The sequence below is a fragment of the Sceloporus occidentalis genome, unplaced genomic scaffold, assembly GCF_023333645.1.
Source record: "Sceloporus occidentalis isolate IW3139 unplaced genomic scaffold, rSceOcc1.0.p SCAF_4, whole genome shotgun sequence".
NCBI classification, from domain to species: domain Eukaryota; kingdom Metazoa; phylum Chordata; class Lepidosauria; order Squamata; family Phrynosomatidae; genus Sceloporus; species Sceloporus occidentalis.
Genome location: NW_028316984.1, coordinates 45,564,720 through 45,666,405, shown reverse-complemented (window position 1 = coordinate 45,666,405; position 101,686 = coordinate 45,564,720). Strand labels below are relative to the sequence as shown.

Here is a 101,686-nt window from a genome sequence, read left to right as displayed (position 1 = left end):
ATGATGATGATGATGATGATGATGATGATGATATGAGTCAGCTTGAGAGGCATGCACACACTGTTTCTGAAGCCGAGAGAGTGTGACTTTCCAAAGTGCCTTTTCTGTGTGTTTTTTTCTTTAATGGTGATGATATTGATATCAGCAAGCCTCTGAGGAATGGCCAATGTAAATTGCTGTGATTTTTACAAACTCATGCGCAGTGAAGAAAAACCAAAGTCCCTTGACCAAGTACCCACTTCTGAGAAGTACACTTGGTGCAAGAACTGTGAAACCACCTTGACATGTTCAACATGCATAGCCATGTTAAACCATGCTAAGTGTTAAACCCAAGGGGTTTGGTTATGGAATAAGCCTCTGAAATATGCAAGAGCCCATGTTAAGTAAAGCCATGTCAAATGCCCAAATGTGCTGTTTGGAATGGGGGGAGGGGGGTGGCCAGAAAGGGAAGTACATTTCTGCCATCTGTCTAGGAATAATGCCCAAATGTCCTCCATTTTGATCATGCCTAAGAAACATGCATTTATATTAACATTTTTTAAAAATCATCCATTTTTTTCGCGTGTCCTCCATTTTTATAAAATGTGCCCTACATTTGAAAATGTTGTCCTACATTTGTCCTACATTTGTCCCGGTTTGGAGGTCCTGACTTATGGCAACCCTACCCCCAGCGCCCTTGCGGCCCCAGGCCTCTCCCTCCAGAGGGCTCCGCCCAGGCACGCAGCCCTGCCCCCGGAGGGTGGAAGCTCCACCCCCTGGCTTCAGCCCTCCAGTTGTCTGAGGGACAGCAACCTGGCCCCCTGCTCAAAAAGGTTGCCTACCCCTGGTTTACAGGCTTACTTGCCCAAAACAAATTACCTGGGGAATGGCAACAGAGGCATGGTCCAAAACACACTGCTGAAATAATCTGGTTTGAAATGGCTTTAACTGCCCTGGCTCAGGGGCAATACTGGGAATTGTAGTTTGTTGTAACACCAGAACTCTCAGACAGAGAAGGCTAAATGTTACACAAAACTACAGTTCCTAGAATACCCTAGCATTGAACAAGGGCAGTTAAAGTGGTCTCAAACTGGATTATTTCAGCAGCTTGTTTTGGATCATAAAGTTACATCCTACAAGTAATGTACAGTCATCCCTCCATATCCACAGATTTTTTTTTATCCATAGATTCAAGCATCCACAGCTTGAAAATATTTTTTAAAAATATATAAATGCGAAAAAGCAAACCTGGATTTTGCCATTTTATATAAGCAATATCATTTTACTATGGCATTGTATTTAATGGGATTTGAGCATCCATGAATTTTGGTATCTACACTGGATTCTGGAACCAAACTCCAGGCAGTACTAAGGGCTCACAGTAGTGAGTGGGAACAAAGTCACTTTCAAGTGTAACTAGTTACATCAAACTAATTTTCTATTTACTTTTAAAACCCTAAAGGGGACTTGGGGTCATTTCAGAGGGATATATAATAGGATTTCCCCCCAAGTTCTATAGTTTTATCTTAAGTTTTTGTTACCAATAAAAAGTTACAATACAGTTATTAACTCAACAATTCGTTTTTTAAATGTTGTAACAAGCAACCGAAGTGTATTAATTTTTAAACATTGCTGTATAATGAATAGTAGGAATGAATGACTTTTACCAAGTAACTTTCTAAGTTTTGGCTGGGTCTATTTGTATACCACAACTGGAAAACAGAAATCAAATCAAAATAAACCATTATATATGTTTCTGTTTAATTATGGAATTAACTAGACCAATTGAGTGTATTTTTCTCTGCTATTGATTGTAGCATGAGCAAAGGATGGCATTTAAACCTACATCTTCTAAATTCAGAGCAACAAACTGAGAAAAACATTATTATTTATTTTACAAGCAATCAGCTCAAATTCAGATCCTGTGCTAAAAATAAAGGATGTGATTTCCACTAGCTCACTCAATTACAGAGCACAAAAATCAATTCTGAATTAATTCATTTGTTTAAAACACTGGGCTTATTTAAATTGCTGCTGATACGTTATTCCTAACAACAGATGTCTGTTTTTTCAGATTAAGTAAACATTACAAATAATCTACCATAATAGTGAATACTTTAAAAAAAAATCTTGGATTTTAAACTAATTTTAATCCCAGGAAAACGAAGCCTGGAAATTAGACTTTCCCTGATGATATGCAATTAGCATATAAAGTTAAATTATAAGAAATTTTGATTGTGCAATTCAAAGGTTTGTTTCTGAAAAAATAAATTAAAAGAAACTATTGAATAACAGAGCTATGTTTGTTTTTTCTTCTCCATTTATTCTGAATGAGGCACACATTTCTGAAACAATAATTTGTGAACTGCTGATTGCCCGTTCTTGTACCCATTTCAGAATTAATCTCTCACCCTGAGAGTTAAACAAAACATCCCTCATCTTTAGAGATTAAATGTCGTCATCCTCTTGAATTCCATCATTCAAGGCTCATCAGAAACAAAGGCTTTCAACAAATCATATCATCTGCTGGGAGGCTCTTGTGAGACACCCTTGTCTATGCCACACGTAACCAATCTTTGTTATTTTTCATCAGAGTGTATTTTCTTATTGCTGCAGTGAAGGGTTTTTATGGAATTGTTAAAAGGTTTGCCCTGGCATACAGAAATGCAGCATCTTACAGGTCCACAAATATTTTGAGCAGAATGTCACCCAGTTTAATAATACCCTGGAAGAGAAAAGTTTTTCCCAACCTGATGCCCTCCAGATGTGTTGAATACTCCAATACATCTGGTGGCAAGCTAGATCATGTGAGGGAGAGTTCAGAAAATACACCATTGCTGCCCTCCTCACAGTCCCATAGTCAAGTCCCAAATATATGTGACTTAAAGCTACAAGTTAATTGTTATTAACTGCTGTTGAGTCTATCTCGACTCATGGCGACCCTATGAATGGGTCATCTCCAAGACCCCCTGTTCTCCACTGCTCTGCTTAATTCCTGCAACCCCATACCTGTGACCTCCTTAATAGAGTCCATCCATCTGGCATGTGGCCTTCCTACTTCCCTCCACCTTTCCCAGCATTGTTGTTTTTTCCAATGAGTCCTTCCTTCTCATGATGTGTCCAAAGTACGACAGCCTGAGTTTGGTCATCTTGGATTCCAGGAAAGTTTCTGGCTTCATCTGCTCTAGGACCCATTTGTTTGTCCTTTTGACTGTCCATGGGATCCTCACCACTCTTCTTCAGGACCCCATCTCAAATGAATTGATTAACTGTCCAGCTCTCACATCCATACACGGTAATAGGAAATACCATGGCTGGTATGATTCTAACTTTTGTGATGAGTTGGATATCTTTACATTTTAGGATCTTTTCTATTTCTTTCATAGCCACCCTGCCCATTCTTAATTTTCTTCTGACTGCAGTCCCCACTTATATCAATGTTTGATCCCAGGTATGGGAATATTTTTTACTATTTCTATTTCTTCATTGTCTAGGTTGAACTTGTGAAGGTCCTCGGTGGTAATTATTTTTGTTTCCTTAATGTTCAACAGTAAGCCTGCCTTTGCATTTTCTTCTTTGATCTGGTTGCCATAAGTTGAAGTTGACATGGTGGCAATTAACAATGACAAATGTCTACTCAGTTAGAATGATCTATACAGAAAGATAGAAAGAGTTGAAAGTCTCTTCATGTGAAGGTTGGTTGTTATGACTATATGACTTAGTGGAAATGTATAAATGGCTATTTTAATACACGAGAAACTTTGGATACCTTTAAAAAAGAGTGGAAGATGGTAAGAGATGTTTTATTATGACTTTAGGCTTTTAAGAGTGATATATTAAGTAATGGCCTTGTTTTTCGTATAATAATTTATATTTTTATTAGGCCCATGTAAGGGTTTTTATGAGCAGTATGATCATAGATTTAAGAATACTTTAGTGGTTGGCTTAATGTTTTAAATAAATCTAAGAGAGTTAAATAAGTAATGTTAAAGAGCCAGCATTATGTAGGCTGGAAGCTTTCATCCCTTATTGTGTGTATATTTTTTTCTCCTTTTTAAAGTTTTGTTTGATGTTAGGCATGTTGTTTTTCCCCCCTGTATGCTTTTTAGATATAGAAATTTGTGGTTGGTTGTTAAAAAGATATTTTCAACAACAAATGTCTGCTTGTATGACTCAAAACATTTTGCTGTCTCAACCAGAAGACAAGATGAAGAAGCTCTCAATTCCATGTGCCAAAATGTATTGGCAACTGAACCTTCCTTCAATATCTGCAATGGTATCCACATACCTGTGATCATCACAACAGTTGAAAAGGTACAGGACAGGCTGTTGCAACACAGACCAGCAAAAGAGATGGAGGGTTGAGGATGCTCAGAGGAAATTGCTTGGGAGTCTGTGGTTACCCAGAACAGTTCACAGCATTTGCCCTCTGAGACAGTTGTCTCACCAAGCTTATGGTAGGGTCATCCATTTAAATTGTTAATGGAGCTCTCACCTATGGATTTGTATAATTCTCCTTTAGAACCATGAAAACCAGAGGCACTACCACCTTTTGTATGCAAAGAAATTTTGCAGAACCTTTCAGACTAACTGAAAGACAGAAGTTGGTAGATGCATCTGAGGAAGCAGGCTCAAATCTAGGAAAGTTCATGCTACCAACTTCTATCTTTCAGTCTCAAAGGTGCTGCAAAATCCCTTTGCATACAAAATGTGGTGGTGCCTCTCATTTTGCATTCTGGTTTTCCTAACATAGCTATGTCTTTTGAATACCACATTTTGTGATAGTGAGTTTCACAAATTAATTATGTTTCATTTGTGTAAAGAAGTTCTTGCTTTTATCTGTTTCATTGCTCATCCATTTTGATGAATATCACCATTTCAAAAAGAAAGGGAGAAATCTCTTTCAACTTTCTCCATTATGCAAAACGTCATAAACGTCTATCATATCACTGCAGTGGCCCTGTTCTCCCTAAACTAAGCCTATACAGACCGTCCTGAAAGGCTGACCTGTGGGTGGAGTCAGTGTGCAGTGTATTGACAACGCATGCAATGACTCCACCCCCAGCACACATCATGATGCCCTGTGCCACTCCAGACAGTGCTCAGCATCATCACACACTTCCGGCGCTGCATCCAAATGACGCCGCGCCAAAGGGGTGCTATACAGCCATGCCACTGTACCTATGGTGCCCTTTAGAGGGTGCAAAAAGGAGCTGCTTTTTGCAGCTCCTTTCTGCACCCTTGGAAGGCTGGATCGGGGCCGCGGCATAAGGTTGTCGCGTCCCTGATCTGGCTGTTTGTACAGCCCCTAAAATGTTCAAAATGCTTTGAATTTTTTTCCCTCCAAGAGAAAATACTCTCTTTGCCTTGTCTGGTACATTTCCATTTCTCTGATGTACATTTGAGATAACGTGCAGAACTATACACAATATTTCAAATCCAGCCACACTATAGATTAACCAGATATGATACTGGCCATTTAATGTTTAGGCCCTTTTGTACTTACTCTTTCCCACAAGAACAAGAACAACAGCTGGTGGGGGACTATAGCTAAGAGGTGATCAATGAGAAATACGAGGATGCTTTGGGGATCCCTAAGTTTTCAAAAGTACAAAACATGTAAAACTCTGAAGTGGTAATAAAAAGCTACAAAATGGAACAAAAATAATACCAACAAAGACTGAGCATGATCTGTAGACATAAAATGAATATAACTATTCTCTCTCTCAGCATGAGACCCAAACTGTATATGTGAGCCTGGGGTCATGGTAGTGAATTTGCTTCAGTGTGATTATTTACCATATTCTTCCTTATGTTGAATTTCATACTTCTTTCATTTATCCATCTATGTATTTTCTATACGTTTTTTTATGCAGGGAGAACACTATCCAATGGATTTTATCAGGTTTCTGAAGTGCTTAGTATATTTTAGTTTAGTACCTTCCAACTCCCCCCCCCCCGCCCCCATCTCCCTGGCCTATGGGACTATCAGATTACATAATGCAGAATTTCTCTTTACTCTTTTTGTCTCCATTTTCTTCTGTGACCCAGGGTGACAAGATGTCATAACCATAGGAGGGGAAGGCACCCCAAAATTCGATAGAAAAATTCGATAAAAATGAATGACATTATTAAATAAAAAACACTAAGGAGATTATCGCACTGCGTTCTGAGACCGTTCTCATCACGTGATGAGAACGGAACGCATTTGAGTATACTGCACGTATGTGTTCCAATCGGGTTCTCAGAACGTTTAAATGTGTTCCAAATGTGTTCCAGGAGGGTACAGATATGAATGTGTTCCCAGAGAGCTGAAACGTGATGAGAACGTTCCAACAGAGGTGTGTGCGATATTCTTATCTGTTCTCAAATCCGTTCTCTCATTCCTCCGTCTCCTGATTGGCTGAAAGAATGACAGGCAGGGAGGGAGGCAGCGGGGCTCCTGTGATGGCAGCCTGCAGGAGGCAAGGATGGCAGGGATGCCCAGGACCTTCTCCTCCTTCCCTCCAGGAAGGAACCCACAGAAGCTCCTCTGTTTGGAGCAACACACAAAAGCAAGCAAACAACTCCCAGAATTCCATAGCAAAGAGCCAGACAAGAATTAAAGCGGGGAGGGAAGCTCACAGGCCCCACCTGGAATATTGTGTCCAGTTCTGGGCACCACAATTCAAAAAGGAGCGTGTCCAAAGGAGGGCGACTAAAATAGTGAAAGGTCTGGAAACCATGCCCTACAAGGAACGACTTAAGGAGCTGGGGATGTTTAGCCTGGAGAAGAGAAGATTAAGAGGTGATATGATAGGCCTGTTTAAATATTTGAAGGGATGTCACATTGATGAGGGAGCAAGCTTGTTTTCTGCTGCTCCAGAGACTAGGACCCGGAGCAATGGATGCAAGCTCCAGGAAAAGAGATCCCACTTCAATATTAGGAGGAACTTCCTGAGAGTAAGGGCTGTTCGACAGTGGAACACACTCTTTCCTCAGAGTGTAGTGGAGTCTCCTTCCTTGGAGGTCTTGAAGCAGAGGCTGGATGGCCATCTGTTGGGGATGCTTTGATTGTGATTTCCTGCATGGCAGAATGGGGTTGGACTGGATGGCCCTTGTGGTCTCTTCCAACTCTATGATTCTATGATTCTATGAAGGCACACATTACATGCGCACACACACAGGAGGCAAAAGGCTGACAAGCAGCCAAAATGGGGAATTGGGATGACAGCAGAGGACTCTTCTTTTCTAACCGGTTTAAAGAGCTGCTATGGCTGCCGGGGCTCTGCCCTTGGCCCAGTCCCCTCCCTGGCAACTTGCTTTTCTTCGGCTTGAAGAGACCTGCATGGAGCTCCTCCTTCTTCCCAACATTGCAAAGGAGGTTTGGGATGTAACTTGCAAGGCTCATCTCTCCCCATTTCTCTTTCTCCCTGCCTTCCTCCCGATCCCTCCTTCTTCCCTCTCTTCCCTCCCTCCTCCTTTCCCCCCTCTCTCTCTCACACACACCCCTTCCCTCACTGCAGTCGCTCGCCTGCCTGCTTCACTGCCTCCCTGCCTGTCATTCTTTCAGCCAATCAGGAGACGGAGGCGGCCTTGGTGGAATATGTTCTCGGAACGGTTTCAGGAATCGCTGTGCGGTAAAATGCAGTTCTGATCACGTTCTGATCACGTTCTAGTTTACTAATGCAGTAATATCTGTTCCAGGAACGTTCTCATCACGTGATGATAGGAACGTTCTCAGAACACAGTGCGATAATCTCCTAAGATAAATGTAAATTCATGTTTCTTAGTCCTGCTCAAAATGAAGGACCTTTTGGAATTCCTCTTGGACAGAAGGTTGAAACAGAGGACATTCCCTGGAAAAGGAGGACTCCTAGTCACTCTGCCCATGACCACCCTTTGTTTTGCTGTTCTTACTGCTGTGTTCAATCCTGTCATCACCATTTTGAGCACCTGAAACACTTCCACTGTCATCGTTATACAACAAGTTGTTGAGGGCTATAATGCACTTCATTTATTAAAAATGCTATGAAAAATACTACTACTAATTATTACAATCTGCCTTCCATATCCATGGATTCTGCATCCATGGATTCAACAATCCATGGCTTGAAAATATATATCTTAACAAATCCAAAAAGCAGACCTTGATTTTGCAATTTTATATAAGGACCACCGTTTTACTATACTACTTTATATAATGGGACTTGAGCATCCACGGATTTTAGGACCCACAGGCAGAGGTGGGTGATTCCTGAAATCTATCTATTGGATACCAATGGCCCACTGTGCTCAATACATCTCTAATGTGCATTTCTGGTATTACATTATGTAATGTTCTGCAAGCCCATGCTCCATTCAGATCAGAGACAGTTATGAAGGGTGCAGCTTAATGGTGTTTGTTCTGCACTTTAGCATGACAGCATCAAGCTATATCAGTACCAAAACATGTATCAGTGAAACCTGTATGCTTTGGGAAGCTGACTACAGAGAATGCAACTTTTCTTTTAATCAAAAAGTCAGTGTCATTCCTTTTCATGGATTCTTATCTCACCTGAAGCCCAGCAACATTCCAGCTTTCTGTCTAGGTTTTGCCATAATCAGCCAATTTTATTTTATGAAGATATCGGATTCCCAACTTGTAAAAATAAGAGGAATAATACACATCGATAGCTAATTCCCTTAGGCTAATGTTTGTTGTGTCCAGAATGTCACTCACTTCTAAATTAATCTTTGTGTTACCAACCCATTGCTAGCCATTTATTTTTGGCCAAGCATTCAAAACTAGTTTATTAAGCTGAATAAGTGAGCTGTCTAATTTTATGAATTTATTTTTTAAAGTCTCTTATATTATTTTTTGGCTATAATTTTTATTAAAATGATACATTGGGATATTAAATTATTCTTTGGTATTATGCAAATTATACATATGGTATCATGCGATGAGGAGAGGCAGAATGGTATAATAGTAGTTTAAGATTTTGGACTAGGGTTCATAGAGACCATAGTTTGAATGCCCACTCATCTATGGAAACCTACTGGGTGACTTGAGCAAGTCACATTCTCTCATCCTGAGAGGAAGACAATAACAATCTTACTCTGAAGAAAACTTGGCACACACACCCCCACCCATGATAAGTTGCCAAAGGTTGGAGTTGAATTAAAGACATATATGATGAAACGTGCTATACAGATATTTTGAATCAACCAATAAATAATGATCAAGCTTTATGAAATTAACAAGCACCAATTTTATGCTTTGAGAAGGAATTCAGTTTTGCTGCTGCTCAATGTTATCTTAAGTGGGATTAGCTATGATTCAGAAATTGTTTGAACTACTCTCAAAACAAGAGATACTTCAAATCACATTTACATAGGAAAACCACCATTTTCTATTTAAAATTGATTGCACAAAACAAAACATCAGAACATCACACTGATTTCTAGTTGTAGTTGTTAATTTTGTTAAAAGCATCTCTGATTTTAGTTGTAGACTGGCCTAAAAAGTACTGTGTGGTTATTTTTGGAAATCTATGGCACGGTACAGACTGCCCCAAAGGGGTGGGTCTGTGGCACCCCTTTTATCTCCAGGTTGGGAGCAGGGCACCCTCACTGGCAGCCCTGCGTCCCCAATCCGGAGTTTTTCCGGGCCATGGAAAAGTGGCAAAATGCTGCTTCTCCATGGCGCAGAAAAGGGGTGTCCTTGGGGCTTCATGCCCATGGACACCCTGGGAGCGGCAGCCATGGGAGAAAGGGGCTTCCTGGCCCCTTGCTCCCTGGCATCATTCCTGCAGCCATTTAGTTGCTTCAGGAATGATGTGGCGCCCAAAAGGAGCTCCATTTTGGAGCTCCTTGCTGTGCCACATGGCAGCCGGGCCACTGTAAGTGGCCTGGGGCAGTGTGGAGACATCACATGTCATCATGGCGTGGGGACAGGAGGCTGCTATGATGACGCCACCACCACATACTAGGGTTGGGAGCGTGCGGATGCTCCTCCCCCGCACAACCCTAGTATGTGGCCAGGCCGGTGCAAAGCGTTGGTCTGGAACGGGCCACAATGCACCTTTATGTGGCCCTATTCAGTGGTTGCTACCAGCAGATAATTATTGGACTAAAAGGCAAACTAGGTGTTTATTGAGTCCTGATGGTCCCATTTTAGATAGCTGTACACGTAATTCCCATTTAGAGGCAGATATAGTTGCAAACATTAGATTGCTAGTAGCTGTAAATGACTAGAATATATTAGTTATGGTTGATGTTGAAGAACACATATGCATTTGGAAAATCCAGAAGTAGGTTCCGACACATACTGTACAATCTGTTGACATCAGCCAGTAAAGCTTTTACATTCTTAGCTGATATTCATTTGTAGGGAAAAGAGGGTTTTTTTTTTAATGATCTGAAGCTTCATTTTTAATATGAGGTTCTAAGCACAAGAACAGCCATTACTTTCTACTATATAGCCTACCTCTGATCCTTCACCCACCCATTCTCTTATTCTGAGAATGACTTTTGGGGTAACAGTGTGGCCAAAATATCTACTACAAGGCTGGAGACAATGATTTTTTTTTTTAAAAAAACAACAACTAATTACCATATAGGTTGAGCTCACACACAAGCTGAGAACAGTCTTCTAAAAATTCATGGATTCTACTGGGTCATCACACTGAAAAGTCTGAGCATAATTCAAGCTGTTTGCCCTGTCCTTTAGGCAGGGAGATCCCAAACCTTTCCAGCTGCGATCAAAAAAGGCAGCTTGCAGTATAAAATGTCATAAGTTGGTCAAGGATGAAAAATGAAAGCTTGTAAAGATGCAGAACATGGCAATGGTCTATTTATACACTCAATATGTTCTATAAAAATAACAGACAAAGAACCCAACTAGAACGGTTTGCAAGCATTATCCTTAGGTCTATTTACGTCTGATTTAAAAAATGTATTCTGTGGGTAATTCTAGTAAAATTGAGTTACTGAGCTACTGGATAAGGAAATAATTTATCATAATATTCAAGACTCTCTAAAATGCTAGAAATGGGATATTTAGAGAAGCTGCAATACATAAAACCAGACAAAGATCTGTGCCTATATATAATGCTCTCATTTTGTAACAATATTTCTGAAGTAAAAATGATCTCAATTACGCACAAAGAAAAAAACTAGCTCACTCTTACACATATTTATTTATTTAATTTATTTATATGCCACCTTTTCCCTGAATGGCTCACTCAAGATGGCTCACAAAGTAATAAGATAAAAACAATACAGTTTTAAAACACAATTAAAACCATCACATTAAAAAAACAGGTTTAAAAACAACATAAAATCATAAAAAGCATACAGTTTTATAAGTTCAAGCACCTTCCCCTCCCATAAGAAGCTTCCCTGCTTCTCATGGACACAGCTAAAAATGCCTGTTTCCTGGATAAAACAGTTACGTGCTGTCAAGTCACATAATGGGAACCCTATGAAAGAGAGACCTCCAAGAAGTCCTTTTGTTATTAACTGCTCTGCATAGGTGTTGCAAACTCAGAGCCTAGCCTTGTTTGAGTCAATTTACCTTTAACATACTCTTCCTCCTTTCTTATGGTCTTCCACTTTCTCCAGCATTACACATTTCAGTGGATCTCACTTGCTGTATTGTTGTGTTTTGCTGATGTTCTGATACTGGCCAAATTGATTCTATATGTAATCAGTCAATGTAATTATGTCAGTACTTTCCTACTTCCAAGTATATTGGTTAGCCACATCAAAATTTAGCATGCAAATGGATCTTGTACAACTTTGAGACTAAGTGTGTGAAAGATGTAGCATAAGCTTTCGTAAAATAAAAAAAGTTTAGTAGTTAAGCAATATCCCTGACAGCAACATCCCATAAGTACATGCCTATTCAGAAAGAAATACCAGAGTTTAACTTACTTATCTCCAGGTACTATGTCATTAGCCAAGTGGACTGAAGTCTTAGCATATTTGTTTTTGAATCACTTGGCTAATGAAATAGTTAACACTTAACTAGATGAAGAACTGCAGCTTTGTATGCAGTAGTTTCTCTTCCCCCCCTTCCATGTTCTCTGATGCAAACGTTCCTGCCTGGAGGACTACTTCATTAGTAAGTTACTACTAGTACTGAAAATAAAAGCAGAGAACTTTAATTTCATGTGTCACTCTGCTGCAGAGCCTTTTCATTTACCATCTGGCTAGACTAATTATTCTTCTGAATAGCGGAGATACATCTGCCGCATATCATCCTTAACATGGAAAAATATAGTCCTCTGCAGGAAGCAAGAGAGAAAGAATTCTTTGAACCCCAGTGGTGTTATTTTTGGATGTGGTGCTGGGGAACTGAATGATATCAAAACAGTCTTTACCAACCTAGTCCTGTTTTTATTGTAATGGCTTTGAAGTTTCTGAATTAACAAGTTTTTACTATTTCTAATGCATTGGTGGTGGCTGTTTTTGTTGTTTGTCTTCAAGCCATCCCCAACTTATGGCAACACTAAGGCAAACCTATCACAGGGTTTTCTTGGCAAATTTCTTCAGAGGGGGGTTGTCATTGCCATCCTCTGCGATGGAGAGACTATGACTTGCCCAAGGTCATCCAGTTGGTTTCCATGGCTGAGCCAGGATTTTTACCCTGCTCTCCAGAACCCTAGTCCAAAATACATTCACTTAAGAAAAGTGAGCTGTATTTCTCCTTTACCAGACTTTCCTTCTGCACAGAAAAGTCTTCTTTTCTTCTTTTTTTTAAGAATGAAAAAGTGTGTTTTCTCAGCTCAGACGGGATTTCACAAATGTATCATTGCTAGAAACATAGAAATCACAGACAGTGCATGGTTTACACACATGTGGGAAGTAGAAGTAGAAACCATCGTCAAAGAGGAGTGAACAAGCCCACAACAACCATGCAGATACACAAGCGAGGATGCTCTGGCTTTTCTTAATATGGCCTCTTCAACCAAATAAAATAAAATTATTTAGTCTAATTAATAGCAAAATATAAAATGTAGCATATTGCCCCACTATGTCTGCACTAAGGAATCTAGGTTCCAGGAACTATTTTTAAATGGATAGGTGGGTGGATTTTTATGGATGGCACTCAAGAAGCAGCTTCAGCCAGGAGTAGCTTCTTTTAGCTTAGGTTGGTGAACAAACTATACCTTCCTGAAAAAAACTAAGTCTGGCCTTAATACATCTGGATTGAATTACTGGAATGTGTGTTCTACCTGGGGCCTGCTTTGAAAAATCATTTGAAGCTGTAATTAGTTGCAAATGCAACAGCTGAAATGCTGGTTGGTGCTCATTTCCATCATAGTACCAAATCCCACTCCTCAATTTTCACTGAATGAATCAGAGCACAGATAATGAAATAGGATCTTGACAGTAAATCAACAAAATAAATAAATTGGTGCGAGGTCTATATTAGATGGGTGTACTGGATGAGATAATGAAGGAAAGTTTATGCGAAAGGGGATAATTTACCCATACCACCAATTATTAATGTACAAGCATACGTCAGGTAACAAAACCTCTGACAAAAAAAGCTCCCCTTTATAGTCTTTTTGCTCCTCAGTCCCCCCTCTCCTCCTCAGCCTCAGAATGGCTGAATTGTTTTTTCCAGCATTGGCATTGGGAAAATGGTGGAGAACTAGAGAAACACATTCAATTTCAAGTCGAACCAGTCTGTCTACCATAAACAATGTAATAAAGCTTGATCTGGAAAAGAACAAGATTCTACTCTAGCTGATCCTACTGCAGCTGTTTGTGCCTGTCTACAACAGGTAAGGTAAACAGTAGCTTTCCCCATGATTCCTTACTGAGTATGCATGAACAGCAAAAAGGAGAAAAAGGGGGATGCAGACTAGCTTGACACCCCAGCTTCTTCTAGCATGTTAAAAAAGCACGGATTTATAAATTTGGCCACCAAAATGGAAACCATAAAAAAGTGGGTTAACCTGATTGTTTCATTTCACATGTACATGTTATTAGTTTGGAATAAAACATTTGCTGTTACATGCTGAAGTGCTTTTCTTTTTTTTCTTCTTTTTTTTTTTTTTTTTTTTTTTTTTTTTTTTTTTTTTTTTTTTTTTTTTTGGTATAGGAATCTATTCTCTCCATGTTATTTCTACCTCTGGCACAATTTTTTTTGTTGAAGTGATGTCCAGGAACACATCTACTCTGTTAAGGAAGTATATCTGTATTAACTTTCTATCTGCACTTATGCTAGAATGAAATAGAACTGAAAGGAGACATTTTGATTTCTTTAAGTAGAAATGGCCTAGTGGTCTTATTTCTAGCTCTATCATACATGGTCATTTCCCCAGAAAGAGTCAAGTTCAAGGTGGCCTTCTAAAGTGATCTAGTGCTTAATCTTGACTCTTCTAATTGTTTTCTTGGGCTGTGAATATGTTAGTTTCCAATCTGCTTCTAGATGTGTACTTGCTCCCAACATTTTCAGTCCCTTGCAAGGGCTGTTGCAGGACTGTTCCATTATAAATCAAGGGTTGCTTTTATTTTAATTGGATAAATGAAGCACATGATGGTCTATCATAAACTGGAATCAGTTCACCAGATGATGTTTATCTGAAGAGGCTGAAGAGCCTTTATTTTTTTTTAAAAAAAAAAAGACACAGCATAATATGTATTAAAATTTTTCTCTTGATTCTTATAAATGTATCACTGAAGGTCATCGTTGCTCTTCAGATCAAAAATGAGGACATTTTCTTCAATGGCAGCAGGTTGAAAGTTTCTCTCTGCAGGACGGTCATTTTTGAACTGCCATACTCTTCCAAAGTGATGGCTGGAATTCTGCAAGCTACACAGATGTGCAGATACAGCAATGGCGGCAAGAATCACCAAAACCGATAATACTATCAGGATTACAATTCTACGAGATGAGACTGGAAAAGGACAAAGGGGAATCTTAACAGCAATTGATACACAACCACATACTTCAGTTTATTTGATTAAAATGTATCAAAGTTATTATGAAGCGTACCTTTCACAGATTGTACTGTAATCTCATGAAAATCTGAAATATAATAGAAAATTAATGACTAATCACAATAGTGTGCAAAAGTTATCTTATATAATGTACTGCTTACATGGTTATACAGAGAAGGAGTACGCTGTAATCAACAACATGCAGTAAGTTCCAGATTTTTACATTCCATTTATCTGTTCAGAAAATGTTGTGAACCAAGGAAGATTTGACTTATAAAATGATTGCGTTTTAAGGAAACATTGCAATGAAAAGTCTCAATTCTCCCACCAGCCATGTGCTCTTAATTTTTATTAATCTTATCATTTTAGAGTACCAGTTTTATAAAAATACTGGCACTTCAGCCCTAAACTATTTACCAGTACTTGGAATAGAAATTATAATCACTAAGTTCCATGATAAGATCACACAAGCTTTTAAATCCTTTACCCTAGAAAGGAAATTAAGGATGATTCCTGAGTGATAATGTATTGCACAAAGTGATAAGAAAATTTGGAAAAAATTAAACTGGATCACCTCCCCATAAAAAATACCCATATTATTCAGAGTTTCAAGTATATGAAAATATTGGCACTCCTAATCTATTTAGTTGGAATAGAAATAATTGATGTTTAATTTCCATGATAGGAAAGCAACATTCTGAAGGGGGATTGAGGCCATGGCAACCACACACCATGACCCCAATCTGCCTTGAAGCTGCCCCAAAAACGAGTGGCAAAGAGCCATTCCTTTTTTGGATGGCTAAAAGCTGGGTTTTCCCGACCACTGTGGCTGGAAGCCAGCTTTAAGACACTTTGGCAGCCTGTTGTGTGTAAACGTTATGCTGCTGGAGTGTCTGGAAGATGACCCACGTGTGGGTGGCTGCCTGCCTTGGAGCCAGCTTCTGGGCATGTTGGGGTATGCATCATCTGTACAGCACTCCCCCAAGATGTCCCGAAGCTGGCTTTTTATGCTGGTGTGTTTTGCCCCCAAATCTCATAAATTTACTGCCATAGAAAAGAAATTATGGCGGGATACAGACGGGCAAAAAGGGGTGTATTCATGACGTCATGAAGGTAGAGCCTTCAGACGGGCCTTACCTGAATGCCGCCATGAACACGGCCCCCACACGCCCCAAGCGGGAAGAAGCGGCATTAAAAAGGTGCTGCTTTTCTCCGCTTCTTTTCCGTTTGATGCGCAGCTGCGCAGCTCCGTCTGTAAGCTGCTGCACCGGTACGCCAGAATTGCTACGCCGCTAATTTAAGTTGCCCATTTAAAAGCTCCGTGTCTCCTGCGTCGCATAATGAGTCGGGGTCCTGGAACATGCGCAGTTTGCAGTCAGGCTTTAATTGCAGCGTCAGCTGCCATGCAGGTGTGGAAGCTGCAGCACAGCTGCAGCGCATTTTAAGACTCGTAACCCTAACCCTAACCCTAGAGCAACATGTACTCATGCGCTGCTTGGAAAGTTTGGACTTTAAAGTGAGCCCCTACACACATTCCTGTGCCATTTTCACCTAACAATAAAAACCGCTAAAACTGTAAATATTTACATATGTACAAGGGAGGTGATGGGGGATGGCAGGGGGACAGCGGTGGCAGTGGCGACAGCTGTGGCTGTGCATTGCAGATTCAGCAGGAGCGCGGGGACCAAAGGAGAGGAGGCATCCATGATGCTGGTGACACTGGCAAAGTGCAAGTGGACAAGGATGTCAACACCAGCTGATCACCAGCTGGCAGGAGACCACCATTGTTCTTGGGCAGAGCGGGGGAAAAAGTTTTAAAGGGGCTTGGGCACTTTAAATGTGCCCATAGGCTTTCTGCCGCCGCTGCTTAGCGCTGCAGCTGCGCATCCGCCAGCCGGCAAAGGAAAAAAAAAGCCCCGTTTTTGGCCGCCCGTGAGGAAGCTGCCTCTCTCTTTGCAGCGTCCTCCGAGGCGGCGGTTTGGAAACTGCGGGTCAGAAACGGCCCCAGGTGAGGCGTCTTCACTGCCCCCCATGTGGAAGCCCCATCACCTGAGCCACGCCCCCGGGGCGGGCGGTCTGGAGGCTCCGTATTCAGCAGAATACACCTCCAAGACATCTTCCCCTGCCCATCTGTATCCCGCCTAAGTTACATTCCTGTTGCGGAGAATGTATTATGAAAATGCATGAAAAATCTGGGGGGAAATGGAACTTATTTTTTTCCATATTGTTCTCACAGAAAAAAAGGTAAATCTTTGCTATGAGTTTCCCACTGTGGACTGCAAAACATGCCACTATGTGTTCTAAGGGAACTACCATGGGATCAATTAAACATTTAGAGCAGTGATCACCAGCACTATGGTAATGGTTTTAAAGTAATTAACTGCATATGATTACAGTAAAAGCAAAAGGAAGAGTAGTAGAATATAAATGCATATGTTATTTTTAACACAGGTTCATACCTGTGTGGGTTTTACATACAAATCCTTTTCTTTCTTGGCAGGATGATACTTGCCAGACTCCATCTGTGGCTCTCAGGGCAGTGCATGAATTTCCTTTTGTCTGGCCCAGCAGAGGTTCATTCATGCCCCAGTTTGAATAATGAACTGGAGAACCATCCAACCAGACTATTGTACTGTCTAAGGGTAAAAGTAGTGAAATCATTATGCAGTATAGCCTATGCACTGCAACAATGTATAAAGAAGTTCTAATTGTTATTTCATCTCGAGACACTGCTTATGTAAGAATGGAAAATTCATGTAAATTTCCCAAGAAACATTTTTGAGCAGAATGCTAGATTTCTATCAGTTCTTGCCCCAAAACTGAGTGGTCCTGGGTTAATGACTTCTAGGAGCAACTGTGGATAATAACTGCTGGCTGGGTCACAAAAAATTAGCTATATTGGAGGTGTCTGCAGAATAATTGTGAAAATTCAACTATTTTGGGAATTCTTCTACCATTTTCCTCCTCCATTAATTTTACTTAATGCTCTAAGTAAACTAAGTGCATTGGGATGGAATGGGATATAAACTAAAAAACAAACAAAATTGTTCCCCAAAACACAAACTAACTTTTAATTCAGATATTATATTATTCCTTTGAATTCAGGCATTAGGTTATTTATCCAAAATAACTTTTGAAAATTACATAAACCTCCAATAAGACTATAAGTGGAGTAAAGTAGAATATAAATATCTAAACTGATATTAAAATGCACAAAACAGAAACCGTTTCTGGCCTGGAATACCAATAAATATTAAGAATGTTAAGAATCTTGCAACTGTCTTCCAAACAGGTATAGTATGAAGCCTATCTTAAGTACATGGGGCACAGAGACAAGGAATGCTGGCCTTAACAATATCTCTGTTTTCCTCCCTATCTGGTAGGACTGGAATGAAGAGTTGCTAGTTTATGGCAAGCTATGCATCTAAGCCACACCCAAATAACCTACAGTAGAAGAAAGCAAAAGAAAACAATGTTAGCAAGTAGAAGGGGTCACAGATTGAGAAGAGACAAAAACTAGCTTCCCCTCTAGGGCACAAGCACAGAGCATACTAGCTCAGTGATTTAAGTGAGGAATTAGCCTATTACAAAAGAGGAAATGGAGGAGGAACTAAGTGGTCAAGTAATAATGTGGTAAAGTGTAGGATGTTGCATTTGTTTGCACATAATAGGTTAATAGTATATCAGCTAACTAAAATTTCTCACACATGCAAAATTCTGCTAAAAATTCTGCAACACAGACTCCAGTCACACATGGAAAGAGCAACCCCAGAGATGCAAGTGGGGTGCAAGAAAGGAAAAGGCACTAGAGACCATATTCCAAACATACAATGACTAATGGAGTGCACCAAGGAATTCCAAAAGAAAATCAGCATGTGTTTTATAGACTATAGCAAAGCCTTTGAATGCATAGATCATGAAAAGCTATGGAATGCTCTTAAAAACATGGGAGTGCTACCACAGCTCACAGTCCTATGAGACATCTATACTCAGGACAAGAGACAACTGTTAGAACAGAATAGAGAGAAACAGAATCACCCTGTTTGCTCAATTTGTATGCAGAAAATATTGTATGAAGAGCAGGTTTACACTTGGAAAAAGGAGGAGTGAAGATAGGAGGAATATCAACAATCTAAGATACAAAGATGACACCACACTACTAGCAAGAACATCACAGACTTGCAGCAATTACTAAAAAGGGTAAAAGAAGAAAGTGCAAAGGCAGGCTTGCTACTGAACATAAAGAAAACAAAAATTATGACCATGGAAGATCTACATAAATTCAGCCTAGAAAATGAGAAAATTGAAATAAAAATTTTCTGTACTTTGGGTCAAACGTCAATCAGAACAGAGATTGCAGCCAAGAGATAAAAAGAAAATTAGAATGAGAAGAGTAGATATGAAAGAACTAGAAAAGATCCTAAAGAGTAAAGGTATAAAACTGAGCACTAAAGTTAGAATCATCCAAGTGATTGTGTTCCCCATCGCCATATACAGATGTGATAGCTGGACAATGACGAAAGCAGATAAGAGGAAAATCTAGCCATCTGAGATGTGCTGGAGAAAAGTGCTGAGGATACTGTGGACAGGCAAAAAGATGAACAAATTAGTCCTTGAACAGATTAAGCTTGAACTCTCCCTGGAAGCCAAGATGATCTAATTGAGACTGTTGTATTTTGGCCACAATATGAGAAGGCATGACTCATTACAAAAGACAATAATGCTAGGAAAGTTGAAGGGAAGCAGAAGGAGTGGAAGACCATACGCTAGATGGATAGACTCTATTAGGAAGATCACGGGTATGAGTTTACAGGTCTAAGCAGAGCAGAGGAGGACAGGGAGTCTTGGAGATGTCTCATACAGAGTCGCCATGAGTTGGGGTCAACTTGAAGGTAGTTACAGCAACAACAGCAGCAGCTAACATTCTCTCAGAAGAAGCTACATGCAATTCTCTTCCTCTTTACTCAAGAACATATTAAGAGCCAAGCTTAATCAGAGATAAGGCCTTCCTAGTCCTCCCAGTTTCCTTTAGTGGATCACTGGAGTTCGCAAGCAGGGTATGAGCATGACAGTACCTTCTCTCTCCATGCACTCATGTTTTCCGAGAAATGATACTGAGAGATAATACACACTCAGCATTCAGAAAGCCACAGATAGCCTTATCTCCCTGCTGAATTGTCTAATCATTTTGGAAGCCATAAAAACTGATGGTCATTGTTGTTGTTCTGTGGCTTCAAGTTGTCTCTGACTTATGACAACCCTAAGGAGAACCTATCATAGGGTTTTCTTGGTAAGATTTGGTCAGAGGCGGTTCGCCATTGCCTTCACCTGAAGCTGAGAGGGTGTGACCTGCCTATGGTCACCCACTGGGTTTAATGGCTGAGCAGCGAATTGAATCCTGGTCTCCAGCACTCAAACCACTACTCCATGCTGGTTCTTGGTCATTATTACTTCTTGTAAAATACTTACTATCAGTGAGAAACTGGATATTCAGCCAAATCATTTGAACCAAAGATCTCAAAAGATACAGTTCTTCCAGAACAAAGGTATTTTCATCTTCATCTTTAATAGTTAGAAGATGAGAACCTGAAAATGAATACACACCAGATCTGCTGCTTCATGCTTTTGTTCAGTTATAAGGACCATTTCAAAATTTTAGGTTTAGGTGTTCTTATTATGTCTACTTTATACAGTGGTACCCCGGGATACGAATGCGCCGCCTTACGAAATTTCCGGGTTACGAAAAAAATCCAGTTAATTAATTGTTTCCGGGTTACGAAGGTTATTCCGGGTTACGAAAAAATTTTTGGTGCTTTTCGGCGCGATTTCACACGAAATCGCGGCTTTCGCTATTAAAGCCTATGGGCTTTTCGGCTAGCGAAAGTTTTCCGGGTTACGAAAGCGGCGGCGGAACGAATTAATTTCGTAACCCGGGGTACCACTGTACTTAAATGTACTTCAAAATGTACGGGAAAATGACAACAAGCTATTGCAATGTCATCTGAATGCTACACATTAATCAAGCTATTAGATTGCATACTAATTACTTATTGCCCTTTGATGGAAGATCTCTGGCTGGTTTGAAAAATAAAGTATGACCATAAAGTAAACAAATATAATATGTGAAACTGACCCCTCTGAACGTCCCCCCCCCAAAAAAAAAACAAAGTAAAGATAACAACAGAGGACAACAGTAGTGCAAAGGTATAACACAGAGACACACATCACCTGAAAGATGAACACCAGCAAAAAAAACAACCCATAAAATAGACTGACCATGAGATGTGGTTGTGGAGCTGTGATTAAAAATATCTGGAAGGCTCCAGGTTCCCTTTCCCTATTTAAATATCCAATATCTCCAATTACAATTTCTAACCAATGCAGAGGAAGTGCCAGCATTAACTCAAACATGAGATGTGTTACGTTACTCCTAAAATAACTTGCATAGATTATCATCTTACAACCTTTGAACTTGGGGCCTTTCAAAGAACACTGAAGTGATCTCTGAAAATCTTGGCCCATAAAAGAAGAAAGATTGTAGAAGAGTCTCTCTGCTTTTTTGATCTTGAACTGTGGAAGAGGACTGCACTAATTTTCTAAACAATCCATTTTAAATCAAAATCAAATTCCCTGCTGGACAGAAGTGGCAGAATACACATTTTTTTCTTTAGGAAGACTTGCTTTTTTAAAAAGCAAGCCTCAAACTGGTATCTAGCAATGATAATCTGCTGTTATATATAAACTGCCAAGTGCATTCCTATTTCAAAAAGAATTTCATGGTATTATAAACTGATTTTATATATATGCTAATATGTAAAATGGCCACACACCCACAATTCTGGCAAGACCTGAGTTATATCTAGCTTTTTGTGGATTGTATCCATTATGTCCAACTACATCAACAACAGTTTTTTTAAAAAAAATAACAAATCTTGAACTTGGAATGGAATACTGACAAAAATAATGTAAGGCTTATCAGATCTCTGTCAATCTGTGTAGCTATCGAGAAGTTACCTTGCTTTTTGCAAAATTCAAATGCTTCATCAAAGTTCAAATTCTCAAAAGCTGTGGAAAAGCTGTAGCAACTATTTTCAAATTTTATCCAAGGGACAGTCTTTTCATCACACCAACCCTTATTTGTTGTTAAGTTCCTTTCTGTGAGAGAAGGAAATATTTAACTGTAACAAATATCAGGAACAAGCCACAGCCAAACATATGTTCTAAAAGTTCCACACACTTTACATTCATTTATTGTAACAGCTACATAATATTACTGTCAGTTTTAGAACTATATGGGAGGACTTTATGTGTGTTATGCCCGGGGCAGAATGACAAAATCTGAGAGGAAATGGGGCAACTCTGCTTTTGGCTCAATTTTTGTTTTCTTCTGGAACTTCCTCCAAGAAGTATGCTGCAGGTCCACATCATAATGTTTACTATTCTTCACTGGACCACTTTATTGTTCCTTGCTTGTTCCAAAAACTCTCCAGCGTCAGTGCTACTGTTAATTAGTATTGCTGTTAACACAGATATCCACAGAGAGTCCACAATCCGAGCATGAGGGCAATAGGAACTTTTGGTTCATGTTTCTCAGTAAGTAGTATTCAGAAGCACAGTGCCTCTGATATGGGCGATACTATGTAGCATTATTACTATTAAATGATAAAGAAAAAGAGTTAGGGTATAAATGATATATATGCATGAAATATGTATGCACCATTAATGAAACATTTTATGAGTTTAAGCATGAGGAGAAAGATAGTAAGTCCTGGTGCCTAGAGAAAATGGTGGTTAAAAAAAAGGAAGGCTGTAATAAATTGAGAAAAGAAGAACTACATTGGTTTCCAAACTAAATACTCTAATCCCCAGTGGTTTAAATGAAGATGTGGACTGGAGGACAGAAATCTAGCCATCTTTGTCTTCATTTTTTTTTTTTTGTCTTTGGCTATTTACAATTGTTTCTACAATTGTGCATCTTTGTTATTACAGTTGCTCTTCTGTTTTAGCAGGGGATCCGTTCCAGCCCCCCCGCCACAAAAACAAAATCGCCAATATTCAAGCCCCATTGGCTTGAATGGTGGTGTATGCTTGCGGGTGCCAATGGGTGTGCATTGTGGGCACACGTCCCATTTTATCCCCCTTCCTCTGCCGCTTGTGCATAAGTGAGGGACGTGGATCCCAAACTGGCAAAAATGGAGAGGCGACTGTACTATCACTCTCTTCAAATCCTGCATTCAAGTTACATGTACATTGAAAGTAATCTATAGTGTTCAAGTTTGGAATGTTTGTATGTGTTTTAAATATTTGTAGGACACTGGTTATGATGTAGGATTTTTTCTGCAGTTAACACTGACCCGTAACAGACTGTACTTTTTTACCAATACATCAGCCTTGTATTTGGAAAAGGTATTGGACACAAAGTTCACATTGGTAACTGAGGAAGATAGTATCTGGCTTCTGTTTAAATGAAGAACTGAATGGAGCCTTAGGCTATCTATTTCCTTCAACAAATGATTTATTTATTCCCTATGGACCTTCTCCCAAACTGCTATTTACAGTATGGAATGTGTAGTGAAAATCTGAATAATTGATCATTTAAGTGCTTTATTATATTTGTTATAAAACTTTACACACACACACACACATATTAAGGTACAGCACGACTGCGCTATACGCGGGCTCACCATATGTGGGCTTCAGGTCACATGGACGGTGAGTCCTAATATGATGAATGGGGTATGCGCCCTTGGTGTGCGCTGCGGAAACACACCCCATTCAAATGAATGGGGCTTGATCAGACACGGGATTTGCTTTAAGCGGGGGTGGTGGTGTCTGGAATGGATCCCCCGTGTAAGACAAGGGCGCACTGTATAACTCTTTTTGTTTACCTTTTATAATTTCAATGAGTTAGGTTTTATCCTTTCTTCTTTTCTTGCATTATGACTAACAGCCATTTATAGGCTTACACTATATGAATCTGTTTAATCCCTTTTAAAACTTCCCACACTGGCAGCCAATACTACATATGTCATTTGTGTATGGGGATTACAATGTCTCATTGGTATTTTGGGATAACTGTTTTCTTTCCTTAGGTAGACATGTTTTTGCAAATTGCTGGTAAAATACACATCAAGAATATTTAAATAAGACATTTTCACTATTTCAACTTCTGCTTTTAAAAAGATGCTCAAAGACCAGAATGGGCTATTTGCTGGAAGCATTTTTAAGGTCAATATAATAATTGATCTACTGGTTGAAATATATCATTAATAGGGTTACCAAAGTGAAAACTGGAGAGGACTCCTGTTTCATCTGGTGTTGCTTGTTACCTGGTTATGTGACAAGCGATCCTCGTTGAAACTCTCTGTGCTACACAACAGTTAAAGGTATAAAAGCCCTCCCCATTTTTTTTTAATTTGGCTGCCCTAGATTCATAAGACATGGACATTTGGGTAGTACAGGGTGGAAAGAGCCTGTCACTGAAACATTCCCACCGAAATTGTTTATCTCCTCTGGAAGTCTCAAGAGCAGGCACAGAAAACTCTAAGAATCTGTGTGAGTTACACAGACTACGTGGAAGAACAATAGACTTACTGGCTGAAATGTGACAAACTGCCCCATTCAAGAGTCTCTCACAACCAGTACTTCTCCAGCGTCCATTAACATCTATGTAAATACAGCTTCCTGGAGTCTGGGGTTCCTCATCTGCCCAGAAGGTAAAATAAGGCTTGGTACCATCTGACCATTCAGTGCTAAGTCCATTCTGACAAAAGAAGTATCTGATTAAGTCTTGCAGTGGCTCCACTTAAACTGCAGAACTGCCTGCCTCAGGAAGTCTGACTGGCCTTTCTCTTATTGCCTCCTACCATCTAAGAAATGCTAGAAGATACTTTTGTTCTAGTAACCATTTAATCTGCTGGACTGAGCACTTTATTAGCTGCCTGCCCATTTAAAAACTGTTTTTATTTCCTGTTATTTATTTTAATTTTTAATCTTCTTTAATTATACACAAGTTCTGCATAATCATAGCATGTTACTACCACGAATTGCTATAGTGCCAATCTATGGAATCCTGAGATTTGCAATATTTAGAATTTAGAATTCTATTTCTAAATTCTAAATCTATTTAGAATTCTCTTCTAGTGTATTCTAGTGACCCACCAAACTACAAAACCCAGCATTCCATAGGGTACAGTGGAATCATAATGCTATAATTGTGTAACATGAAAAAAACTGATATTGCTAATTTTTGATTCTGTATTATGATTACAGTGGAAGGATACAATATTCATTCATCTAAATATAATGCATAAACAAACACCGGTGCTAAGGAAACAGCACAGATTTGCACAGCCTACAGGCAAGATATCAGAGCAATATATTCATTCTAAGAGTCTTATCACATTAATAAGCCAAGACAGAGCCGTGAGAAGTACCTGTCTACATGCCTCAAAGCACTTCTATTCTCTTCCCAAGGGATGTAGTCATAAAAATATGTCTTTTGCCGTGCTGGGAAATTCATTTGGCAAAAGGCACACTTTCATGACCATCTCCCTCTGTGAGGAAAACTGAAGTGCTTCAAAGGCATGTGGAGAGGTAAAGCCAAAAGCCACTTCTCTACTGCTCTTGGCTTACTTTTGCAGTAATGAGATATGGTAGGTACCTGATTTTTCCAGGAATACTTCCTAGATTCCTTATTTATAAGTTGGATACATGTTCCATATTGGGAAAATACTGACAAAAATGATATCCCTCTTGACAAGTTGTCCCCTTCTTGTAATAACTAGTAATAGTCCCCTATAAGAAAGCTCCATAATTTTGGCTTCTGTCACCCTGCTCCATGTCATTGGCTACTGTTGGTGGAGATGGTAAAATAGTGACACTGAGACAAGGATATAAGAAGTTCTGAATAAAAAACTCTGAAGACCATGACATAAGGGCTAAATGGGGCTGCCTCTCAGGCATGTAAAAGACCTAAATGTAAACAATATTATAAGCCCCTTTGAGCCATACGAGTTCCCTAAAAATACAAGTCAGTTGTATTTCCTTGTCTGTGGTTACAGAGGAAGGTGTTCTATTCTAAAGGGAAAAGGAGGCTTTTCCTTCATATGTTTTCTGCAGATCCAATTCTTTTTATTGTTGTCATTTCTGACCTATGGCGATCCTCAAGGAGAACTTATCATAGAGTTTTCTTGGCAAGATTTATTCAGAGGGGGTTTGAGTTTGTCCCCCTCTGAAGCTAAGAGAATGTGACTGGCCCAAGTCATCAAGTGGGTTTCCAGGACTGAGCAGAGATTTGAACCTCCTTGATCTTCAGAGTTGTACTCAGTGCTCAAATTATTAAACCACACTGGCTCTCAGAGTCCCAACTGAGCTCATAATAAGACAGTAAATTTAATATAAACTGATAATTTATAAAGCTTCCAATATGCAAATATAGATCCACCTGCATGGCTGTGAGCATGTGGAATCTCCACAACTTGATGTTCCAAAAGATGTACAACTTGCCTTGTTGTATGGTCTGCTTGACATATCCTGTATTTTGGCTGCTAGATAAAAAAAATATCTGTTTTCCAGACTTTTCTAATAACCAGTGCCCACTACACTAAGTGCATATCACTTTCTCACACTCCTGGCAGACTCTTCTAATATCTCTTCAGATCTATCTCAAATTTCAGTTTCCTAGATGTCTAAGAAACAGCTTTGCCAGTCTGGAAAGCTGTTTGACCTAAATCCAACTTTGAGTCGCTACTAGAGAAGACCCACTGAATCAACTGCTGAATAAGTCAATACTCATGATTTAATGGGTCTATGGAACAATCTGGGGCCTCTGGAGTCTTCAAATCTGAGTGACATGCAGACAAATGTCCCATTTCAGAATTTTGTAATAATATGGGTGTTTCTTGACTAAACATAATCTAAATATTTCAGGGCCCCAGCTCATTAAATCTGGACAAACCTGGAATATCTCATGTTCGGATCAAAGTCAAAACTTCTCACTGACATTTTGGTTTTTCCACTAGTTGAAAGGTGGAGAAGGTGAACTTTCTTGATTCCCTATCCTACTTCAATGTCCCACATTTCTTGAAAGGTTGAGGGAGTTGGGTATGTTCAGCTTGGTGAAGAAGCTGAGAGATGACTGAAACATTACATGATGCCACCACTTAAATATTTAAAAGGCTGTCATAGAGAGAAGCGTGCAGGGAAAGACCATGTCGAATGGTTTTCAGTAAGAAGAAGGCAGATTTAGATTGAGCATTAGAAGAAACATCTATAACCGAGTTATATACACCGCCTCTGGACAGCAATCTGCTGGGGATGCTCTGAAGCATTGGACTTGAAGGCCAGTGAAATTCCTTTCAGTTCTGTGATTCTGTGTTTCTAATATCTCTTCCTGAAGGTTGAGGAATCATCCAGAAGAATGGATGGTAGAAGCATATGTGGAAAGCAGGAGGAGGGATGAATCAGTGAAAACTCTCTCTCTACCTTCCATCAGTATTAATGTTCTGACCAGATCTGTACTGACGGATGTTCCTGCCAATGCAATAAAAAGCTCTGGAATGAACTGTAATGTTGTATTTCTCTGTGCCTATGTCATTGATTTATATAGCTAGGATCTGCTTCTATACTCCTCCCTCTTCCACTCAAATGTTCAAGTCTCTGAACTGAGAAAGTGGCTGAAATCAAAAGTTACTTTTCTCTACAAATTCATTGTGCATCTTAACTTTAATATACATTCTATCTGAATGCACCATTCACCAGGAGCCCTGGTGGCGCAGTGTACTGCAGCCATTCACTCGAAACCACAAGGTTGCGAGTTCAAGACCAGCAAAAGGGCCCAAGCTAGACTCAGGCTTGCATCCTTCCGAGGTCGCTAAAATGAGTACCCAGACTGTTGGGGGCAAATTAGCTTACTTGCTAATTAGCCTACTTGCTGTTCACTGCTATGATCTTTGGAATAGCGGTATATAAATAAAACAAATTATTATTATTATGTTAAAGAGGCAAAGTTTTCAAAAACTTACATCAGAAATGAACAATCCAATCCAGTGACTGTAGCCCAGTCGATTTATAATTATGGTGAGGAAGGCCTGGTGATAGTGGTCTGCAATGCTGACCAAATCAGCACCATTTTCTTTGCATGTTTTTAAAGCCATATACCAAGTCATATTGCCATTGATTAAAATATATGTTCTGTTTGCATATTCCAAAGTATTTGGTATTGGGTACATGACTGAAGGGTCTAATGTATATCTAGAAGTATCTGTGGCAAGGTGAAAAGAAAAGATCAAGAGTCACCCAAAAACATTTAAAAATTTCTAGTTTTTTGTTTACTTTAAATAAATTCTCACTTTTCAAACAGGATATAGTCATCTCTGGAAAGAATATAAATTCGAAGAGCTGGTTATGACCTATAAAGTCCTATATGACTTCCCTGTAAGCATACCACAAAGTTAAGAAGCTGTTCTCTCAGGAACTTATCATACAAGGCAAGAATTACATTTGTATAATAGCTCCCTCTATCTGCTTTTCTGTTGTTGCGCCCAAGATAGCTTTAAAAGCAATTCTTTTTACAATAAAAAATTCATTATTGAACTATTTTCCAACTTATGTTGCACTGTGATGTAAGTGTGAAACTTCAATTGTGCTTTTAAAGGAAGTCCCCACTTATGCAAGGGTTAAGGGCAGAGTCTTATGTGAAACTTCATTTTAGGATATATTTTTGAGTAAACGTCTTAACCTATGTATATTTCTAACAGAAACAAATTCTTTAGGTTTTAAAGTACTGCCATTGTTCAGGCTGTAAAATACTACAATTAATTCTTAAGCATACAAATAAGAATGAGAATTTCCTCTGGAGTAAAAAAAAGGACAAGAAACAACAAACATTTTCTAAAGAAGCTCGAGTCAATTTGGGGAGACAGAAAGAGTGTAAAGCTTTACTATCACTAGCAGCTCCCTCTGGGGTGACATACTTCATATTTTATTTCAAAGAAAGAGACCAGACAGATACAGTAAACTGCAGTAAGATGAATGTAAGCCATGCCTGTTTTACAATACTAGCTGTGTTAATTAATTGTTACATGGCCTAAACAACTTTACTAAATTTAATGGCGTAACTTATGACTCATACGGTATCCTAAAATACTTTATGCCTTTAAAATAACCTGATGCAACTAAGATATGGAGAAAAACAGGCAATCAAAATGTATGGGTCTATGACTGCTTCTAAGCTGAAATTGTAGGGAACCACTGGAAGCATGCATAGCTTTAGTTCTAGAAAATTTGTCTGAATGAGTCATCCACATATATGGATTACACATTATAACACATTGGAGATGGTAAATGTTTGTGTAATTTTTTTACAGTAGCAAAGCAAAAAAGAATTCTGTACCTTGAGCCTTCTGGCAGACAAACCCATTGGTTTTTTTGCAATTTTCTAGGTCCCATTTCCCCATTGAATTGAAACTAGGATTATTTAATATCAAAGTACATAGTGGAGCTTCTTCCTGAATATCAGAGCTGTTATCATAGTGATTCTGAAATTAATATATTACAGTGGAAAATAAAGTGAAAAGCAATATATAATACTTTTATGTAAGGTAGGAACAGTAAAAATATAGAAGACAAATCTGACCTGCAACTATGTTGCAGTGTGAAGTCCCATACTCCACTCCATTCCTCTGTCCCATGGTTTTCTGTTGCCTTCTCCAGAGTTCGATGGTTACTGCACAAACACAGTCTCCTCTGGGGTATTCTTAAACCTTAGATATTTTTTTGTGGATAAAAAATGTACTTCCACAAAACCTCTGTTTCTACAACTCTGCTGACACCGTTTTTGCTTTTTTGCATGTGTGTGGTGCAGTTGCATTATCTAGCCCACATTTAATTAGCTTGTTTGCAGAATATTGTGGGAGACCTTACCAAAAACCTTAGCGACATCAAGATGTACTACAGCCACAGCATTCCCTTCATCTACCAAGATGGTAATTTTATAAAAACAAAAACAAAAAAAAGAGATCAGATTAGTCTGGCATGACTTGTTTTTGAGAAACTCACGTTGACTTTTTGTGATTATGACATTAAAGACTTAAAGACTCTCTGTTTAATGAGGTGATCAAGAATCTTCCTCAATACTGATGTCAAGCTAACTGGGCAGTAATAGTTTGAGTCCTCTTTTTTCCCTTTTTGAAGGTGGGGACAACATTTGCCCTCCTCCTGTCTGCTAGGACTTCTCCTGTTCTTCAAGAATTCTCAAAAGATTATTGCAGTGGGTCTGAGATTACTTCTGTGAGTTCTTTTAATACCTTGGATGTAGTTCATCTGGGCCTGAGGACTGGAATACATTTTGATTAAGCAAGTATTCTCTATTCGGAGTTGAAAACCATCCTGTTCAGAGAAGCCTTCCCAGGCATCGCATAATTGTCGCTTACTATCTGATGTTCTGTTGTTGACTGTTTATCGATCCATTTCCTGTATTGCTATGTACTGTATATGTATTATCCTACTTGTGAGTATGTATTTTCCCTGGATAATGATTAACCTTCCATTTTGAAGCCAAGCCCTCCCTCCTGTCCATCTGCCTTGGTCCAGGCCTCGGAGGTTGAGAGGAACTGCTGGACCTCTTACCCTTTCCCGTCACCACTCCCTTCTCCTTCTGTGTCATGTCTTTTTAGATTGTAAGCCTGAGGGCAGGGAACCGTCTAACTAAAAAGATTGCATGTACAGCGCTGTGTAAATTTACAGCGCTTCATAAATAAAGGTTAATAATAATAATAATAATAATAATAATAATAATAATAATATTGCCTCTTTACTTATTCTGTGCTGCATCTCCTTTCTGCATCATCTGCTCCATTTTCTTTAGCTGCTTTATCACACTAGGGGCCAAACAGGATTTAAACAAGTTAAATGAGAGTTAAACAGGAAATGCCTGCTGTTTATCACATAATATTTCCTGTTTAATTCTCGTTTAAATCCTGTTTGCCCCCTAGTGTGATAAAGCAGTAGGTTGAGCACCCTTTTCCTTTTGTGAGAAAACTGAGGCAAAATAGGTGTTGAGTAGTTCTGTATTTTCTCTGTCCACTTTTGGCGTTTCACCATCTTCTCCATGCAACAGCCCTACCATTTCCTTCTTCTTCCTTTTGCTAAGGTTGTTGTTGTTGTTAACTGCCTTTGAGTCAATCTTGACACATGACAACCCTATGGATGAGACATTTCCAAGACCCCCTATCTTCCACTGCTCTGCTTAATTCCTGCAACCCCATACCTGTGTGACTTCCTTAATAGAGTCCATCCATCTGGCATGTGGCCTTCCTCTCTTCCTACTTCTCTCTACCTTTCCCATCATTATTGTCTTTTCCAGTGAGTTCTTCCTTCTCATGAAGTGTCCAAAGTACAACAGCCTCAGTTTGGTCATCTTGGCTTCCAGGGAGGTTTCCAGCTTGATCTGCTCTAGGATCCATCTGTTTGTCTTTTTGGCTGTCCATGGGATCCTCAGCACTCTTCTCCAGCACCACATTTCAAATGAATTGATTTTCTTCCTATCATCTTTCTTAACTGTCCAGCTCTCACATCCATACATGGTAATAGGGAATATGATGGCTTGTATGATTCTAACTTTTGTGATGAGTTGCTAAGTACATACCTTAAAAAGCTTTTTTTATTATCCTTAGCCTCTCCAACAAACCTTCGCTTTAGCCTTTCTGACCTTCCCCCTCCACATGCTACCTATTTGTTTGAATTCCGCTTTGGTGATTTTCCCCCTTTTCCATTTCTTATACATCTACTGTTTAAAACTTAGCTTAGCTGAAAGTTCTTTAGTCATCCATCCTGGTTTCTTGAGACATCTCCTATTTTTCCTCCTCATTGTAACTGTTGGAAATTGTGCCTTCCAAACCTCTCTTTTGAGAAACTCCCATCCATCCTGAATTCCCTTCTTTTTTAATATCCCTGACTATGGGATCACACAGTATTTCCCTAAGTTTACTGAAATCCTCTTTCTTAAAGTCTAGAATGCATATATTTCTATTCTTGGCTTCCCCTTTCCACTGTAAAACAAGCTCCAGAAAAAATGTGATCTCTCCCACCTAAGGATCCTGCTACTTCCACCCCATTAACCAGGTCATCCCTGTTGGTTAGCATCAGATCTAAAATATCTGATCCCCTCCATTGCTTTTTCCACCATTTGAACAATGAAATTGTCTGCCAGGCAAGTGAGGAATTTGCTGGACCTTAAACTCTGCTGTTGCGTTTGACTTCCAGCCAATATCAGAATTGTTGAAGTCACCCATCACTACGGCATCTTTCCTTTCTGAGTGTGTGGCTCTAGAAAGGCATCTTTCAATTCCTCAGTTTGACTTGGGGGTTTGTAGTAGACTCCCACAATAACATCCCTGGTGTTTATTTTCCCTTTCATTTTTATCCAGATGTCCTGTACCTGGCTTCCAGGATTGAAGTCCTGGATCTCTTCACAGGTGTAAACATCCCTGACATATAGCACTCCTCCTCCTCCTTTCATGTTTGGCCTATTTCCCTTTTAAAAACTATACCTCTCTATTACTACACTCCAGTCATCAGAAGCATGTAAAGTGTGCTGCTTTACAATAGTGTTTGCTAGTGCAGTCTGAGAGTGTTTTGCTGTCCCTCCCTCATTCTCAGATGGGGAACTGAGAAGAGGATTGATGCTAGATACAGTACTTGCAATTGGTTTGTCCAAAATCACACTGTGGATTGCTTCCCCTCAGTTGCCACTCTGCAAGTCATTTGCCAGTCAAAAAGATACAAAATGCATTGTTATTCTTCCCTTTCTTTCAGGAAAACATTTTCAAATTGGATGAGTACGCTTATTAATTAATTAATTTCTAACCTACTTTTCTTCCAGTGTACAACCTGCTTTCTTTTCTCCCAGTTTTAAGCCACATAATATCTTCTACACTTTTCTCAAAAAAGTAACCAAGGAGGCCATCAGATAAGGTAGGGATTTGTGGCTCTCCCCTTTTTGAGCACTGATATAATGGATAGCTTCTTGTAACGTTTGGACTGAAACCTGGGGCTGATTTGCTATACCCATGGCATGGAAGCCACCTTTTGCCACTTTTTCATTGTCACCCAGTCATCAAAGCTATCTGCCTCTTACCTATCTAATGTGAGAAACCATCAGATTTCCCCCCACTGTGCCAGGGACTAGCACTATATTTGTCCCCACTGACTACAAGTCCCTGGAACTTCCTTGGAAAAAAAGAACCATCAGCTAAAAGTTTGCGGACAGGAAGTGGTTTACAGACTACCATGCTAATAGCCCTGATGTATATAATATCTTTTAATACCTATTTATATATTAATAAATTTATTCATTTATTGGATTTATATCTCAACTTTCTCCCAAAATGGGATTCAAGGCATTACCTAATGTTACTTTTCCCAGCATTTAAATGGTGAACCCATTTGTCAGAAAATTTGAAAAGGAGGATACAAAAAGGTGTGTGTATATAAAAAACATCATGAGAATGCACACAGATTTCTCATAAAACCTCATAAGCACTTGCCTGCATTACTCCTACTGGAGACCAGTTGGAATATTTCACTTCCTGTCCATTAACCCATTTTGCATAATCACTGCTCTGAAGACCAATCCAGACATTAGATTTATGCCCAAACAGGTTCATTGTGATGAAAGCTGGAGAAAGTAAAACAAAATTAATAAACAAAGCACCTATACAGATACACATATGCATGCATGCCCACATGCACATACAAAATCAAACAGTTCAGGAATACAGTGTTTGCTGCATTATTAAAAGCAAAAATGAAATGAAATATCTCAACTGATTGACATTTTTAAAAACTAATAATACTGAACTAATACAAAAGTGAGAAATGAAACTGTCACATGCAACCAGCTGAAAATATCAGAATGTTAGGCCCAGTGGTTTCACTGGGAAATTTTGTCTTCTTTTTCCACCCACTCACATCTTCTGCTTTTTCTTTGTAATACAATGGACATATGATCTACATGAATTTGCTCAGATTCAAGTCTCAATGAATTTACGAGTTTATTTCAATATCATAGGATTGATTATATTTCTTTGGGAGGGAGAGAAAAATCTGCTGTTCCTTTCTCTGCTTCAGTTTGGATCTCTGCTGTTCCATTCTCTTTGCTCTGGCAACATCAAACCCCCCAAATAATTTCTTTGTGAGGAATACTTGCAACTGGCAAATAATTTATGGATTGGGAGAAGGACAAAGCTGTGGACTTTGTGGGAAATCTTTAAAGGATGTAGCAAAGGTACTGACATTTGCTACATAGGTTTAGCACCAGAAATATCTAAAGCCTGCAGTGGATTCACTGCCTCACTGACAAGAAAGCCGCTATCTAGCATTATTTACTTCGGACTAACTCATTTTCCAAGAACAACATTTTTGACAACATTATTTTCTTTTCTCCACCACATCAACCTGAAAAATACATCTGGAACGAAAGTGGGACAAGGCCTCCTCAGTAGCCAGTGGAACTTCCTAGAGAGGAAGTCTGACTTGTTACCTGTTGTCCTTCTAGTTAGTAGTGAGCATCTCCTCCCACATGAGTCTACTTGAAATTTGAGCTCCTCAGAGGAGGCTGTGCTGCATGTCCCAACATCTTGTGAAGTTAGGTTGGTATACATATTTACATAATAGAGTCTTCTTTGTAGCAGCACCTCAACTGTGGATTCCCTATCCAAGTAAGTTAAGTTGGCTCCATCTTTTCTACGCTTCTGGTGGGCAGTCAAAACAGTGCTGTTTCACATGGATTTTAACATCTGAAGTTGTTCTTTTTTAAAATTGTATTTAGGATTGTTTTTAGACTGCTTTCCAAAGTCTTTAAAAGTGTATTTTAACGTGTTTTAAAATGATTTATCTTTGTATTGTTCTGATTGCTTTCATTTGTTCATTGTCTTGGGACACTTGTGGGCTAAATGTCTTAAACAAATAAAACACTTCTTTGCATCAACAGGCCTTTGGGAAGTGTTTATGGGGGAAAGGTTTCTGATAATGTACTGCACTGCCTGCATGTCTTGTTTTAATGAGTATATTGGAGCTAGCAGTTAGCCATGGAAACTTATTTGGCAGCCTTGAGTAAGTCACACTCTCTCAGCATCAGAAGAAGAGAATGTCAAAGTATCTCTGAATAAATCTTGCCAAGAAAACCCCATGATAAGTGTACCTTAGGAGGGTCTCCCATAAGTCAGAAACAAGAATAGAATTCCAAGTACAAATCAGGAGGGACCTATGATAATTTAAGTGGTATGGCACTACTATAACTGGGTAACGCACAGTTCATGGTCATTTGTACAGACCATAGCTCTAATAAACAGATGACACATTTCTTTTCTAAATTTTCATCTTATTCTGTCTAAATGTATCTTTTCCAATTAAAAATCAATGTACAGCTAGAGTGCAAGATCTTTAGTTCTAGGCAAATCCTGAGCAGTAATAATTTAGAGTTATAGTAGAGACAGCAACATTTGAATCCAGGATTTTCTTTTCTGATTGGTAATTGTGTTTAGCCTTACATGGTCAGATCAAAACTGCCTTTTTGCCATGGAAAGTTGCATAATGGGAAACTCACTCACTTTATTTAAGAATTAAAGCAATTGCACCGGAGAGGGTGTGTGTGTATCTCCCCTTTGTTCCTCAATGATGCTTATGAAATGGTCTTAACCATTACTAAACATCATTTTTGATTTTTCAAAGTGTACATATGTAGAATACATTTTCAAACTTGTATAATGGTATAAAATACAACTGTACCTTGTTCAACTTCACTTTCAATTGAAGCAAGCGAGGCCTCGTAGTGATTACAGAATGTTTGGGCAGAATACCAACTTTTCAGATGACTTGGATCCTTTGGAATCTGTAGAAGAAAGCACTATTGGCAGAAGGAAATGGTTATTTAACTGAACTCTTAGACTGAGACTTGTGATCAGAAAATGGAATAATATAATATAGTTTTCACTGGTAGATAAATTAAAATTCTTTTGTCCATGAGCCTGAAATTTAGAAGTACCAATGATGCATTGTTAAAGAAAGGTACAATCTACTTCCCTGTTGTCATATGCAAACTTATCTGTCATGATTACAGAATAATATGGCATAGATATTGCCAGGGGGTTTCCCACCAAAACAAATGCCAGCTTCAGAAGAGGAATTTTCCACAGGAAGGGGGGGGGGGGGGAAGAGTTGAATTCCTCTTCCCCAACTGCTGTGATGTTATCAGTTCTTCCATTCACCCTGGCCAATAAGATTGGCATTTTTAAAAAGCCTGGAATCAAAATTCAAACACAGATTTGTTGTTACTATATGCCTCTAGGTTGCCTCCAGCACATGGCCACCCTATCCTAGATTTTTTCAGGGGATGTTCACCATTGTTTTCCTCTAAGAATGACAGAGTGTAATTTGTCCAAAGTGACCCATTGAGTTTCCATGACTGAGTGGGGATCAGAATCCTGGTTTCCCAGAGCTACAGCCTGACACTCAGACCTGTACAACACACTAGCTCACCATGTTGGCTCTCAAAGACACATTGCACTCAATTATATAATGAATCACCTAGATGGGATTTTAGCTATATAGACAAGAGTTAGAATGAAATAAAAATACATAAGTGTAAGCAGCCAACCTCAAAGGATGCAGAACTAGCCTGGTAAAATTTCTCCGTACAACTTTCCAGTTTTGCTTCCACCAGTGTATTCACTGCTGGAATTTCCCTGAACTTCTGTCCCTTTTGTATCTCATCACTTTGCAAACTGTTTGTTTTCCAATTTATCATTTTATGGCACCAAATACAGAGCTTGGAAAAATTCCTTTTCTTTGATTTACAACTCTGAAAAAAGTAACTGGGGATATGGAGGGCTACTGCTCAAAGAAGTAACTTTTCCAAAGTTCTGCTTGCAACCTTCCTTATCACTGACAATAAAGACAGAAAAATAGAAAAAAATATTTATTATTTTATAACAGAATTCAAGATGTGGCATTAAAATTATTTTAAACATGAAACACCTTGAGTTTAATTAAAGAGTAGCATGGCCTTAATGGGCTGACCATTAAATGAATTATCTTTAAATGGAATAGGAAAAAGGTGCTCCATTTGTAATCACAGAGAGCTATCTACCATCTGAGTGGAGAATATGCAGCAAATGAAATAGATATAGTAAGATTTTGAACAGAAGGAACAAGCATGGTTATTGGGGACGTAAAAAAAATTCTTTTTTTTTCTTTTTAAAAACCTAACCAAACATGTTATTACCTTAAATCCAAAATAGAGCCACCCTTTTGGACATGTTCCCTGAGGAGTCTGTTGTTTTGGCATTTCTCTCTCAACAGTCAAAATCTTTTTACGTTTGCAAATACAAGGCAGCGATATAGTACAATTTGCAAAGCTCCAAAGTCCTAAGATATACAATTAGATAATAGTTAACAAAACTAAAATTACCATGTAAAAACAGATCTAACAAAATTGGCTGAATGTACATATCATCATAACCATAACATTATAATTATCATATTATTTTATACTGCATAATATTATTATACATTATCCATTATAATTATTAGTACATTATGCCTGTATTATATTATTATACATTATCATTTATTATTCGTATTATTATTATATATTATATCATATGTATATGTGTGCATATATCAGTGTCCAGAGACCAGTGTGTCGATGATGCCCCAGCGTATTTATCAAAATACACTCCCACAACAGTCAGTGTTAATGCAACACTAATAACTAAAAAAAGTACTGTATGTTAATATTTGTAAAATGAATATTTGTATACACTGTGTAAGAAATACAGCAAGTTTTATTTCATTTCAGCATACGCCTTCACAGTTGGAGGAATCCACTGTTTTTATTTCTAGTAGAACAGACACTACTGGCAGAATGGATATCATCTCCCTTGCCTACATACCAGTTATTCACAGCCAAAATCTGCTCCAGTAGCAACTCTCTAGTACAGATCTGGAGGCAGCAGTGCACAATGGCTGCATGGGGACAAAAAGGAAAGAGGAAGTCCCATTCCCCAAGTGTTGGCTGTGTTCTTGTGTGCCTTCAAGTCATTTCTGACTTCTGGTGACCCTCAGGCAACCCTATCATGGAGTTTCCTTAGCCAGTTTTTTCACAGGGGGGTGGCCATGGCCAACTTCTGAGGCTGAGAGAGTGTGACTTGCCAAGAGAGTGGGTTTACATGGCTGAGCTGGGATTCAAACCTGGGTCTGCAGAGTCATAGTTCCAACACTTAAACCATTACATCAAACTGGCTTTATATATAGAGAACTGTTAGTCAGAACCCTGAATGATTTATTGCAGTGAGATGGATTGCTGAGCAATTGCTTTAAAAAACAAAAAAGGATAGGTTTGGAAAAAAGAGGGTGGGTGGGTGGGATCCAAACAAAACCATATGGCACTAGAGTGTTTTTAATCTGGATGGCAAATGTAGAATCTGTGGCCGAAATTATATTTTTGCTACAGTTCTGGCAAACAGCTTCTTGCTTCCCCCTGCCATATATGGCCATGAAATACATAATTTATTATAAATTCACTTTGTATTACTATTGGGAAGAAACCTGTCAGAAATGTTTGACTTCTGTATCCACTGTACCATCCAAAAATAACTTGCTTTTCATAAATGTTTTCAATGGGACAAAAGTGAAACTAGTACTGTAATCCAGTCCAATGCATGTGTCCTCAATGGTTAGCCACATCTTCAATGGAATTTAAGTCCAGGATTTTAAAATATTTTGAAACTGAACCAGTTTTTTTTCTGGACACTCCTTTATTTATATATTCAGTACCTTATTACACAATACAACTAATCTGTCGATATTTTATTTACTTTGAAGTCCTTTTGATTTAACTGAGGTTTGCTTTTGAAGTGAACATCCCTTAACCAGCCCAAAACAATTCTATATAAGACACACTGAAAGAGGAAAATTGTTATTTTGCTAATCATAAACAACAGTTTAATCTCATATGTTAGTCAGATACCTTCACTTCCTCATCCAAGACAGTATGAGTCACATATACTGGTACTTAACATGTTAATAGCTTCACCACACTGCAGATAGGAATTTCCATACTGCAGATGGGAAAGCTGGTGTCTGTCTGGCTGTTATCCATGCAATACAAACCCCCATGCTCATTCACAGAATCACCAAATTTGGTGTGCTATCTATTGAGAGAAAAACAAAAATCACAGCAAGGTTTCAGATCCAGACTGTCAACTACTTCAGGTATTTCCTGAACCAAGCAAAATAACCACCATCACAATGGACAACAGTTGGAAAAGCTGCTAATATAAAGTAATGCAGCACATATAGGTTCCATGATCATTTGGATGTGTGTCCAGCTTATGCCTGTAGTTCCTGAACAGAAACTGATATGCACACTGATGTACAGATAACCTCTTATGGATCTTTATGATTACATAAACTTTCAACTGCTCCACTGATAACTATAGGCTCAAATCTCAGCCATGCTGTGCCAACACATAAATGTTGAGGATGAAGCATAACAAGAGTTATACTGGTGACATGGGGAAAAGAAAAGGAAAGAAATCCCACAATGCTGTGATTTCAGTAGATTCTAAGAGAATGAATCACATCAGTACTCACTGATGGAGATGCTTTGGGCTGGAAGCAAGTTGTTTTTACCAAAAGGTTTCATGAAATCATTTGAAATATGAGAAACAGAAAATATAAAATGCACCTGTTTGGGAAGAAATATAACCACATTTTTCTCCCCCAGCATACACAAGACTCTTTCCACTTTGTCCCCAGTTCTGGTATAATAGTGGTGAGCCATCTGTCCACCTGCAAAGGCATTTTGATTATTTATTTATTGCAAATTATGGGGCAAGCCTTTATCCCAAAGTTATTAACCATACCATATTATGAGGTTCGGTCCCCATTATGGATACCTCAAAAGTCTTGAGTACAAAAAAGGAAGGAAGGAAGGAAGGAAGGAAGGAAGGAAGGAAGGGTAGCAAAATCTGGAATACTGGTATACTTCAAAGCAAAGGACCAGCTCCCAGTACCGTCTTTATTTCTAAGAGTATTTCCATGAACCATGTGGATAGAAATACTTAGAAAACCAAAATGGTGAGAGACTAGGAAAAAAAGGGTAAGCTGAGCAGATCATGCTGAAGGACGATGGGGTAAGTGTAGCAAGGTAGGAAGGGGGGAAGGGAGAGATGTTAGAGAATGGGAATGGAGTGTTTGTATGCATTTTGCAGAGTTTTGTTTGCTTTTGGTATCGGCTTTGTATGTTTTAGAGTGGTGTCGATTTTGACTAGTTTGTGCTTTTGGTGTGGCGTGCGCTCTGCCTATAAATATATTGTCTGGTTGTTGCTGCTGTTTGTATTTCTTTGCATGTGGATGTGTTGGGTAGTATTTCTCTGACCACAATCAGTTTGACTTCTTTGAAATGGATACTTACATCATTTGAGTCTCAAACTCTATCCTTGCCTTGTAACCAGCTTCTTGACCAAGTTATGTGTTTGAGCCATCAGTTTGCCTCAGGCTCAGTGTGTTTAGCAGAAAATAGTGACCTCAAAACAGCAAGTTTATGTTTTGGAATTCTCACCTTTATTTGTGTGTGTGTAACAAAACATGTTTTTGGCCTTACCAGTTTGTCTTCTTGTACACACCATTTATGACTGGTCATACCCACTGTGGTAGCCATTTTGGGCAAACCTCACAAAATTCTACAGATGCTCACCAGCCACAAATATTGGTAACCTGATGCAGCACCAAACTGAAGCTAAGAGGATGTGGATCTGATCAGTGCCTGGATGGAGACCACCTTCACCCCCTGTATTCCATCCTGAGTTTAGTTGAGGAAAGGTGGGAAATGAGTAAGTGTGATGAATACTGAATTTAATTGTGTAGTTTAATCAATGAAAGGAATAAATATGAATGTAATGTCCTTTATCCAGTATGATTAATGAATAACACTCCATCAAAAGTGTTTCTCGCTTATGCACACTTTCCTGGAAACAAGCTCATCTGAATTCAGTGGAACATATTGTCTATGTAAACATAGTTGCATAATAAAAGTGTAAAATTAAGGAATAGGATCAGAGAGGTCAGTTCCACAACATTCAGTTAAGCTGTAATACACTACTGTCTACATTATTGTCAATGAAGCTGTGAAGCAATGAAATGGTGTCTATAGTACTATAATTTTCCAGAATTTAAAACAGAAGATTTTGGAAAAACGGAATTTTTTATAAAGTCAAAATCTTTTCACCAAGGCAATTACATCAAGCAACAAGGAATTGTTTCAGCACATTTTTCTGTTCAATTATTTTTCTAATCTAGAAGTTGCTTCTGTAACATCTTTCTCTTACAGAAAAAAGTGAAAATTAACAAGATGCCCAGACTGCATTCCCTATGTGCAAAACCAAAAATGCATTTGTAAGATTGGTCAGGAAAAAAACAGATGTACACTATATGACAGTACAGTCTTACCGAAACCCTCTGCTTGGTATTTTTGAATGCAATGCAATCCACCAATTTTTATTCATTTTTGAAACCTGAAAAATAATTGTTATAAATATTACGTCTTTCTTGTGTTTTGACACATGGCTGTCTTTAATCAGCATCTTTGTGACTTATCTGGGACTACGAAACATGGGCATATTGTTGTTGGACTGCAACTTTTATCATTCCTTAGCATTAGCTAGGCTGGCTTAGGCTGATGAATGTTATAGTCCAACAATATCAAGAGGGCCACACACACGCCATCCCTGTTTCAAAAAAGCAATACAGAAAACAGCACACAGAATAGTAAGACTCATGTACAGCTCAAGTGAATGCACTACCCAATACTTAACTACTTGCATGTTCCATTGAGTTCAATAAATTTATTCCCAGTAAGTACTTATAAGATGGTGGTCTGAATGTTCCATGATGGATTCCTTGTGCCATAAAATCTGAGGACTGCAGACTAGACATGCTATTCACCATAAAATAAATGAGACCTAACAGTATTGCAGCTTGCAAGACAATGGATATTCTGGCTTTTAATTTACTTTGTGTAAACTTCATACTAATCTATTTTATTCTAGTATGACATTTGTTCTATAGTTTGTTTGTTTTTTGCACAAAAACTACATGCAAGGATTTCTACTTTTAAAATGTGCAGATGATGATATATAACTGGCCCTCCTTATCCACAGAAATTTTTAACCACAGATTCAAGCATCCATGGATTGAAAATATGCAAAGAACAATATAAATTCCAAATAGCAAACTTTCAATTACCATTTTATATAAGGGACACCATTTTCTATGCCATTATATTTAATGGAACTTGAGCATCTATGGATTTCATTATCCACAGGGTGGGGCGTGGGGGTGGGTGGATCCAACCAAACCTCAATGGACATTAAGGACCCACTGTATATGGCATAGCACAATGGCAAAAACTACTCAATGTAATGAAAGCAAAACAAAGAATTGAAACTGCATTGAAATTATTTCTGTAACTTTATTGTGGGCAACATAGTTACAGGAGAACTGTCACTGGGGAAGTGAGTGGCAGAGGAATCAATGGCAAAAAATGCACTTTACAAAAAGATTTACTTTGCAATAAAATATTTTGCAATTTATATCATGTCAAATATGATCTACAAAGCACTCAGGGTGGCTAATTTAAACCTGATTTGATTTAAAGTGTGGTCCTAGAGTTTCATGTGCCTCCCCCACAGCTGTTTTCATGGTGCTCAGCCTCTCCAAACATCCTAGAACACTTTTTTACTGGACAAAAGAAAGGTGAACTTCCTCTGATGAAAATCATCAAGAGCAACAATTCTCTTTTTAAATGGAGGGTGCAGAACCCTCCTGTGCTGTTTACCATAAACCCCCTGGTATTCCATACTGAATATCCAGCCATTTATTAAAAAGCATTTTGACAGACCCTGCATCTCCAGGAAAGTCTCAGGGGCAGAAAATTGGCTCTTGGATCCAACACAGTTGCCTCAGAAACACGGCTACAAATACTTATATATTTTAATAGTACTTTTTTTTTACATAACTCCAATGCTTTTTATAAAGTGTGTGTGTGTGTGTGGGGGGGGGGAATGAACCCTGCAAATGTAGAACATTTGTAGAAATGTTACCTTTTTTATTCTGTTTTGAATAAATTTCTGTTCTTCAGAGGAATGTATTGTTGCTATATCACCATGGAGCCAGCCACAAACAAACTGAAAAGTGGCCCACTCTGAGGCACTGTCATAAAAAAGGTATTCTGCTCCTTGATAGTAAAACCACGATGGCTCTAAAAATCAAGTCAAATACAATCTGTGTGAATAGATGCATGGGAAAATAACTGTGACTAATACTATGTTGTTGCTATATACTGTATATCATAGAACAGATGCTGATAGCACATATACAACTGCTATCAGTTCTCCATGTAGATGCTAAGGATGTTACCACACCAGTTTGGGGACAATCACTATTGCACAGCTCTCCAAATGTATCATGGTGTTGCTTCAGTTTTGGTTTCAGCCTCCATAGCCCCTAACCCTTTCCCAGCATGCATTTCAGTCTGTATTTATTTATTTATTTATTTATTTTAGCACAATTGTGCAATCATGGCAAATAAATTTGTTTAAAATAAATAAATAAAATAAATTGAGAAAAAAAGAAAAGAAGAAAAACAGCCCACTTGGGAATAGGAACAGGAAGGGAAGCATAATTATGCCCACTTGCACCATGTGACTCCCTGCACATTGGAACTGTTTCAGAAAGAACTTATCACACTCTTTCAGTAGTGGAAAAACAGTGCAATTGGAAGGCATTGACAGGTTTTGCCTGTCAATGAAAAGGAGCACTCCAGCAGTAGATAGACCATACAGCAGCTACAGGACAGACATGGCAACATATAATAACGGATGGGGTCTGAACTAGAGCTCCCATCACTACTGATAGTTAACCATGTTGGTTGAAGCTTTAGGAAGTTGGAGTCCAACCAATCCAGGAGGCCACACTCGCCTATTCCTGCCTTACAACTACTGTCTATAGTGCTCCAAGGTGTTTATTTTTTCACCACAAAGCTAAGCAAAAACTGTGATAAAGGCATGATTCAGACGATGCTAAATGTATTGAAGTACCATTAATTTCAGGGGAAAATTTATTCATATGCTTGGTTGTTTCCAGGGACCTTTTGCTGGATCATGCCCTAAATATATATTAACTGGTATTAATGCTTTTGCTTTTTGGAATTGTTTTTGACATATTGAATCTTCTTGTAGATTAGGAATGGAGGATATGTGCCCCTCCCATCATCTTGCAACAATTACTGTGCTGGCTACTTCTGGTAGGAGTTGCAGTATGACAACGGTGAATGGACTTCATATTCTCCACCTTTATTGTATCTGCTCTGACATAAGTCCACATCATGAATCAACAAACTCCTGGTTCAATACTTTTCAGCACATCCCCATCCCCCCAGATACTACATCTTGGTTATATCTGGAAGTCTCCCAACCACCATGAAGCATAAAATGCTTTCCACAACATCTATTGTTTCCATTTGAACAACCTTATTTCTTTAAATTTCAAAGATATACTTCTGCAATTACATTTTCAAGGATTCCTTCTGTTATATATGAAAAGCAGGAATGTAAAATGAAGGGCTTTTTTGAAGGGGAGTTTAAAAACCCCCCGCTGGTTATCCAAGTAAAATTTGCAGACTTACTATATTCCAGCCTTTAGAAAAATGCAAACTTCCCCTCATTTTGATTACTTTGGTAATTAGTATATTACCATTCAACAGGTGCAAAACAAAGAACATTGATTTACCCCATACCATTAATATACCATTGTGGAATCTTCGTTTTCATTCCTGTAACAGAAATATTCAATTTAAAGAATACGCACAGGTTTTATACTAAACATACAGCAGCTTTAACATCTACTTAACTACAGGCTGAGTCTCCCTTATCCAAAATGCTTGGGACCAGAAGTATTTTGGTTTTCATTTATTTATTTATTTATTTATTTTTGTTGGATTTTAGAATACTTGTATTTGCATATATATACATATCTTGGAGATGGGACTCAAGTATAAACATGAAATACATTTACATTTCATATGCACCTTATACACACAGCCTCAAGGTAATTTTATACATTATTTTTCATAATTAGTGCATGAAACAAAGTTTGTGTATACCAAATCATCAGAAACCAAAAGTGTCACTATCGTAACCACCCTCCAAAAAAGTTTTGGGTTTTGGAGGACAGTCTGCTCTCTGTATTTGCAGATTTGCCATCCGCGGAGCTGAGCATCTGTGGATGGCAAACCCACCCGGGGGGAGGGGCGTGGAGGAGGAGGAGGAGGAGGAGGTTGGGAAGATGATGAGGAGGAAGGAGAAGGAAGAAGGAAAAGGAAGATGAGTGGCAGCAGTGGTGATGGAAAGGAGTAAGAGGAGGAGGAGAAAGGAGGAGGAGGTGAGGAAGAGCCAAAGGAGAAAGGAAAAGGAGTAGGAGTAGGAATGGAGACAAAGGTGGGATGAAGAGGAGGAGGAAGAAAAAGGAGCAACAGCAGCAGCAATGGGAGAGGTAACAGAAGGAGGAGGAGGCAGGGAAGAGGAGGAGGAGAGAGGAGGAAAAGCTGCGGCAACAGCAAATGAGAGTGTAAGAGGAGAAAAGGAGGAGGTGGGGAAGAGGAGGAAGAAGAGGCAGCTCCCTGCCACTGTGAGAGTGGCAAGGCAGGCTTTGGGTGGGATGGGGGTGGCAAAGTCCCATTGCCCCTAATGGTGGTACGGCTGCATAGTCATGCCACCGTTAGTACTATGGGACTTGAACATCAGCGGATTTGAGGGCCCACTGTATTTTTCATTTTGGAAAATTCTAAACTAATTAACAAAATACACCGATATTAAATTTTATAAACCTGCCAAAGCTGGTAGTTATATATAGGTTCAGTTGACACAAGTGGTATGTGTCCTGCTTTAGGATGAGACCATTTTTACTGCTCAGTCAACTGTAGTACATATGTAAACAGATCAGACCAATGGCTCAGCTAGCCTATTAATGTCTACTGACTGGCAGCAACTTTCTAGGGTTTCAGGCTGGAATTTTTACTGTCCTATGCTGCCTGATCCTGTTTTAACTGCAGAAGCAGGGTTTTGCCCCAGGGACTTTCTGGATGCAAGGGATGTATTCCACCACTGAGGTATTGTCCTCCTTCTCAGCAATCATCATTTTAGGAACTAAAAACATTACAACATATAAGTAGTATACTTCATTTTTACCTTTTCGCATTTTGCATATCCATTCACGCTCTGAACTGCAATGCAATGGTAAGACTGTTCCATTAATTTGATATGCAGCACAGTTCCTCATATTATCTTCAATATAAAGGTTCTCTAAAAAGGCAGATGCAACCTGTCACAAAACAATGCATTAGTCTCATGGATGATTCAGAGGCAAAATTAAAATATCACAACAACAACAACCCAAAAAACAAAACAAAACAGGTTTGAAGCAGATGCTTCTCCTTTGGGGCACTGATTAATTATGGCCATTGTAATGGGTATTTCTCATACTATACATATTCATATACAACTACCAAAATTCACATGTCTACCGTTATCATGTGCACAAGTGGCTAAATAAATGGGGCTGTGAGCCAAAGTTGTGTGCTGGGGCCAATGTGGAGGTGAGCAGATTCATGGCTACTGACTGGTGCCTTCTCCATCCCAAGAGGTTCAGCATCCTCCTTCAGTATAGGACTCAGGGGTGGCAGCAAAAGAGGAGTGAGATACCTGCTCACATCTGATTGCCTGCAAGGTGCAGTGGACCTGAGCGAAGACTGCACTGGGCAGTCTTCCCTCAGGTCCAGCAGAGCAGCATATATTGCCGTGCGGCTGGCCTCCTCAGGCCAGTTGTTCCTTGGCACCAGCTCACTTACCCTCCATTTTCTATGTATGCTTATACAGTAGGTTTGTCACAACTATATGAGGTGGAACATGGGATCAGATCTGGGTAGGGAGTCAGTACCCTGGAGAGGGTACAGGCAAGGGGCTCCCTTATGGGACCTAGGGAGGCGAGTGCACCAGAAATGGCTGACCCAGGTGGAGACTGGAGGCATTTCAGGCATCCCCACTCAAGTAGAGGCACTGGGGTTATCGCCTGGGGTGTCCCATTGCTCCACTTCTGTCCCCTGGTGGAAGCTGGAGGTTTGGTTTCATCAGGCAGCAGGTGGGCTGGTCCCATGCATGTGCCAATTAACTGCAGCTGTAATCAATAAATAGTTGCGGCCATTCATCGCCAAAGTTCTGTGTTGGGTCTTTCTTTGGAGTAGCATACGTGCCCCTGGACAGGCCATTACCTTCCCCCAAAAAACAACAGAAAAGAGAAAGTGAGGAAAATTAGCCTCCTAAGGGTACTCTTATGAACATAGTTTTTAAACTGCAGACATAGTGGTATATAGAGGGCCACTTAAGTCACTGAAAACCTTTATGTTCTTTTTTCTACAGAAGTTCAGGAACAATGTGTTCATGTTCATGCTAAATGGTACAATAATTCTCAAACAGTTTGATGACTGCAGTCAAAGTACAGAATTTTTGTACAAGATGACTGTTATCTCTTTGTTTATTTTAATTACATCTACCTTGCCCATATTACACATTGTACCTTGGATATTTTAAAATTACTTTGAATGTCATTATTTAAAGTTTCATTCAGGTAAGGACTGACCCAGTGACTCTGAAAATGTGTTAAGTTCATACCAAGTTCAGGCACTACTAGAAGCCAGGACTACAGAGAACTCTTGTTTATAAGTAACAACCATTCTGCTGGTGCACACAGTGCCCAGCTGCTGTTCCTTTGCTCCTCTTACTTGTGGAAACAGCTAAACAAATCACAGCCTTTGGCCAAAAAATTTTCAGTGTGAGATCTGAAATAAAGAGTTTGGCATGTTTCTCCTCTAATAAGCCATGATTTGAATTCACAAGAAGTAACTGAGTATCATGCACCAGTATACTGCTCATTACTGAAAATCAGTCAGAATTCTGTTTTACCATATGAACATAGGCTGAATCCTGTTTAGAATAAACAGGAAATTTCTCATATGGGACCAGAACAATGTGTTGTATCAAATGGAGATGTAGATGAAGTGTATCTTCAAGATGTTGCTGGACTGCAACTTCCAATATATCTGACATCTGGTTAAACTGGGTAGGGCTCATGGCAGTTGTAATCTAACAGAACCTGGAAGAGCACACTTTGCTTAGCTCAGCTTGAGAAAAAAGCATTTCCACTAATACAACTTGAGACACCTGATTTTCTCCAATCTTTCCTACCACCACTACCTTTGAAGCCATATCCCGTTCTATACCACAGGATCCCTCAGGAACAGGAGCTTAACAGGGTTGTTTTCTATTTTGTTAAGCCTCCTTGGAGGTAATAGAGACAGAAAGAGAGACAGAATCAGTGTGGTGTAGTGCTTTGTGTTGGACTATCACTCTGGAAGGCTAGGGTTTGAATCCTCACTCAGACATGGAAACCCACTGGGTGACTTGGGCAAGTCACACTCTCTCAACCTCAGAGGAAAGCAAGGACAATCTCGTTTTAAACAAATCTTGTCAAGAAAACCTCGTGATGGTGTTAGGGCCTTAGGGCCATCATAAATTGGAAATGTCTTGAAGGCACACAGCAGCAGCAGCAGTAACAACAACAACAACAACATATATTTACAGGAGTTCCATCTGACCAGTCCCAGGATCCTCCAGACAATGGGTTCCTTTTGTTAAGTCCAATCCAAAACTGTCTTCCTTCACCACTGTAATTAGAAAGCAGACCAAGAAAGAAAGAAAAGATAACAGATGAAAATACATTATCCACCATGGTAATCTTGGCAAACATCAAAATGGAATGTGTGGCTGGAACTGTGCTAAATGGATTGGAGTGGGGGTTGGATTTTTCTCCCGCTGCAGACTATTTTTAATTACAAATTGCACAAATAATCATTATCAGTCATCAGCCTCCATGTAATCTTTTACATCACAATGTAATTTACCTTTCCATAACAGTGACAATAATATTACTTTATTTTCTCCAACAGGTGATGTTCAGCCACTGCACAAAATGTTTCATTTTGCATAACAAGTCTCTTCAAAATCTCCACGGCAAGTTTATTGGTCCATAGCCACCACCACCATCCTGGCTTGTTGTTCACATAGGGTGCATCTACTGTAAAAATAACGAGGTTTGACACCACATTAACTGACATGGCTCCATCCTAGTTTTAGTTGCAGTTTTGTGAGGCATCAGCACTCTTTGGCCGACAAGGTAAAATACCTTTTAAAACTAAAAATCCCAGGATTACCCAGGATGGAGCTACAGTAATTAAAGTGGTGTCAAACTACACTATTTCTACAATGTAGATGCATCTCTCATCTATAAAATGCATGCTAGTCTTAATAAAAATTATCTGCCTTTCCTCACAGAATGCATTGTATCATTCTGGAGTGTTGATATGTTGGATTAACTTGTGACCTTTTGTTTTACCTTTCTGAAGATAAGTTGACTATATAAACTACCTTTACACACATGTAATACCATGTTTAACAAATTTCGTTCCCACCACAGTTCCAGATGTTCATTTACAACAATGAACAATGTGTGTGAGGGGGCAGACTCACATATGAAACATTGTGTTCAAAAGTTTGATCAGGAAATCCTCTTCAGAGGCATGTGTAAAACTGGCAAGATTTGCTCCAAAATCTTGACACAAACTTTCTGCCTCAGCCCAAGATCTTTTCATTAGTACCTTTTCACTGTGAAATACCTGCATAACAAAATAACAAAAAAAAGATAAGTTTGAATTGAATATGTTTACTCTACGTGAAATACAGATTATTCCTTTTGTTTTCTCTACCCAGTGTACAATATTGCAGTGTACATATTAGAATGCTGAACAACGAGTCTGGAAATCTGGATGCAGACTCACCTTGGGCGAATCACCATATTTTCAACCTAATGTATGTCACAAGGCTGCTGTAAGAATAAAAATGGGAACGAGGGCCTTGCATACAATCTTAAACTTCATGGCCTAAAGGCAGGATGTAAATGTAACAAATAAAATGCTATATATCATTCTACAACATCTAAAACAGGGGTCGGCAACCTACAGCCCGCGGGCCGGATCCGGACCGCCGAGGCCTTTCTGCCGGCCCCCGCGCAGTCCTGCCGCCGATTGCCGCCGTTTCCGTGCCGCTCCGGGCGCCATTTTATTTTTCAAAATGGCGGCCGAAGTCTCGCGTGACCTTTCCCAGGACGGGAAAGGCCGCGCGAGACTTCGCCATTTTAAAAACCAAAATGGCAGCGGAGGAGGAAGAGGAGGGCCGCGCGGCCTGGGGTGGAGGAGGCAAAGGAGGAAGACCGGCGCGGCCCTCCCCACGGGGCTCTGCGCGGCTCCCCGCCTCCCCGCAGGGCTCTGCGCGGCCATCCCCGCCTCCCTGCAGGGCTCCGCGTGGCCCCGCGCTGCCCACCTCCTCCTCTGTCTCCTCCGTCCTGCCCCCAGGCCGTGCGGCGCATGGAGGAGGGGAAAGGCCGCGCGAGACTTCACCATTTTAAAAACCAAAATGGCAGCGGAGGAGGAAGAGGAGGGCCACGCGGCCTGGGGTGGAGGAGGCAAAGGAGGAAGACCGGCGCGGCCCTCCCCGCCTCCCCGCAGGGCTCTGCGCGGCCCTCCCCGCCTCCCCGCGGGGCTCTGCGCGGCCCTCCCCGCCTCCCCGCGGGGCTCTGCGTGGCCCTGCGCGGCCATCCCCGCCTCACTGCAGGGCTCCGCGCGGCCCCGCGCTGCCCACCTCCTCCTCTGTCTCCTCCGTCCTGCCCCCAGGCCGTGCGGCGCATGGAGGAGGGGGAGGAGAAGAAAGAAGAGGAGGAGGAGGAGGAAGAGGAGGGAAGAAGAGCAGAAGGAGGCAGCAGGAGGAGGAAGAGGAGATGGGGGCAGCAGCAGGAGGAAGAGGAGGAAGAGGAGATGGGGCAGCAGCAGGAGGAAGAGGAGGGAGGAAGAGCAGGAGGAGGCAGCAGGAGGAGGAAGAGGAGGCAGCGGAGATGGAGGCAGCAGCAGGAGGAAGAGGAGATGGAGGCAGCAGCAGGAGGAAGAGGAGGGAGGAAGAGCAGGAGGAGGCAGCAGCAGGAGGAAGAGGAGGAAGAGGAGATGGGGCAGCAGGAGGAGGAAGAGGAGGGAGGAAGAGGAGGAGGCAGCAGCAGGAGGAAGAGGAGATGGGAGCAGGAGGAGGAGGAAGAGGTTTGGTTATGGAATAAGCCTCTGAAATATGCAAGAGGCTATGTTAAGTAAAGCCATGTGAAATGCACAACTGTGCTGTTGTGTGTGTTTTGGAATGCAGGTTGGGGGTGTTTGCCCAGAAAGGGACCGAGGAGGAGAGGGCGGGCACACGCCTCCTCCTCCTTGCAGGGCTTCGGTGGAGGCTCCGCCCTGGAGGGTGGCTCTGCCCCGGAGGGTGGCTCCGCCCCAGAGGGTGGCTCCGCCCCGGAGGATGGAAGCTCCACCCCCCGGCTTCGCCCCCCCCGACTTGTGACAATCCTATGAATGAGAGACCTCCAAGAGTTTCCCACATCAACTGCCCTGCTCAGGTCTTGCAAACACATGAGGTCATTCTGCTGTACAGGCATATCTCCATTGAGGAAGTAGATGTGCTTCTGAACATTACTTCTCTAACAGAATTTGGTGTCAGAAATAACATGGAAATAATAAGGATGGGTTCTTTCACCATAAAAAAGAAGAGCAGTTCAACATGTTTCAGCAAATCCACCCCCACCCCCAACTCTCCAAAACCCCCACAACATGAACATGTGAAATCAAACAACTAAGTTGGGAAAGCCTTGCATAAGAAAAATGTGTTGAACCTTCTAGACACCATTTGAAAGCTTCTACAAAATGCAGCCAGGGATGATTTTTTTTCCCTTTCACCAACTCCTACTTAAATCTTATGATTTCTAGAGAGATCTATTTCTAGAGAGAGGTCTTAGCATGTTGGGGGTACTGGTGAGGCAGGTTTATCTGCTGTACCATTTCCTCTTTTTTGTGGTTCACATATGCTCAGTAAAGGATTCTGGAGGCAACTGCTGTTCATCTTAACTATTGTATGCAGGTAAGCACTGCTGCAGTAGGATTGGCTAGAGCAGAATCCCATTCTTTCCAAGCTTAAGCTCTGTTTATTGCATTGTTTTGCTGCAGACATACTGTTGCACAAAAAGTCTGTGCTTCTTCAGTCCTCCTTCACCATCCTCCCAATGCCAGTGTTGCTGAAAAAAATCCAGTTAGACAGGGATGAGAAAGAAAAGTAGGGAGGACTGGACAGGTGTGCTAAGAGGTTGTAAAAACGAGTTTCCTTATCAGACATTTTGTTAACTGAAGTATGCCTGTACACAGTGGGCTTTTGGTATCTGCTGGGGTTTGGTTCCAGCCCCCCCCCCCCCCCCATGAATACCAAAAACCATGGATGTTCAAGTCCCAATAAATACAATGGATAGTAAAATGGTGTCCCTTATATAAAATGGCAAAATCAAGGTTTCTTTATAATACTTTAAAAAAATATTTTGAAGCCATGGATGTTTGAATCATTATCCATGGATGCAGAGGACCGACTATACCAAATGCTTGTGGGTTGGTTTATTGCAAGTATGGCTGGGGCATGCTCTTTCTGCTCTTGTTGATTCAAAAACTGTGGGATTTGTGCCTGCTCTGCTCCAAAGACAAAAACCTTGGCAATATCTACTGGCTTCTATTCCACCCAATCATCGGTCCTGATGACCTGAACAGATCCTCAATCATACAAAGGAGAAAAGAATGGCAACAGAAAGATAATAGTTCCCTGCTTCTCTACTCACTGTTACATTGTATCCACTTATTCTCTCTGCATTGTTTTTATTTCGAAGCCTAGATGCCATTTGTTCTTCTAGTTCAATATATATAGGGATTCCGTCTCTCCCCAAAATGACAATATTGTGTGGCAATTCAAAATATATCTCAGCATCTGGAATGTGTGAAATGGCAGGCTGTGCACTGCATGGTGCCTTAGTTATTTATGCACATGCATTTACATGTACAGGCAGAAAAGACAGCATGCAGCCATCTCCCACTCAGAAATTCTAGAAACTCAGTCAAGGCAGCTTTAATCCCAAAGAAGGACAATTCCAGCAATACATAATAGAATTTTAATAAGATACTTTTGAATTTCTTTTCCCAATGAACCAAACAAACATATGGATTCAATGGAAAAAAATCAAAACCATCCCTTGTTCATAGAATCAAGGAAATGCATGTCATTGTCTGAGGTGATTTGGTAATTTATATTGCTGTAAAGGTGCATAAGGCATCTTTGATGTGACTTGTAGTGGTGGCAGGGGAATAACAGAGAAAGCTGTCTTGATTGCTAGAAAAATCTGTTCCGCCTACTCCTGAGGAGTCATTTTACTCCTGTAGCTACACCATTACCAACACCAGTTACTGTATATTGGCCAGCAGGATTATGACCTTAGATTTTGTGCTATTTTCCTATAACAGGGTGCCCTACATCCATCCTTTTGAGTTTTCAGTAAGACTTTCATTTTTACCTTGTAGCAGTTGAGCAGATTATGGCTAGACTCCCATCCAAACATACAAGAATCATAGGTCTTTGCAAAATGAGGTTCTTCATAAGGATCTTTTTCTTCATAGAATTTTGTCTCTTGCTTACACAATGACATGGCCTTGAAACTTGTGCAGTTTTTCACTTCCCAAAAGCCAATGGGTTCCTCCTGCTGTATAACAACACATCCTCCAGGATATCCTGCAATAGAGATTGGGGAGGGGAGGGGGGCATTTTAAGAATATACATTCAGTGTGGAGTTGGTTTGGAACACAGGCTTTTTCTCTCCAGAAGATGAAAACAGAAGCAAGGTCACCTTCAGAAGTCATAACTGCTCTTTGGCTTTTGCTATATTTGATACTAAATCTTATGTTTGCACAGTATGACTACTCCATATTTTAACAAATATCAAAACACATTTTCTTAAAAGTCATGCTTAATATGAATTATGTATAATGCCTTTCTCTTTGCACCACACATTCAAAATGCTGTCTAAAGGACAGGGAAAATTTCAACAAAGAATGATGACTTCAATGCCCATACGACATCTGGTTCCACACATTTTCCACACCTGCTCCAAGGGGTATCCAAGATGTCCTTGTGTAGTCAGGTCTCATCACGCCACTGCCGCTATGAGATATGTCTGGCTAATGAAAGTGCCTGCTAAGCTGCTCCCCCCCCAGCCAAATATACAAGCAGCACTTTCTACTCTGCTAGTGCTAAATTAGATCTCAAATTTTTTTTAACAAATTAGCAGGAATGTTTCCTGCTATAGCAAAAAATGTCTGATCATCTAGAATGTTGTAGAAAGATGAGCCCACAGCAGACAAATTTATTTTGTGAGGCAAGTGAAAGAAAATTACAACGAACCTCAAAAGTTGTACAGTTGGCCCTTCTTATACAAGGATTTTTTATACACAGATTCAAGCATCCACGGTTTGAAAATGTTCCAAAAACGTATAAATTTCAAATATCAAACCTTGATTTTCCATTTTTTTATAAGGGACACCATTTTGCTATGTCATTTTATTTAATAGGACTTGAGCATCCACAGATTTTGTTATCCATGGGGAATCTTGGAACCAAACCCCAGCGTATAACAAAGGTCGACTGTAGTTGCCTTGGTGATAGTTTACATGGTATCTAAATTTCATAGTTTACAAGTTCCTAATTATGTTTTAACTTAACTAACATCTTAACTAATTGATTCAATAGACCCTTAGGGGATAAATAACATTATCATTTTCTTTTGTTGGAAAAGTAATTTTTTAACCCAGGGGCAATCTACAGGTTTGCCTACATTACTGCTACATCACCTTTATCAGTGAGCAAGCCCTACTATGCTGAATATACAGTGAGACTTATTTCAAGTAAATAATATACAAGATTGTGTATGATAGCAAGTGCAGAACTAAAGCTAACTTAGCTGATAGTTCAACTGCAATGCCTTCACTGAAAACATCTGGGAACCGATATAGTGATTTGATGTTGGGCTAGCACACTGGGAGGCTAGGGTAAGAATCCCTGCTGGCCATGGGGTACCTTGGGCAAGTCACAATCACTCAGCTCCAGAGGAAGGCAAAAGCAACTCCTCTCTAAGCAAACCTTGCCAAGAAAACCCCATGATAGGTTCACCTTAGGGTTGCCATAAGCCAGAAACTAACTGAAGCCACACCACCCTCACAACTTGTGTTTATATGATTTGAATCCTTAGTGTACTAAAATGTTAAGGCTAAGATGTAAAAACAGCTCTGCTCTTGGTCATTACCAATTTGATAAAGAGTTTGCCTCATCCCCTTCCGTTCCCTGTAATTTGACTATTACAGACATGATTTTTTTATAGATTTAGTCAAAATGTCTGAAACTATGTTACTGGGGTATTGTTTGGAAACACCAAGATATTCACAGAACTCCCATATAACACTACTGCCACATTAAAAAATCATTCTCAAAAAATTTCTGTATTGAGATACTATTATATAGATGGAAGTCCCAATTTTGTAGGGAAAGGATATCAAGGCCTGTTACAGACAGCCAAAATAAAGCTGCTTCGAGTCACAGTGGAGGTATGGTGTTTCAATGATGTATGAGTCCTAAGAGTCCAGAAGTCGCACCAAAGCCACGCTCCAGCCCTAAGGACTGGAGCGTGGCTTTGGTGCGGCTTCTGGACTCTTAGGACGCATACATCATTGAAACACCATATTTCCACTGTGACTCGAAGCAGCTTTATTTTGGCTGTCTGTAACAGGCCAAAGATACTATAACTAACATATTTGAAGTCTGCTAGTATTTTTCCTTTATTCAACCAGTAGAGGTCACTGTTGAAAGACTAACCAGAGCAATCACTCTCCTTGTAAATCAATCATTCTTGACCCTGAAGTGTGCATGGAATGAATAAGTAAATGAAACTGCTCAGTGATGCTTCCTTAAAATGATAATATCTTTTACTTAATGGAGTCTCAATAAGAAGAAAAAGATGGCCACATTGTTGACCTCAGTAGATGCACAGCAGCCTTGTAAGAAGATATAAAATGTTTATGGATACAAAATACAGTTTTATGCCAGCTGTGCAAATTAAGTACTGAGAAGGCAATTATAACAATGAGGCTGACTGGGTCCTTGATCAAAAGAGATTGCTACTCAGGCCTCTTTATAAGTTACCTTGTAAACAGGCTTAGAAGGAAGCAAGCAGTACTGAATACACTGGGCTTTATTGCTGAGTAAATATACAGTTGCATGTTTAAGTGTGGTTATAGTGAAATACAGTGCAATCTACCCAGAACTTGCTATTGCATCTAACATCCATGCCAAAGGTAAGCAACCAATTTTCATTTCAACACCTTCTCCTGGCGTGCTGGAAGTGATGTCATGTCACTTCTGATCCCTATGTTAGCTGGAAGATGGCTGGAAAAGGTTTTGGGAGTTGAGAAGGCAAACTGCAATACAGAGTTCTGGGTGGTTTGGAGGATAAAAAAATCATCCAAAAGTTATGTGGGGAGAAAGATGCAGTCAGGAACTGCATGTAGCTTGTGGGTCAAATGAACAGCCCACCAACAGTGGAATAAAGTAATGGTGGGAGAAAGAGCTGTCCCCCATCTTTAATGAAACTGGCTATCTTTGACCAGTAAATTATTTTTAAAGCCACTGTAAGTCAGTGTATAATTCGCAGTTGCTGTGTGCCTTTGCGTTATTTCCAATTTATGGCAACTCTATCATGAGCTTTTCATGGCAAGATTTGCCTTTACATTCCTCTGAGGTTCAGAGTGTGTGACTTCCCCAAAACCACCAAATAGATTTCCATGGCTGAAGAGGGATTCAAACCCTGGTATCTAGTCATAGTCCAATTAATAAACCACTACACCACTCTGGCTCTCATTAATAGGCAATAAATCTTTACTTAATCTCATAATTCATACTATTACACATGCGTGCGTGCACACACACACACATACCCTTTTTGTAACTTTTTTCACTCCTTTAAACATTTTTTAAAACAAAAACATGATGATTGATCAGAGTGTGTCATAAAGTCTTAAAAGATTATATTCAAAATACACCTTAAATTTGCTTATAAAAGTAACTAGAAAATGTTTCTCATTGCACCAGGGGTGTGGAACCTTGCCGGCTCTGGGGATCAATTTTCTGTCCTTGGGACCCTATAAGGGCCATATGGATTGTCAATAAAACAAAATGCAAACACAAAATCAAAACTGGCTAGAAAATCCACTTCTGGAGCTCTTTCATCTTACACAGTTACTGGGTTATGATCCCACTTCAACTGCTATGGCTGTATCCTATGGAACCCTCATTTTTGCAGTTTATGGAGGGGCGTTTAGAACTGTCAGCCAGAGAGCTCTAGTCCCTTATTTAAATCCACAGGATGCAGCCATGGTTGTTCAAGTGGAATCACAGCATGATCATTTTGTAGTATGAATGGGCCCTGGTTTTGAAAAAAAAAATTTTTTTAGAGAAAAATCCAAGAACTGTGGCCTCAGAAGCTTATTTTGAAGGTGAATTGTCACTCCTGAAGGCTTTTAGTACAGACAATTCTCGTATTATTCACCTCTTTTCCCCACCCCACTTCTCTCTGTCTCTGGCCAGAAAAAGGGTTATCCAGGGAGTCTGGAATATTTGAGGGCCATAACAACAGACTTGGGTGACTATGTAGCCCCAGGTTGTCCATCCCTCCATTATACCTTCATAATTAATATTGTTCCTACTTGTTGTTCCTACTTGCAACCACACTGTCAATTTAAACAACAATTTACTTCTATGCTGTTATTCTGCTTGTAATCCAGTACTTCCAAGTTCTATCTTGAGCAAGTTGCATTGATTGGGAGAAAGATATTCTTTATCCCTGATGTGCTTTTTTTTTAAAAAAAAATCTTACAGTATATAGTAAGACTGTCAAACACTAATGGCTTGTATTTAAGGGATCAAATTTGCAACGAATTACAATGATGGTTCTTCAGCTGTTCCAGAAGTAAATTTTAATGTTATCCAGCATTAGTTCTATCTAAAGCATGCCTTCTGAAATCAGTGGGAGTTAGGCTAGCTGTGACAAACAACAAGGCCCAAACATTTTAATAGGTCTACTCCAATGGGTGGAATTAACGTTGGATTTAGCCCACAGTCTTGTCCAAATTAAAACAGCCTAGTAGAAAAAGGAGAGAGAGAAAAAGCAGAAAGGTTGTGGAATTCTCTCCTGAGAGATTTGAGAGAGAAATTTGATTAGTCCCCTCTTTCTTGTCCTTCTGTTGAGAGTAATTCATGTGGAAGAAAGGGCTTTTAAAGACACTATATTTTATCTTTTTATTATATTTCAATTGTGTTTTAAATTGTTTTAACTTTATGCTTTTAACTGAATTGTTGTTTTAATAGTTTGTTAACTTTTGTACAAATAGTTTTTTAGTTGTGTCTTGCGTTTTTCAAATTAGATGTAGAAAGGAAGGATATAAATTAAATACTAAATAAACAAATATATAATTTTGCCCTCTTCCCCAATCAAATATTTAAAAGAGCTGCCAATGAACAATTAGGAACAAAACTCACTAGGTTCATACTTTTTCCAGTTTGTATAGCTCTTCAGAGGAAGATCTCCATCTTCTGTTAGCCAAGTGTATTCTCCTGTATTGTTCTGATCTTGCAGTGCTATCCACATATAAGTGTTATTTGTTTTCACCAAGTTGTGAATCATGCTGTTGACAAATCCTTGTTCAAACCTTTGAAAGGATTAAAATAAATAAATAAATAAATAAATTACTTAAATCACAACTTGAGAGGAATTTCTTATTTCCTTATTCCTCTTAAGCAATACAGAATACAAACAGTTGAATTAACAAGATTATCCTAATGAACAGCTTGTTGAAATTGAATGAATGCCATAGGAATACCAGATTAAACCTGCAACAGCCTGATTTCAGACTGTATTCAATACCACAGTGGCACAAATGGTGTGAAGGAGGTTCTGAAGCTAAACTAGATTTCTGGGTATTGCAAGCAAACCTGCTAGACAAAACCCTCTATTGGTCCACCACTGTAAGAAAAGCAGATGTCTCAAGGTTTTAAAATGTGTCTTGGAATATAATTGCAAATGGTAGCCTATATCACAGATACTGCAGCTTGCTCATATTCAGAGCCTGGAAGTTACTAGGTATACTTTGTTGTTTTGGGTGTGACTTGCACAAGGTCACCCAGCAGGTTCCCATGGTTGAGTGGGGTATCAAACCTTGATCTCCAGAAACCTAGTCCAATGCTTAGACCACTACTGTATGTTGACTTTGCTAGGTGTAGTTACTTATAATTAATTCCTTTCCCCAATTACCTAGGTATAACCCAAGTTATATTATGCTTTTAATTTTATAAGGGTTAAAGTTTCTTCTCTTGCAGTCTAGTAACAACACTTTAATTTCTTATTATGGTGAAAGAGAAATGACATCTCCAAATGGCAGAGGAGGAATAGCCATTATTCCAAGTAGTTTCAAACAAGGTTCATGCTACACTTCATGCTGCTGCTTCTTGTTCTGTTGTAAGTATTGAGATAATGAGGCAGACAGAAGGAGAATGTAGTTTGTGCCACAGACGAGCACATAATATTCCAAGGCTTTTTAAAAAGTAAGTAAACCATCCATTTTAGCTACCATGCAGAAACTAGAAAGTAAAACATCACTATTTTAAAATGACAGAGAGGTAGTCATTAATTACTCTGAAAGGCATTAGAAATATAACCATAACTAAGGCCGAGTACAGACAGTGCAAAAGCGCCATGCTGGAGCCAAAAGTAGGGCTGGGGAGCCATTTACAATGCAGCCATACTCAAAAGACAGCTCCACTTAGTTCAATGGGATTTACGAAGTGTGAATTGTAATCCAACTTTAGAAATTAACAACAGTTTATGGAGAATAAAGTGTAATGAGCCAAGAGAAAATGCCAATAATTGCTAATACTGGGCTGGGCAATTATGGTGGGGTTTGAGGACAAATTTTTGCCACCAGCAAATTTTGATTTTGGGTTTTGGGGTAATTTTTGAATTGGGGTCTCTGCAACCTCCAATGCAAAACATTGCTAAATCTAGAGGCAAAAAAGGTACCCCCCAAAAAAACATTTTTATGGATAATTTTCTCCCCACTTCTTGTAGCACTGGGGTGTGGGTGGGGATCTGTAAGGGCCTGATGTACTGATACAGTTCAAACACATTAGAACGAAGCTGTATATTTTAATTGCTTCTTATTTTATCCACATGTAGTTGTTAAAGCAAGGCATACAATTTTAACAGTTTATGACAAATAGCTGCGTGTACCACAAATGGAGATATGTTTGTCAGGATTCTTAGCAAGCATCCCCATACTTCTTATAATGGAGGTTCTGTAAATCAATACTGAAGGAGTTAATAGGTTAGAATTCCTACATGTGTGAAAAACTGCATGCTGCTGAACATCCCAAGTCAGCTAGTAGAGAAATGATAAATTCTGCTTAGTTTTATCTAGATGAATTTTTTACTTCAATCTTGTCCACTGATTTAGTAAGATAAATGCTTGTTCTATTTTCTGTGGTACCACAAGAATGTAAAGTACTTTGCACGTCTTTTTAAAGCTTAAAAAGATCTACTATGGTTAGTTACCTGTTTGTTATTGTTGCAAGTGAGGGGCAGTAATAGCCACCGGAAGAATGACTAAAACTTCGAGGAGTTATATCCACTTTGTAACAATAGCGACCATGTCTCTCCCATCCCTTAAGAAATAAAAAAGGTCACTGCTATTATACTGATGCATATGTAATACTTGAATATCACCCAAGTGGATAATGTTGGGGAAAAGAGTGCATATCCAGTGGTACAGAGTGTAAAAAAGGTCCCTGGTTCAATTCCTGATGTCTCCATTTAAAAGGTCTGGGCAGCAATTGTTGGGAAACACCTTTGCCTAAGGGTGTATCCACACTGCAGAGTTAAAGAATTTTGACAGCAATGGTTCCATCCTGTGGAATCCTGGGATTTGTAGTTTGGTGATGAGCTCTCTGACAGACTTGGCTGAATATCTCACCAAACTACAAATCCCAGAATTCTATAGGATAGAATCATGGCAGCTGAAGTGGTAGCAAACTGCTTTAATTCTGCGATGTAGATACACCTTAAGAATCTGTACAGTTGCTGCTTATCACAACAGACAACACAGGCAAAATGGATGGACAATCTGATGGCGTACAAGGAAGGTTTTTATAATCATTTTCTGCACATCTATTTAACCACTGACCATGCATCTATTATCCCTTCAACAATCCAGTTATAAATGAAACATTTTGATTTTCCACAGCAATTTGTACTACAACAGTTAAATATAATTTAACAGAGCATGTGGAAATAGGCATGTTTAGTAACAAGAAAGGTTCTAAATTCAGTGGGGCCTGGACTCAGGAAAAAAGGCTCAAGCTTGCAGCCTTTAAATGTCCAGGTCTGGCTGGACTGTAACTATAGTTTGCATATGGAAAAATAGTTTTAAATGATGTTAATAGGCTATTATAACTAGCAGCCATTTGGTTTTACCATCCTAGGAGTGCCACTATGATTTAAATGCCTACATCCGTACGACGTCCCTTTGCTAATTAGGAAATGCAAAATGCTTCCCTTCTGCCAATTGCATAGAATGATTCCCTGTTACAAACGAAAATGATATGCCAGTGCATAAGCAGTGCTTCATGTGAACAACAATGCTGATCAACAAAAAACTAGCTATCACAACCTCAAGTTCCATTTCAATAAACTGTTGGAATTCAAACAACTATTTCTTTTTAAGATGTGGTAAGATGATGTTTGGGGTCTCCTGATCCCTTATTTATTTGCTGCAGCTAAGAATGATATTTTGTTTCAATAACTTCAAGGTAAATTACCTAGATTTATTCAAAAATTATTTTTGAAATACCGGATTGGATTCAGACTTAATAATGCTTATAATAGATGCAATGGGAAAAGTTACTAATGACAAAGTCCCACTGATTACAACTGACCTACTCTAAGCGTGACTGAATATAGATTCAACCTGGTATGCATAACTTCTGAATCATATGTAAGCCAATCTTTTTAACTGGATGTGGAGAGATGTGCCTGTCATTAAACTGTATAATAGCACTGATTAAAGGGCACATTAGCAGTGCTCTGGAAAACTATCCAATCCTCAAGACCTTTAACGGACTTATCGTTCTTACTTCAATAATACAGGTTGAGTCTCCCTTATCCAGAATTCCAAATATTCAGAAAATTTTGGAATACAGAATATTCCAAAACCTGAAATATTACAACAAAACAAAACAAAACTTTTTTTTCATGGGCGGCTAGGATAGTGACACCTTTTCTTTCTGATGGTTCAATGTACAAACTTTGCTTCATGGACAAATTATTTAAAATATTGTATGAAACTACCTTTCAGGCTATGTGTATAAGGTTATATGAAACATAAATTAATTTTATGTTTAGAATTGGCTCCCATCTCCAAGATTTCTCATCAGGTACATATATGCAAATACAGGTACTCCAAAATCCCTCTCCCCCACCAAAAAGAATAAAATATCTAAAACCTTCTGGTCCCAAACATTTTGGATAAGGGATACTCAGTCTGTTTACTAAATTGTGCACTTCCATATATGCCCATACTGTTTAAGAAATAGCTCAGCTCTGGCTATTTCAAGCCACAGAGCCATGGTTACTGCAGAACAGCTAAACACTGAATTGCCACCAAGTTAGATGTGCACCAGCCTCATTCCATGAACTAGCTTCTTTGCCTTGAGATCAATGGTCTAGACTGGTCTAATTGGCTATAGGCGTAGCTTCCTGCATAAAATGGTGCCATTTCAAATGATGCTATGTAAGTTTTGTGACCTTAGTATAACCCAAATGTTGTTAACTTCATAAGCAACATTTCTTCCCTTCTTCATGGAGCATTTGACAGCTCCACAATACCATTCCAAAAGCTGGCTTAGGCAAAGTGCTTAGATAATCACTGGATAGTGTTTAGACAGCTAGCTTAAGGAATTTGACCTTAGTAACAAAACATTTGCCCTCTGTTAGCAGTTTATAGATTAGGCGGGCAAAGAAAAAAACAACACTCTACAGTCCTTGAATTAGTAATAAAAACACATGGCATATGGCCAGCTGAGGAATGAGCACTTTGCTGCAAGATATGGAATCATCAGTTTGTCAGAATTATCAGAATAATAAAAAATAAATAAACACAAAGTAGGCAAGACAGCTTTGTAAGCATATATTCTTGCAGCCAAGAACAAATCACCCACATGCTATGAATGAAGGGGCAGCATATAATGTACATCCCCTCACTCACAATTTTAAAAGGGGATATAAACCTGAATCAGACTTTGAAACTAAAAATTAAACTGAATTTCTCAGTGGCTGTTTGTTTACATTTAAATACAAGAAGTAGGTACAGTTTGTATAAAATATAACCTCATAAATTAATTACATCAACATCTATGTAACACATGAATTAATTAATTAAAATAAAGGGACAATTTCAGTAAAAGACACTTAATCCAGAGCCTTTTTGTGAAAGAGACAGAGCACTTCTTCACATTATATCATAACAAGAAATTGGGTAGTCTGTTGAAATCTGATTTATGTTGTGCTACAAACTATGGTGTGTTACATAGCCACAGACTACTTGACCCCATGATTCTGTTGTTCTATTTACTCTAGCTTGTTAAAACAATGGCTTTTTAGGACATTTGAACCCACAACTGTTGCCTGGCCCTGACTTGTTTTAAACAAATGAGAAATAGGGAAGAGAAATCATGTTTGGTTTGTGCAATTTGTGGCTTAAGCAACAAGCTGTGACTTATCATTGGGGGCCACTGGAACTATTTTGGGGTGGGAAGATCAATACTGACAAACAGGTTATTAATTTTGCACTTTCAAATACTTGAAGGGGAGAGCAAATTACTTTTTCCACCCCTTATCATTGAAACATCCTTAACTACAAAGACTTTTACAAGCACAATAGGCACATGAAAGTGCCCTTCATGTATTCTGTATATGGTCCCAAGACTGCAGGCAGCCTTTATTATTCTTGGAAGGGCTCAATGACAACAGTTGCCTTAATATTTCTAATATTAAGGAGGAGTTCTGGGAAGGATGGTTAATGGAGAAACTTGTAGATGATGCCAGGAGAATCTATGAGGCAAGGAACTGCAACCAGTTCAAGAAAAAGTGGTTACCTTTTATAGAATATATTAACTCCAATTCTCATGTTCATGTTCTACCACAGCACCACAGGAGATTTTGGTTTGGAGTTTTGAATGAGACTTCAGTTTTGTAAATCTGTATTTTAGCTTGTGTTTTTAAAGTAGAATGGTGATGTAATTGTGTTTTAATTTTTGTGAACAATAAAAATTATTTAAAAAAGAAATGTTGATCATTTAATACATTTCTGAACAATTATGCCTGAACATGAATGACTATATAAGAGTCTTGGTGGTACAACTTAGTTTTGGGGGGAGTAAAATCCCCCCCATACCTAGGTCTTTACTTGTCAGAACAAGTGAACATGCTCACATATCTACAAATAAGAACATATATTTCACTGTTCATATTAAATTGGAATGAAAAGACTGGCCATTCAGGGGGAGAAATACTGATATATATAAATATGCTTTCAAATGTGAGACAGCCCAAAACAGATGGGCCAAATAATGGGGCTTCCGGCTGCTTTGGAGGCATGGTGTGTACATGATGCATACCCCCAAAGTGGCCGGAAGCCACACGGAGGCCACAAGAGACAGCCCAAAAAGGTGCGGCAAAAAGCCACTCCTGTCAGTGGCCCGTTTGGGACCGCAGTGATGACCTACTTTGAGACCTCAGCAACTGGCCGCTTTGCAAGTGGGCCATCCAGTTGCCACGGTTAGTTCAAACGGGGCTGGAGCAGCCTCTAGCCACTCCTTATTGCCAGTCTGCTTCACCCAAACATCTTTTATGGTCAGTTAAGCCATCAGCTCTCTGTCTACTATTTTATTAAATAACCTGTATTTCATGAAATACTTTTAAGGGGACTGGTTCTCCCATATTTTAACATGACTTATACGATTACATAACACAATTGTTCAGGCTTGGCCTTAAATAACAGTTTATGATATAATTATTTTTTTCCTGAGAGAAAATGAACAAAAGCAACCAATGTTCCAAAGAAGAAACTTAATAGTCAGTGACCATTAGTCAGTGAGTCTTCTTCATTTATGATTGGATTGTTTGTGCAACAGTGACTTGAAACAGATAGGCCAAATAAAGCACTTTCCGGGCAAACAACCCATGCCCCCAAATCACCTGGAAGCTGCCTAAGAAACCCTGAAGGTGGCCTGAAAAGGAGCAACAAAAAGCCGCTCCTGTTGGTGGCCCATTTGGGACCGTGGTAGTGTCTGGCTTTGGGACCCCAGCATCTGGTCGCAGTGCTCCCAGAGTGATTGGGGCCAGAGAGGCCTCTGGCCAGTCCTTTTGCCCTGTTTGCTTCACTATTAAAAAGTTAAGTCAGCATGTCAAAAAAAGATTATTTTGGTCCTCTGATATTTTATAAAAGCCACAAGATGGTCTAAAAAAAAGTGCTCTCTCTTTTGATGTAGAAAGATATAGGAATGTCAGCCAGAATTGCTGAAAAAGCAAGAGATCCATGAAAAACATTTGAGGAATAGCTCCTGAGGTGGTCCATTGTAGACACAAAATTTCCAAACAAGGGGCTTTCCCTATCAACTCAAAAGAAAGTCAGAACTGTCCTCTCCATTAAATCAGAGACACCATGTACGTGCATTTGTAGACTCTACAGCTGTGTTTGTTTGCAAAGCAAGGATCTGCTTTGGGATACCAACACCTATGATACCTATAGCAACAAAAACCTGTTTAGGATGCTAGGTTTGGGAAGCCTTAATTTGTTAAGACAGCAATCCTATGCTCCACATATTTATATTCAATTAGTCCATGGGAGGAAGGCTCTCTGATCCCACAGGGAAAGAAGGGATTCTCAGCTATTCTCCTTACTCATTTCGGTTCCATCATCTGATCTGCTCCAGCAGGTTGGGGATTCCTTTGAAACACTATGGCACAAGGTAGAAAGGGGGGAATCACCCCACCCCCCAAAAAACTGTCTCCTTCTCTGATCTACTGATGGAATCCTCCATTGCATCAAAGAGGATTCTGCCAGTGGAGTGAGATAAACTGGAAGCAACTCTTGCCTGGGAATATATCCTAATGGGCTTTATTTATTTCTGAGTAAACACACATAGAATTAGGCTGCATAGGTAAAAAAACATGTGAATGTCTAACTATGCCTGACTCTACCTAGATATATTTAAACACTTCCAATGTTTACTTTTTTGAATGAAGCATAATTTGATTATATCAAATATACCTCTGGACAGCTGGATTCCAATTCAGAAATGAGATTTCCAGCAGTTCCTGGTCTTTCACAAATATAAAAGTACTTGTCTTTGCAATTCTTAATCTTCCAGCGTCCTTCCTAGTTAAATAAAATACATACACTCAGTTAGCAGAAATACTTCCTATCTTTAGAAAAGCCTAATAGCACTCATATTAATATGTAAAGAAAAAGATTTGGAACATTATGGGAAAAAATGTAAGGACTGTTACCATTTTTTGATCCCCACAGAGTCTCCTACTGTTTAGTGCACAAGTAGTCTTGGGCGGGTTACAGATGGGCAAAAAGGGGTGTGTTCATGATGTCATGAAGGTGTAGCCTTCAGACGGCCCTTACCTGAATGCCGTCATGAACACGCCGCCCGCACGCCCCAAGCGGGAAGAAGCGGCATTAAAAAGGTGCCGCTTTTCCCCGCTTCTTTTCTATATACTGCGCAGCTGCGCATCTCCGTCTGTAAGCTGCTGCACTGGTACGCCAGAATTGTTACGCCGCTAATTTAAGTTGCCCATTTAAAAGCTCCGTGTCTGCTGCATCACATAATGATGTGGAAGCTGCAGCACAGCTGCACTCTATTTTAATGCTCGTAACCCTAACCCTAGAGCAACATGTACGCATGCGCTGCTAGAATTGGGGAAAGTTTGGAATTTAAAGTGAACCCCTACACACATTCCTGTGCCATTTTCACCTAACAATAAAAAAACGCTAAAACTTTAAATATTTACATATGTACAAGGGAGGTGATGGGGGATGGCAGGGGGACAGCGGTGGCAGCGGCGACAGCTGTGGCTGTGCATTGCAGATTCAGCAAGAGCATGGGGACCAAAGGAGAGGAGGCATCCATGATGCCGGTGAGACTGGCAACGTGCAAGCGGACAAGGATGCCAACACCAGCTGATCACCAGCTGGCAGGAGACCACCATTGTTCTTGGGTAGGGCGGGGGGGAAAGTTTAAAGGGGCCTGGGCGCTTTAAATGTGCACATATGCTTTCTGCCGCCGGTGCTGAGCACCACAGCTGCACAGCTGCACATCCGCAAGCCGGCAAAAGAAAAAAAAAAAAGCCACGTTTTTGGCCGCCTGTGTGGAAGCTGCCTCTCTCTTTGCAGCGTCCTGCGAGGCGGCGGTATGGAAGCTGCGGGTAAGAAACGGCCCCAGGTGAGGCATCTTCACTGCCCCCCATGTGGAAGCCCCATACACCTTAGCCACGCCCCCGGGGCGGGCGGTCTGGAGGCTCCGTATTCAGGCGAAGACACCTTCAAGACGTCTTCCCCTGCCCGTCTGTAACCCGCCAATGCTTCATTATATTTGTTCTATGTGCCCCCAATCTGTATTTTATACCTATTTTTAAAAGTTTTTTTTAATAACAGAACTAAATGCTGGTACATGAATATTCCTCCAATGAATAGGCAACAAAGCTGTGGAGGAATATTGTTCCACTCTTAATGAGTGTAAGAAGAACTATTCTGCTGTTATCTTACTTCTGAGGCACTGAAAGAAACACATGCACACCCCTTAATAATACACTAAATCCAAGGCTGAATCTACTAATGCAGATTGAAACAGCTTTAACTGCCATGGCTCAATGATACGGGATTTTTAGTTTTGTGAGATATTAAATTTTCTCTGTCACAGAGCTCTAGGGCCACAACAAACCATAAACTCCAGGATTCCATATGATGGGGCTATAACACTTAACACAGTGTCAAACTGCAGTCTGGCAGCAGCCAAAGAGATCAAAATTGACAACATAGGAAAATAAGTTTTTAAAAAAACAAAAACAAAAACAAACATACACTCTGAGCTGAAACACAAAATTGGCTTTTTCTCTTATCAATGTTTGGCTCTTGTTTGTGCCAGTAAGTGAAGGTGACTGAAGATCCATGAGACCACTCAAATTCAACTGGGCTCTTGGTACTCTTCAGACCGATCCACGTTTCTGTTACGTTTTCTGCAGTATACAATTAAAATCATTTTAAAATCAGATGGACAAATTAGGTAATCTATAACTAACAGTTTAATTCTGGAAAAAGAGCAGTTTGCACACTTTAGTCAGCCATGGAAGTTCTTTTTTCCTGCTAGGTGGATAATTAAATTGATCCTTGTTCAAAACATCTATTGATCCTGAATGATGAGAAGACTCATGACAGAATAAAAGAAGTAATTTTTCACACAATATATTTTAAATTATGAAATACAGCCCACCTGCCCCAGCTACAGACTTGCCACCTGTGGACCTAAGCATCTGCAGATGACCCCACCTCTTTACCCCATTAGCGGTGGTGTGCATGGTGCGCACATGGTGCGCTGCCATTAAAAACAATGGGAGTTGAAGCTCCACTGTTTATGGCATCTGCAGGAGAGTCTGGAATGTAACCCCTATGGATACCAAGGGCCAACTTTATGCTATCATAATTTTGTATTGGAGTCCAACCTGAATGGCTTTTAAGGGAGAATGGGAAAAAAATGATAGATTTTTTGGTATTGAAGGCAGTGTACTTCTCTGTACCAGGTGCCTGGGAACACAAGTGGGGAGTATCACTGCATTAATATCCTCCGAGTGGGATTCTAATTGGCATCTGTCTGGCTGCTATGTAAACAGAAATTTGGAGTAAACAGGCCTTTCCTCTGACCCAGAGGTTCTTCTCATGTTCTTAAGCGTACTGTTCTTTCCCTGGACCATTCAACAAATTTCTATTCTCTTTTACACTCTGTGAGCTTACACTGGTGTCAATATGGTGTTATCTCTCAGCAACTTAGCTGTAGAGGTAAATGCCCTAATGATTTGAGAACAACAGGAATTTTGCTGCTCTATTTAATCCTGCCCCCATATTTGATCACATGAATAGGCAACAGCATTGAATGTTCAGCTTTGGATGCACTACAGAATCTGGATGTGGTGGCTTTTCCTATATTCCTCCCATATACAGAAAACCTCTGTGGCTTCTTATCAAAATAGAATCCAGAACCATGTATTTTCCACAAAACAATTAAGTGGTGCTCCCTCTTTCCAGTGTGATGTGTACTTCCACATCAGAGGGTAGGTGATGGTCCAGATGACCCCACTTAGCTTCCAAGATCAGATTGGATCTGGTACCTTTAGGGTATATACACACAACAGCAATACACTTGTAGTTCTTTTAAAATGCAAACGGTCTATACTTTAAACATAATGTGCTTAATATAAACTAATTAAGAGAACTCACCATATTCAAGGAAGTTAATGAACATCTCTGTATCAGCTATAGAGGTTATGCTAATGAGAGTGCTATTATAATCCTGGCAGGAGAGTAAAGCTTCATCCCAGTTCTTTTCTTCTTTATGAAGTTTATAGCAATAATGATTATATGGATACCAATTATAATTGCAGACAGTAGGATAAAATTTCCATGAATCTTTTCAATTAAAACATATAAAAACAAAGCTAAGTAATAATAATAGTAATAGTAATAATAATAAATAACTTATTCTTGCATGACTTTTAGTATGATTGACTTTTACTTTGTTTTCTATTTTTTAAAAAATAAATATATAATCTACCAAAGAGTGAGTTAAAGTGCATAAAAATATGTGAATTTATAAATAAATTTATAAATGTGGCATATAAATGTATGCATTTAGACACATGCAAGAACAAAAAAAGAAAAATTGTCCTAACTTGGAGAAAATAAACTTTGAGAATTCGAGTCCAGATTGATCCAATGAATTCCTCCAACACTAAATAATAAATTAGAATTAAGGCCTGAATCATTTGTGGGCTTTATGGTAGCACAGGGACTATTCTAGTGGATCTATTTTTCACAGTACTGCATTAAGAGATATCCACTATAACTTTATGCAATGTACTTTTTGGTTAGTGCAATAGTTGCCAGTTCCCCCCACTCCCCTGATCCAATTAGTTAAACTGTCTCTGTCCTCCCTATGTAAGGTTTACTGAAATCAGCTTTCCTAAAGTCTAGAATGTGCGTCTGACTATGCCTGGCTTCTCCTTTCCACTGTATAACAAACTCCAGGAGAACATGATCACTCCCACCTAAGCAACCTTACCACTAACCCCATTAACCAGGTCATCCCTGTTGGTTAGGATCAAATCTAAAATAGCTGACTCCTTTGTTGCCTCCATCTTTTGGACAATATTATCTTCCAAGCAAGTGAGGAATTTGCTAGACCTTCCTTCAAGTATCAGAACAGTTGAAATCCTGATTTCGGGAGGAGGGAAGAGGAGGAGGAGGAATGAAAAGAAGTGAAAAGGGGGAAGAGGCAGGGAAGAAAAGGTAGCCCCTGCAGTGAGAGCGGTGAGGCTGGCTTCGTGGGGAGGGGCAAAGTGCCATTGTCCCCAATGGTGGCGTAGCTGCGTGGCCACATCACCATTGAATACTATGGGGCTTGAGCATCTGCTGATTTTGGTATCTGCAGAGGGTTCCGGAACGAATCCCCCACAGATACTGAGGGCCCACTGTAGTCAGTGAAACAGGACTCTGGGCTTCCCCCTCCAAAAGTCCTCCATTAAACATCCCCGAAAAGATCCCTGTTGGCCTGGCCTTTTCACCAAGCTCTGTCAGCAAGCTGAAGAGACAGAAGCTATAGCTATATAGAGAGCTACTGATTGCTAGCTCCTTCCCCAAGTCTCTGACTACTTGCCCTGTGAGCAAAAGCTCATTTAACCCCTTTAAAAAACAGTTAAAAAGTAACAGAGAACCCTCAAGTACAGCTCCCAGCTCACCTTCTGCTCTGTGCCCTGAGTCTTCCCTGACTGTGAAAATTTGTGCACCCTTAGGCGAATGCCTCTGGCAGCAGTTACAAACAGCTAGGCTGCTAGCTGCCCCCCAATGATTCACAAAAGCCCCACCACTCAGAACAAAAACTCTACAATCTAATCTGCAAATAATCAAATCTGCAAAAGTCAAAGCTGCAAAAGATGAGGGCAAACTGTATTTACTTCTGCAACAGAGGAGGAAGTGCTATGCAAGCAGAAGCTTCATTTCCATTAAATGAGATCAAGTGATTGTGAACATCCTTACCGTGCATCTTATTGGTGGACCCTGCGATATGCCCATTACTTTCTCCCATAGGGCAGGGCAGACTTCAAGCTTGCAAGCTCTACTTTTAAAAATTGTTTTTTTAGGACCCCAAAGTCCACCAAATGGAGCCAGGAGCAAAATGGTGGCTCAGGAAATGCATTGTGGCATTGAGCCAAGCACTAGGGGTGACCCGTGAATTACTACAGAACAGGGATTCTAACAATTTAATACAGACCCCAAATTTGCTACTGGTGAACAATTTGGATTAATGAGTGGATGGGCATTGGACTACACCAATCTTAGACCTGGCAGAATTATTTTTCTCCTACTGGAATTAATGGGGAGGGAAACATATGACAAACTGGGAAGCAGGAGTGGGAGGTGGGGAGAAAAAAAAGCTGCTTCTTCAACTTTAGAAATGTCAGTTCCTCTGCCAAAGTGTCACTCACCCATCTGCTCTCTGCACGTTTCCTTGTCCATGTACAGTGAAATCTTTCTATTGGTTTTAGAGAACTTATATTTAAACTACAAAGGCTAATGAATTCTTTCAAACAGCAAGAGATAGGAGAGCTGTTTGCTCTTTTGCAAACACTAATGACTTTAAATGCATGTTAAACTAACTTCATCTGAAGCTAAGCTTTACCTAGCCTTCCAAAGACCAAAATTGAAAGGAAAGACACCCATATGAAATGATCAGAACCAAAGGGTATATGAAAAACTACTTAACAGCAGGTAGCAGGAGATCTCTCATTATGGGCACAACCAGATTACAACTGGATGAACAGGAAAAAAAATGTATGCATTTATGTTCCATGGCAAGCCAAGATGGTTTTTTTAAAAAAAAACAAAACCACACTGAATAATAAAAAAATTACTTATATCCTAAAATACAGAATACCAACTTGGGAGCTCAGATATGTACTCTGAGCACCAGGCATGCAGCAAGTGCACTTTCATCATTCTTGAGTCATATGCAATGCAATTTCTTTTTCAAATATTCTTTTTCTAATCTCTAATCGTTTTTTCTTCAGAATGGCCAAGGAAGGATGCTTAGGTGTTCTACTGCCTTCAAAGATATCCTATTAATTTAAAAATAAGTGGAGCCTGAACTATGACTACCCAGGATACCAACTGAATATTCCTGTATTCAGCTGGTATCCTAATCATACCTAACAAATCCCAAATAGTCAGCCATATAACATCTGATACATCAAGATGTGGTATATATGTGGTCCTTTTTTAAAAAAAAACACAACTGAAACTAGGAATAAAAGTCACACAGATTGAATTATGATAGAGACTCACCAAATCCTTCATGCTTTGTAGCATTTAAATGTTTTTTGCATATGTATGGCAATCCAGATTCACACGGGTAACTTTGCCAGTCTTGCAATTTTGAATTTAATGCTTTACAATGATGTTGCCCTAGAGACCTGTCAGTGGGATCTGTAAGCATAATTTAATAACAGTACAATGTGTGTTCCAAAAGCATTCTGATATCTTATTCATCCTAAGCAATGTATGCCATGTCACCAAATTTCTCTATACCCAGAGCAGCAGCTTACCCTCCTTCCCAATAGTTGTCTATAAGCATATTCCTTTAAAACTGAATTTTCTTCTACCACTGTAGAAAGAATAAAATTTTGTGTCCAAACCTATCATGGTCTACATCTCACTGGCAGGGATTCCACAGAGTGCAAAAAGATCATCTGTAGACAAAACCATGTGACAGGGAGCCACCTTTAAAGAGAGCTACTGAATTGGTTGTTGTTGTGTGCCTTCAAGTCGTGTCTGATCTACTGCAACTCTAAGGCAGTCTTATAGTGGGGTTTTCCTGGCAAGACTTGTTCAGAGGAGGTTTGCCATTGCCTTCCCCTGAGGCTGAGAGCATGTGACTTGCCCAAGGCCAAGCTGGGAATTGAACCCTGGTCTCCAGAGTCTTAGTCCAACACTCAAACCACCATGCCACACTGGCTACTGAATTACTCAGCTTCAAATTAAATTTAGGAAGCTCTAGTCCTCCCTGCCCCCCCCCCACCCCCAATATATAATGTTATCCACAAAGCAAACAAGGTCTCCTGTACATGATACTACTTTTAAACCAGTTATGGCCATATGAGCATCTTGACAAAAGATCAGCCTACCCAAGTCTTAATCACAAGCAGACTTAGGGTCCAACTACACACTATGTCAAATATGTAATATACAACTGAGCTTCAATTTCTTTCTTCGTACTTTCAAGAAAGTATGTGCACGCCCCTGTTGCAGAGTGAGATATCTACCATGAATCTACTTCCTTCCAAAAGAAGCTAAAAGTTTGGAGAATACAATGATGTAAAATATGCTTTTTCCTTTATAAAAACAATACGGGTGGGGTGGGGTGAGGGGAAGAATTGGCAGAGTTTCACCACCCCCTGCCTCTGTCTGTATGGTCTTGATCCATATTGCAGCCCATGCATTTATTTGGTGTACAAGGTGCTACAATTATAAGATGGTATAATGTGCAATTACTTGGAAGCAAAATAAACAGAGTCCTAGAGGCATATGACATGTAGCATGTGGTTTGGCCATTAACTATAGGTAATTTGTACCTTGCTCCTTTTAGCCAAGGTGCTGATGGTGAAACACAAACATCAGCAACTAGGTCAGACATATACACATTTACAACCCATTTGTTGTTGTTGTTGTTGTTGTTAGCTGCCCTCAAATTGATTCCGACTCATGGCAACGCTGTGGATGAGATATCTCCCAGTATCCCTATTTTCTACTGCTCTGCTCAGGTATTGCAAGCCCATGGCTGTAACCTCCCTAATTGAGTCCATCCATCTGGTCTGTGGTCTTTCCCTCCTTTATCTATCTTCCCCTCCTGCCCTCTATCTTTCCTAGCATCATTGTTTTTTCTAGTGACCTGTGCCTTCTCATCTGGTCAAAACATGATAGCCTCAACTTGATCATCTTGGCTTCCAAGAATAATGTCTTTTTGGCTGTCCACAATATCCTAAGCACTCTTCTCCAGGACCACATTTCAAATGAGTTGATTGTATTTCTGTCTGCTTCCTCCACTGTTCCATTCTCACATTCATACATGGTGATTGAGAATACAATGACCTAGACAATTCTAACTTTAGTGCATAGTTTAATACTTAGATTCTTTAGGATCTTTTCTAGTTCTTTAATAGCTGCCCTTCCCATTCCCAGTCTTCTTATCTCTTGGCAGCAATCTCCATTCTGATCAATGTTTGTTCCAAAGTATAGAAAATCTATTTCTATTTTCTCATTGTTTAGGCTGAATTTATGTAGATCCTCCATGGTAATTATTTTTGTTTTTTTTAATATTCAGCAGCAAGCCTGCCTCTGTACTTTCTTCTTTTACCTTCAAAATCTTTTCTAGTTCTTTCATAGCTGTCCTTCCCATTCCCAGTCATCTTCTTATTTCTTGACGGCTGTCACTCTTCTAACCAGTGTTTGATCCTTGGTCCTAGGGAATTATTTAACTATTTCAATTTCCTCATTGTTTAGATTTAATTTATGTATTTCTTCTGTGGTTATTATTTTTGTTTTCTTCCTGTTTAGCATTAAACCTGCCTTTGCACTTTCATCTTTGACCTTCCTTATTATCTGTTCCAAGTCTGTGATGTCTTATGCCATCTTTAAGCCTTGAAAAAGCTGTATCAAGCTAAAATTTCATTTCATTTCATTTCTACGTTGCCCTTCTCCTAGAGGCGACTCACAAAAGGAAAATGCACCTTAAAACATCTACACTTACTCTGGGAAGGCTTTTGCTTTTAGGATATAAAAAAATTACAAAGAGTTCAGCATGAAGCTGGTCCTATGTATATCATGAAAATCTAGTAGTACCAAACCCTAAGTTTCCATGTCTCTCACTGCTCATATTAATTTCTTAGAATTCAACACAAACACAGCTGATGGTCCTAATCATTCATAATACGACACTGTGAAGAATATTTACAATGTTTGCTCTTGATATTACAGGGCCACAGAGACAGTTCCTCTTTAGCATGAGGGAAGACTTGCAAATCCATCCATATACCATTTCACATGTTCTAGGAATTTGCATTCATGATCTAAACCTTATTTGGTCCTAAATCACAGAACATAAAGAATTGTTCCTAGGGGTGTTAAAGCCCAAGAGAGGTGACCAGGAGGCCATGGAGAACATCACTAATGGTATCAACAGCAGCAAGACTTTTAAAAAAGTATATTTAAAAAGAAGAAGAGAAAAAGACACAATTACAGAGCAGGTCAGATGTGGTAAGCCACCATCTACCTTTCCCAAATCCTGAGATATTTGGATGTTCCCAGACACCAGCTGACTCATCCTTTCATTTGGCCCATCATGAATCATTCTGAATCTACAGTATCCTTCATACAAACAAAAGATGATTTAGGCCAGGAGTGTGGAGAGTGCAGCCTATGGGCCATATGCAGCCCACATGGTTTGTTTCTCAGTCCTCAAATCCCCCTCCCCTTTTAAATTTAAAAAATACCCAAACTGCAACAAAAATGTGACTTTCCTAATACCCCATAACTCTTCTCAGTCCCTGACTCTCCCTAAATTCATAGTAATCGGCCACATGATTTACATCAATGTCTTTCTCTAATCAGCATTGGCCAACTCTTTTGTCAGCTCTGCTCATATTTTAAGTTTAGTTGAAAAGGCCATAGGGTACTGTAATATATGGTGCTACAATATAGCTTTATGGAGGGTCTGGGTACCTGATCTCCAGTTCACCAATGCCAAAGGTGCTCCATCTGACCACAGCCAGCCAGCAGTTTCATCAAGCTGATTTAAGCCTGTCCACAATAGGACTTCTTTTGTACCCATGTGTTCTGTAATATTTAAAAAAAAAACACCAGATCAACAGTGTGATATTAACATGCCAATATAGTTTATCCCCATTAATAAGAATCTTGAGCTCTCACACTGGTGGAAGCATGCCTCTTCCCCACTCCCTGCCTACAGGAAATACTAGACATCTTCTAGGAGTACAAGTGCAAGCAATCTGCAACTATGGCTGCCAGAAGAGCTTGGCATAACATCTCTGTATTTTTCTTCTATGCTAGAAATATCTTTGTCCTCCTTGATGCCATGCAGGATAGCTGGAATAGCGACCTGGCTGGGAGTTCAAAACCACATTAGCCTGTGTTTTGTGCTATCCATTCTCCTCTTCTCCAGCATGGATGAGAGGAGGAAACAGGAAGCATCAGCTACCTACTTTAAACTAACCATGGTTTATTATGTCCAAAATGTTTGGTTTGTTTAAACTATGATTAAAAAAACAACCATTGGTTTATGATTCTGGCTTGACAGAATCCTGGCCTGATAGAATCAATGGAAGTTTTCACTTACCAGTGTGCAGTTAAACTTACCAATTAGATCAAAAATATATTTCTGTTCTGCCATATCTGTGATGCTTAGCAAATCTGCTCCTTGCCCCTGACATGCAACATGTGCCTCATTCCAGGAGAGAACAGAAAGGAGATTGAATTGGTAACAAATGTGAGTGTCTGCATTTATCTTCCAAAGAATGTCACAGCCAGACTCTGTGAGGAGAGGGTGGGGAAGGGGGGAAATCAGTTAAAACAGCATGATATTACAAAGCAATTAAGGAAGATAACACTCTAGCATATCAATCTAGCTTAATTAACACCAAAATGAACAAATGGAAAATGCTATGATGATGATATGATTACCAGTTCATTTTCAACATTCTGCTGTCAAAACTATATCAGGAAATAGGATGCACGCTGATTTTTGAAAAGGGAAAGAAAAACCAACTCCATGCACATATGACTAAACTACTCATGTCTTGCTAATGTCAAATAGTATTGCAAGTTTTAACTTTGAAACTAACAGTGACTTGAATTAGTAAGTAGGAATTAGTCCAGCTAAACACTTACCTCCCCACCTCTTCTTTCTCAATGTCTAATTATTTCGCTTATGTCTACAGACCAACAGACAAGCAAACAAAGTAAACAGATGGAGGTGCATATTAAAAAGAAGATTTTTTTTAAAAAAAATAAGTGGGTTACTATGTGATACCACAAGTGCAGGAATGAACTTTCAGATCAGCCTTCAGATTAGCAAACAATTTCAACAATTTCAGGAAACTGATAAAACTGTAAACAGCTGGGAAGTCGACTAGAAATTGATGGCAGTTTTCCAAGGGCAAAGATGGGGCATGTGTGGCTGGATTTAAACTTGCACCATCCCTCACCACTGGTTATGATGGCTCAGCCATTAGAGTAAAATTGGAGGGTGGCACATTACCCATTTCTGTCCTAGGGAATCTATATCTGGGATGTATTGTATGCCTTCTACAACTGCCTGAAATATCTTCAACCTTCTGTCTTTTAAATCTGCACTAGAAAGAGGCAGATTTCTACTATTTTACACTTTATGTGGCAATAAATTTGTTTACATTTAAACAACTGGGAATTTACTTTCTAAACCTAAATCTTTCTTATTTCATATGTTCGTTCTATTCTTCAAAAGGAGCTCACAAAGTATGTAACAAATAACACTATATTAAAATTCCAGATTATATTTTTAAAAATTAGAAAAGCAATAGGAATAGACCAACATTGCTCTTAACAGCAACAGCTAAAACTCAGCACCATAAAATTATTCAAGTTCAGATAGAAAGTCCTTAGGGATGTCCTAAAGGCCACAAACAAGGGGCAATACATATTTCCCTTGGGAGGGTATTCCAGAGCTGTCAGGCCATAACAGGGATCTCCTTTTCCTCATACTCATTGCCCTAACAACTTTCAATCGCAGATCAAAGAACAGGCCTTTGGTCACATTAAACATTGGGTATATGAGTCCTGACAATTGTTATTATGGTGCCATGTATCTTAAAATGAGATGTGACTAATTCTTAATCTTACTGGAAGCAGTTTTAAAAAAAATAGCAAACCATGAGAGTGTTCCTCTGCTTTTCCACCTCCTCTAATAGAACAGTCTTAAAGCATGAGCCCCAGTACAGACAGGCCAAAATAAAGCTGCTTCGGGTCACTTTGGAGGTATGCTGTTTAATGCATGCATCCTAAGAGGCCAGAAGCTGCACCAAAGCCACACTCTAGTCCTTAGGACTGGAGCGTGGCTTTGGCGCAGCTTCTGGCCTCTTAAGATGTGTGTGTCATTTACACAGCATACCTCCAAAGTGACCTGAAGCAGCTTTATTTTGGCCTGTCTGTACAGGCTCTTATATAACTAACTGGAGACGCACATTAGATTTGGAAAAAATTCAACTCAGAACGAAACTGGTCTGCTTCATTCCAGTACTGTTTCTTTCCAAAGTGAAACAGGCTTTCCACCCAAAGCTACCAGAATCAAAGCATGACCCCAAACAGGGTCTTGTGTGGGATGCATGATTCAGAAAGTGGGGGGAGAGGGAGACCAGCAAAATGTCTGTCTGCCTTGCTAGCTAGCTATCATTTCCTTTCTGTGAAAACTTCCAGGATGGTAGAGAGCAGAAGTGAGGAAGGCAGAGTGCCTGGCAGATCTTTCTTCAAATCTGATGGTTTGTTTTATCTCCCCTTTAGACCACTGCTCTGAAAATGACAGTAGAAACAGAGATATACTAGCCAAGCTTTAGATAGATATATATGCAATACTTTATGGAAAAGGATTCCTAAAAATAGGAGTGAGGAGAATGATTAATTGTTCCTGAATAGTTTAGGTATCCTTCTCCACTTTACAGTAATTTATATGAAACTGGCACACACCACAGAGAAGTAGCTGGACATGAAATCTACATTTTTAGGTGCAGAAGCTACAGATCTGAAAATCAGCTTCATGCTTATTCAACAGGGAAGTATAATGGCTTTGGAAACATGACCATCTCACAGGCCCATCTTTGCTCCACCTCAGAACCATACTTCTAAGTATTCATTGTGCTTTTAGCTTCTACCATTCATTAATTATTATTACTTTCACAATAAGAGGAGAGGCTTTTAATGTAATTCTACATAATTATTTTATCATTATTCAACAAAATAAACTTTAATTCTTCTCCCTGTTTAAGTTTTTTCCCCATTTCAATGATCTATGAAAATCTGCTTGTAGAATTACTCAGAATGAGTTCACTGCCGTATAAGAGACATAGAGTGCAAGAATGGAATGTCTTGACTGACATCTTGTAATTTCTTAACTTTGTTGAAGAATACTACCACATACCTGAACTTGGGCAAAGTCCCCATTTTTCATCTTGTTCATACTGACTTGTTGTGGCACACCATGGATATCCATTTTCTCTAGCATCTCTGATACATTCATAGTGCCATTTGTTGTTGTATTTAAATGGAAAGACACAGGGCAAACCAAAGGAATTTCCCAACTGGGTGTATGTTTCTGAATGGAATAAAATGCTGGAGATAAATTACTTGGAAAGAGACTAAAAAACAATAAAACTCCTTACTTTGTATTATGCAATATGCAAGCATACATACTAATAATAATCTGATTGTACAACAGTCCCATGGATCTACACACATGGAAGGAAGCTCCTGTAAAATCACTGGTTCATTTCATAATGGAAACAGTCAGATATCACAGGTAAAATGATTACACATAGTGCAATGGTCCCTATCCATCACTCATTTAATAACAGTATCATCAAACTGATTTCAGATAACTCATGGGTGGGCCCCAATGCAAGTGGAGTATATTTGCAGCCATTCCTAAACTGACAGATGGAATATCTGAAAAATCAAGAGATATAATGTGCATGGATGCATAAGTACAGAAATGTGAACATTATGATTGATTCATAAATAGATTTGTGATTGTGAATACAATGTTGCCTGACACAAATCTCAGGACTGCTGACAGGAGCACCATATGATCCCAATGATCATGGGGCTTATCATGAATTACACATAGGCAGATGGACGGCGATGACAGTGGGAGTCCTTTAAAATTAGCAGGTTAAACATTTTTTTAAAGAGCAACAGATTTTTTTTCTAAGCAGAATTAGTATTTATGAAAAATGTCACACTGATAGAGAGTGAAAGCCTTTGTTGCAAACAAAGCTCACAATTGATAATACTGGTCCCACAAAGATTCTAAAAACTGAGATCCATAGCTAGAATGTTTCTACAAATGACATTCCCCAGCCCAATTACTGTATGTGAGAATGGCTGCTTTCAAGCCAGATATAACACAATTTTGCTTTGAAGCCAGATGTGATTTTGTAGAAATCATTCCTTGCTATGACAAGTCTCATAAAGGAGAGTTTTCCTTCCAGTGACTCTAGAGAACAATGTACATGTTTCCTTTCAAGTGAGACATTATCATGTTGGAAGAGTTAAGGAATGCTGGCTTGCAAGCAGATGCAGATCTTACACATTTGATTATTGTAGAACCGCCTTGTAAATAAAAATTATAATGTGGTATGTACACCTGATAGACAGTTTGCTTCATCACTCATAGTGCTATCTGACTTCTATAGTGATTATGGGTCCAATGTTCTCTCTCTCTCTCTCTCTCTCTCTCCAGATCCAGAAAAAATCTGCATTACACTACTTCATCTAGTTGTGCTGGAACAGAGAAATGGAAGAATCATCCGAGTCCAAGGCTTTGCATGGTGCCTCTCTGCTGATGTATGTAGGACCATCACCATGGGTCAATCTAAACCATAGCAATAATGCAGTTTGACACCACTTTAACTGCTGTGGCTCCATTGTACAGAATCCTGGGATTTGTAATTCTCTGAGGAACTAGCACTCTGGCAGAAAAGGCTATGACTGGTCAAACTACAAATCCCAGGATTTCATAGGATGGAGCTACAGCACTTAAAGAGGTGTCAAAGTGCATTATTTCTACAGTGTAGATACATCTTATGTTTCCATCATTTCTTTTATTAGTGAGACAATGTGGTGTAGATTTTTAAGTGTTGGATTAGGATTCTGGGAGACCAGGGCTTGAGTCCCCACTCAGTCATGGAAACCCATTGGGTAACCTTGAACAAGTCATACTCTCTCAGCCTCAGAAGACGGCAAAGGCAAACCCCCTTTGAAAGAATGTTGTCAAGAAAATTCTATGACAGACTCGCCTTAGTGTCCTCATTTGTTGGAAACGACTTAAAGGTACACAACAAACAATCCCAATCTATGTCATGAGATCTCAGGTTAGAATTCAGGCAAATTAGATTTGAGTAATTTAAACAAACAGACAGACAGACCGACAGACTAAAAGTAAATTAAGCAATGAAGTAAGTTAAAATCAGGTTAAAAACATTAAAACAGTTTAAAACCGTGTACAAGAATATTTTGGAATAATTCAGTTAGGCCCCAAAGGTTTTAATAAAGAGCAATGTTTTTGTTTTGCCTGAAATAAAGTCTGCATTGGTGACAGTTAGGCCTAAAAGTGTGCCACAGCTGAGAAGGTCTGCCCTCACTGTTGGGACACAGAGGAGGGTCTCTACAGCATATATAGGGAAAGGCATTCCTTCACATTTTGAGGTTTCAAGATTTTTGGTTTTGAGGTTGCAAGGTTTTTGGTTTGTCAGATCCTGGCTGCTTTTGCTGATGTGCATGAAGAAAAGTACAGAACATTTATGGATTTGCTTGTACATGTTAAAATTACTAAACTTCTGACGTAGCATGTAGGCTCCTTTATTTATAGCTATTTTTTAAAAAAAAAACATTTGAACTATTCATCATGCGAATATAATTAGCAAATGGTGCCTTTTCTGTTTGTTTGTTTGTTTGTTTGTTGTTTATAGCTAAGTGGTTCATAACTATGAATACAAGGGCATATCTGAGAAATGGGATCACCTCTAAAGAAAGCTCAATTTGTTACTAAAATACTTTCAAAGTTGCAGTAACTTAAATTTATCCTTATAAAAACCAAGCAGTAAGCTACAGCTGTAAAAGGCTCTATTTAACAGTCTGTCAAATATGGAGCCTGTACAAAATAAAGGCCAAAATAAAGCTGCTTCGGGTCTCTTTGGAGGTATGCTGTTTAAATGACACATGCCTCCTAAGAGGCTGGAAGTCGTGCCAAAGTCATGCTCCAGTCCTAAGGAATGGAACACAGTTTTGGTGCAGCTTCTGGCCTCTTAAGATGCATGTGTCATTTAAACAGCATACCTCCAAAGAAACCTGAAGCAGCTTTATTTTGGCCTGTCTGTACTAGCCCCTAGTTTGTAATATGAATGGAACAGACAGAAAACTGGTATTTGTTTTACCTTTAAATGCATTTTCACAAAGATTTGCATCAGGTGACATGAATTGCTTCCACCCATGGTTGGAAATTCTTTTTGCCACAATAAATTTGCCACTTTCAACGGCTAGTTTATACTTTGAGGCACCCACCAATCCCTTCCCTTGGCAGTTCCACCATAGCAGATGGTGAGCTGAATTGCATTCAGACATGATCAGTGGCTGCTCCTGGTTACTGATGTTGAGGCCCAGGCAAGTGCTTCTCCCAATGTTGAAAAGGTGCTGTGTAGAACCCCATTTCCACAACATGTATTTGGAAAACTGACTGCAATCTTCAAGGATGAGCTTGGATGTTTCAGCTTTAACACACATGTTGAAGTAGTCATTTTGGATAATAAAGATCCCCTTTTCTAAGACAAAAAAAATCAATTTCAATTAATTATTGATTATCAGTCATATATAGAAAAAGTATTTGTGCATAAATATGTTCTAACATAAAGGAGAACTGCCTTACCTACCAATGACTTTTCCAAGGCCATTTTTACTGCATTTTCCACTGACCCTGGGTTAACCATTTATTTAAAAATGTATTAGCTGATTGTGCAAAGAAAACCCCCAAGAAAGCAAGCATACTGCCATGAAAGCACAATAGAGTGGACAATTCTGGATAGTGGAGGTACAAGCAGATGAACTTAAAATGGAGACATTTCTTGCATTAATTCCACTGTGAACATAATCAGAGGGAAACAAAGAAAAATGTTTTCTTTACTTCTGTAGCTCCTGCTTGTTCTAGCCACTGAAAACAAAATACAGTAAGACTCTGCCCTGTAAAAGAACAAACTCAGCACAACTTTTGGATTTTACAAAAACTCTGAACCAGTTGATTGAAGCAATAGCCAAATGCATTATCCTTCAGAGGACACAGGACTTCCCAAGAAGACAAATGTCACTCACCTGCTCTCATGTCATCCCTGAAATGACATCAATGAGGTGATTGGGTGAATAATCCCTTTGAGCTTGTCCCCTTGGTAGTGACTGGCCACCAGTGGAAACCATCTTAATAAGTCTTGGAAGTATCTGTGACTTAGCAAATCTTGGTGACTAAAACATATAGATGTTGCTGTTCTTAGCCACGGAAATAAGATTTGCATTCTGGTGTACTATTGGTCAGGCTCCTTTTCCCATCTGCAGCCATGTTTGCACTCTTGGGGACAATGGTGTTTATCACACAGAGGTTTTTGCAGCTCAGATCCGGGGTGACTCCTGGTTCAGCTATGCGAATTCACGTTGTAATGTGAATGTTTTATCACACCTAGTTGCCTTCCGTTGCCCTTCTGAATCGAGGGGGAATCGAATCCAAGGCAAGTCACGTGATGTGGATTCAAGCAAAGTGGAGTGAGTGCAAATTGTATTGCCACACCGGTGGGATTCAACTATTCGAATCTGTACCCTTGCGCATGCTCAGTGGGGGTCTGAATACAACCTGACCTTGTACGTTTCCGTGGTGAAAAGGGGCCCAAGTTCTTGTTCCCTGTTTTGCGTAATTGCGTGAATATTTGTCTTGTGAATATTTCTGTCTTCTTCATCCCCCTTTTTTATTTTCCCTTCCATTTCATCAATTTCAACACACAAACACATATATATAGACAGATAGATATACATACATATCTGTATATTCACATTCACACACATACACACCTACAAAAAATGATCTGCCCTGAAAGTTGCCCTGAAAGTGAAAGGACCACTGAAAGGAAATGGGGGGAAATTGCAGTGCTGCATCATGGGAAATTTGCAACCTCGAGGTTTGCGGTAGCGTACGAGAGCAGAAGCAAAGTTGCATTCCACACCAGACCAATTCGGAGTGAAATCGAAGTGAGCTTGAAAGCGAATTCTGTGAATTCACTTTTTTCCGAATTCATAAAAATGAGTCACTTTGGATTCACTGCGGAAGCGCAACAGAAGGAGCTCCCATAGAAAGGAATCGTGTCTGATAGCACATTCACATGAATTCCCATCGTTGGACCTGCAGTCATATTGGATCTGAGCTGCAAAAAGCTGCAAAAACCTCTGTTGTGAGCTAATATTTCTACTGCTGACGCTGTTTTTAGAGTGCTTGTAGACCAGGCTTTTATCATGCAATTATCTTGTCCAGGAACACTCCCTCTCCCTTTAAGGCTCATCACAGGCAAGCAGTCTGTTATTAATTTTGCCTACTGTATTTTCTGGCATATAAGACTACTTTTTAACCCAGGAAAATCTTCTTAAAAGTCGGGGGTCATCTTATAGAGCAGGTGCTGAAACTTCCGAGCCGGACTGAAGAATCTGCGGTCACCGCATATGGTGGGGGGAGCTCAAAAACTGTGTTTGCACTACCACTCTGATAGTCTTGGAGACAGGGAGGGCTGGGCAGGCAGGGAGAGCTGACCAATCCAAGCAGGCTTTGTATACAACAAGTTTTCCTAAGTACCTGCATGTCATAAGCATTTGAATTAAAATTACAACATTGAAATAAAATCTGATGTTTTTAAAAATTTTATTTGGTGTGCGTTGGAAGAGGGGTAGTCTTGTACAGCGTGGTCCAATTTGCTTAATCACTTCGTGGAGGGACAACTGCCACCAACTTGTCTCAAGAAGAGCTCAAGCCCTCCTTTCAGAATCCATGACCTTGACGCATTCATTGGATTTTAAACTGTGAGCAGGGAAAAGTCAATACAATCAAAGTCCACTTATAATCCTTCCTTGTTTTCCTATTGCTTCTTCCATCTTTTCCTTTCTAAAACATGCCTTTTCATTGGCAATGCTAGGAGCTATCTAGCTTGAAGCACTGGTACTTAGCATGACCAAAGAAGGGCTAGCCATTTTAAGGCTCATTCCCGCTTACATTTAAACCAGTTTGGGCTTTGCCTTTGTTCTGTGTTGGTAAATTGGTTCCAAAAAGTCCATCGTTCCCACTATGAAAGTGGGTCTTTTCATTATGTCCTTGTAATTGCTTCTTTTTTGGCACAATTGTTATCCCCACCAGTTTGCACTGCTTCAAAATGCATGTCAATCATCTGTACGTCATCAGTGACATAAGTGGCAGCTCTGGGTGGGGGGAGGGTGCTGACAGGCACTGGGCCTATTGACTGGGCATCACTCAGGAGGTGCTTCCCGCAAAGAGGTCCTCAGAAGCACAGTGCTAAAACCCTCAAACGACTTCATGGCATTTTAATAGATTTTTTAAAAATAAACTGATTGAAGATTAGATTCATTGGTTTTGCAAAATCAATGAATCGAATCTTCCATGAATTTTATTTTATTTTTTAAAAAATGCACCCATAGGTCACACCACAAGCACAAAGGGGGGGGGGGGAGGATGATGGATCTACCAAAAACTGAAGAGGGATGGTAAACACCCCTCTGCCATTAGTCCCTCCCCTCTAGCATGATGCAATTCAGATCCGTCATTCCCACTTGTTGAACACGCTCCAGAATCGATTCTTTCCAAAAGAACCACCAAAGAACTAGTGTCAGGAAAGAGCAGGTTTTCTGTGTTTGCCTCGCTTCATTGCGATTGAAACTGATCACACTAGGATCAGAACTGGTTTCAAATCGGAACAACGGTCATATAAACCGATCATCAATTTGCTTTAAAGCATAGTGGTAACGAGCCCTTAGTCTCTTCCGGTAAGAAGGCCAAAACCAAAAATAAACCAAACCAAATCAAACCACAAGGGTCTTGTGGCACCAGAAAGACTAACAAAATTACTGTTGCGTAAGATTTTTGTGGATTTACTTATTGATTATAGTATTTTTATCTTGCCCTTTTATCATAAAATATCAGGATACAAAATAGATAGATATAAACAGATTAAACAAGTCCAGAAATAAATTAAACATGACAAAAACATACTGAGCAATGCAAAAAAATTTAAACAGCTTAAAAAGGCTAAGAAAATTTTTAAAACCGATGAACATGCTTAAAATTAAATTAGGCACCAAAGGCTTTAATTAAAAAAAACATGTCTTGAACTGAGACTGAGAAGAAACCTTAAAATCCATATCCGTCAACATTTTTCATGTAAAACCAGGCCATATGGAGCCAAGCAACACTAGAGAATAATCAAGATAGAGACAGAATTCAAAGACATAGCCATGTTAGTCTGGAAAATAAGTACTGTATGCAAAGGGAACTTGTAGCACCTTTGAGACTAAGGAGCTCGACAGACTGGCAGCTTGTTTATTTATTTATTTATGGTATTTATATCCTGCCCTTCAGCCCTAAAGGCTCTCAGAGTGACTTACAATTATTATTATTTTTAATTAGATGGTCCTCTGCCCTCAGGCTTACAATCTAAAAAGACATGACACAAAAGGAGAAGGGAATGGTGGTGGGGAATGGGATCAGGTCCAGCAGTTCTTCTCTCCCTCTGAGGCCTGGACCAAGGCAGATTGATTAGAGGGAGGGCTCTGCTTCTTAATAGAGGTCAGTCCCAATGGCATTGGGCCTGTCTTTTCACTCCCTCCCACGCCAAAAGATGACAGTTGGGAAGGAGGGAGGGCTCTTCTTCTTATCCTGCCCTTTTGAATTGTAAGTTTATGCCAGCCTGCGTGTGTGGTAGGGCTGCGGTAGGGCTGAGCGTTCACACGCTCCAAGCCTTTTTTTCTCCACCGGGCATCATTATGGCATGCGTCCATCCAGACGGTGCTCGCCATGATGATGTCCCTTGTGTGTAGCACTCAAACAGCGCTGCGCAGAAGAACCGTTATAAGGCCACCCCGCAGCACTTATGGCGCCCCTTCTATGGCGCAAAAAGGAGCCCCTTTTTGGGGCATCTTTTTGCTCCATGCTCAGGCAGCGGCATGTGGTTGCCATGGCCTGCTTCCAATCTGTACAGCCTATAATTGAAAGAGAGAAGTTGGTAGCATGAGCCTACACCCGCAGATGTATGTTTCCAAACTTCTTTCTTTCAGTTAATCTCAAAGGTACTACAAGATCTCTTTGTAAGATGGAAATAATTATTACTGAAGAGAGGCAGACAAGCTAGGACAGGCTGCAGCAGCTTGCTTTTGCCTGAGCCTACTGGGAAAGGCATGATTCTGTCCCCTCTTTTCATCTCTCTCCTGTTGAGTTCATTGAGTGCAAACTACTTTTGCACTTTGAACTCAGTTTGCAATAATTAAAGTAAACTGTGGACAAAGGGGGGGGGCATGAGAAAAGAGAGAAGCTGGAACATTTTTATACAGCTAAAAAAGTGGGGCAGCAGGGGATTTATCTGGACCGTCCCTGCCAAATCAGGAAAGGTTGCAGGTATGTCATTCCTAATTAAGTGTAAAAACAAACAAACAAAAAAAACCCAAATCCATGGATAGGCCTATTGGCCATATAGCAATGTACAATACACTGGGCCCTTGGTATCTGATGCGGTTTGGTTCCAGGTCCCCCCCACAGATACCAAAATCTGTGGATGCTCAAGTCCCATTCTATGCAGTGGTTTAGTAAAATAGTGCCCCTTCTATAAAATAGCAAAATCAAAGTTTGTCTTTTGGTATTTATGTATATTTAAAATATTTCCAAGCTGTTGAATCTGTGGATATAGAGGGCTGACTGTATCATCCAAACCCCACAAAACAGTGAAACATTTACTGGGCCAACCAAAATGCACAGAATACATGTTGCAAGCTTTCAAGCTTCTACTAGGCCCGTTCTACACGAGCCTTTGCCACGCCCCCAGTACGTCTTAGGGGTTGGCCAAGGACACAGCGTCCAATCAGGCCTCACCCCTAGGACGTACTGGGTATGTCAAAATGGTGGCGCCCTATACACATGGGCGCTGCCATTTTGACATTGCGGACACTTAGCGTCCGCACTTCACGGCGTGTTAATGATGCCACAAGTGCGCCATTGGCACCTTGTGGCGTCATAACTGCACCGCAAAAAGAACCCGCTTTTTGCGGGTTCTTTTTGCTGCGCCAGGGAATCGTGCAGTTTGTCTGCTGCAGTTCCCTGGCACAGCAAACACAGGCGCTAGCAGAGTAACCTAGTTAAGCTTGTATTTATTTATTTATTTATTTATTTATTTATTTATTTATTTTTATCCCGCCTTTCTCCCAAAGTGGGACCCAAGGCGGCTAACATACATAAAACACAATTAAAATTGTACAATTAAAATCGTAAAAATATAAAACATAATGTACTCATTAAGATATTGTACCAATTAAGCAGGAGCCAGTTTGGCATCATGGTTTGAGTGTTAGACTATGGCCCATACAGACAGGCCAAAATAAAGCTGCTTCGGGTCACTTTGGAGGAATGCATAATTTAAACAGCATATTTCCAAAGTGACTCGAAGCAGCTTTATTATGGCCTGTCTATATGGGGCCTATGTCTCTGGAGACCAGGGTTTGATTCCCAGCTTGGCCATGAAACCCACTGTGGGTTGTTGTTTCAGATGTTATATATTCAAAACACGTTCAAGATATGCAGAGTTTAATCCCAAATTATCCCAAGTTTATTTGCATTGGTTATTCACACAGTCGACAATGCGAATCTTTTTTAAAAACTTGGGGGGGGGGGAACCCCAAATCCATTATCCTGGTTAAGTGGGATTTCTGGTAGCCCCCTCCCAAACAAAAACTATGGAGACCATCACATGGGGAAAATCAGGGGATTAAAAAGGCATTTTCCCGGGAAAGTTGTGCGATCGCGGCAAAGATTTTCAGACAACATCTCAATATAAGAGGACTTATCATGGGAAGAACCAGGAATAATCCAGCAACATACCATTCATGGGATTTTTCTGTGAATGGTTTGTTGCTGGAGCATTCCTGGTTCTTCCTGGGATAAGTCCTCTCAAATCGCAATGTGTATGAAAATCTTGACTGTGATCATGCGACTTTCCTGGGAAAATGCCTTTTGAATCCCCTGATTTCCCCCCATGTGATAGTCTCCTTAATAGGGTGCATTTGGGATGCATGTGATTAATCCTGGACTATTTGCACCATCTGAATAGGGCCTGGGTGTCCTTGGGCAGGTCACACACTCTCAGCCTCAGGGGAAAGCAATGGCAAAGCCCCTCTGGACTACTCTTGCCAAGAAAACCCCAGGAAGGAGTCACCTTAGGGTCGTCATAAGTCTTGAAGGCACACAACAACAACAACAACAACAACAACAACAACATGGTACCATTCCTAGTTGAGTGTGTTCATTATTGCAGCCCAGGAGGTACTGGAGAGAAAGCAAGGAGAGAGAGAGAAAGTTAGTAGGGATCTTGAGGACTGACTTTGTCTGAGAATCTGATAGTAACAAGAAAGAGGGGGGAAATACAAACACGAGCCCTGAGTAAGAGGGAGAGAAAGAGAAAGAGACAAAGGGGAAGCCAGCCAGCCAGCCACCCTCCCTCCCTTCCTGCAAAGCTGGGTCCAGCTGACTTACTCCAGAGGTCCGCCGTCCAAGCCAGAAGCTCCTCTTCAGCCAAGTTGGAGCAAGTTAGGAGCAGCAGGGAGCAAGCGAGGGGCTGGAAGCACTTCACAGGAACCATCTCCTCAGAGGTTCAGCTCTCCCCTGAGCAAAAGACAACAACAACAACCACAACAACACCCTTCCCTGTAGAGTTGGCAGGAGAACCACATCCCCCTGCGAGGGAGACAATGCAGGAGCAGCTCTTTCTGGAGAGAAGGGAACTTCGGCCAAGAGAAGACCCTCCTCTCCAGCCCCTCAGAGGAAGGGGGGCAAGAGGGAGGCGTTCCCCTCCATTTACTCCCTTGTTGCTGCTGTTGTTGGGTGCCTTCAAGGCTTGTACCTCTGTGTGTGTTTGTGTTGTGTGCCTTCGCGTCCTTTCCAATTTATGGCGACCCTAAGGCGTTGAATGTATCCTAGGATTTCCTTGGCAAGCTTTTTCAGAGGAATTTTGCCATTGCCATCCTCTGAGGAGGCTGAGAGAGTGTGACTTGCTCAAGGTCACCCAGTGGGTTTCCAAACTGAGCTCGGATTTGAACCATGGTCTCCAGAGCCTTAGTCCAACGTTCAAACCACTATCACAGGCTGGCTCTCTATTCCTTCTACTCTCACCCTCAACTTTATTATTATTATTATTATTATTATTATTGCCGTGGCCATCCTCTGAGGCTGAGAGAGTGTGACCCACCCAGTGGGTTTCTGTGGCTGAGCTTGGTCTCCAGAGTCCTAGTCCAATGCTCAAACCACTGTGACAGGCTGGCTCTCTATTCCATCTATTCCCCCTCCAATTTATTATTATTATTATTATTATTATTATTATTATTATTATTATTTCCATGGCCATCCTCTGAAGCTGAGAGAGTGTGGGTTTCCATGGCTGAGTTGGGATGTGAACCCTGGTCTCCAGAGTCCTAGTCCAATGCTCAAACCACTATGGCAGGCTACTCCACCTACTCCCACCCTCCACTTTATTATTATCAATAATAATAACAATAATAACAACATAAAATTTAATAATAATAATAATAATAATTTTATTTGCATATATCCCACCTTTCTCCCAATATTGGGACTCAACAAGGCAGCTCACAGCCAGTTTAAAGCAATGCATTTCTTTTTAATGTGTTGCTTTAGAAAATTATGAATATAATTTTTTAAAAATAATAATTTACTATTATTTTATTTACTTATCCATTGAGCTTGAGTGAGGTAACCAGATGTCCTCACCACAATGGAGGACAAGGCACCTCAAAATGGAGGACAGTCAAGGAAAAAGGGAGGGACACTGCCAAAATAAAAGCTCAAAGCCATAGGGATATAAATTCTTAGCTACTTAGGCATGAGCAGCTAATGTGAATTCATGCTCTTAGTCCAGCTCAAAACGGAAGACATTGTGGAATTCAGAAAGCTGAAATGGAGGACATGTCCTGGAAAAGGAGGACCTATGGTCACCCTATGATAGGGGAAAAGACTGAGCAAGCCCACCCTCTTGCTTTCTGTGAGGGGAAGTGGCTGCAAAGCCAGAGTGGGTACCCAGAGGTCCTCCTTTTCCAGTACATCCTCTCAGTTTCAACCTGTCCAGGAGGAATTCCAAAACATCCTCCATTCTGAGCATGACTACCAGGCATTAATGTGTATTTATATTCATGTGTTTAACTTTTATTTTGTAATGTCCATTTTGTGGTGCCTTGTCCTCATTTGTGGTTAGGCCATCAGGTGTCGCGGCAGAGAGACGCAGAGACAGGAATGGGGGTGCAAAACTTCTTAGCTGGCCAGGTCTTGGCCAGCCCCTTTTATTCACATCAGGGTTACATTAGGTTTTATTATCTCATAGTACATCAGAAGGCAATTTGCGGAATCAGGGACCAATGTGTGTTCAGGAGAATCCTAATTAGCAAAGGGAACAGGATGTGTACACTGTCTCAGCCGAATCAACATGGGCTTATCCAATTACGGATAAAGCATTGTCAACCAGAAGGTGAGTCATGACCTCGTGGTTTGCCAGCGAGGCTATCACATCCTATTCTCGGTAGACATTGCTATCCTGGGAGGGGGTGCACCCCCTGGGCTTTCCAGGGGATGCCACATCTCCCTCTTTTTTGTTTTTTATGAGCTGGTGTACATATCCTGCAACCAGCTGCTTTTCCGTGGTTGTCATTGTTCTTTGTAAAAGCCTAGAACACAAAGCAGGAATACATTGGATGAAACAGCAAAATAGGATCATAATACAAAAATGATAATGCCATATACAAGAAGTCTTTTCAGCCAATGAAGGTCTGGCAAATAGTAAATCAATCAGCTTCATAATCCAGGATATCCAATGTTCTGGTGGACCTGAGTCAGGTAAATCATGTAGTTCTTCAATCAAATTATTAATGGAACAAGAGTTATTTGACAATTTGAAACAACACATATCTTGATGTCTTCACACAGCAAAAGTATTCAGTTGGGCTATGGAGGTATATTGTAGTCAGAAGTGAGTGCTACTGCTCTCTGAACCCTGGAAACATCCAAGATAGAAGGGTGTTGGAGAACAGGGACAAGCCTACTCAGACAGCACTGTGTGCCATCAGATACATTGGCAGGTATAGAATTATAGGTTTGACAAAGACCATCCAGGTGGCAACAAAACATGGATATATATAAATGAAATCTCTTTTCCCAAACATTTTGATCTCCCCTTTGATACCACTGGTCTGAAGGGGCTCCACTGGTCAAACATAATAAACCAAGTACAACAGTTAACATAGAATTATGGGTTAATACAGCACATATTTTTTGATTTCTTCACATAGCAAAAGCAAATAGTCTATGGCTGCTCCATTGTCCAGAGTGGCATTTCTAAGTTCATGTTGTTCATCATTTGACATCATGTGAAATTGTTGATTGAAATATTATGTTCTGAGGGCTTTGATGCCGTGTGCAGGTTTAAGATACTTGGCTGATGTCCATACTGTGCCTATTGGGGTTGACACTGCTGCACAACCTCTTCCCCAAGTGATTGGGGTTGCTGGTCCTTTCCGCTGTCTCTGGAGACTGTCAATATCACACCAAGGGTCACAGCAGCAGGGAAAATGAAGAAAAATGTTTCTGTGTTGGAAATAAATAATCAGACAGTGCAATTAAATTATTCCAGGCAAGTCAAATACAACAGATATGACCCGGTTCACAACCTTTTTGTGTTGATTGGGGTGTGTGTGTGTGCATTCCCCCTTTTTTGTTTATAGAAGACGTAGGAGAGAGAAAAAGAATCTCTCCCCCCTTTTTGAACTTTTAACAGAGAGGGCTATCCATAGGGAAGAACATAGAAGAATGGCAATAGCAGACTTTGGTAAAGAAGGTAGGATACCAATTTTTGCAAAAATGAGGAAATCTATTTTAGCAAATCCTTTTCTGCAAGCAGACCTATGGAGTACAGGATTAAACTCAAAAACAAAAAGGACGAGGCAGAGGAGAAGGAGGGGTTCTCCCCCCCCCCCAGTAATCCCACTATAGCTAACCCAGATGAAGAGTAAGAGAGACAGATAGACTGTGCTGGTAAGAGAAGCTCTCTCTCTAGGAAACAATGTATAAAAGAAGGAAGCAAAAACAACACAAATGTAGGAAGAGTACAAGAAATTCAGGCTTATGAGTTGCAAAAGTGAAGCACAAATCCAAACACATTAACAGACAGACAAATGAACAATTTCTAGGTGCAAGAGGACTAGAATCTGTTTCTAAACATGTACCACAATTTAAGTAAATGGGATATGTAGTCCTTTAGCCATGAGAATATAAAGCAATCTAGACAAAACCTTTTTCCTACTTTAGCCAAGACAGTTTTTACAGATAGACTATGCTGACCAGAGTGAGGCTTAACAGCAAGGAAAAAGACTCTTGAGAACAGGAATTAATCCCTATCAAAAAACCAATGCAGCAAAGACCTTTGGACTAAAGGAAGGGAGCTGTCTTCAGATTTGCTAATCACAAACAGCCAAACAAACAAGCAAATTAACAGATATAAGCAACAATTAATTGCTGTCTTGCAATTCTCCAGCCAAGCCTGGGCAAATCAAACACATAAAGGAGACAAGGCAAGCCAAGCTGACTACTAGAAGAATGAGACATAGTTTTCCAAGCACACTCTAAGTACTGATTTTCTTCCATAAAATGGTATGTTCTCTTTGTCTGTAAGATTTATGCATCCAAAGAGATTTTCAATTATGCTTTATCACAACCAAAAATGCAAAATAGATCTGAGTGGGGTGGAAAACCTAGAAACTCCTGTCCCTTTACAATTTCCACAATTAAATAGGAGAGAACAAACTAAAGGCATACAGAATCCTCTGAAAACAGAATGTAGAGACAAAAAGTTGAGACAGTGTCACTCTGCCTGAGCACATGTAGAGTGCCAGCAACAGAAAATAGTGAGACATTTCTCAATCTCAATTTGAAAAGCAGGAGCAGAAGAGGGGGAATTTGGAATTTCCTACTGAATGATCTTATCCACTTGCCTCATGGGCACAAAGGAAAATGCAGAAATACAAAAAACACAGACTACTGAATAAACTGGACTTACTGAGGGGAAGGAAAACTTCCTGTCTTTTAAGATCCCAACACTTACAAAAGTTCTCTGCAATGTTTAAAATACCTGTAGGTTTTTGTGTTTCTCAAAGAGCAGTTTCTACTTTTCCTTTCCGAGAACTACCTTCTGAGGTCTTTGTTCTGGTAGCTGAGGCTGAAACAGTGTGCCTCACCTCTTGGTCAAGGAGCTGGGTCGAAGCTGAGACGGTGTCATCCATTTTCACTGTTTTTCCCAGGGAGCTGGGCTTTTGCCTCTTCCAGGAAACACATCTCCCAGTGCCACTCCAATCTGAACCACGGGAATGGGAAATATGACCCCTGAGGTTCCCTTTCTCTGGCATGTCTGGCTGGAAAGGTTTCCAAAGCTTGGGGTTTTGTGGTTGAGTCCATGCCCTGTTTTCTGGGGTTTTGACCCTTTTGGCCTCGAAGTGCTTATTTGGGGTATGGTTCTGATCTCTCTGTTTGTAGACTGTAGTCCGAACAGTAGCAGAGGTGTCTCCAAAAGAAAGTGAGACATTTTTCTTTCCGTTTGGGCAAGGGGGGCTTGCTTTCCTGAGATTTACAGAGCAACTAGTAATATAGGGGCTCTTGGAATGGAGTCCCTTGGGGGTCTCTGGCAATTTCTGCTTGCCATGGTGAGGCAGACCTTCGGGTGTTTCCATCTCTCTTTGGGGAATGAGGGAAGGCTGGGTAGGGCTTTTAGATGGATCTAAAAAGCCTTTTTAAAGGGAATTTTCTCTAGCTTTCTTCTTTAGGGCTAGGGACTTTTCTTGTCTCTGTGCTATCATCAGATGAAATTTTGAAGAGAGCTGCCTTAGGTGCTGGGAAAAGGTTTCCCAACCCGCAAATAGCTCTGACTCTTTGATTTGGCATCCCAGAGACTCCTTGCTCTTGGGATGAAGTCCTCTATATATTTCACCCATGAACTCTTTATTCATAGCTTTGGAGGGGAGAGCTGTTCTTGCAAGCAACATTTTCCTAGCCATGTATGTTTCTGGATCCTCATTTGTTTTTTGCTCTTGTGCATAGTATAAATCCTCGGCCAGTTGTCCTGGCCACAATAGGCTCAAGATATGTCCCATCCAGGAGTACATATCTTGGGACAAAAGGTTTTGACACATCACTGCTGCTTCCAGGTTGTCTCTGTCCACAGAGGACATGCACAGCCTAGCCAACTGTGTCAGATGAAATCCTGCAGCATATGGATAACTATTTGCAGCCCGAATCATCCATTTAATGCTCATTTCCTGACTTAAGGGACCTAACAAATCTGCCATTATACATGCTTCTGCGATGGAGAAATGGGTTTGTTCTTGATTTGATGTTGCTTCCCATTTTTGAACCTTGGTTGCCAAAATGGAATTTTCCTCCCTGAGGAGGTTGACTTGGGCTACCAATTCTTTAATCTCTTTCTTCATTTTATTGGGGAAAGCCCTAGCAATTTTGGGAGCTTATCTGAGTCTTATCCTCCAGTGGGAGGATGAAGGGCAGAAAAGCTGAGAAAACTTACTATTCCTTTCCTTGGAAGAATGTCCTCCAAGTCTGTCGTGAAGCTGTAAAGCCTCTTAGACGTGATTGGCTTAGGGTTTAGACCCAATTTTTAGCCGAAGTTGATGGATACCTTAAAAGGTTTGTCCAGTGAAGAGTCTGGGTTAAAACCACTTGCTCCAAATCAAATTTGGCCAAGACTTTTTAGGGATTTATTGGCATTCCCTCCACCTTTCAACTCAGGTAGAGTTTAAAGCCAGGCCACTTCTAGTGTTCTGACTTTAGGATTTTTCTTTGCTTCAGCTATTCCTGCTTCTACCGCTCCCAGCCGGGGCCTTACAGGCGATAAGGGAGGAGCAACCACTGGAATGGGGTAACCAGGTGGATCTCCTGGAGGAGCTAACGAGGCTGGAGGAGCAGAGGGCTGTGGGCAGGATTTGGGGGTCGTGGATTGGCTTAGCCGTCCCACGGCCGTATTTACCACCTGCCAGGCAATCAAATGGGGTGCCGCGGCACGAGGCTCAGCCTTAAGATGATTGCCTATCTTCTCCCATTCCTCCGCAGAGAGTATTCCCCTCTCTGGGTACCAGGGACACTGGCATGAGATCTCTGCGACTAAATTTTTAATGTCTCTTTGGGTGATTTGTCTATCCCCTGACAACCGCTTAACTATAACTCCCTAGCGTGAGACCTTTGCTCGGCGGTCAACGTTCCTCCCATACTCACGGGATCCTTTGAGGATGTGCGCGCAGAATATTCCAGTCGAGTGAGCTGGGCCAAAGCCACCTTCTCCGTATCACATCGGGGTCACCAGCTGTCGCGGCAGAGAGACGCAGAGACAGGAATGGGGGTGCAAAACTTCTTCGCTGGCCAGGTCTTGGCCAGCCCCTTTTATTCACATCAGGGTTACATTAGGTTTACTTTATCTCATAGTACATCAGAAGGCAATTTGCGGAATCAGGGACCAATGTGTGTTCAGGAGAATCCTAATTAGCAAAGGGAACAGGATGTGTACACTGTCTCAGCCGAATCAACATGGGCTTATCCAATTATGGATAAAGCATTGTCAACCAGAAGGTGAGTCATGACCTCATGGTTTGCCAGCGAGGCTATCACATCCTATTCTCGGTAGACATTGCTATCCTGGGAGGGGGTGCACCCCCTGGGCTTTCCAGGGGATGCCACAATCAGGTCACCCTGCACCAGCCTTCCCATGGCGAGAGGTCAGAGTGGCCAGAGGTCTTCACCACAAAGAAGGACAAGGCACCACAGAACAGAGGACATCCCAGAAAAATGGAGGACATGTACAAAAAAAGCTTTAAAAAACCCCTCTTATAAATATAAACATTCTTCTTAGCCATGCCCAAAATGGTCACCAGATGTCTTCCTTTTCCAGGACATATCCTACATTTCAACTTTCTGTCCAGGAGGAATTCACAAATGCCCTCCATTTTCAGCATGGCTAAGAAGCCGATTAGTAACACCATCTTTGCTGTTCCCCTTCCAGAAATGAATCTATTTGGCAGCCTGGCCTTGCTGCAAATAGTGGGATAAGTTGGATAGGACAGAATAATAAAATACAATAAAATAAAAATAATAAAAGGATAAGTAAATGTAGTGTATGATAGCTGTAAATAAACTGCATGGAAGGAATTTATATATATTTTCGTGTTTTTAGCTTTTCTTTTTGCAATGTTCTATATTTTTCCTGAATGTCCCACATTTTGTGGTGTCTTGTCCTCCTTGTCTTGTCTCTTCTGTAGAGCCCAGTCTATGCGCTTCAATTTATCTTCCAGGAAGTGAGGTTCACATATCCGTTTTGCCCGGTCTACCAGTATTTTTAGTGTGCTTCTTTTTTGTCCTGAGTAATGGTTGTAGTTCTTGCGCAGGTATCTGTCTCTGTGTGTAGGTTTTCTGTATACTGTTCGGCCCAACCATTGGTTTGGTTTGCAGATGACCAGGACATCTAAGAATGGCAGTGTTCCTTCCTTTTCTTTTTCCATCATGAATTGGATGTTTGGGTGGATGTTGTTCAGATGGTTCAAAAACACGGTCAGATCTTCTTCTCTGTGGCTCCAGATGGTGAAAGTGTTGTCAACATATTGGAACCATATTGTGGGCTTTTTGGTGCTGTTTCCAGGGCTTGCTTTTCAGTGTTCCTTGTAAAAGTTTGCTATCATGGTGCTCAGAGGGCTTCCCATGGCTACCCCATCTCTCTACTCGTAGAATCCATTGTCCCACTGGAAGTAGCTTGTGTTGAGACAATGTTCAAACAGGGCTGTGATGTCTTCTGGAAAAAAATTGTCAGATGATTGCCATGGTGTCCATTATGGTTACTTTGGTGAATAATTGATTAGTATGTCACTGAGTGAGTTTGAAGTTATTGATTTTTTTTTAATATGAAGTCAGCTAAGTCCTTGATGTAGTGAGGGGTTTGTCCTAGATGGGTTTGTAACTGTGTGGCCGTTAAGTTGGCCAAGTCATATGTGGGGGATCCAGTGGCACTCACTGTGGGCAGAGTGGAATGGATCCTTATGGATCTCCAAATGTTCTACAAACCGACCAAGAAAATCCAGCAAATGCTGCACTCAGCGAAGGACAGGAGAAACCCTCTCATGGCTGCAGGAGTTATAGAGCTACGCAGATTAACATGTCCACAGGGTACTACATTCCTAGAGCCAAGGAGAAATGAAGCACTCCTGGCCGCAGGAGTTACAGAGCTACAAAGATTACCATGTAAATCACTTCTTCTCCACCAACAGTATATATACCCCTCTCTCTTCCATTCTAGCATTCTCTGAAGATGCCAACCAGAACTGCTGGTGAAACATCAGGAATAAACTCTTCTAAAACATGGCCTCATAGCCCAAAAAAACCACAAAAACCAAAAACCAAAAACCCCACAGTCATATTGCTGGTACATTTGAGACATTCAGGATTAGAAATAACCTTGGCCAGTTCAGTATGGCCTCATACAGACAGGCCAAACTAAAGCTACTTTGGGTCACTTTGGAGGTATGCTGTTTAAATGAAGCATGCATACTAAAAGTCCAGAAGCCGTGCCAAAGCCACGATCCAGTACTAAGGACTGGAGCGCAGCTTTGGTGCGGCTTCTGGACTTTTAGTACGCATGCATCATTTAAACAGCATGCCTCCAAAGTGTCCCGAAACAGCCTTATTTTGGCCTGTCATAGGTATAGGTCTGTATATCAGCAATTCTAAGAGGATACTTTTGCTTGTTGAAATTGTGGGAACCACTCAACTGTACATATGAGCATATAGCCTTCTGCACTGATCCTATGTGCATGTATACATTTTTTATCCATGCTAATAAAGTTGTTCTTGTGCAGTCCTGACACAGACTATAGACTGCAAGGCTGTTATGTTCTGGAGGGAAGGGAAGCTCTTCGGCCAAAGAAAGTGAGCTTTCTATACAGATTCAGGGTTCAAATTCAACCTGCAGTTTAAGTTAACTCGGAGTTAAGAAAGACACATAAACATAATCATGGGGAAAGGTGCGAGACTGTATGGTTGTTAACCAAGTAATTCATATTACTTAGTGCTTCACTACTCAACCCTGCAGACCTTGGCTGATGAAAATGAATATAGGGACTTTATTACATGGGGGAAAATTGGGGGTTTAAAAAGGCATTTTCCCAGGACAGTCTCACAATCACAGCAAAGATTTTCCTACACATTGCACTTAGAGAGGACTTATCCCAGGAAGAACCAGGAATGCTCCAGCAACAAATCATTCATAGGATTTCCCCCTGAATAATTTGTTCCTGGAGTTTTCCTGGTTCTTCTTGGGATAATCCTCTCTAATTGTGATGTCAGGGGAAAATCTTTGCCGTGATCGTGCGAATGTCCTGGGAAAATGCCTTTTTAAACCCCTAATTTCCCCCATGTGATAAAGTCCCAAGTTGAATTGTAAACCATGTTCAGTGGAAAATGCATTTGTCCACTGCAGGCCCCAAGTTGTATTCTGTCTTCAAGATCCTTTCACATATAGCTGCTGCTCATGCTAAATTTCAGCTGCTGGAGCCACATAGAAGGTCAAATTATTTATCACATATACTGTCTGCCCCATTTCAAGGTCTTGAATGAATAATTCTCTGTATTTCTTATTCTTTTTCTCACATACTCCTGGCTATCAACAGCATCAAAATGTCTCACGCTACTTCTAGAGACAATGGATTATGCTTAGGTGAGTGCCTAGGGCAACAGAATCCTAAATATTCTGCATGCAAATCTCTGTTCACATTTGCTATTTTTGCTAGTCTCTGCAAGAGACTTTTTGATTGCTTGTAGCAGCATGTTAAAAGCAGAATTCTACGCATGGTGCTGATTTTCATATGACAAGCAGAGCAGCTGGAAGTGAATGCCTGCAAAATGTGGCTGTGATAAGATTCTGCAAATAGTTGTCGTCTTTTCATAATTCTTTGTAATATTTCACATTACTAATTCTAATAACAGATTCATAATTGTCAAGTTCAAAGACATAGCTGTGTTAGCCTGGAAAATCACTATGCAAAAGGATCTTGTAGCACTTTTAAGACTAACTGAAAGAAAGATGCTGGTAGCATGATTTATAATCATAAAGTTCACCCTTTAAAAATTAACTTCACAGAGTGTCTTTTAAATAATCTAAGCATGTTTTTATCTCAACTAAATATACTTTTCTGAATTGTTGTTCAGTGTTTTAGGGACTTTGATGAACAATGAAGCTACTTGTTATTTGGCATCAAATTGATTTCGACTGATGGTGAGCCTATGAATGCGGGACCTCCATGAGCTGCCCTGTGCAGGTCTTAGAAAACCTTACAAACTTCCTTGATTGAATCAATCTGTAGTGTGGCTCTTTGATCTTATTCACACAATGAAAATAATCCAGGTTGAATTCGGGTTAAATCTCTGTTGTTCACACACCCCAACTGCATCCGAATCATTTTTGTTTGTTTGTTTGTTTGTTTTTACCAAAACCCCCACTTAACCCAGAGCAAATGAACTTGGGAATTTTTTCCTAGTTTTTAAAAAAGATTTGCATAGTCAGCAATGTGAATAATAATGTGAACAGACCCAGATTAAGCTCAGCATACCCTGAACAGGTTCCAAATACATTGACATCATCGACTTGTCGGCAGGGCGAGGCTCCACCCAGCTGGCTTTACAAGGAAATACTCCTTCTTTCCCTGAACAACTGGTTCCAACAGGTGGCTTCCAGGGGCTCCATGGGAGGAAAGTGGTGTCCCCCCCCCCCACTTAGACCACGGAGGAGAAGCCCAGGATCCCCCCTTCTTCAGCGGCCAGCTCCCACTAAAATCCCAAAGAGATGTTGGTTGATGCCATTTCAAAGTGCGAATAACAAAATCAGAATGCATGAGTGAGGATATTTGCATTTTTCTGGTAAAAAAAATGACGTGTGAATGATCCCTTCTTCTTTTCCTACTGCCTTCCACTTTATCCAGCATTCTTCCTTTTTCCAGTCAATCACCTTGATTCATGATAAA

The 101,686-nt window shown here is 40.1% G+C and overlaps 1 protein-coding gene across 1 annotated transcript; it reads right to left on the bottom strand.

Moving 5' to 3' along the window:
* Positions 1–14,605: 14,605 nt before the first annotated feature.
* Positions 14,606–90,207, bottom strand: PLA2R1 (phospholipase A2 receptor 1). Its single transcript, XM_089523036.1, has 30 exons — positions 90,102–90,207; positions 82,711–83,094; positions 79,698–79,871; positions 76,886–77,059; positions 76,232–76,345; positions 72,800–72,940; positions 69,680–69,868; positions 68,270–68,424; positions 66,452–66,559; positions 60,679–60,788; positions 58,611–58,780; positions 53,545–53,759; positions 49,602–49,747; positions 48,655–48,739; positions 46,209–46,341; positions 44,759–44,794; positions 43,065–43,222; positions 41,413–41,477; positions 39,650–39,753; positions 37,184–37,326; positions 35,689–35,806; positions 33,447–33,577; positions 29,294–29,438; positions 27,924–28,162; positions 24,493–24,661; positions 21,913–22,053; positions 20,368–20,484; positions 17,358–17,534; positions 14,954–14,986; positions 14,606–14,855 (listed from the first exon to the last, which is right to left on the bottom strand). Exons 1-30 carry the CDS (start codon positions 90,205–90,207, stop codon positions 14,632–14,634), a joined length of 4,404 nt encoding a protein of 1,467 aa, XP_089379162.1. The 3' UTR covers positions 14,606–14,631.
* Between the last annotated feature and the right edge of the window lie 11,479 nt (positions 90,208–101,686).

Bases quoted from the DNA above. Each gene is read 5' to 3' on its own strand.
- PLA2R1 (XM_089523036.1), bottom strand. From the start codon at position 90,207: ATGGTTCCTGTGAAGTGCTTCCAGCCCCTCGCTTGCTCCCTGCTGCTC. The intron at 72,941-76,231 runs GTACCCAGACCC...TTATGCTTACAG, and splicing joins ATTGGTGAACTGGAGATCAG to ATCCCACTGACAGGTCTCTA. The intron at 53,760-58,610 runs GTGAGTTTTGTT...TCTCTATTGCAG, and splicing joins CTGGAAAAAGTATGAACCTA to GATATCCTGGAGGATGTGTT.